This window comes from Mobula hypostoma, chromosome 19 (genome assembly GCF_963921235.1).
Source record: "Mobula hypostoma chromosome 19, sMobHyp1.1, whole genome shotgun sequence".
Lineage (NCBI taxonomy): Eukaryota > Metazoa > Chordata > Chondrichthyes > Myliobatiformes > Myliobatidae > Mobula > Mobula hypostoma.
This window is the reverse complement of record NC_086115.1, coordinates 25808095-25952273: the sequence shown is the minus strand read 5'-3', so window position 1 is coordinate 25952273 and position 144179 is coordinate 25808095. Positions and strand designations below refer to the sequence as shown.

General features: G+C 43.5%; 1 protein-coding gene across 1 annotated transcript; it reads right to left on the bottom strand.

Annotated features, from left to right (window-relative positions):
• Positions 1 to 53049: 53049 nt before the first annotated feature.
• On the bottom strand, positions 53050 to 104254 carry tmem26b (transmembrane protein 26b). Its single transcript, XM_063071163.1, has 6 exons — positions 104023 to 104254; positions 81471 to 81600; positions 56935 to 57003; positions 56462 to 56658; positions 56301 to 56377; positions 53050 to 55142 (listed from the first exon to the last, which is right to left on the bottom strand). The coding sequence occupies exons 1-6, from the start codon at positions 104211 to 104213 to the stop codon at positions 54802 to 54804; spliced, it is 1005 nt and encodes a 334-aa protein (XP_062927233.1). The 5' UTR covers positions 104214 to 104254; the 3' UTR covers positions 53050 to 54801.
• Positions 104255 to 144179: the final 39925 nt, after the last annotated feature.

The window sequence follows — 144179 nt, the reverse complement described above, 5'->3', positions numbered from 1 at the left end:
TGTGTTCGCTCCGGGAGATGAGTGGTTGTTGTAGTGTCGGGCGGCTTTACACGGATGAGGTGGATGGTTGTGGTCGTCAGGATAGTATCAAGCACAGCAAGGGGTGAAGGAAGACTCACAGAACTCTTAGAACTGCCGGCAGCAGGAGATGACACCGATTTGAAGAAGGTGGTGAAGGTTGTTTGCTTGGTAGCATTTTGTTTTTCAGCATAAATTTGCTTTTAGGGAAGAAGGGTTGACGGTAGGGAACGACTGAAATGCTGACTCCGTTCTAAACTTGGGTCCATTTGTGCTAAGTGTTCCGACTTCCACCATTCCCTCACCATTGGTAAACTCCCGGGATTTTCAAAATCGTCTATTGCTTGCAGCATCTGAGAGATAGTTCGCCATATAAAAAAGTACGCCTTGAATGTGGATCACACCTTGGTCGAGTGGTTGAATCAGTGATGTTGTGTTAGGCGGCAGGAAAAGCACTGTTACGTTAGGATGAATGCTGTCCAAATATTTAGAATGGGCTGGCACATTGTCAAGCAACAAAAGAACTTTAAAGGCAAATTATATTCCCGGCAGTAGCGTCCCAGAGCCGTGTTACCTTCAGCTGATGCCGCGCTGTTTATAATTTATAACTTTTTTTCAAGTGTTAAAGCGGTTCTCTGCAGCTCGGCTGACGGCCCAGGACATGACTTCGGACACTTAGGAGGCATAGTTAAATATTTCAAGCACAAAATCACTGCATTGTAGGTAAAATCAATGAAAGTTTAAGAGCACAAAATTGCACATCCACACCTTGCCAAAACCAATGTGAAACTGGCGGGAGTGAGACTGTAAGGCGCGCGCACCTGACTTGTATTGGCGGGAACGCAGTGCTCCTCATCCCAACGGTGAGACTGTAAGGCGCGCGCACCTGACTTGTATTGGCGGGAACGCAGTGCTCCTCATCCCAACGGTGAGACTGTGAGGTGTGCGCACGTGACTTGTATCGGCGGGAACGCAGTGCTCCTCATCCCAACGGTGAGACTGTGAGGTGTGCGCACGTGACTTGTATCGGCGGGAACGCAGTGCTCCTCGCATTACTGTGAGTTTTGGATGCATATAAGGAGACGTCGGTAGAAATAGGTTCCTCGCATAACTGAATCCGCATCGTCTGAAGACGCATATAATGAGGATAGGGTGTACATAAAATAAGATGAGAACTGAAATTATGGAACCCACGTTTAAATCAGAAAAGGGGTAAATGTTGAATATGCCAATGAAATGCAATGAGGATAAAACCCTCAGTCCCAGATGAATTGTATCTGCAAGTGTTTGAAACTTTCAGGGACTTCATTGTTTTGCATGGCTCCTCGTGAACAGCTGGCTGGAAGTTAGGAATGTTCTGAAGGTCAGATGCCTGAGTATCTGACCTTTACTCCACTGCTGGACTTCCCACTGAGGTGACTGGTGTTCGTAAAGTTGTTGAGTGAAGGACCAGCTGCACCTCCTACCTGACCCCGAGTTTTTAAGCTAGTGCATTTATTTTGAATGAGGTCAGTAATTTTCATTTAGGGACAGCAGGTAGCGTAGCAGTCAGCGTAAGGCAATTACAGCGCCAGTGACCTGGGTTCAATTCCCACCGCTGTCGGTAAGGAGTTCCTATGTTCTCCCCATGACTATGTGGTTTGCTCCAGGTGCTCCAGTTTCCTCTCTCATTCCAAAGACATATGCAGGTTGCATGGCCTTGTTGGGCCAGAAAGGCCTGTTTACCATGATGTGTCTCTAAATAAAGAAAAATACAAATTTATAATGTAACTTTATTTTCTCTTCATTTCATAATACATGTATGTTGTCATCTAGCAGTTTCAAATGTTTCTAATTTGATACTTTAAATATTTGATCATATGTAATTGTTCAAGTTAGTTATCTTTCTTTTCTCCAATTGATTTTAAAAGTCTCTGATCTAGAAACAGTGTGGTTTTCTGACAATGTGTGTTTAGGAAGTTGACAGGCCAGCATCATTGCCATCTTTGGATTAGTTGTAGCCCACTGATTCATTCCATCTCATGAAAGGGCCATGGCAATGACACTGACTGTGCATCTGAGGTGCACAGGACCTATAAAATTATAATGTGATCACTGGGCTACTGTGGATGGTTGCCATTAGCCTGGTGCAGGAGCAATGTGAACTTGCCTTTTACCACATAATGATTCTTCAGATATATATCCAGTGGCCACTTTATTAGCTACTTCCTGGACCTAATAAAGTGGCCATTGAGTGGCCATGTTTCTGATCTTCTGCTGCTGTAGCCTATCCATTTCAAGGTTTGATGTGTTGTGCATTCAGAGATACTTTTCTGCATACTACTGTTGTAACTTGTCATTATTTGTGTTACTGTCATCTTCCTGTCAGCTTGAACCTGCCATGGTCCAGTCCCTGAAGTCCGCGTTCCAGTTCACGGTCCAGTCCGTGGACTCCGGACTCCAGGTCTTCCAGCTGTCCCTTGTTTCAGTTGGGCTTAATCATAGGCACCTGATGCTCGTCTTGGGGCTGGGAATATAAGTGGCCCTGGGTTTGAGTGTGGGTGCTGGTTTGTCTTGTCAGTATCCTGTCCTTGCCTCTGTGGGATAAGACAGGTGGTCTTTGCTGTTACTCTGTGGATGGATCTGTCCCTTCCTGTCCTTGCCTCTGTTGGGTAAGCCAGGCCATCTTTGCTGTTACCCTGAGGCTGGACTGTTCCCTTCCCTTCCCCTTCGTTCTGAAGCCTTGCCTGCAACCTGTGTCTGGAGCCTTGCCTGCAACCTTGTCAAGTTCAACCACCAGAATGAGACTGGAGCCTTGCCATGTCATAATAAGGAACTGTCTATCATTGAGTTGGAACTGTCTCTGTGTCCGCACCTTTGCTAGGTAGGTCTGGCTGTTTGCTGCTACCTAGTGTTGGAAACTGTCTTGTTGTGTTCAACATTCTGTGTATGAGTCCCGGCCCTAAGTCCTGTTCCCAAGGAGGGGTCCTGGCTCTGTGTTCCAGGTCCCTTTGTTCCTGTCTCTCAAGTCCAAGGCTCTGTGTCCCTGTGCTCTAGACACAGGCTCTGTGTTCCTGTCCTCCCCAAGACCAAGGCTCTGTGTTCTGCATTCCTGTTGTCCCAAGTCCAAGGTTCTGAGGTTCCTGTCGTCCCAAGTCCAAGGCTCGGCTGTTCCTGAGTACCAAGTCAAGGCTTCGTGTTCTCGTCCTGTCCATGTACTTCGTCCTGTCCCCTTGTCCAGTCTCTGGCTCAGAGTCCAAACTCAAGCCTCGTCATGTCCTCGCTTCGAAGTACCCAAGCCATGTGCAGTCCTGTAGCCACGTCGTGTCCTCACCTAGTTTCGCGGTCCGAGCCTGAGTCAAGACCTAGGTTCTTGTCCAGCATCTGGCTCAGAGTCCAAGCCCAGGCTCCTAGTTCCCAGTTCCTTATCCTGGTCCCGCTTTCCTAGCCAATGTCCTAGCCCAAGTCTGTGTTCTTGTCCCAGCTCTCTAGTCAAGTCCTGTTCCTAGTACTTCAGTATCCATGTCTTGCATTTGGGTCTGCCATCAGTGCCCCCGTTATGACAGAACCAGTCTGGCCATTCTCCTCTGACCTCATTAATAAGGCACTTTTGCCCAAGAACTGATGCTCGTTGATGTATTTTGTTTTTTACACCTTTCTCTGTGACCTCCAGATACTGTTCTGCATGAAAATATCAGGGGACCAGCAATTTCTGAGGAACTCAAACTGCTCTGACAGTTAATTCCATGATCAAAGTCAGTAGTCCCCAACCACTGGGCCGCAAAGCATACGCTACCGGGCTGCGAGGAAACGGTATGATTTGGCGATATGAGTCAGCTGCACCATTCCTCACTCCCTGTCACGCGCACTGTTGAACTTGAACGCATGCGAGGTCATTACCCGCGTGTCATCCATGTCAGAGCGGGAAAGAGGTCAACTCCTTGAGCTTGCAAATGACAGCGGGCAGAAAAGTATGTTTGACGTAACATCTCTGCCAGCATTCTGGATCAAAGTCAAGGCTAAATATCCTGAGATAGCCACGAAAGCACTGAAAACGTTGCTTCCATTTCCAACATATCTCTGCAATGAATGCAACGAAAACTAAATTGCAGAATAGACTGGACAAAAGGAACTCCCTTCGAGTATCGCTGTCTCCCATCACCCCTCGATAGGACCATCTTGTTGCAGGGAAACAAGCCCAGGGCTCCCACTGATTCAGCGATATTGCTGTGTTGCAATAATTTTATATGTACATACGGGAAAATATGTGCTGTGTGTTTAATATCCAAACGTTACTTAAAATGTTATGATGCTATTGACTTGTATAACCATATAACAATTACAGCATGGAAACAGACCATCTCTGCCCTTCTAGTCCATGCTGAATGCTACTCTCACCTAGTCCCACCGACCTGCACTCAGCCCATAACCCTTCATTCCTTTCCTGTCCATATACTTACCTAATTTTTCTTTAAGTGATAATATTGAACCTGCCTCTACCATTTCTACTGGGAGTTCGTTCAACACCTACTTCAAGCTGCCCTGTCCTCCCCTGATAATTGATTTATCACTGTATTCATGCGAGGAAAATATGCGCTGTGTGTTTAATATTAAATTTGTTAGATAAACCCTTTCAGAAACGAAATTAAGTGTATTAGCCACTTATCACCTATATTCCGGTCAAGATTAAGCCCCCCCCTGCCCCACTGAACAGAATCGCCAAAAACGATTTGTAGAAAAAATATCGGTATGTACACGCATGCGCACTGGTGCCCGTGCAAGGCTTCATGGTCATTGTAGTCTTTCTCTGGGTAAACCCAACGTATTTGACTGCTACTGTTGTCCATTGGCAACCCTACCCCCCACCCCACCCCCAGTCGGCCGGTCCGCAAGAATATTATCAACATTAAACCGGTCCGCAGTGCAAAAAGGTTGGGGACCCCTGATCAAAGTCACTTAGATCACATTTCTTCTCCATTTTGATGTTTAGTCTGAGCAACAAATGAACCTTTTGACCATGTCTGCATGCTTTTATTCATTGAGTTGCTGCCACATGATTGGCTGCTTAGAGATTTGCTTTAATGAGCAGGTCTACAAATGTGTCAAATAAAGTGGCCACTAAATGTATGTGTGAATAATACAGAGGGCATGTGGTTTGTTAACATTGTCTATTAATAAGGAGGTGAAGAGAACAGAAATAAAAACTAATTAGCTTAACATCTGTGTTAGATTAAATAACCGAATCATTATTTTTAAAATCTAGAAACTCGATATGTAATGAATAATCAGCACAAATTTAAAAAGAAAATGTCTTGTAACACCACGCTCCATTAAGTATGATGTTGAAAAGGCAATAAGGAACATCTTGACCTTTTTCCACGGTGCACGATAATATTCAGAGATTTCTTTCTGCAACCAAACGTCTTTCTATGATTTTTTTTTGAGCCTCAGCTTCAACTCAGTCATTTTGCAGCAAGACCAGTTCTTCCTCCATCCTTCCTGTTAATTCCTCTTTCCAAGTGTTCAGGAATTAATTTATTACCCAATTGGGAAATTGGATAGAGAAAATATCATGAAACCTCTCTGACATATTCTTATTCATCTCATCCAGGCGGGCACAGTATACTTGAAGATCAACTTCTGGTATCCTTTCTTTCTCTTCCAACTCAGAGGCTCAGAAACTAGAAAAGGTCATGATGTCCAATGTTGCACTTAAATAGGGTTAACTCAGACAGAAATGTGGAGACAACTGATTTGGCTTAGATAAGGTTCACATCTTTCCTTGAAATTGAAGATTGATTTCTTTAAACTTTGTGAATAATTCTGACAAATAATCAATGTCATGCCTAATATTCTTGAGTTGATTATCAAATAAAGTATTCAAGTCTTCAAAGAACTTTATCACAGTTTCAAAAATGTTGATTCCTTTTTAGAGCCATCTGACTTCTATGTGAAACAGCATGCATTCAGTCTGCTCATTATTCTAATTACACAGCTTTTGAAATCGTCGAGAATTGACAGCATGGGGCTTCAATTTATTTACCACTGTGATAACAGATTTAGTGATTTGTGCAGCCAATCACTTGTTTTTATTTTTGTGACAAGATGTTGTCTGTGAATTACACAGTGAATGGGAAATATATTAGATACAGCATTTTTTCAAAAAAGTAATAAACCCACAATGGTGTCTTGTCATTTATGGTGCCCCATCTGTTGCTCAAGCAAGAACACTGGTGAGCAGAATATCCTTCTCTTTAAAAAACTTTTCAACAACCCAAAATATTGACTCCCCCTTCATATCTGCTTCTAGTCCCCCTGCAAATAATTACTCTTGAATCATGATCTCATCCTTTATGAAGTGAACATAACCAAGAAGCAAAAATTCATTGCATGGCAGATTTGACTCATTTAACTGCAGAGTAAATTCTTTTGTCCGAAGAATGTTGCACAATGTGTTTTCCATATTCTCAAGCATTCCATCTATTCATCTTTGAACAGAGTTGTTGAACGGAATTGCTTTGATTATTTGGTCCAGTGGTTTATGGAAAATCGTACCCAGAACCCCTCTTACTGCCGGCAGAATCAGTTATTCTCCAGTTGTATGGGGCTTTCTGGATTTAGCAATGAGCAATGAAATGTTGTACAAAGTATGCAAACCATCACTGTTTTACTGTGAAATGCTGGCAAACATGTTTTAAGATGTTTTCCATTTCTGAAAGTTTTCATGAAGTGACTGAAATAAGCCAAGTTCTTATTTGTCTTATCAGAGTGTATTCTCTTCAAATGTTCCAGGAGCCTGGACAGTTTTATTGCCTCAGTTAAAAATTGTTTTCACACAACAGACACTTGGGCTGCTGTTGGTTGCTTCATGCAGATATTAATCCATATTTCAGATACTCCACACTATGCTGCTTACATCTCTTATTTCTTTGGTCTGTTTCTATCATTTTTGTTATGGATTAACAACCATGGTCAATCACTTGTTGCTTAAGTGCAATCTCAAGTGCTGCGATAAATAAAAGGGAAAGTTATGATGTCAGGCAAACTCGACTTTCTGCCTGAAGGTACATAAAGGATCAGGTGCTTATAATAAGTATATAATTTATTAAATTAAGCTTGTAATCCTTTAGCTGCTCCCTTGCTACTGAGCAACCCCACTACCGCCTTCATCTTTATCACCCCATTAGAAACTCCCACCTATCGGGGTGGGGGGAAGCGGGTGATATTGCCCACTTTGGGATTAAAGTTAAAATGTTAAAACAAATCAAGCATAAAATTCATTTCTAGATGAATAGAACTGAGTAGTGAGGAAGTTATGTTAAACTTGCATTCAATCTTTATTAGACACATACAGATTACTGTGTAGGAAGGATGTGGAAATCCTGGAGTCCTGATGAAGTGTCCCAACAAGAAACGTAGACTATTTATTCCTCTCCATAGATGACCTGCTGAGTTCCTCCAGCATTTTGTGTTCGTTGCTCTGGAAATCCTGGAGGAAGTGCAAAGAATGGATGAGAAGAAAGAGTTTCTGTTCTGTTTAAAGAGAATAGTGATTTTTTTTTGATGGAGTACACAAATAGAAATTGTTTCCTTCTCTAGAAAGATGAAAAGCAGATGCCCTCAATATGAAAATAACCAATAACATGTAGAATTCAAAGGAATTACTAAACGGATGGTGAAAAATGTTTCGCCATGTAATAGTAGCGATGAATAGAACACTCAGTTAAGGAAGAGCTAATGCAATAGAAGGCTTTATTGATGGGGTTAGGTGGATGAAGAGCAGGTGGCTCATCTAGTGACATTTCAGGATTTAATCATGCTTTACGTTTAATTCTAAGGTTAGTAGCAGTATTCTGCACTATATAGACATTTAGGGCTGCACAGTGGTTAGTTAGCTCTGCTGCTCTGCAGCAATTCAGGTGTGGCATGTGTGGAATTTGCACATTTTTTCTCTGTGACTATGTACATTCCTTCCTGGAGCTCCACTCCCTCCTTCCACCTGAAAATGTGCTTGTGGTTTAACTGTAAACTACTCTCAATGTAGGCTAATGGTAAAGAGAATCAAAAGGAAATTGAAAGGAATGTGGGTGAGAGAATTAGCCACAGGGACATGGAGAAATAAGGACAGGAGGAAGGCGCATCAGGGAATAGCTCCTTGACATGTCTCTGTTGGGCTGAATAGCCTTCTTCAGGGATTTTATGAGTGTAATATCATTAACTGTACCAATGATTACTCTTAAATAATAAGATGCTTGCCAGATGAGATTCTCTGCTGCTAATCACAAATACTGGAAAATATTCTAGGCATGCAATATCTCAGCACATTTTATATATAAGTACTTCTGTGGTGGAACTTCAGCCAGGGAAAGGGAAGGAAATAACTCCTTTCCATTTGCTCCACCTAAGCATTTCATAATTTAAACTTAATTTAAGTCACAACCTCAGCCCACCTTTGACCCAAAGAAAACATTGCTAGTTTACCTGTCTTTCTTCATAACTACAGTTTTACTGCGCTGACAATATCCATTCAAAGCCCCCTTGAATCCCTTCCAATGCAATATTTCATGTAAAGTGATTACTAGAACTATAGATAGTACTCAAGCTGTTATCTCTCTTGTGCTGTTTACAGTTCCAGCCTACTCTTGGGCCTCATTTTATGCCTTACCTCATACAGTCAAACATTGATTATGTTTTCATAATCCATCTAATTGTTTCTCCTGCTGCCTTTAAAGATTGCCTTTCACAAACTCCATCTATCATTCCACACCAATCAATATCCTCCATTAACTGTATTTCTTTGCCTTATACCCCACCCAACCCCCCACCAGACATAATGCATCAACATAATCTGGATTACATTCATTTGTCTATTTAATATTTCAATAATATTTGAGTAATCTTGTATATATGTTAATCAAGCATTCATGTTTATTTAAATAATTCATTACAGATTATATGTATAAATATATGAATTAATACGTCATCGCACTACCACGTAATATGTGCATGCCTTACTTAAAGTTAACGAAGTTAAACTCACATTTTGTACTCCCATGTCTTCCTTTGAATTATTTTAATGTTTTGAAGTTACAAAACATAACCACAGCGACAAAACCGAGATGGCTATCGACCTGTTGAAGCACAGCCAGCATGTGTTCTTCGAAAAAGAAGACACAATTGAGTTTTTAAAAAACAGGCAGAAAACAGAAGAATTCACAGGTGTTCATAAACAGTGAGTACTGTGTGATAGTAATTATGAATAAAAAGAGCAAAAATGATTGGCTATTTCAGAAAAATTGGCAAATTTGATTCCATAAGAGATAACTGGCTCATGCATACTGAGCTAATTGAACAGTATTTTGAAGCAAATCAAATGAAATAGCCAATGAGAAATGAGGACCAATTTTGCTGAATGCATTGGGTTTAAAGGCATACAGTTTGCTTTGAAGGTTAAATGCTCCAACCAAACCATCCGAACTGAGCTTTGCTGTTACTGTGAAAGTGATGCAGGAACATTTAGAACTAAAACCATTGTTGATTGCAGAAAGCTTTGGGTTTCATAAACGGAATAATAAAGGGGAGTCCATTTCAGCATATGTGGGTGAATTAAATAGATTGAGCATTGTCAGTTCAGTAATGGGGTCAATGCACTGAGAGATCATTTAGTGTGTGGAATCTTACAAGAAAGCATTCAGGAACAGTTCTTAACTGAAGCACAACTTATATTTTGAACATCTATTGGTTGATTAAACATTCTTGTTTGTTTAAATAATACATTGCAGGTTATATCTATAAATACACTTAAAATACACACAAAGTTAGACTCACATTTCGGACTCCCGTGTCTTCCTTTGAATTAGTTTAAAGTTTTGAAGTTACAAAACATAACTCATTCTATTTATTGTTTTTCTGTCCGTATAACCAGAGCAGAAATAGGCCATTCGGCCCATCAAGTCTGCTGCACTATTTGATCATGGATGATTTCTTATCTTTCCCAACTCCATTCTTCTGCCTTCTCCTCATGACCTTTGATGCCCTTTCTAAACAAGAACCTATCAATCTCTGCTTTAAATATACCCAATTACTTGGCCTCCATCGCCATTTGCAACAATGAATTCTACAGATTCACCACCTAAAGAAATTCCACCGCATTTCGGTTCTAAAGAAACATACTCGTATTCTGAGGCTGTGCCCTTTGGTCCAAGACTCCACTACTATTGGAAACAATCTCTCAACGTCCATTCTTAACTTAGTAGCTACTTTATTAGGTTCACCTGTCCACCTGCTCAGCAATGGAGCCAATCATGAGGCAGAAGGTCAATGGTCAAAAGGTTTAGTTGTTGTTCAGACTAGACAAGAGAATGGGGAAGAAATGTGATCTAAGTGACTTTGACCATAAAATGATTGTTGGTATCAGACGGGGTGGTTTAATTACCTCTAAGACTGCCAGTCTCCTGGGATTTTCATGCACGACAGTCTCTAGAGTTTACAGAGAATAGTGTAGAAAAAAAAAACATCCAGTGAGCAGCAGTTCTGTGGACTAAAATGCCTTGTTAATGAGAGAGGTCAAAGTGAATGGCCAGACTGGTTCAAGCTGACAGGAAGGTGATGGTAACTCAAATAACCATGTGTTATACGAGCATCTCTGAACATACAACATATCGAACCTTGAAGTGGATGGGCTACAGCAGCAGAACTCCATGAACATACATCAGTGGCCACTTTATTAAGTACAGGAGGTACCAAATAAAATGGACAGTGGGCATATTTTAGCCTTTCAGTATTCTATGTTTCAATGAGATCCTCCCCCGCCCCCATTGTTCTAAACCCAAGTCACTATAGGCCCAGAGCCATCAAATGCTCCTCACACATTAACCCTTTTATTCCTGGAATCATTCTTGTAAACCTCCTCTAGACCTTCATCAATGCCAGGATATCCTTTCTTCGATTAGGGGACCAAAACTGCTGACAGTACTCCACATGCAGTCCGACCAATGACTCAGTGTTACCTTCCAGCTATTATATTCTAGTCCTTTTTGAAATGAATGCTAACATTGCATTTGTTTTCCTGGTCTACCAACCAGGCCATCCATATTTTCCTGCAGCCTAAAACCTTCCTTCACGCTGTCAACCACAGGACTAGTTTCCGAATGGCAATAAAAACATTGCAGATGTCCCTTGATAATCTGCCAATATTACCTCCTCAGTTCAGGGACTGTTCTTTAGATTGGATAATTGTACCTGTCACACCACTATTTGTGTAAAGTGAGAGTGAGACACTGGATAATTATAGAGATATGAGCTTGATATCTATTGTTGGGAAATTACTATAATTAAGGATAAGAGTAAATGAGCACCCTGAAACATTACAGTTGATGGGGGAGAGGTGGCATAGATTTAGAAAGTGCAGGTGATAACGTTCTCAGCCAAGGTGCTGAGAATGGAGAATCCGTGGATGTTTTGTTTTATATGGATGGTGAATCCCTCTCAGAGTAGATGGCCATGGAAGTGAAGGAGATTTATTGACTTGGCTAGAAAATTGTCTGAACAACAAGAGACAGGGTGCTCCATTTGACAAAAATCCCAGAAAGACCTCAGACTTTTAACATTGTAAATCAGTGAGTTGTTTGTTATGTCTCCCCTCTTGGTGTGAAACAGGGACACCTCTTTTTCCCTTATTAAGGAGAGAGAGAGAGAGCCTGTGATATGTCGAATACCCGGTGAACGAGTAGTCTTTGGGGTACTGCAAGTCTGTGTCTTTATTGATGCTTTGCTGAACATTGAGTGCTTGGAGGGGGGCGCCAATGCTTTTTTGCTGGTGGGGGGGGGTCATTGCTTTGCTGCTTGTGCGTGGGAGGGGGGAGCCGGGGGGGGAGACTTTGGGATTCTAACATTTAACTGTCATTCATTCTTTGGGGCACTCCTCTGTTTTCGTGGATGGTTGCAAAGTGTTTGGTGGCTCTGGGCTTGTACTTGCTGGAGTTTTAGAAGAATGAGGGGGATCTCACTGAAACCCATTGAATATGAAAGGAGTAGATAGAGTGCTTGTGGAGACAATGTTTCCAATAGTGGTAGAGTCTAGGACCAAAGGGCACAGCCTCTTAGATAGGCCCATGAATGAAAAAGAAATGAAGGTCTATGTGGGACAATGACAGGCCTGAACAGGCAGATTCCTCCCAGTCTCCACATAGCTAACAGTGATCACATGCTAGAATTACCTCAGAGTATGTCACTGTCTGAGCTAGGGACCGCCATGTTGTGAATTTTATAAGGTCCATGATTGGCACAGAAGACTTCTAGACAGATCATCACCTGATCTTCTCCACTATGTTTCAAAGGATTCAAGGTTTCAAAGGTACATTTAATGTCAGAGAAATGTATAAAATATACATCCTGAAATTATTTTTCTTCGCAACCATCCACGAAAACAGAGGAGTGCCCCAAAGAATGAATGACTGTTAAATGTTAGAACCCTAAATCTCCCCCAGCTCCCCCCTCCCATGCATAAGCAGTAGCAAAGCAACGATCCCGCCCCCACCAGCAAAAAAAAGCATTGGCACCCCCCCCCACCGAGCACTCAATCGTGCAGCAAAGCATCAATAAAGACACAGACTTGCAGTACCCCAAAGATTACTCGTTCACCCAGTAATTCAACATACCACAGGCTCTCTGTCTCCCTAATAAGGGAAAAAGAGATGTCTCCGTTTCACAGCGAGAGGAGAGACATAACAAACAACTCGCTGATTTATGATGTTAAAAGTCCGTTGCATCGCTTTTTCTGTGCCTAAAGAACTCTGGTCTCTGGGCACACAGACAGAGATCTTCCATCTCCCATGACACACCAATTTCCTGCAGAGGCACCGACCTCAAGTCCGTCCACCTCCAGAGCCACGAAATCCCAAAACTCCGAAGGCAAGCTAATCTTCTAGGCCACGTCCTTGGTATATCGAATAACGGCCAGTCGTGAGACCCCGAGAGCAGATCCCATTCCCACAAAGAAATGAAGTCAGTGTGTAACTCCAGGTCAGGGTCTTCAAAAGAACCCTGAGAGGGGAAAATAGAGATATTAAAGATGGAAATAGAGCTGTTTCCAAAGATGCAAACAAAGGAGTCGTTGTTAGGCGCCATTGTCCATCAGATTCATGAAAAGGAGAAGGGTTTATAAGAAGCAGACCAGGCCAAGACTAAAATTTGAGAGCCTGCTTGACATTTTCATCCAGCAGTGCCTTCAGGCCTTGTTTCGGGAAAACCTCCAATAGGAATATCTGGAAGATATCGAAGAACACTGCGATCTATTTAAATCCATCAACCTCAATACCTGCAAAAATATCCTTATGCCTTTTTCTCAGACAGAAATGGCTAACGTGAGAGGGCATAATTTTATAAGGGATAGGTCTTTTAGACAGAAAGTGTCAAGTGTATGGAACACGCTAGCAGGGGTGCTGCTGGAGGGTGGATAGCACATAAAACACAGAACACTACAGCAGAGTGCAGGTCCTTCGGCTCATGATGTTGTGCCGACCTTTTAACCTACTCTAAGATCAATCTATCTCTTCCCTCCCACATAGCCCTCCATTTTTTATATTATCCATGTGCCTGTCAAAGAGTTTCTGAAAAGTCCATAATGCACCTAGCACTAGCTCGCTCAATCTATCCTCATAAGACATAAGGATATATTATTTCAACTCTCAGTTGAAGAAGTGTCAGCGAGCTCCTGACGAGCAAAGGAAATGTTTCAAAGGTAACATCAAACTGAGCCCGAATAAATTCAACATTACGTCGAAAGACTGGGCAGACATTGCACTGTGTAGATACCCTGGAGGAAATCTGCTCACCGGGGAGCTGGCTGCACGAGAGTGGACTCCACTGTGTCACAAAGAGCAAGTTGCAGCTGCAAGAGGAGAGACCGGACCACCAAGAACTCCAACCACTAACCACAGCTGCTACTTAACCTTGCATATACTGCACCAGAATATATGGATCCCAGATCGGCCTCTACAGACACCTGAGGACCCACCAATAGACAACCCCTTGGGAGAACATCATACTCGACTCGAGTGATCACACTGCTATGTTAAAAGGTCAGCACAACATTGTGGGCCGATGGGCCTGTACTGTGCTGTACTGTTGCATGCTCTGTAGGTTCTAAACAAGCCCAGTCAATCCAAACTCCCATTACAACTAAAATCCACCAATCGAGGCAACTTCCTGGTAGATCACCTCTGCATTCTCCCTAGGAGAATGAAAGCTGAAGATTCTATCAAGGGCAGAGAGGATGTTGAGAACATATTAAGGAGTCATACTGAGGGGCAGGAGAGGAGGAATCATTGTGGTTAGAGGGAAGTAAACAAGTAAAAGGATCCAGAGGAGTCTTGGAATTCAGGAACTGTTAAAGCTTATCGTTAAGGAAGAAAAAAGTTCCTTTACTGAAGCAGGACAAATTTGAACTGAGGGTGTCAGTTTTGAACATGTTCTTGACTTGCCTCTCCCCTGGTGCCCGGTGGCGCAAAGTATTTGATACTGTGGTCCCCATTGCAGAAAACACAATAGCTACTTTTGAACACATCAAGATCAAACAACAATGTGATAAATCATCAGATCTGTAGCTTGAGTTGAATGTCAAGAATTGTGCAAGCTCCAACTCCTCTTTGGAAAATGTGTTGAACTGAGAGAATAGTTGTGACTGATTTTGGAAGTGGATGAGACTAATTTTAAATGAATTATTTTGAGTTTGAGAGTGGATGAAAATGATTTTGCTTTTAAAATTAAATGGGGCCGATTTTTTTATTAAATATTTTTGATTTTGAGCAGATGGGAAAAATTTTGATTTGATTTAATGCTCTATTAAAGAGTACAACATTCCCTTCCTTTAGACCTAGAATTTGTGGACAACATCTCAGAGAGATCATCTGTCTCAAAGACAGGAAATAATAATCAATAGAAAATGATAGCAACATGTTTACTGCATCATGACAGGTATTACTTACACTCAGATGCATCTTTGATTATTAACTACATGCCTACCATAGATCTGGGAAATGTACAGAAGAGATTCTTCGAGGCATAGGGTCATACAGCACTACAGCACAAAAACCGGCCCTTTGGAACATATTCCTCCTTACCCCTTCCATCTATGTACTTATCCAAACTCCTCTTAAATGTTGAAATTGAAACTGCATTCACCACTTCCGCTGGCAGCTCGTTCCACACTCTCAGCAACATCAGAGTGAAAATGCTGCCCGTTATGTTCCCCTGAAATGTTTCACCTTTCACCTTTCACCCTTCACCCTCAACCCATGACCTCTAGTTCTAGTCTCACCTGACCTCAGTGGGAAAAAAGCCTGCTTGTATTTACACTATCCATACCCTCATAATTTTGTATACCTCTATAACATCACCCCTCAATTTCCTACACTTGTATATTGTTGTTTTGATGTCCATATCGAAAGCCAGGAACAGTATGCATATTTTAGAGTCATAGAGCACTACAGCAGAGAAATAGGCCCTCTGCCCATCAAGCCTGTGCTGAATTATTATTCTGTCTAATTCCATTGACCATTGCCCTCCATCCCCCTCCCATTTGTGTGTGTTGTTCTGGATTTCCAGCAACTGCAGAATCCCTTGTGTTTATCACGTACTTATCCAAACTTCTCTTAAATATTGAAATCAAACCCACATCCACTGGCAATTGACTCTTGCCAATAAATTTCATTAGTCGTGTCTCGTGTGACCTTCCATGCACGTTTGAAAGATATATTATGGGTTTGTTGGCCCTCAGCAGTAGATGCAGGCCACTGCATTGAAACCAAAATTAAATGAAAGTTGATATGGCTTGTTTCATTTGTGACTTGATTGCAAAAGTGGGACATGAGCCATTTTAAAAAGTTAAGGCTAAGGAGCAGGGGTGATCTAATGCACATGTACACATTTAAAATTCTATATATAATAATGATAATTAAAATCAAGTATCAACCAATCAATTTATCTTTTCCTTTTATCTTCTGGCACGAGCCTGGTTCAAAGCTGTGCAGCTGGTGCCACCTTTAACACTGACAGTCACTTCCAGGTAAGGCAGAAGCCAGCAACTCAGCACAACCTGCCACCATGACGATACCAGCCAGGTTCCACTCACCTACTTTCAACAGCTGGTGGAACCGCAGAGCGTAAGTTGGATGCTCCACCACTCCTGAGAGATTACAGCCAGGCCAAGCAACCGGCCAGTAACAATATGGGGCTGCCCACGGGTTCAACCAGTTGAACATCCTCTTTTTACCCTGGCGCTGTCAGTACTGGGCAGCTACAGCTTGTGTACAAGCCTATTCGAAGACAGCATGTGCACGAGGTTGGCAGCAGAAGCATTGATAGGAGACTTGTGATAGAGTCAGACTCATAGAGCACTGCAGTGTTGAAACAGGCCCTTTGGCCAATCTAGCCGAGCTATTATTCTGCCTAGTTCCATCGACCTGCACCCAGAACACAGCCCTCCATACCCCTCCCTCCCATGAACCTATCCGATTCTCTCTTAACTGTTGAAATCGAACCTGCATCCATCACTTCCACTGGCAGCTCGTTCCTCACTCACACCACCCTCTGAGTGAAGAAGTTCCCCCTCAGGTTCCCTTTAAACATTTCAGCCTTACTGTATAACCTCTAGCTTTTGTCTCACACATCCTCGGTGGAAAACGCAAACACGAGGAAATCTGCAGACGTTGGAATTTCAAGCAACACACATCAAAGTTGCTGGTGAACGCAGCAGGCTAGGCAGCATCTCTAGGAAGAGGTACAGTCGACGTTTCGGGCTGAGACCCTTCGTCAGGACTAACTGAAAGAAGAGCTGGTAAGAGATTTGAAAGTGGGAGGGGGAGGGGGAGATCCAAAATGATAGGAGAAGACAGGAGGGGGAGGGGTGAAGCCAAGAGCTGAACAGTTGATTGGCAAAAGGGATATGAGAGGATCATGGGACAGGAGGCCCGGGGAGAAAGAAAAGGGGGGGAGGGGGGAAAACCCAGAGGATGAGCAAGGGGTATAGTCAGAGGGCGAGAGGGAGAAAAGGAGAGGGAGAAAGAATGTATGTATATAAGTAAATAATGGATGGGGTACGAGGGGGAGATGGGGCATTAGCGGAAGTTTGAGAAGTCAATGTTCATGCCATCAGGTTGGAGGCTACCCAGACGGAATATAAGGTGTTGTTCCTCCAACCTGAGTGTGGCTTCATCTTTACAGTAGAGGAGGCCGTGGATAGACATATCATATGGGAATGGGATGTGGAATTAAAATGTGTGGCCACTGGGAGATCCTGCTTTCTCTGGCGGACAGAGCGTAGGTGTTCAGCGAAACGATCGGTGGAAAAACTTCCTTGCATTTGCCTTATCTATATCCCTCATAATTTTGTAAACTTCTATCAAATCTCCCCCTCATTTTCTCACACCCTAGCGAATGAGGTCCTAACCTGTTCAAGTTTTTCCTATCATTCAGGTCCTGAAGTCCCAGTGACATCCCTTGATAGAACAGGTTTATTCTTAAGCAGTCTTCTAGGATCAAGTCCACTCCTCTTTGGTGAATTCTGAGGTGGTTGATGAGTCAATGTGGGAATCACTGGTTCCTCCTCAGATGGGGCAGGATGCACTTGATTTAGTTTCTGAGTTGTGCGTTCCTTCCCCCCACTTACACAGAGTGTTTGGGTGCTTCTGATGCATAGACCTAAGGTTCTCAGTACAATCCCAAATGTTTCTTCTTTATAAAACCCAAGGATATTTCTGCTTCATTGTGGCTGAATATGAAGCAAAACCAGCCTCCCTGCCCAATGGAGCATTATTGTCAGGGAACTCAGGTACAAGTGATGTTCCAGAGACACATCATAATGTCCCAAAGTCCAGGCTGTTGATGTTTCAAGGTGGTTCCACCCACTTAGGGATGGGTGGTCACCATATGCAGAGGTAACCTCTACTTTCATGAAAGCAATTTCATTAATATTGAAATGTGAATGAATTACAGTTTTTATAACTGTCAGAGATAATGATTGATTCATGGGTCTAATCATTGATAGAAAATCTTAAACTGACAGAACTTCTCTGAGGCTTGTTATCAACCACTGTGGTTGATAACATAGGTCCACATGTGTTGAGTGCACACTAGAGTTGAGCTCAAGTAATGGAATGGAAGGATTTCTTTGAAACACATTAATGGTTCAAGTATCATCCTGGAAAGCTGAAAGATATTGAATAAAGCAATTCTGACCTTGCTTCTTTTGTGATCTTGAGTCCTAAATATAATATGCAACCATCATCGGCTTAAACAGATGTCCTGAGCTCAGATACTGGCAACTTGGTGGGCAGGATTTACAGAGCAAAGTTAAAGTCAAAATTGGGTTTATTGTCATATGAACAAGTACATGTATGCACAGGTGCAACGAAAAACTTGCTGAAAAACGTGGCCAGAGCACCATATAAGCAGCACTCACAAGTAAAACGTAAATTATACACCATGTTTACAATAAAAAACAACGAGAACAAGTAAAGTCCATTTTAGTGCAAAGTAGTCAAAGTGTTGATAGTGATATTGGCCCAGGAAAGGTCATTCAATGTATTAACAGCCAAGAAGTTGAAGCAGGGGCGAAATCAGGATTAACAAGAATGCTGGAGAGTACCTGCAGGAAGGTACATACATAGAACAGAAATCTACAGCACATTACAGGCCCTTTGGCCCACAATGTTGTGCCAACCATTTAACCTACTCTAGAAACAGCCTAGAATATTTCTACCGCATAGCCCTCTATTTTTCTAAGCTCATGCATAGCTCAAATGATCACAGATAAAAACAGGTAAATGAAGCCTGAGATGCATAAAGCTTCTAACTTCAACTGCTAGTCCATTGTTTGTGGTAGAATTGGCCCCACATCATCATACCCTCACCCGTATAGAAACAGATGACCAATGTGGTGTTTCACAAGAGATAGAGGTTTCGGTCTTACTGTATGTTGTGCAATGGGTAATGGTGTGTGTACTGGAGAAAATCATTGAGACTTCAGAGAAATGATGCAAGTGTGGAACAGATAACTTTAAAACCACTTTTTATAATACTTTTTACATTGTAAATACATGCTGGTGTTTATATATATATATACATACACACATTTTATTCCATATTTGTACCCTAACTTCTAACTTTATTTTTGTATAATTCTTTATTCTTTCTAACTGTTCCAAATAGTTGTTAACTGGTGCATGTTGTGCCCTGATGAACATACCACAGCAAATCCCTAATACTTGTAAATGTATATGGTGAATAAAGTACAATACAGCTTCTATATAGACACCAACAGCATAGTAAGTTTTAAACTGTCCCATTCAGGCCAAAAGAACTAATCGTTGTGGAGAATTTCTTACTCTTGTGGGATAACGTCTTTCCTGACAAGGCAGATCACCTTGCTTGGCAGGTGAGACTTACTATGAAACAATCTCAAGTGATGGGGCCTTTTCCATGGTGGTTGTAGGAGTTGACTCTGGGACTGCAGGAAGTGGTTCTGACAGCTCTGGACACCTTTCTTCTGGATGAGGTGGCATTCCAAACCGTGCATGGCGAGCTGCTCGATCTGCTGACCTATCCCAGGCCAGCAGACCAAGCTTCGAGCCAACGCTTTCATTTCGACCACGCTTGGATTAACCAGCATGTAGCTCCTCCAACTCTTTAGATTCTCAACATTGATGAGACAACAATTCTCAATCTCCACATAAGTCATGCTCTGTCAAAGGCTAGTTCACCTGGCACTGGGAAAAATAGGGGAACTGAAATCTCTGCTGTACATTCCAGCCATTTTGGGTGGCCATGTAGACTTGAAACAGTTTCTGGTTTCCCATTGGATTATCTCTGCCATAATAGGGAGACTTTCAATTTGCATTGTTGAATTGAATTGAATTAACTTTATTTCTTACATCCTTCACATACATGAGGAGTAAACATCTTTATGTTACTTCTCTGTCTAAATGTGCAATATTAGTAATTTATAATAAATAGAACAGTCAATGTAACTCAAATCAGTGTGAGCTAATCAGTCTGATGGCCTGGTGGAAGAAGCTGTCCTGGAGCCTGTTGGTCCTGGATTTATGCTGTGCTATTATTTCCTGGATGGTAGCAGCTGGAATAGATTGTGGTTGGGGTGACTCGGGTCCCCAGTGGTCCTTTGGGCCCCTTTTTCACACCTGTCTTTGTAAATGTTCTGAATCATGGGAAGTTCACAACTACAGATGCGCTGGGCTGTCTGCACCACCCTCTGCAGAATCCTGCAAGTAAGGGAGGTACAGTTCCCATGCCAGGCAGTGATCCAGCCAGTCAGGATGCTCTCAATCATGCCCCTGTAGAAAGTTCTTAGGATTTGGGAGCCCATACCAATCCTCCTCTACTGTCTGAGGTGAAAGAGGTGCTGTTGTCTCTTTTTCACCACACAGCTGGTGTGTACAGAGCACATGAGGTCCTCGGTGATGTGGATGCTGAGGAACTTAAAACTGTTTACCCTCTCAACCCCAGATCCATTGATGTCAATAGGGGTTAGCCTGTCTCCATTCCTCCTGTAATCCACAACTGGCTCCTTTGTTTTTGCAACACTGAGGGTGGGGTTGTTTTCTTGACACTACTGTGTCAGAGAGATAACTTCTTCCCTGTCAAGAGGAGTGTCTTCTTCTGTAAATTTTTCAGGTATGTCCTACTCCAAGAGTAAGCGGGACAATCCGTCAGCATTTCTTTGATTGTTTGCCTCCTGCATTCTGTCTTGTCATTGTGCCCTCTAGGAAACAGAGTCCATCTCTGGATTTGTGCTGCTGCTCTTAGAGGAACACACTTCCGTGGATTGAAAATGAACACGTGGTTGATCATCAGTAATGAGGGTAGACTCTGTCACATACAGGTACTGGTTAAGATGCTTTCTGTCAATCTGTGCATACTTTTTCTCTGCAGTGGTGAGGGAGCATTCACTTCCATCACTCATAACATGTGACATGACTGCAGCTACGCCATAAGGCGAGGCGTCACAGTCACAAGGATGATGTGGATCATAATGTGTGAGTACAACATCTGATGTCACGACTTCTATTACCTTTTGGAAGCCACCTCACCCTACTTTGTCTATTGCCATTTCTCCCCAGCCTGTAGTAATGAGTTCAAGTGGTTGAGCACAGCAGCCAGCAAGCATAGCCTAATCACAGAAAAATTTACAATGGCCAATTAACCTATTAACCAGTACGTCTTTGGACTGTGGGAGGAAACTGGAGCATCTGGAGGAAACCCACGTAGTCACGGGGAGAATGTACAAACACCTTGCAGAAGGCACCGCAATTGAGTTCTGAACTCCGCCGCCCCGGGCTGTAATAGCGTCGTGCTAACTGCTACTCTACCATGGTACCAGGGTAAAGAGATGAGGGGAGAGGGTGAGGCAAGAGATGGCAAACGATTGGTGGATTCAGGTGCGGAGGAGTGATTGGCAGACATAGGAGGGAAGAGTGGAAATTGTGACAGAGGCTGGGAAGTGATAGGTGGAGGCGACAAGAAGGCTGCAAATGGTGGAATGTAATAGGAAAGGAAGGTGGAGTATGAAAACAGATGAGGGAGACATGGTGGGAACAGTGGCCAGGGGAGGAGGAAGAATGAGGGCAGAGGGAGGGGAAGGTTTGGATGTATTTCGGAGAAACTGGGTAGATCAAGAGGAAAGCGAAATGGGCCAGAAGGAGAGCAATTTACCTGAAATTGGAGAATTCAGTATTCTTGCTGTCAAGTTACCCGATTACCTAAACAGAAAATGAAGTGCTATTCCCCTAGCTCACACTTAGCCTCAACCTGGCAGTGGAGGAGGCCAAGGACCAACAGGTTGCTATGGCAATGAGGAGCAGAACTAGAGTGGCTACTGGATGCTGCTTTCGGTGTCCAGCATGCACATAGTCCTGTGTTGCAGTCCTGTCAGAAGCACGTCTCATTTTTATATTCACCAGGTCCTGTCTCAGCATGACCCTCTGCACTTCTCACTGACCAGCGGGGTGGGTGACAAGCAATTCAAGTTTGGCTGTAATGGCGGAGTGAGGGGCTGCCACAGATTGTGAATGACTGAACAGTGGTGGAACATGATTTGCTTCTCCCTTCCAGCCACACCTCTCATGAATTCCCTGCTCCAAGGACAAACCCAGGATTGTTCTGACCTTGACACTGTGGAGAATATTGTCATGTGTGAAGGCTAGGTTTAGACTCCTGTTACATACCTCATGGATATCTTGTGACTGTCTTATGACCATGATGTAATTGAGTATCTGATGAGCATGATGTAATGATCTTGTGGAGGTCACATGATGTAATTTTCCCGCCAATGTGAGGTCACGTGATGACAAGTTCACCACAGCTATTTAAGGGGAGACCCCTGGGGTGACACAGTTCGTTTCGGTTTATATCATCAGTCAGATACTCTGCTATGCTGTGTATTCGGCTTATGATGCAGTTTTGTTTTAAAGTGGAGTTCTACTCTCTACTGTAAGTAGTATTGGAGAGTGAAGACCTTAACAAAGTACAGGAATTTGCCGAGTCGAGTAAAGCTGATATCGTTTGGCGGTTTTGGAGAGGATCAACCTTTATTGAATCTTTGTTCAAGAAAAAGTGGCCTGCAACTGAGATATCCCCTGCTAAAGTAGGAAGAATAGTGCAGTGTCTATTCTCCAGAGGAAAAGGTCAGTTCCTTTAAACCGTTTTATTTCCGTCGTTGTGAATCCTGCGGACAAGGCAGGCTCCGGCTGGGGTCAGCAGTAACTTCACATCTTCGAGGAATTCTTTACTTCAGGAAAGTGTCTCCTAATTGACTGTATAAATCTCTTGGACTTTCAAATTTACCATTCTACGAACCATGTTCAAATTTACCACATTAAGAACTGTTTTCGCATTTACCCTTTTAAGAACTGTTCCAGAGTTGCCGTTTGGCAGTTAACTTCCAGTTAAGTTAGTTGTTTGAATATTTTGGCTATTGTTGATCAGAGTTTAATAAATGTTTGTTTGTTTTTATAAAACCTGACTCAATTGATATATTCATTGTTGCCTGTCACGTGACACACCACAAGGATTCTGCAGTGAGGACGTGCACCTGCAACCTGTAGATTTGTTGGAATCAGTACAACTAAGTTTAGCCCTCATGGTGGTCCATTCCCTCTTGCCACAGACAACTTGGCCGCTGCATCTTCAGGGCTCAGTCAGTTCAGTGAATGGCCATAGCAAGAGGACACTCTTGATGATAGTCATTCAAGTACCTCAATCCAGAGCCCTGGATACTCTGGGTGCATTTTACAAATGCTGTCCAACAGAGAATGTTGGTGGAAGGTGTTAAGACGAGGTTTCCTTGTCCATGACACTTCGTGGAGTCCAAGGCCATTCCCTGTCACCTGCCTGCCGATCGGGTAGAGAAGGCCAGAAAGTGTGATAGAAGATGCTGCTCTTGATCTGTGAAGTAGTGACTGAAAGCATGACCAGGTAAGGCTGTTGTTTGACAGCTTGATGGATCAGAATCAGCATCAGAATCATTTCATGATCAGTCAGAGCATCAAAGCATATGGTAAGAAGGCAGATGTATGAGTTTGAGTGGAATCCAGGATCAGCCATGATGGACTGGCAGAACAGACTCAATGGGCTGAATGGCCTAATTCTGCTCCTATATCTTATGGCCTTAATCAGAATCAGGTTTATTATCACTGATAAATATCATGAAATTTGTTGTTTTGTGGCAGCACTACAGTGCAAGATATAGAAAATCACTCTAAGATCCATATATCCCACAAAGTTGCCACACGAGTTGACAGGATGGTTAAGAAGGCGTATGGTGTGTTGGCCTTCATTAGTCACGGGAGTGAGTTCAAGAGCTGCAGTGTAAAAGCCTGGTTAGACCACACTTGGAGTAATATGTTCAGTTTTGGTTGCCTCCTTATAGGAAGGATGTGGAAGCTTTAGAGAGTGTGCAGAGGAGATTTACCAGGATGCTGCCCGGATTAGAGACATGTCTCATAAGGAAAGGTTGAGTGAACTAGGGATTTTCTTTCTGGAGAGTAGGAAAGTGAGAGGTAACCTGATAAATGTGTACAAGATGATAAGAGGTATTGATAGAGTGGATAGCTCGAGACTTTTTCGCATGGCTGAAACGGCTAATATGAGGGGGCATAATTTAAGATGTTTGGAGGGAAGTATGGGGGGTGTCAGAAGTTGATTATTTTACACAGAGTGGTGGGTGCATGGAACATGCTGCCAGGGTGGTGGTAGATGCAGATGCAAAGGGCTGAAGAAGAAGGAGTTTGATAGGAGAGCAGAATGGACCATGGAAGAAAGGGAAGGTGGAGGGGCAATAAAGGGAGGTGATGGGCCGGTGAAGTGAAGAGGTGAGAGGGGAGCCAATCTGGGGAAAGGAAGAAGAGAGAAGGAGGAGGGAGCAGAACGGACCTTCAGGTTGAATATGTTCCAAGTTTCTTGTGAAAGCCAGTTTTGAATCCATGCAGCCAAATTTCCATATATCCAAATACTTTGACTTTCTGAATAGGCCTTTCATGGAAATCCTTTTTGAATGTCTTACTGAATTCCATATACACTACATTCGCTGCTCTACTTTCATCAGTTTGTTTTGTCACATCCTTGAATTCGATCAGGCTAGTGAAGGGCAGGTCACTGAATTATGCTAACTATACCTAAACAGAAACAACAGGAATTCTGCAGATGCTGGAAATTCAAGCAACACACATCAAAGTTGCTGGTGAACGCAGCAGGCCAGGCAGCATCTATAGGAAGAGGCGCAGTCGACGTTTCAGGCCGAGACCCTTCGTCAGGACTAACTGAAGGAAGAGTGAGTAAGGGATTTGAAAGCTGGAGGGGGAGGGGGAGATGCAAAATGATAGGAGAAGACAGGAGGGGGAGGGATAGAGCCGAGAGCTGGACAGGTGATAGGCAAAAGGGGATACGAGAGGATCATGGGACAGGAGGTCCGGGAAGAAAGACTGGGGGGGGGGACCCAGAGGATGGGCAAGAGGTATATTCAGAGGGACAGAGGGAGAAAAAGGAGAGTGAGAGAAAGAATGTGTGCATAAAAAAGAGTAACAGCTGGGGTACGAGGGGGAGGTGGGGCCTAGCGGAAGTTAGAGAAGTCAATGTTCATGCCATCAGGTTGGAGGCTACCCATACGGAATATAAGGTGTTGTTCCTCCAACCTGAGTGTGGCTTCATCTTTACAGTAGAGGAGGCCGTGGATAGACATGTCAGAATGGGAATGGGATGTGGAATTAAAATGTGTGGCCACTGGGAGATCCTGCTTTCTCTGGCGGACAGAGCGTAGATGTACTATAAGCCTACTGACTCTCACAGCTATCTGGACTATTCCTCTTCTCACCCTGTCTCTTGCAAAAACGCCATCCCCTTCTCGCAATTCCTCCGTCTCCGCCGCATCTGTTCTCAGGATGAGGCTTTTCATTCTAGGACAAGGGAGATGTCTTCATTTTTTAAAGAAAGGGGCTTCCCTTCCTCCACTATCAACTCTGCTCTTAAACGCATCTCCCCCATTTCACGTACATCTGCTCTCACTCCATCCTCCCACCACCCCACTAGGAATAGGGTTCCCCTGGTCCTCACCTACCACCCCACCAGCCTCCGGGTCCAACATATTATTCTCCGTAACTTCCGCCACCTCCAACGGGATCCCACCACTAAGCACATCTTTCCCTCCCCCCATCTCTCTGCATTCCGCAGGGATCGCTCCCTACACAACTCCCTTGTCCATTCGTCCCCCCCATCCCTCCCCACTGATCTCCCTCCTGGCACTTATCCGTGTAAGCGGAACAAGTGCTACACATGCCCTTACACTTCCTCCCTTACCACCATTCAGGGCCCCAAACAGTCCTTCCAGGTGAGGCATCACTTCACCTGTGAGTCGACTGGGGTGATATACTGCGTCCGGTGCTCCCGATGTGGCCTTTTATATATTGGTGAGACCCGACGCAGACTGGGAGACCGCTTTGCTGAACATCTACGCTCTGTCCGCCAGAGAAAGCAGGATCTCCCAGTGGCCACACATTTTAATTCCACATCCCATTCCCATTCTGACATGTCTATCCACGGCCTCCTCTACTGTAAAGATGAAGCCACACTCAGGTTGGAGGAACAACACCTTATATTCCGTATGGGTAGCCTCCAACCTGATGGCATGAACATTGACTTCTCTAACTTCCGCTAGGCCCCACCTCCCCCTCGTACCCCAGCTGTTACTCTTTTTTATGCACACATTCTTTCTCTCACTCTCCTTTTTCTCCCTCTGTCCCTCTGAATATACCTCTTGCCCATCCTCTGGGTCACCCCCCCCCGCCTGTCTTTCTTCCTGGACCTCCTGTCCCATGATCCTCTCGTATCCCCTTTTGCCTATCACCTGTCCAGCTCTCGGCTCTATCCCTCCCCCTCCTGTCTTCTCCTATCATTTTGCATCTCCCCCTCCCCCTCCAGCTTTCAAATCCCTTACTCACTCTTCCTTCAGTTAGTCCTGATGAAGGGTCTCGGCCCGAAACATCGACTGCGCCTCTTCCTATAGATGCTGCCTGGCCTGCTGCGTTCACCAGCAACTTTGATGTGTATACCTAAACAGATTACGCTTGTCCAAATGCTTGTAAATCCTGTCTTTAAGAACCCTCTCCAGTAATTGGAAAGTGTATGGTCATGCACTTTGGTAGAAGAAATAAATGGCAGACTATTATTTAAATGGGGAGAGAATTCAAAGTTCTGAGATGCAACGGGACTTGGGAGTCCTGGTGCAGGATACCCTTAAGGTTAACCTCCAGGTTGAGTCGGTGGTGAAGGTGGCGAATGCAATGTTGGCATTCATTTCTAGAGGAATAGAACATAGGAGCAGGGATGTGATATTGAGGCTCTATAACGCGCTGGTAAGACCTCACGTGGAGTACTGTGTGCAGTTTTGGGCTCCTTATTTAAGAAAGGATGTGCTGACGTTGAAGAGGGTTCAGAGAAGATTCACTAGAATGATCCCAGGAATGAGAGAGTTAACACATAAGGAACATTTGACCACTCTTGGACTGTACTTCTTGGAGTTTAGAAGAATGAGGGGGGACCTCATAGAAACATTTCGAATGTTGAAAGGCATGGACAGAATGGATGTGGCAAAGTTGTTTCCCATGGTGGGGGAGTCTAGTACGAGAGGGCATGACTTAAGGATTGAATGGCACCCAATCAGAACAGAGATGTGAAGAATTTTTTTCAGCCAGAGGGTGGTGAATCTGTGGAATTTGCTGCCATGGACGGCAGTGGAGGTCAAGTTGTTGAGTATATTTAAGGCAGAGATTGATAGGTATCTGAGAAGCCAGGGCATCGAGGGTTATGGTGAGAAGGCGGGGGAGTGGGACTAAATGGGAGAATGGATAAGCTCATGATAAAATGTCTTATGGTCTTATAGTCTTATGGTAATTTCCCAACCATTAATGTAAGACTCACTGGTCTATAGTTCCCAATTACCTTAAAGGAATAATGGTCTCTGTAGTATAAAATTAATCAACGTGATATGTTCTTTATTGTTGTGTTCTGTGTTGTTCTGCCGAGTATTGTGGGCATGTTATGTTGGCATTGGATGTATGGCCATACTTGAGGGCTTCCTGCAGAACATATTTGGGTGTGTTGGTTGTTAATGCAAATGACACATTTAATTGTATATTTCTACGTACATATGATAAATAAATCTGAATTTCAATCTGTATATTAAGAAATTAAGAACCTACCTCTTGAGACTGGCAGAGAGAGGAAAGAAACACAATGAAGAAAATAAGCCTTTTAAATAAGAAAGAATACTTCAGTTGAATTGTGCTCTGATTCAATTATTACCAATGTAACAATTATTCAAATTCAAAGTTGAAGTTTATTGTCATATGCACGAATACTTCAATGTACAGGTGCTGTGGAAAAACTCTAAGATCCATATATCCCGCAAAGTTACCACACAAGTTGACAGGTTGGTTAAGAAGGTGTATGGCGTGTTGGCCTTCATTATTCAGGGGACTGAGTCCAAGAGCTGCAAGTAATTCTGTAGCTCTATAAAACATGGAAATCTGCAACAACAGCATAAATTGCTGGAAATACTCAGCAGGTCAGGCAGCATCTGTAGAGTAAGAAAGAAATAATGTTTGGTTAATGGCCTGCCCTATTAAAGAGTGCCTTACAATTAGAATGGTTTGGGCACATTCCCAATGATGCAACATCCTCGCAGATGACCTGAGATGGTTTGGTTTGCTCAGAGATCGGCTCTCTGGAGTGCAGGGTGTGGTGGTTATAGTGGAATGTGCTTTGACTGCAGGTTAGATACTATATTTCAAGATTTAGAGAAATGGATTCTGGTCCTAGAATGCTTGTGAAGAAAGGAAATACAGATGCCTCTCACAAACTAAATGGTAACTGAACAGAATGAGGATATAGGTTGTTGTTCATCCAACAGTTTCTTACTAATATTATATTATAAACCATCATGTTACCCACCACTGCATGCATTTCTGAGTGGAGGTTTGTCCTTGGGTAGATGATCAGGTAGGGGAGATGCCAGGATCGAACATAGTGCTCACCAATCGGTACCAGTAGAAGATAAATAGGCCGATACTTAAGTACCCTCTGAAGTGGCTGTGCAACTCTTCCATATACCTTCCTAACTATCCTGTCAACTTGCGTGGCAATTTTGTGGGATATATGGATCTTAGAGTTTCTAAGTGAAATAAATACCTTAGCTTACCCAATGTAAAACAGGGCCGCGATAGGGAGGGATGTCTCAGACACTGGAAAGGAAATTCTCAGACACATGAGAGATTCTGCAGATGCTGGAAATCTGGAGGAACACAAAATGCCAGAAGAACTCAATGGGTCAGGTGGCATCTGTGGAGGGAAACAGACAGCTGATTTTTTTGGGTTGACACCCTTCATAAAGTTTTGACAAAAAGAGGGGAGATAGCCAATGTAAAATAAAAATGGAGGGAAGGGTGGACCACAAGTTGGCAGATGATAGGTGGATCCAGGTGAAGGGCTTATAGGAGATCCAGGTGAAGGGGTGATAGGTGGATCCAGGTGAAGGGATGATAGGTGGATCCAGGTGAAGGGGTGATAGGGGATCCAGGTGAAGGGGTGATAGGTGGATCTAGGTGAAGGGGTGATAGGCAGATTGAGGTGAAGGGGTGATAGGCAGATTGAGGTGAAGGGGTGATAGGCAGATTGAGGTGAAGGGGTGGTAGGTTGATCTAGGTGAAGGGGTGATAGGCAGATTGAGGTGAAGGGGTGATAGGGGATCCAGGTGAAAGGGTGATAGGTGGTGAAGGAGGGGGAGAATGGGAATTTAGAGGAAGCTGGGAGGTGAGAGGTGGAAGTGCCAAAGGGCTGAAGAAGATGAAATCTGATAGAGGAGGACAGTGGACCCCAGGAGAAATGTAAGGAGGTTGGGAGGGGAACTAGTGGGAGGGCTGTGTGGGTGATAGGCACATTGAGAGGATAGTGAAGTGGAAAGAAAAAGGTTTGATGGAGCTGATGAGATAAGAGAGGGAAGGGGGATGGTTACTGGAAATTAGAGAAATAGATGTTCATATTGTCAGGTTAAGACTACCAAAGTGGCATACAAGGTGCTGTTCCTCTAAACTGCAACTAGCCCCAAGCTGGCAGTAGAGGAGACCGTGGACAGACCTGCCAGTGTGGGAATGAGTAGTGGAATGAACTTGGGTGGCCACCTGGAGATCCTGGCTGTTAGTGATGGACGGAGCAAAGGAAGTCAGTGAAGCAGCGGCCAATCTGACCGATGTAGAGAAGGCCGAACCAGCAGCACCAGATGCAATAAGTGACACCGATGGATTCACATGTGAAGAGCTGCCTCACCTGCAGTCACTACTTTGGGCCCTGAATGGTGGTGAGGGAGGGAGAGCGGCACTTGTGCCTGGTGGAGGATCAGTGCGGAGGGGTAAGCAGACAAAGGAGACATGGAGAGCGCGATCCTGGCAAAACACGGGGAGGGGAGGAGATGACATGCCTGGTGGTGGGATCCCATTGGACATGGAAGGAGCTGTGGACACTGATACGTTGAATGCATAGGCTCATGCAGTGGTAGGTGAGGACAAGGCGAACTCTATCAGGGAGGGAATGGGGTGGGGGCAGACATGAGGGAATTAGTGGAGATATGGGTGAGGACAGCTTTAGTAGTGACGGGGGGGGAAGGGGGGAGAAGTCCTGTTTTCTGACAGAGGAGGACATCTTGGACGTCCTGCAGCAGAAAGCCTCATCATGAGAATAAGTTCTGCAGGAAGAGTGGAACTGAGAGAAAGGAATTGCACCCCTGCAGGTGAAAGAGCGGGAGGAGGCGTAGTCGAGGTAACTGTGCAGGTCGGTGGGCTTGTATAAGATATCAGTGGATAACTGTTTCCTGAGATGGAGACAGAAAGATCAAGAAAGGGGAGGGAGGTGTCAGAGACAAGCAAGTGAATTTGAAGGCAGGTGGAAATTGATTACGAAGCTGATGAAATTGAAGAGCTTCGCACGGTGCAGGAAGCAGCAGGAAGTAGAAGAAAAGTCATTGGGAATTGTGACCGGGGTAGGCTTGGAACGAGGATTACTCCATGTAGCCAAGCTGGGGCCTATGCAAGTACCTATGGTTATGTCTTAGGTTTAGAAAAACTGGGAGGAACCAAAAGAGAAGTTGTTGAGATTGAACACCATTTCTGACAGATAGAGGAAGGTGGTGGTAGAGGGGAACTGGTTGGGTCTATTACTAGAAAGAAGCAGAGAACCCTGAGGCTTTCCTGATGGGTAAAAAAGAGTATGGTCCACGATGAAAAGGAGGCAGTTGGGGCCAGGGAGCTGAAAGTTGCTGAAGTGGTGGAAAGCATGTGAAGTATGCAAAAGAAAATCCTTGCTTGCTTTTCTGGTGCTTTACTCCATGAAGTATTATGGTACTGTGAAGTGTTCTGGGACTTTGTGGGTTTGTGAAAGCCTTTTTAAGTACAAGGTTGGGGGCGCAGTGGATGGTGCGGAAGGCTATCAAAGCTTGCAGTGGGATTTGGACCAGCTTGGAAAAATGGCCTGAAAACTGGAAGATGGAATTTAATGCAAACAAGTGTGAGGTGTTGCACTTTGGGACAACAAACCAAGGTAGTACTTGGACATGTATGGCAGAGCACTGAGGAATGCAGTAAAACAGAGGAATCTGAGGAAAACTGATCCAAAATTCCTTGAAAGCGGTGTCACAGGGAAATAGGGTTGTAAAGAGAGCTTTTGGCACATTAGCCTTTATAAACCAGAAGTACTGAGTACAGGAATGTTATGTTGAAGTTGTATAAGATGCTGGTGAGGTCACCACCAGATATCAATAAGATTGAAGCAGTGCAGAGAAAACTTACAAGGATGTTGCTGAAACTTGGGGATCTGGGTTGTAGGGAAGGGTTTAATAGGTTAAGACTTTATTCCCTGGAGGTTAGGAGAAAGAGGGGAGATTTAATAGAGGTATACAAAATTATGAGCGGTTTAGATAGGGAAAATGCAAGCAGGCTTTTTCCACTGAGGTTGGGGAGACTACTATTAGAGGTTGTTGGTTAAGGGTGAAAAGTGAAATATTTAAGGGGAATTTCTTCATTCGGAGGGTGGTGCGAGTGTGGAACGAGCTGCCAGTGGAATGTGTGAATGTGGGTTCGATTTCAACATTTAAGTGGAATTTGGATCAGTACACTGATGGAAGAGGTATGGGGTCCAGGTGCAGGTTGATGGGACTACACAAAATAATAGTTTGGCACAGTCTAGATGGGCCAAAAGGTCTGTTTCTATGCTTGGAATGCTCCATGACTCTAAGTTTTTATACTCCCCATTTAGGATCCTGACCTTGTGTGGTAGTGAAATAAAGATAGAGAGAGCAGTGAATCAAACTGCTGTAATAGATAAAAACTTAGTGTCAGCCTCAAACTCAAAGCAGCAGGACAGCAGTAGAGCACCATCTAGTGGTGATAAAGACTAGAGTTTTCGACTAAACTGCTGCTACATATGGTATTGATTGAATTCACCGGATCCACAAACACCTACCAAGCCAATCCACCTCCCTGGGTCCCATATGTTAGCTCTATGAGTTCTCGGAGTTCTCACTCAATGCTTCCTTTAGATACCAATGCCCTTGAATGGAAAATCTTATAAAACATGGTGGATACGGCTCAGTTCATCACGGGTAAAGCCCTCCCCACCATTCAGCACATCCACAGCGAGTGTTGCCACAGGAGAAGAGCATCCATCATCCACACCCCTAGGTCACGTCCTCTTCTTGCTGCTATCATCAGGAAGAAGGGTACAGGAACTTCAGGACTCAGACCACCAGGTTCAGGAATGGTTATTCCTTGTTTTGTATTCAAGTCCTCTGGAAATGAATGCTAACATTTGCCTTCCTTACCACTGACTCAGCCTGCAAATTAACCTTCAGGGAATCCTGCACAAGGACTCCCAAGTTCCTTTGCTGTCTCTGATTTTTAAATTTTCTCGCCATTTAGAAAATGGTCTATGTCTTTATTCCTTCTATCAAAGTGCATGACCATACTCCTTCCTACCCTGTATTCCATCTGTCACTTCAGTGCCCATTCTGATAACCTGTCAAGTTTTTCTGCAGACTCCCTGCTTCCTCAACACTACCTGCCCCTCCACCTATCTTTGTATTGTCCACAAATTTAGCCACAACCCATCAAATATGTCATTGAAATCATGTGGGTACAATGTGAAAAGAAACGGTCCCAACACTAACCTCTGCGGAACACCACTAGTCACTGGCAGCCAATCAGAAAAGGCCCTCTTTATTCACACTCTTTGCCTCCTGCCAGTCAGCCAATTTTCTATCCATGTTAGTATCTTTCCTGTATACCATGGGCTCTTATCTTGTTGAGCAGCCTCATGTGTGTCACCTTATTAAAGGCCTTCTGAAAATCCATGCAGACAATATCCACTGACTCTCCTTTGTTTATCCTGCCTGTTACTTCCCAAAAGAATTCCAACATATCCTCTTAAGGAAGCCATGCAGACTTTAGCCTGTTTTATCATGTGCCTCCAAGAACCCTGAAATCTCATCTTTAGTAATGGACTCCAACATCTTTCCAACCACTGACGCCTATAATTTCCTTTCTTTTGCCTCTCTCTCTTCTTAAATATTGAGTGACATTCACAATTTTACAATCCTCTGGAACTATTCAAGAATCTAGAGATTATTGAAAGATCACAACTAATGCCTCCACAATCTCTTCAGCTATCTCTTTTGGAACCCTGGAGTTTATTCCATCTGGTCCAGGTGACTTATCTGCCTTCAGACCTTTCAGCTTCCCAAGCACCAACTCCTTCATAATAGCAACTACAATCAATTCTGCCCCCCGACTCTCTCAAATTTCTGGCATACTGCTGGGGTCTTCCACAGTGAAGACTATTGCAAAATACTTATGATCTGCCGTTTCTTTGTGCCTGTTAGTAACTGTCTAGCATCATTTTTCAGTAGTCCGATATCTACTTTTGCCTCTCTTTTACTCTTTATATATCTCTTTTGGTATCCTCTTTTATAGTATTGGCTAGCTTACTTTCACATTTCATCTTTTCTCTCCCTTTGACTTTTGTGGTTGCTTTCTCTTAGTTTTTAAAAGCTTCCCAATCTTCTAACTTCCCACTTATTTTTGCTATATTGCATGCCCATTCATTTGCTTTAATGCTGCCTTTAACTTCTCTTGTCAGCCATAGTTGCCTCATCCTCCCTTTAGAATGGTTCTTTTTCTTTGGGATGTATCTACCCTGCATCTTCCACATTGCTGCCAGAAACTCCAGACTCTGCTGCTCTACCATCACCCCTGCTAATGTTCCCTTCCAATCAACTTTTGCAGCTTCTCCCTTATGCTTCTGTAGTTCCCTTTACTCCAGTGAAACATGTGACTTTATCTTCTTCCTCTCAAATTGCAGGGTGAATTTTATCTTATTATGATCATTGTATCCTTAGGGTTCCTTTACCTTAAGCTCCGTAATCAAATCTGGTTCATTACACAATACCCAATGAAGAATCACACACAAAATGCTGGTGGAACACAGCAGGCCAGGCGGCATCTATAGGAAGAGGTACAGTCGACGTTTCGGGCCAAGACCCTTCGTCAGGACTAAGTGAAAGAAGTAATAACCTTTTCTTTCAGTTAGTCCTGACGAAGGGTCTCGGCCTGAAACGTCGACTGTACCTCTTCCTATAGATGCTGCCTGGCCTGCTGTGTTCACCAGCATTTTGTATGTGTTGCTTGAATTTCCAGCATCTGCAGATTTCCTTGTGTTTGTGTTTTTAAACCCAATAAAGAATTGTCTTTTTCCTTGTGAGCTCAACCACAAGCTGCTCTAAAAAACCCATCTTATAGGCATTCTGCAATCTCCCTCCCCCGGAATCCAGCACCAACATGATTCCCCCCATCTATCTGCATATTGAAATCCCCCATGACTAGCACAACGTTGTCCTCTTTAGACACCTTTACTATCTCCCATTGTAATTGCACCCCCCCCCCGCCCTCACATCCAGGCTACTTAATCATTTGGACTTTAATAATAAGTAATATCTTTTATATCTTGCAATTATTTTTTTTCTGCTTTAACCATTAAGGTGATTCAACTGGTAGTACAGAGGATTCCATGACAGTTAACATACCAGAAATTCCAATACTGCCTTAAAGTGAACGGTAAATTAACAGTATTTGTATAACAGTCAGCACAGTCCTGTTACGGTAACTTGTATATAATTAGATTGACTAGATCTATGATGTTGCAATGAGGAAGGTTGATGTCATTGTGAGCATGCTACTTTGGCACCAGAATGTGTGGTGGTGACCCTTGCCGGCTGCCCCCAGCTCATCCTTGAGTGTGCTGGTTATTAATGCAAACAATGCATATCCCTGCATGTTTCCATGTAAATGTGGTAAATCAATATGAATCTGACGTAAGTAGTGTGGTTGAAACTGTGGGCAAGGATTTTCAAGAAGCATTTTATAAGGTAACACAGAGTAGATTGTTTGCAGCTTTGTAACTCTTGGGATTAAATCCAGAGCGGCAGAATGAATCTGAAATTGGCTAAGCCAGAGCGTAATGATGAACAGTCGTTTTTCAGACTGGAGAGAAAATGCAGCCTTTGATTAAAGTTAACAGTGGCAGTACTGCACTCCTTGATGTACATTAGCAGTACCCTGTTTCAGCACAGTGGGCATAATTGACAAAAATTTGCAAACCATTTTGAAAGTAGTTTGGAAGATTGTTACAGACTTCAGCAAAACAAGAACCACTGGAAACATGAGGGGTAGCAAAGCAAATTTAATAGGCTGTCAACTATCAGTACCCATTTACAACACCATATTCTGCATTCTGTTTACTTTTTACTCTCTCGATGTAATTATGTATGGCATGATCGTTAGGCATGGCATTCAGAATAAAAGCTTTCTCTGTATCTTCGTACATGTGCCAACAATAAACCGATTTCTATACTGATACCAATACAATAATCCCATTTATTCTCCCCACATTCGTCTCATGGATGTAATTGGGTGGTGTAGGCTTGTTGGGTTAGAAGGGGTTTGTTACCCTGCTGTATCTTCAACTAAAAAATCAATAGATTGTATCTCTCATCTACACACCAGGGGCAATTTATAGAGGTTAATTAACCTGTCTTCACACACACATCTTGGGGATGTGGAAAGAAACACCTGGTAAGATGGCGGCAGCCTCAGGTGTAGTGGCTTCTACAGGGCCAATCAAAGGTGTTACTGTCTTTTTAAAATGTATTTGTCATGATTGCAAGACCCTGCTGGACATAAAGAACATGGAGTCCTGCAAGTCTACCCCATTCACTGGGTTGCTCGTTGGCGGGGAAACTGAGGGAGCTGGACTTGGTGCGGATCGTGCTGCTGCCTGCGACACAGAGGCATCGGTGCACGAAAATGGTGTACAGTCTAACAGCGAGTAATCGTCTTAGTCACTTCCCTTGTGATCGCAAAACCCTGTTAACATTGGTAATGTGGAATGCTGCAAGACAAATTCTCTGTTTTACTGGTGAATGGCAGGGGAGCTGCTTGGCCCTGGTCGTAGCAAGCTCGAAGCCTCAAACCACAGTGCTACCTGTTTGCAGCCACCTTGGAGAGAGGCATTGGGGATGGGGTGGTGTGGCATCCATGCTGGAGTCAGTGCTGCCCTCCAGTGTTTGCTCGGCAGAAGACAAGATATATTGTGTTCGACTGCAATCTGCAAAGGTGCCCGAAAAAGACCAGCAATATCATGAGGGATCCCGCTCACCCTATGCACGGACTGTTCATCCCATTCCCATCAGGGAAGATTAAGCTGCATTTATAGCAGGACCACCAGACTCGTAAACAGTTACTTCCCCCCAGGTTGTCAGGCTGATCAACACCTCCACCCATTAACCCACATCACCACCAATAATTTATCGTTTTCTGTCAGAGTCACCTTATGTCACCTGCACCTAATGTCATATCATGCACATACAATTAATTTATGTATATAAGCCAATCTTGTGTATCTATATTTATTGTGTTTTATTGTGTTCTTTTTTAATATTGCATAAGATCCAGAGTTACAATTATTTGGAACAGAAAGTGAGTTTCTAAATCTGGCAGTAGGAATAGATGTAGGAAATTGTGAGGGTGGAGTGCCATGGGAGAGGTGTAGGACACGTAGCAGAGAGGGAGAGCCAGGGGCAGGGGTGGCATGGGTGCAGACACACCCAGCCCTGAGACACCAGGCAACATCATCTGACTCCAAACAGCTGTTTATTGATCATTGCAGAATGTCGCTCTGGTGCTTCCCGCTTCCTCCCCTCTCCCTTCCCCTTTTCCAAACCATGAATCCCCTTTCCCACTCTCAGTCCACAATAGAGACGCATATCAGAATCAGATTCATCATCACTCACATATGTCATGAAATTTGTTATTTTTTTGTGGCAGCAGTACAGTACAATGCATAAAATTACTGCAGTATTGCGCAAAAGACTTAGGCACCCTAGTTATATACATGTGTTTGTGTGTGACTTTCGGAGAGTACTGTACTTGCATTCTGCAAGGATTTGGGCTTGCACCTCATCTATCTACACAGTTTGCGGTTGTAACTTAGATGAAAGGAACGATTACATCACATCCAGGTTTGCTGCTGATATGGAATGGGGAGGTGTAGAGTAGAGGATGGTGAGGATCCAAGAAGGTTGCATACAAGAATAGATAGAAAAGTAAGTAGGCAAGAAGATAGCAGATGGTGCATAGTGTGCAGTAAGGTGAGGTTATTCACTTTGGAAAGAAATGTTTTCTTAGATGTGGAACATGTATTAAATGCCTTTTAAAGCCTTAGCTATAAAGCTATAAGACATTGGTCAAACCACACTTGGAGTATTGTGAGCAGTTTTGGGCCCCTTATCTAAGAAAGGATGCACTGGCATTGGAGAGGTTCCATAGGAGGTTTATGAGACTGATCCTGGGAATGAAAGGGTTAACATATGAGGAGTGTTTGATGTCTTTGGGCCTGTACTCGCTGGAGTTTAGAAGAATTGGGCTGGAAGGGGGATCTCATTGAAACCTATTGACTATTGATGGGCCGAGATAGAGTGGACGTGGAGAAGATGTTTCCTGAAGTGGGGGAATCTAAGACCAGAGGGCACAACTTCAGAATACAAGTACTTCCCTTTAGAACAGAGCTGAGGAGTATTTTTTTTTAGTCAGAGTGCGGTGAATCTGTGGAATTCATTCCCAAAGATGGTAGTGGAGGATGTCATTGTGTGTATTTAAAATGGAGGTTGATAGGTTCTTGATTGGTATGGGTGCTTAAGGTTATGGGGAGGAGGCAGGAGAATGGAGTTGAGAAGGATAATAAATCAACCGTGGTCGAATGGCAGACAGACTCAGAAGGCTGAATGGCCAAATTCTGTTCCTATGTCTCATGGTGGTCAATGTTGGTGTTGGAGAAACCACACTTTAGACAGTAACTAAGTAACCGCACATAGTTTTGCAATACTTCAAGAAGAAGCTATGAGACCTCACATCTGATAAGAAACGTGCCAAGGTTCTTCTTAGGGAACAGATTGAACATGAATACTGAAAAGGAAGAGATCAGGATCTGTGGATTTAAATGGAAGTTCTATGGGAGATGTTCCAGAAATAATGGTTGGGTCAGGCAGGTATCACCTGCTGTAGACCTGCTCCAGTGTGTTGTAGCGTGGATGAAATTACCGAAAAGACAGAGTCACTGGTAGATACAAAGCAGCTTCTTTATTCAACACAACAAGGTACAGCAGGCATCTTAACCGACGGAGACGCTTTCCGCAGGAAGGTCTGCTAGCTAAATGTGGGCTCAATATTTATATGCTAAACACAAAGGCAATCGCTACTTAAAAGTTACAGACAATGCATAAACAATGCTTCCCTTTGAAGTTACACACAAAATATCACACTATCCTTTCCTTCTGACGTCTGTGTTGGTATCCACAGCCTTTAATTCAATCCACAATACATTTATTTGGCATTTTACGTGCTAACATAGAAGACAATTAATATTTATAATGTATAGATACTACTGTCTTCGAAACTACAGCATCAGGCACCAGAAGAATCTGGTATTTACACCTTTTAGGAAGCCCATTGTAGTGGACTCAATCCACAGTCCTTTGTCAAACAGTTAAAATAAAAGTCTGGTGGCCAAAGTCATTTAAGTGTTAACAAATCATCTACCCAAAAAAAATCCACTCTAACACAGTGGAAGCACATTTCAGTGTGTTATGGTTGTCTGGGGGGCAGGAATTAATGAATGGGTTCTGGAAGCCCTTCATGATGTAAATGTCAGTGCCACCTGGGTGGTAGTCAATGGTTCAGTGGTTCCATATTAGAAAATGTATGCAATATACAACCAGAAATTCTTACTCTCCACAGATATCCACAAAACAAGAAAACCCTAAAGAAGGAATGACAGGAAAAACACTAGAACCCAAAGTCCCCCCTTCCCCTCCCATGCACAAGCAGATGCAAAGCATCAACCCTCCTCCTTCCCCACCACCTACCTATTCCAGCAAAAAGCATGAGCCTCCCCATCACACACCATGCAAGCAATAGCAAACCCCCCCCCAAAGAGATCAAGATTTAGAGTCCATCAAAAACCACTGTTCACCCAACAGTTCGACATGCCACAGGCTCTGCCTCTCACTAGCAAGGGAGAGGGAGGTATCACTTCCGCCACAGCGAGAGGGGAGACCAACAGCTCACTGTTTCAATTTTACAGTCGGCAGTGTCAATTTTATTTCGACTCATTAAGGCATGTTACCCTTTTTTTAGGTACTGGGATGATAGTTGAGGCAGGGGATTTATTAACCTTAAAATCCTGCCAGTTCCCTTAACACTATTCCTCTATTTATACTGACTGATGAAGGCCAGTATGCCAAACACATTGTCTACCCATGATGCCAATTTCAATTATCTATGTACTTGTACTCCTAGATCCCTCTATTCCACAAAATTCCACATTCACTGCATAAGTCCTGTTGTGGTTTGACTTCTCAAAACTTCACACTTATCTGAACTGAAAGCCAATTGCCAATCTTCAGCCCACTTGTCTAGTTAATCAAGGTCCCCCTGCAATTTTTGATAATCATCTTCACTGTCGACAATGCCACCTATTGTAATATCCTCCACAAAGTTACTAACTCTGCTTTATACATTTGCATCCAAATTGTTTATATAAATAACAAACAACAAGGGTGTCAGCGCTGAAGCCTGTGACACGCCACCTGTCACAGACCTCCAGTCTGAGAAACAGCCTCTCCTGCCCAGAGCTTCAGTATCTCGTCAGCCATCGTTCCCCAAACTTGCCAGCTTTGCCATTCACCCTAGCAGAAACATACTGCTTCTGAGCTCTTAAAAACCTCACACTTTTAAAAACCTCTTACCTGCCAGCCATCATCCCTTTACCAGCAAACAGACTCACCCAATCAACCTCAGCAAGATCCCACCTAAAGATTCCTGTCACGAACCCCGTGATGGGTTGAAAAGGACCAGCAGAAATGGAACACACCTGGAGTCTGGTTTACTATAAATTAAGACCATATTTATTACTACTACGAATTAATATCATTAAACTGAATAATACAATATGGGTTATAAACTATTATATATATATATATATATATATATCTGTAAATGTGTGTGTGTGGATACAAAAATAATAGTCCGGGAGGTAGATATCAGTCTTACGGTGTCAGGTAAGTTTAAGCAGTTCAGTTCACTTTGTGTTGCGTTGAGTTGAATTGATGGAGAGAGAGAGAGTTAATTGAGTTGATGTTCAAGTTGGCAGCTTTGGTTGTTCTTGCTTCCGAAGTCTTCAGTGTCACTTTGTGTGACCCCCACACAGACACAGATGGACAGAGCCCCTTCTAGGGAATGGTCTACTAACCCACGGCACGGGTTTACCACCAGCAGACCCCCACAGGCAAACTCTTACCTGCACTGGTAATCACGGGTCGAAATTAATCGGTCCGTCGCCTCCACCCTCGTGGTGGTCTTAACCTCCACCAATGGTTTCTCGGGTAGCTTCCGCAGTTCTCTCGTGTCGTCTCTCCTCTGCCGTTATCAGACCGAAGGATCAACTTTTTATAATCCATCCAAAATTCCAGCGTCCATTAGCTCAACCGCTCTGAGCTGTTACCATGGTGACTTCCCAGCTCGTGTCTCAGCTCACGCCGTACTCTCTCTCTCTCTTTTAATTGTCTCCTTGTTCATTAGACTGCTGAACTTTCTAGCAGTTTCTCCCCTGCATGACACTCCAAAGCTGGCCCATCCTAGTTAAGGATCTTAATCTGTGGACCTGACCTATATTCTCCTCCCGAGTATTTTAAAACTAATGGAATTATGGTCATTGGACACTCAGTATTCCCCTGTTGACACATTGGTCATTGGACCTACCTCATTTTCGCAGAGGAAGTCCAATGTTAAGCCTTCTCTAGCAGGGCCCTCTACGTATTGATTGCACACTCTACCCCATCCAAGCCCTTTGCACTATGGGTATTCCAGTCAACAATAGGAAAGGTTAATAGCTCCCACTTATACCACTCTATCATTTTTACAGTTACCGGCAATCTCTCTACACACCTGCTCCTTTAGTTCCCACTGACTTTTGGGTAGCCTACGTAGTCAAGTGACCATACCGTACTTGTTTCTAAATTCTACCCATATGGCCTCACTGGATGGTGAGGACTATCCTCATAGAGTGTGGTACCCCCCCCCCCCAACATCCCCCACACCTGGTCACTGAGTCATTGGCTGGTTTCGAGATCAAAGTTCCATGTGGGCACGAGAGACGAGGGACGGTGACTGCCAGGGTACGTGAATTGGCAATGCCAAAGTTCTGGGTCCTCACTCATCGTCACTGGGAGGGTCGATACTGAAGATCGAAGTTCAAAGGTCAATCAGAATTCCTGAAGACAAGGCCATACAGCTGGAGCCCTGAGACGGCAAGCCTATGAGTCACCAGGGGAGTCAAAGCCCAATGTCTGTGAGTCCAAGTCTGCTGGGGTCTGGGGGCCGAAGGTAGCAGGTCCTGGGACTGGAAGACCGTGTGTGTGAGTGGGCGGATGCGTAGGAGGGAGGAACGGGATTTGTTTTGATGTTGCCCTTGCTCATTGTGTGTTGTGTTGCTCTGCAAAGCTTTGCATGGGTATTTTGTTGGCCCTGGAATGTGGGGCAACACTTACGGACTACCCCAAGCACATCCTTGGGTTTGTTGGTTGCTACTACAAATGATTCATTTCACTGTATTTTTAAACGCACCCAAGATAAATAAATGAATCTGAACATGAATCCTCTTTAATCATTGTTATTACATCTTTTCTCATCAAAAACGCAGCTCCCCCTCCTTTCTTACTGTCAATCCTGCAGCATCAGTATCCAGACAGATTAAGTCACCAGTCCCACCCCTCCCTCAGCATGTTTCTGTTATGTCTCTGATATATCACGTCCCAGATCTAATCCAGGCCCTGAGTTCATCCACCTAACCCATTCAGCCTCCTACACTGAAATAAATATTGTTTAAAGCAGCAATAATTTTCTCTTCCTTTACTGAGAACCTAAACCAAACTTGCTCTTATTGGCTATAGTATTTTCTTCTGAATTCTTATTAGTGTCCCTACTGCTCAGGGTCTCATCAGCCTGCTAATTCAGTTTAAATTCTCCCAAGTCGCACTAGCAAACCTCCCAGCCATGATATTGGTCCCCCTCCTGTTCAGGTGCAACCTATCCCTCACATACAGCTCACCCTTACCCTAGATGAGATCACAATAGTTTAAGGCAGCAGTCCCCAATCACCGGGCCACAAAGCATGTGCTACCGGGCCACGAGGAAACGATATGATTTGGTGATATTGGTCAGCTGCACCTTTCCTCATTCCCTGTCACGCACTGTTGAACTTGAACGTACGCGAGGTCATTATGCATGTGAGGTCATTACCCGCGTGTCATCCATGTCAGCGCGGGAAGAAGATCAACTCCTCGAGCTTGCAAATGACGGCGGGCTAAAAAGTATGTTTGACATAACATCTCTGCCGGCATTCCGGATCAAAGTCAAGGCTGAATATCCTGAGATAGCCACGAAATCTCCTGAAAACATTGCTTCAATTTCCAACATATCTCCGCGAAGTGGGCTTTTCTGCAATGAATGCAACGAAAACTAAATTGCGGAATAGACTGGACATAAGGAACTCCCTTCGAGTATCGCTGTCTCCTGTCACCCCTCGATGGCACCATCTCGTTGCAGGGAAACAAGCCCAGGGCTCCCACTGATTCAGCCATATTGGTGTGTTGCAATGATTTTATATGTTCATACGGAGAAAATATGTGCTGTGTGTTTAATATCCAAACGTTACTTAAAATCTTATGATGCTATTGACTTATAAGTGACTTATAATTGACTTATCACTATATTCATGTGCTGTGTTACATAAAACCTAAAATAACACTACTATACAGTAAAAGCAGGAATGATATGATAAATACACAGCCTATATAAAGTAGAAATAACGTATGTACCGTGTAGTTTCACTGAACAGAATCGCCAAAAACGATTTGTAGGAAAAAAATGGCCAGGTACACGCATGCGCACATAAGTGCCCGCGCAAGGCCTCATGGTCATGGTAGCATTTCTCCGGGTAAACACAACGTATTTGACTGCTACTCTTGTCCGTTGGCAAGCCTACCCACAAACCCCGCCCCCCGGGTCGGCCGGTCCGCAAGAATATTTTCAATATTAAACCTGTCCACAGTGCAGAAAAGTTTGGGGACCCCTGGTTTAGGGCCTGTGTCTGTGATCCTGCCCTGTGTTTTCATTTCTGTCTCAGCAGCACGTGGCACTACCCCTGAGGTCCTGCTTTTTAACTTCTTTCCTATCATCCTATACTCACTCTGCTGGACCTCATCCCAGTTCCAACCTATGTCATTTATACCACTTCTGGCTGTTCACCCTCCTCCCTCGACTATGTTCTGTAACTACTCTGACCCCGGTACCTGCGGGGGGGGGGAACACACCTCCCTGGGATCTCCACTGTATCCGCAGAATCTCCTGTCTGTCCCCCTCAATATCAAGTCCAGTCCATCACAGGCAAAACCATCCCCACCATCGAATACATTTACAAAGAGTGCTGCCACAAGAGAGCAGCATCCACCATCCAGGCCTCTCTCCTACCACCAGGCAGGAAATCCGGGAGCAGGAGAGGTCCCACATCACCAGGTTCAGGAACTTTCATTACCCTACCATCAGGCTCCTGAACCAGAATGAATTAACTTCACTTACCTCAACTCTGAAATGACTCCACAACTTACAGACTCACTTTCAAGAACTCTGCAGCTCATGTTCTTAGTATTATTTATTTTGTTTATGTTTTGCTTTGTTTACGTAGTTTTTCATAAATTCTATGGTATTTCTTTAATTTCCTGCAAATACCTGCAAGAAAATGAATCTCAGTGTAGCATATGTTGACATATTTTGATGATAAATTTACCATGAACTTTGAAGTTTCCTATCCTGATCCCTCTGTCTGGCTGCATCCTTTCCTGCTGAGTTTCAGAGCCAGTCACAGACTGCTGCTATGCCCGGTAAGTTCATCCCCACCCCCAACTGTATCCGAAGGTGTGTACCTGTTAGGGAAAGGGAATGGCCACAGGAGAACTCTGTGCTGTCTGCCCACATCCCCTCCCTCTCCTGGTTGTCACTCAAACTACTCTATTCTATCAGCCGTCTGCAGTGTAAGGAACTAGAGCTAGAGGTGGATCCTGGATGCCTCCAACTCCAGCTTTAGATCCTTAATGTAGTCAGTCAGGAGCTGCACCTCCATCGTGTAGAAGTAGCATCCCCACCATTGAGGTCAACTTCAAAAGGCGATGCGTCAGGAAGGCAATATCCACCATTACGTTTCCCCACTGCACAGGGCATGCCCTCTTCTTGTTACTACCATCAGGGAGGAGGCACAGGAGCATGAAGACACAAACTCAGCACTTTAGACACAACTTCTTCCCCTCTGCCATCTGATTTCTGAATGGACAATGAACCTATGAACACTACCTCACTCAATTTGCATGACTACACTGCTGGTTGGCATCCGTCTGTCTCGAAGGGCAATGGGTGATGACGATCATCACCACAATCCTGGGCAGAAGGTATGGAGATCCTAAGGTGCCCAGTCATCAAGGTCCCTCTCCCAGCCTCACCAATGTAGTCCAAAGGAAAGCTTATGAAGCAATACATTTGACACCAGCTTGGCTGCAGGAGATGCTGGAAGGATGTTCAACAACTTCCAGCTGCCTGAGGGGCTCCACTCTGGATTTGCTGTCTGGGTTTACTCCCATAACCTTCGTCTCTCTCGAGTCTGCCCACAGGGCAGTGGGGCTTCTTACCCACAGCTGGGGTTCTGGTTTGTGAGCAACAGGGCATGTCCGCACACCAGTGGGCCTGTGTGCTATGTGTGCAGGGGCTAGCCACTACTATATTGTATATTATATAAATATATTTTTTGTAATTTTCTTATAGTAATTTATAGTTTGTTTGTGTATTGCACTGTTCAATGCAGCAAAACAGCAAAGTTCACAACATATGTCAATGGTAGTAAACTTGATTCTGATTCTGACATGTACCACACCCACTGGTTGTTCACCACCTCACTTCTGAATACCCTGCAGCCGCCAGGACATCCTTAACCCCAGCATCAGGAAAGCAACATACTATCCCGAAGCAACAAGCTAACTCCTGGAGAAACTCAGCAGGTCAAGCAGCATCTGTGATGGGAAAAGAATGGTTGATGCTTTGGATCAAAATCCTGCCCTGATGCAAGGAGGAGAGGACTAGGATGCCTGAGGGGCAACAGTGGAGGGGACATTATGAGGGGAAGGCACTGAGGAGACTCCGCAGGAGATTGGAAAGGCAACGGTGGAACGAGCTGGTTACTCTACCACTGTTCTAATCTCAAGGCCTGATTGACAGGGCCTGAAGCCCTTCTCTCCTCAGAGTCAGATCTCAGTGCAGTCTCAGCAGAACTCTATTCATGCTGAACACATGTGCGAGGAAGGCTGGTTATGGGAAGTGGAAGTGGATGTTTCTGTATGACTTTTTTCCATGAACAAGTGGCAGAGTGAGCTGTTCAAACATGACATCTCAGAGCTCGCATTCTGCTTCCTGCTAACCATAACTGGAATTACTTAAATCACTGCCACTTCTCAGCTCTCAATCGGCCACCTTGTAGTTTACGGAAGAGTGTTCACCCAGGTATGTATGACAGTGGCCGTCAGATACTGGGGAGTGTTTCTAGCTTCATGCTTCCCTCCAAACATGGAAATCTACCACGCTTCCATCAGCACTGATGAGTCAAAATCCTGGAATTTTCATAGTCAAGTATTCAAGAAAAGGCATAGAAGAGGTTTACCAGGATGCTGCCTGGGCTAGAGAGCAGGTCATATGAGGGCAGGCTGAGTGGGCTAGGCCTTTACTCTTTGGAGTGAAGAGGGATCAGAGGTGTACAAAATTAGAGGCATAGATCCAGTAGATAGCCAGAGACTTTTTCCCAAGGCAGATATGGCTAATACAAGGGGGTATCATTTTAAGGTGACTGGAGCGAAGTATAAGACATACAGTACTTAGGCACATATATACTGTATAGCTGTAGACTTTTGCACAGTACTGTACTTGTCAGCGTGGAGCGGAGAGCAGGTTTGTAATTCTGGCAGGGGCGAAGGATGTTGGGAATAGCGAGGTGGAGCACCGCAGGAGGGGTGAGGGACAGGTGGTTGAGAAAGAGTGCCAGGGGCGGGGTTGGTGCAGGTGCAGACACACCCAGCCCTGAGACACCAGGCAAGGTCATTTGATTACAAACAATTGGTTTATTGATCATTACAGAATGTCTCCCTGGTGTTTCCAACTTCTTCCCCTCCCCCTGCCGCCTTCCCAATCTCAGTCCACCATAGAGTCCCGTGCTGTATCAGAATCAGGATTATCATCACTTAAGTCTAAGAACACTGAGGGTGTCTACAAGAAGGGTCAGAGCTGTCTCTATTTCCTGAGGAGACCAAGGTCCTTTAACATCTACCGGACGATGCTGAGGATGTTCTACGAGTCTGTGGTGGCCAGTGCTATCATGTTTGCTGTTGTGTGCTGGGGCAGCAGGCTGAGGGTAGCAGACACCAACAGAATCAACAAACTTATTCGTAAGGCCAGTGATGTTGTGGGGATGGAACTGGACTCTCTCACGGTGGTGTCTGAAAAGAGGATGCTGTCTAAGTTGCATGCCATCTTGGTCAATGTCTCCCATCCACTACATAATGTACTGGGTGGGCACAGGAGTACATTCAGCCAGAGACTCATTCCTCCAAGATGCAGCACAGAGCGTCATAGGAAGTCATTCCTGCCTGTGGCCATCAAACTTTACAACTCCTCCCTTGGAGGGTCAGACACCCTGAGCCGATAGGCTGGTCCTGGACTTATTTCGTAATTTACTGGCATAAGTTACATATTACTATTTAACTATTTATGGTTCCATTACTATTTATTATTTATGGTGCAACTGTAACGAAAACCAGTTTCCCACGGGATCAATAAAGTATGACTAATAATAGACTAATAATAATAATAGACTAATTATATAGGTTGTGAAATTCAATTTTTGTGGCACCAGTACAGTGCAATACATAAGATTACTACAGTACTGTGCAAAAGTCTTAGATATCGTATCTATATATATCTGCCTAAGAACTTCATGCGGTACTGTAGGTACAGAATTAGACTATTCAGTTCATTGAATTGGCTCAGCCATTCCATCACAGCTGATTTATTTTCCCTCTCAACTCCATTCTCCTGCCTTCTCCCTGTAGCCTTTGGTGCCCTTACTAATGAAAAGTCTATCAAACTCTGTTTTAAATATACCCCATGACTTGGCCTCCATAGCCATGTATGGCAATGAATTCCACAGATTCATCTTCCTCTGGTTAAAGAAATTCTGCATCATCTCTGTTTTAAAGGGTCATCCTTCTATGCTGAGGCTGTGCCCTCTTGTCCTAGACTCTCCCTCTACAGGAAACTATAGGAAGGATGTCGGAGATAAGTTTTTACACAGAGAGTGGTGAGTGCATGGAATGCCCTGCCAGTGGGATGGGGAGATATTTTAGAAATTTTTAAGAAATTCTTAGATAGGCACATGGATGATAGCAAAATGAAGGGCAATGTGTGAGGGAAGAGTTATATTGATCTTAGAGTAGGTTAAAAGGGCCTGTACCATGCTGTAGTGTTCTGTGTTCAATGCAAGTTTTGAAAAGAAAACCGACACCTTGTGAATATATCATTTTAGAAGCTAACTTCCGGTTTAAGATGGCACTTGTGAAGCTCAGTGACTACTTTCCGGCGGCAAATAAAACAAATAAATACTTTATTAACCACTTTCTCTGGTAAATGATCACAGCAAACAATAGCCTGCAACTTCCCTGCCACAGCTGAGCCTTTGAACCAGCTGTCCAACCTGAAGTCTCGAAGGTGCACGATAGTGTGGTATGTACTAGATGAATCGAGGCAGCGGGATCTGGGCCTGAGAGTGGGAAATGAGCCAATAGCCATTGCTGGAGCGGACTTGGAGGCATCTTGATGTGGCGGAACTGAATTGAGGCGATGCAGAGTCAAGGCAGAACCTGGGCTCGAGAGTGAGAGAAGACCGATATAAGCACCGAGCTGAATTAGAAAGGTCGAATACAGTCTGAATCAAGGCAGCAGGGCTCAGGCCTGAAAGCATATCAAAGTGGCAGTGCCCTTTTCCGAGAGCAAGGAATGACCTGAGGTTTGGACGATTTAAGCGCTGAGCCAGATTGAAAAGCTAAGGGTGTCAGGGCCTTAGGTGAGGAACAGTCTGGTTCAGCTCACTGCTCCATCAGGTTCACTCATCTCTGCACTGAACTGAGGCTGTGGCCTGCAACTAACGGGTTCCTGATTTGGCTGCTGCGATGCCTGTCTTTGTGTCGGTGACTCACTTTCATGGACTTCAGTTCTGAATGCTAATTTGCTTACTTTTATTTGCACAGTTTGTTTTTGTTTCTTTGCACATTGGGTGTTTGATGGTCTTCTTTTGCTTTAGTGGGTTCTTTAGGGTTTCTTTGTTTTATGGCTGCCTGTAAGGAGACAAATCTCAAGGTTGTTTATAGTATATATGCTTTGATGTTAAATATACTTTGATTTTTGAACTTCAATAATTTTTCAGTTAATAATTTACTGAACGTCTAGTCCCCCAAAACCAAGATTAGTAAACAGTGGAAAAAACACAGTATACCAAGGATATGGGTCAATGAACATTTATTGTCAGAAACAGATAACTAATAAATAAACCACGTAACAATAAAATAATAATGTCTGTACGTTTCCTCTTATATAAAAATTTATGCAATTCCTATCTGAGTAATTGCATCTACTCATCCAAATGGATATTAGAATAGCATGGCATGTAACTGGATGAGGAATCTTATATTAAACCTGACTCTTGCACCTTGGTGTGAAATATATATAAGGCCATTAGACATAGGAGCAAAATTAGGCCATTCAGCCATTGTACCTGTTCTGCCATTCCATCATAGCTGATTTATTATCCCTCTCAACCCCATTCTTCTGCCTTCTTCCCTGAACCTTCGACACCCTGACTTATCAAGAACCTATCAACCTATATGGAGCAAGGGAACCTGTCAAAGTGTCATTGATAATACAGTCATATTGTAATATTGGATTGTCAACCCAAACTACTGGCTCTGAGGTTTCTGGGACCAGTGAGCAGAGAGAATAAGCACCTTTGCTTCGGATTTACGATCTCCAGGTTATCACGTGCTGCACTGCTTTGACTCCACAACACCTGGAAGCCAACCTGATCTATAAGTGCCCTACTCAGTGGAGAACAGTCGAAAGGAACCCATCGTCCTGCAGGTTGGGACCTTGTGTCTGGGTCAATGGGAGCACTGGAGGGGTACATGCCTAATCTTGGAGGAGGTTATGATCAAGGGAGATCATTGAGAATGGGGAGAGGCCTTTTGTGTTGATGGGGAGAGGCTCTCAAGGCAAGGCATATTTATCGAGGAAGAGTCTCAGTGGGGAGTAGTTATGCTGTAGCCACAGAACTGGTCTGGGATGGGGTGGGGTTCCACAGTCAATCCCAAGGATTGCATAAAAAACAGGTAGATTAGTGAGATGAAGAGAAGTTCTTTGCTCCTCCTGTCCCACATGGAGAAAAAAAAACTGAGTTACATTAACTATAGATACATATATCTATTAAATAGTTCAGGTAAAATAAGTAGCGCAAAATAACTCAAATAATAAGTAGTGAGGTAGTGTTCAAGGATTCAATGTCCATTTAGGAATTGGATGGCAGAGGGGAAGAAGCTGTTCCTGAATCAATGAATGTGTGCCCTCAGGTTTCTGTACTTCCTTCCTGACATGGACAATGAGAAAAGGACTTGTCCTGGTAGTGGGTATCCTAAACGATGGACACCACCTCCCTAAGGCACCGCTCCTTGAAGATATCTTGGCTACTACGGAGGCTGGTACCCATGATAGATCTGAATAATTTTATAAGTTTATGCAACTTATTTCTATCTAGAGCATCATCCCCTCCCATACCAGACAGTAATGCAGTCAGTCAGAATGCTCTTCACAGTACATTTGTAGAAGTTTTTGAGTGTTTTAGTTGACAAACCAAATCCCCTCAAACTCCTAACAAGATATAGCCACTGTCTTGCCGTCTTTATAGCTGCATCAATATATTGGATCCAGGTTAGGTCCTCAGAGATAATGACAACCAGAAACTTGCAATTGCTCACTCTCTCCACTTCTGATCCCTCTGTAAGGAGTGGTGTGTGTTCCCTCATCTTACCCTTCCTGAAGTCCACAATCAGCTCTTTGGTCTTGCTGATGTCAAGTGCAAGGTTGTTGCTGCAACACCACTAAACTAACTAGTATATCTCGCTCCTGTATGTCCTTTGGTCACCATCTGAAATGCTGCCAACAATGGTTGGATCATCAGCAAATTTATAGATGCTGTTTGAGCTGTGCCTAGCCACATGCTCATGAGTGTAGAGAGAACAGAGCAGTGGGCTAAGCACACATCCCTGTTGAGAGCCAGTGTTAATTGTCAGCGAGGTGGAGATGTTATTTCCAATCTGCACAGACTGTGATCTTCCGGTGAGGACGTTGAGGATCCAGTTGCAGAGGGAGGTACAGTGGCCTAGGTTCTGTAGCTTTTCGATCAGGACTGTGGGAATGATAGTGTTAAAAGCTGAGCTATAGTCAATAAGCAGTACCACGACATAGGTATTTGTTTTATGGAATCTTGGTTAACCCCTTCTGTGCCAGACACAGCGACTCAAATATATTGGTTCACAATTCATTGTCAAGATAGGTCAGTTGAGTCCCTCAAAAGCAGAGGTGGAGATGTTCACCTCATGATCAATTTCTCATGGTGTACCAATCATGGCGATGTCCCAATATTGCTCACCAGACCTAGAATATCTCGCAGTTAAGTGCTGCGGGAGATTTCAGCAATCTTTTAGGTAGCAGTGTATGTTCCATCTCAGGTTAATGTCACACAGGCTCTGACCAATGTAATCAACAGGCATGAAACAGCACATCCTGATACCTTCCCCATCATTTTGGGGGATTTTAACCAGGCCAGCTTGATAAAGTCACTATATAATTATTATCAACAAATCACCTGCAGTACCAGAGGAAGTAACACATTGGACCACTGTTACTCTAAGTTCAAAAATGCCTACCATGCTATCGTATGCCCACACTTTGATAAGTCTGATCACTTGGCTATACTTCTACTGCCTGAATATAGGCAGAGACTGAAGACTGCAGCACCAGTAATGAGGACCTAGAGGGTATGGACCAGGAAGGCACAGGAGCATTTACCTGACTGCTTTGACTCAGTAGTCATGGTGTTCAGGGAGTCATCTTTGAGCCTGGATGAGTACGCCACAATTGAGAACGACTTCATTAAAACCTGTGTGGATGAGTGTGTGCCTACGAAAACTGACTGTACATTTCCAAACCAAAAGCCTTGGATGATCAGGAGGTCCATCATCAGTTGAGGGTTAGATCTATGCCACTTAAGTCTGGCAATCCAAGCCTGTATAAGAAAAGCAGGTATGACTTGTGAAGAGCTATTTCAAAAGCCAAGAATCAATTTTGAAAGAGGTTGGAGGCGACACTGGATGCACGCCAACTCTGGCAGGATTTGCAGGCCATTACTTCCTACAAAGGGGAACCCAACTTCATGAATGGCAGTGATGCTTCACTACCAGATGAGCTCAATGCCTTTAATGCTCACTTTGAAAGGGAGAATAAAACTGCAGCACCCGATAACTCTGAGGCTGACTCTCTGTCTTGGAGGCCGATGGCAGGCAGTCTTTCAAGAAGGTGAACCTGGACCCACAGTAATTTGCCTTTTGCCACAATAGGTCTATGGCAGACATGATCTCAATGGCTCTCCACGCAGCTTTGGATCACTTGTGCCTTTAGGTCTCCATGGCCTCCCTTGTCCTGTGTTATACTTCTGAAACATTCAATCTGATATTTAAATGGACAATCCACTTCTCGGAAACAGATCATTGCCCTTCCCCTGTTCCATCTCTGCTCAAGCTAGAAGTTGCCTGATTAGTTGAAGTTGGTTTGGAGGTTTTGCAAACAGCAGCTTCTCTAGCAACTCCAGCCCACCTACCTTGGAGGTGAAGACTATTCCCTATGGTCCATCAATGTCCTTTGGTTTTACCTGACCCGCCTGTATGTGACTCTGGTCCCAGATCAACATGGTTGACCTTGGACTGCCTTCTGATTAGAACAGCAACCCACCCGGTGGTCTCTGACCACTCGGAACAAAAATGCCTGTGGTTCAAGAGGGAGGCTCACCAGGACCTGAGTCCAGCAGGGATTGTGATAAATGCTGGCTTTCCTGAGGACTATTTCCAAAATCTTTGGTTTTATCGGCACAGTCAAAAATGAACAAATAATTACCTCAAAGAGAAAGACATTGTGTGTTGCTACTTTTTAAAATACTGAGTGTAGTGAGACAACCTGGGCCAGGGGGTGGGGGGTGTGCATGGTGTGGGTTAATAGGGGTAGGTGGTGACTAGTTGTGATATATTCTAGCCCACTATAGATAGCAGGCGTGGACATTTCCTGCACGTCAATTTCACAGATTTGCACGAAGGACATGTGACAGCTCTGGCAAATGGCCAAGAGGCCAATGCACTCATAAGGTGACCAGTCAGTCTTTGTCAAAACATTAAAGAAACAGCAAAATAATGAATGATTATTTGTGATTCTGGGCGAACAACTTAGTTACTTGTCCAATGATGGGAAAAAAATGGATACACTTAACTACTGTAACCCTAGTAACCCCCCGATTAATATGGACAGCAGACCACTGAAAAATCAAAAAGGAGAACTGGGAAAAAAAAAATCAATGAATGGAGAAATAAAATTTCAGAGATGAAGGCAGTTAAATGTGTGATTATTATTTATTTTTATTTATTTAGAGATTCAGCACAGAACAGGCTCTTCCAGCCGAACGAGCCACACCGTCCAGCAACCCACCTATTTAACACTTGCCTAATCACACGACAATTTATAATGACCAATTAACCTCTGTCTTTGGACTGTAGCGGAAAACTGGAGGACGCAGAGGAAACTCAAGTGGTTCACGGGGAGAATGTACAAACGGCACTGAAATTGAACTCTGAACCCCAGCGGAAGAGCATCGCGTTAACCACTACACTACCGTGGCGCCCGAGTTGGTGTTTTGTTCTGCATTCCTCCCAAGTCAGAGTCAGCCGATTATTGGATTTAAGGGGAGCACACTGACTGAAGATATTCACAGAAGGGAAGGTGAATCTGTTGAACAAAAGGGCTCCACAACGCAGAATGAGCATCAGGAAGTAAAATTGTCATTGTGGAAAACATGAGGGAAAAAGATCAGGTTAAAAGTGAACCTGTGATGAATACTGATTGAGCCTGGTCAGTAATTTCAGAAAATTATGATAAAAATCTATTATTAATAATCTACATATTATAAAATAAGGAAAACAGGTAAATATAAAATAGCTCTATTTCTGGTTTTTGTTTCAATCTAATATATTCTTGTGCTCCAAAGCACATTTGACTTTAAGTGAGAGACTGAATCCAATGAGACTTCACCGGATGATTTACAAAAGGAAACACTGCTCCAATGTTTTTTATCAAATGTTAAAAATTCAGTGTCTGCACAGATTGGACACAGTAGCAGTATAGAAAATACACTGCGCATTCAACAGTATTCACTTAACACACACGCCCTGTTTTCAAAGAACAAGCTGGCCTCCATCTAATCACTGCACTGCAGCAACAGTGCAAGAATTCATGGAATTTACATTTATTCAGATAATCAGTAATTCTCGTTTGTCTCTTCCTATGCACGTGAACACAGAATAACCCACAACAAACAGAAAAAGTTACATTTTCGACTCCACATGATTCCTTACAAAGAAATAACAATGTTAATTCAACCAAAATTTGAAACAAGGCACATGGGGGGGTTTTATGAAATTTACTAGTTACTTTAAAACAGGATAAAAAACAAATAGAGTACAGACAATGCATTGGCTTTAGTTTGACAGGTAGCTATGTGACCACTGAACCTTTAAAAGAAGTTATCTTCTGAATAAGGTGTTAAGCTCTCAATGTAAGTGGTAACTAATCAAAGAATCAAAGAGGGATTCGCCTGATGCTTAGTCTGCAGTTATCTGTTACAAAGTTCAATTCCTGTACATAAATTAGTTACCATACTTCCTCTAGTACAATAAGGGATAGCTTTGGATTCTCCAAGGTGATGAAAGGTGGCTCAAAAATTAATCCTCTCATTTGGTTTTGGATGAGCAGAGACAACGGCAGGGTGTCCGGGTTGTAAAGGGATACATTTCTAATCCTATTCTTTCAAAGAGGGAGGGTTGGTCAAAGAACTGGAGATACACCAATATCAGTCTGTCTCTAACTCATAAAATCACATGCTGAGAAAATATTCCTCTAAATGATCCTGGAAGTCTACTTGCCAGCGCTCCTACTTTGGCACATTAGCAAGCATGTGATCCAACTCTGATGAAAAGCTTTCTATCTCAACCAATTGGACATGATGGTGCTGGCAAAATCTTGGTAAGTCCACATCTAGTATTCCTTTTCTTGCCCCAGTTAGAAGCACCTTTTACTCAAGGATGTCATCCAGCTCAATGGGATCAGAAGCAACGTTGGCCTCAGTAACCATCTGGTTTTCTTTCTGATTGGGCTGGCGTATTTCTAAATATATAACAACCAGCCGATAAATCTGCAGCGTCAGCACTAAGCTATTCTTGATTGTGAAGAATAATAGCATCTGGTGAGTTATCTTTCTATTTAACATTAAGAACAGTCGGAAAATGAAAAAAGGTCCATCTTGTATAAATATAGTTATACATATAGTCCAGAGGTCTGCTCTGTATTTGTATAGCTTTTCTTTCCATACTGGGATATGGCATCTTGTAGGTTTCTCGTCTTCTTCCTGCATCACTGGAATTAAATGAGCAACTTTAGAACTGTTTTGAAATTAATGTGCAATTTGGTGGATCCAAATGTTTTTTGTGATCCAAAAGTTCTTCAGAAGTTAAAAATGAGGCATAAAACTTGTTGCTTACACACATTTTATTAACTGTTACAAGAACAAAGGAGAGGAAGGGAGAAGCATGGCGAGAGATAGAAAGGGAAAGAGAAAAGGTGGAAAGAGCATGGGGGTGGAGAGGAAGAGAGGAAGGTAAGAGCAAGACAAAGGTATGGTGGTGGTCTTATACTAGAATATTGATAAGAGTAAATAATAATGAAATTCCAACAGATAACATTTAACAAATTAGCCTGATTTAAGCAATGTGGAATCTGAACAATGACGTGTATGGCATAAAGGAGATTGAAAACACAAACAAGCATAAGAATGTTCAACTACAATAAAAAAATAAATATTCTACACCTGAATCCAACAATGCTATTTCCCCCTATAGTGTATTCTCTTCCTGCTCCTCATTATAGGAAGGATGTGGAAGCTTTAGAGATGGTGCAGAGGAGGTTTACCAGGATGCTGCTTGGATTAGAGAGCATGTCTTAGGTTGAGTGAGCTAGGACTTTCCTCTCTAGAGCAAGGGAGGATGAGAGGTGACTTGACAGACGTGTACAAGATAATAAGCGGCACAGTTCGAGTGGATAGCTAGAAACTTTTCCCCAGGGCAGAAATGGCTAATACGAGGGGGCATAATTTGAGATGATCAGTATTGGGTGGGTGTCAGAGGTTAAGTTTTTTTTTAACACAGAAGCTGGTGAGTGCATAGAATGCCCAGCCAGGGGCATTTAAAAAACTCTTAGATTGGCACATGGATGAGAAAAAAATGGAGGGCTATGTAGGAAGGAAGGATGAGTAGGTTGAAAAGGTTGGCATAACATCGTGGGACAGAGGGCCTGTACTGTGCTATGTTCCTATCAACTCCCCCCGGATTCTACCCTTCACCTAGACACTAAGGACATTACAGTGATCTTCAATATGTTTGAGGAAATTGGAGCACCCAGAAGAAACATAAGGTGAGGGTCAACACGGTCAGGATTGAAACCAGAGTACAGGAGCAGCTCTATCAGTGTGTTCTGTGCTGTCCTAATGATGGAATAGAAAGCACTATTATGGTTTACCTGTAAGATCCAAGGGAAATTGCAGCATACTCCATGTCCACAGGGCCAAAATGGCAAAAACCAGCTCAACACAGCACCTGAAAACAACATCAGAGCTCCTTAGTTAATGATGCATAGCTCCAACAACAATGAGGTGCTTTAGATCTGAGTATGACGCCCACCTGACTCCTTTATCTGACAGTGTTTCACTCTTAAACTCCAATATGTCAGCTGCTGTCCCCACAAACATTAGGAGCAGTTGGGATAGCTGGTCTCGATTGACTCCTTTTCCCATGGGCAGTATCCATTTCCCGACTATAAGTATAATCAGGAGGGTCTGGTGCAGGCCTAGAATCCAATCAACACTCTGTAGAATTTGCTAAAGAAATATGTGAGATGAGAAGAACACGGGAGAAATAAGAATTAAATCACTGACACACACTCAAAGCTTTTAAGAGTAATTTCTTAATTTATTTTTGAAAAATTTAGAAAAAGAGGTTGCAAAGAATATACTGATTGGTGACAGTCTTTACTATTAATGTAAATGCTGTATGTTGTTGTTTACCAGCAGAAATACACTTAGGAACCAAAATTAAATCAATTTACACCATTTTTGCAAAAATACTAAGTGTAAAGAAAATAAACCGAAACTTACAAAGTTGATTGTGGAACTGGAATTCATTTGCCTTTCTCCACATGGAACTCTGCCCGGATAGGTAACGTACTGTAAGAGAATCGCCAATCAATCACATTGTTTGGCACTACAGAAAGGCACATGCAACAAAACTTTATCTCAAGAGTGACTGACGAAATGCCTATAAGACATAGGAGCAGAATTAAGCCATTTGGCCCATCAAGACTGCTCCACCATTCCACCATGGCCGATTTGTTACCCCTCTCAACCCCATTTTCCTGCCTTCTCTCCATAACCTTTGACACACTGATTAATCAAGAACCTATCAATCTCCACTTTAAATATTTCCAATGATATGGCCTCTACAGCCATCTGTGGCAATGAGCTCCACAGAGTCATTACCCTCTTGCTAAAGAAATTCCTCCTCATCTCTGTTCCAAAGGGATATCCTTCTATTCTGCGGCTGTGCCTTTTGGTGCTAGACTCCCCCACAACAAGAAACATCCTCTCCATGTCCGCTCTACCTAAGCCTTTCAATACTTAATGGGTTTCAATAAGATCCCTCCTTATTCTTCTAAACTCCAGTGATTACAGGCCCAGAACCATCAAACACTCCTAATATATTAACCCTGTTACATACTTCATGGATATCTTGTGACTGTCTTATGAGGATGATGTAATGGTCTTGCAGAGGTCACATGATGTAGTTTTCCCGCCGATGGGATGTCATGTGATGACCTTTTCCAACCAGGTATATAAGTGTAGACTCCTGGTGACGCAGTTAGTTTTCAGTTAGATCGTCAGTCAAATACTACGCTATGCTGCTTATTAATCTCATGACGCAGTATAGTTCTAAAATGGAGTTTTACTTTCTATTGTAAGGTACAGAAGTGCTGGGCTGGAAGTTTCACCAATCGCTGCCAGGTTTGTTGATGTACCTTTTCGGTAATATTGGAGAGTGAAGATGGGAACCTGAAGGAGTTCGGTGGTTTTGGATAGATCGACCATTGTTGAATTCGTTCAAGAAAGAGTGATCTGCATGAGATAGCCTCTGCTAAAAGCAGCAGAAAAGGCTGTGCAGTATCTAGTATCCAGAGGGAAAGTTCAGTGCCTTTAAACCGTTTTATTTCTGTTGTTGTGAATCCTGCGGACAAGGCAGGATCCAGCTGGGATTGGCAGTGATGTCAAGTCTTCAAGGAATTCTTTACTTCGGGAAAGTTTCTCCTAATTGACTGTATAAATCTCTTGGACTTACAAATTTGCCATTCTAAGAACTGTGTTTGAATTTACCACTTTAAGAACTGTTTTCGCATTTATCGCTTTAAGTACTAGTACTGAGTGGTGGTTTGTTAAATGGCTGCATAGCAGTTTATTTCTGGTGAAGATTGTCGTTTGCTTTTTTTTAATATTGAGCAGAGATTAATAAATGTTTGATTTGTTTTTATAAAACCTGACTCATTTCTATATTCATTGTTGCCGATCACGTGGCAACCTTTTCATTCCCAGAATCATTCTCGTGAATCTCATCTGGATCCTCTCCAATGGCAGCACATCCTTTCTGAGATAAGGGGCCTAAAACTGCTCACAGTCCTTTAAGAGTATCGTTGCCCTGAAATCTATTTCTCATACCACTGATGTTTTCTGACTAGTTTGCACTTGGCATTACTTTCTGCTTTTATTTTTGGCTTGAGATTTAACTTCATGAGGGATTAAATGTGTTTAGGGTTCAATAGATGAGGCACAGAGGTCACTGAACATAGGACTGGACAGAGGGCTCCTTTAGCTGCATTACTGGGGTTTGGACATCAAGCCCATTCTGTACTTTCGTTACTGCCCGTCTGAATCATATATACTTATTACTGTGTATTTGTCTGTCCAGGCCAGGTCTGCCTTCTCCATCTGCCCAAACTCTTTTCCTACATCTGGCAATGCAAGTTCCTAAAGTTCCTAGAGCCTACACTTATCTGGGGAAAGTTTAATTACATGGCATTGGTGGAGCACAAGTATTGGATTATCAGATACATATTGAGATTCTGTAGATGCTGGAAATCCAGAGGAACACCCACACAATGCTGGAGGAACTCAGCAGGTCGGGCAGCATCCGGAAGAGGGGAATGAACAGCTGATGTTTCAGACCGAAAAGGAAAGGGGGGGGAAAGCCAAAATAAGGAGGTTGGCAGAAAGGAAGGAGTACAAGCTGGCAGCGATTATGTGAAGCCACATAAGGTGGAGGTGGGTGAGTGAGGAAGGGGAGATGAAGTGAGAAGCTGGCAGGTGACAGGTGGAAAAGATCGAGGACTAAAGAAGGAATCAGATTGGAGAGGAGAGTGGGCCATGGAGAAAGGGAAGGAGGAAGGGCACCAGAGGAAGGTGATGGGGTAAGTGAGGGGAAAGGAAGGGTCAAGAGGGGAACAGGAATGGGGAATGCAAAAGAGAGAAAGGGGAGGGGGGGAGAAACTACTGGAAGTTAGAAGAATCAATATTCATTCCATTAGGAGGCTACCCGAACAGAATGTAAGGTGTTGCTCCTATAACCTGAGAGTGGCCTCATCAGGGCAGTAGACAAGGCCATGGACTAACATGTCAGAATGAGAATGGGAAGTAACGTTAAAATGGGTGGTTACTGGGAAATCCTGCCTGTTGTGGCAGACAGAGCAAACGTTAGATATCTGTATTGGGCTGTAAGCAATTGGGTTGAGTTGCCTTGTCTAAACTGAGATATAGTTGCGCTGTCAGGGTCTGGCTGAATTGCTGGTGTTTGGGTTGAGCTGTTGATTTCATAACTAGTTTGCAGATCTCTGGGTTGGATGTCAAGGTATCATGTCAGATTACAGGCCTTTGGATTGAGTTGTCAGTGTTTCAGTCAATTTATAGTTTTGGATTGAGTTTCACGTGTTTGGGCTGAGTTGCTAATTTTTGGCTTAACTTGTCATACCTGGGTCGGATTGCATTAATTGGCTAAATTGTCAATGTTTGGTTAGAATTGACAGTACTTAGGTTGTTTGGTCAGCATCTGGGTAAATTTGCTAGTACCTAGGTAGAGTTGATTCTGTTTAAGTTGTGCCACTCTGTACTCAGGTTTGATTGGCTTACTGCTGTGTTGAGTTGTCATTATTTTGGATTGAGTTTCTGCTGTTTGGGTTAGTTGCTGGTGTTTGGGTTGAATTGTCACCGGCGAGGTCAAGCTGCCAGATTGGGTTGTGCTACTGTTGTCCGGGTTGAATTGCAGACTTGTACATTCAATTGCCAGCTTCCAGGTTAGTTGCTGGGATCTGGGGTGGAGCTGTTAATATCTGAATAAGTTGCTAGCATTGCTTTATCAATGTCTACTTTGGGTTGTCAAGTCTGAGTTTTGTTGCAGGTATCCATGTTGAATTGGTCAGTGTCTGGGCTAAATTGCCAGTCACTGGTTTGAGTTTCTGGAATTTGGTTTAAGTTGCCAGTGTTTGGGTTGGATTGCAAGGGCCAACAACTCAAGGCATCTTGACCAACTTGTTAGTGTTTGTGTTGAGTTTTAGTCTCTGTGATAAGTGGCTCATATTTGACAGAGTCTTCAGTACTAGTATTAATATTTGAATTGAGCTGTTGGCAACTGTGTTGGATTGCATGACTGTAATCCATGTTTGCATCAAGACTGCAATGAAATCCAGAGCCAAGTGGTCCTGGTAAAACTCAAATTGCAGATTGGTGAGCAGGTTATTGGACAGCATGTGGCACTTGATAGCAGGATCAACAATGGCAACCATCACTTCTCTGATGACTGGGAATAATCTAATTATGCAGTTATCCCCATAATTAGGTGGATTTCAGTGATGTAATGGTACTGGAAAAGCTTGCTATTCTGGAGGGTAGATCTCTGGAACTGTATCTGCAGTGTTGTCTGGTCCTATAGCCTTTGCTTTGTCCAGTGCTCTTATCTGTTCTTTGATACCATGTGGAGTGAATCAAGTTGATTGAGAACTGGTCATTTCACAAATTGTGTCAAGTGAGTCACATTGTAATGGGTTCCCAGTTTTGAAGGAATGGCAGATTTCTTCTCCGGAAGTCATTAGTGAGTCACAATGGGCTTTTATGACAATCCAGCAGTTTTGTGGTCAACTTTACTAAGACTGGTTGTATTTTTAAGTTTCAGTTTACTAACTGAATTTGAATTCCCAAACAAGTGGTTAGTCCAAGCCCATGGATTACTCACCTGTTTAGTCAACTATTGGGCAACTATGTAGCTGTAACTTACATGTACATAATTGCCTGGTTGCCAGTGTGCTGCTGGGTTAATGATGAATTGTAATCTTTACAAATTGCACAAGATGAGCAATAGACAGAGAACAGCCATATTCAATTGGAGTTTGGGAAATTTCACCATATACGAGGGGTGATTGATAAGTTCATGGCCTTAGGTAGAAGGAGTCAATTTCAGAAAACCTAGCACATTTACTTTTTCCACACAGTCCCCTCCTACATTTACACACTTAGTCCAGCAGTCGAGGAGCATACAAATCTTGGACCTCCGGAAAGTATCCACAGCAGGGGTGATTGATAAGTTTGTGGCCTAAGGTAGAAGGAGATGAGTTATACGGCTCTCGTTACATGCACATACAGTTCAACTCTTTGAGTGATTATGCAGAAAGTTTGAAATTAATAACTCATCAGGGCTGATTGGTAAGTTTGTGGCCTAATGTAGAAGGAGATGAGTTATTAACTTCAAACTTTCTGCATAATCACTCAAAGAGTTGAACTGTATGTGCATGTAATGAGAGCTGTATAACTCATCTCCTTCTACCTTAGGCCATGAACCTAACAGTCACCCCTCGCATGTCAGTGATAATAAACCCGATTCTGATTCTGATTTTGGAAAAGGACACAATGTCACAAGCCGGGTACAAAGCAAATGAAATTGAGTTGAGGACAGGCATGATTCAAATCAATGGAGAAAACCAAGTGGGGATTTCTGAACATCTGAATAGGAAACAGCTTGTAATAATTTACTGATACGGGAAGTCGTTGTGCTACCCTACTAATATCTTCAACCACACAGAGAACTCACACTCAAGTTCCACCTTGGAGGTCTGGAATTTTGATTTTAGTTTCAAAACCTTTTCTCTGGATATACTGTATATCCCAAATGTTGCAGTTATAGGATGTGTCTTGTTTTAAGAGTGAAGGATTGTGATACTTCTTATTTTCTTGTTCCCTTTACCATGATACCTGTTTATGCTTTCCATCTTCTTTTTTGTTATAGCATTTATTGCCGATATCCAATCCTGTCCACTACAAACTACATGTAAAATTAGTGAAATGGCATCCGAAACTATACCAGAGTTGTTCATACCTATAAGCAAACACTAAATTCGCGACAGGATCTTGGCCAATGTCATTGCATTTCCCGACACACTGCTGTATGCTAACCAGAGAAGGAGGTCATTTCTTAAAGACATGGTCCTCGTGGCAATCAGACTTCAGCAAACCATACTTGGCTATCAGACAGGAAACAGAATGGAGTGCAGTGGGAAACAACGTGCACCTTCACTCAATGGGACATTCAAGTCCTGGTCAGAAGGAGGATGCTGGGTGCCTGGGCTCGGGGTACACATGAGACCCACCAAGCGCAAACCCTGGCAAGAAGCACAAGGGGCAATTCCTACCTAATGGAGCAATGCTGTAAGCCATTTCACATACTCAAACTGAGTCAAGATGATCTGCACACAAATGCCTGCACTGTTCTCAGAGTGCAGAGATATTGTACAAGCCAATTAAATAATCAGAACAGGCATTCATTCACTAATGCATGGTAATCAATGCAGCTGCATCTACAAAGCAGGGAATCCTTCTAATAAAGCTTCCTTCCTCTGCTCATCTGGGAGATGAGCCTAGGTATGCGGAGGGTAAATCAAAGTCAAAGTAAATTTATTATCAAAGTACAGATATGTCACCATATACAACCTTCACATCCATTTTCTTACAGGCATTTACAGGAAAATAAATAAATACAGCAGAATTTTTGAAAACCTATACATATAATAACTGATAAACAACCAATGTGCAAAAGACAAATTGTCCAAAATATATATATACAGTATATATAGATTATAATATACATACACACACACACACACACACACACACACACACACACACACACACACACATATATATATAAAAAATACTGAGAACGTGAGTTGTACAGTCCTTGAAAATGTGTCTGTATGTTGTGGAATCAGAATGGAGGTGAGTGAAGTTATCCATGCTGATTCAGGACCCGGATGGTTGAAGGGTAATAACTTCATACTTCATACTTTATTGTCGCCAAACAATTGATATTAGAACGTACAATCATCACAGCGATATTTGATTCTGCACTTCCCGCTCCCTGGAGTACAAATCGATAGTAAATATTAAAAATTTAAATTATAAATCATAAATAGAAAATAGAAAATGGAAAGTAAGATAGTGCAAAAAAAAACGAGAGGCAAGTCTGGATATTTGGAGGGTACGGCCCAGATCCAGGTCAGGATCTGTTCAGCAGTCTTATCACAGTTGGAAAGAAGCTGTAACCAAATCTGGCCATATGAGTCTTCAAGCTCCTGAGCCTTCTCCCGGAGGGAAGAGGGACAAAAAGTGTGTTGGCTGGGTGGGGTCGTGTCCTTGATTATCCTGAGAGCACTGCTCTGACAGCATGTGGTGTAAAGTGAGTCCAAGGACGAAAGATTGGTTTGTGTGATGTGCTGGGCCCTGTTCATGATCTTCTGCAGCTTCTTCCAGTCTTGGACAGGACAACTTCCATACCAGGTTGTGATGCACCCTGTTCCTGTTCCTGAACCTGTTGCTGTGGGACCTAGGGCTCCTGTATCTCCTGCCCAATGGTAGCACTGAGACTCTTTGGTAACCACCATTCACCTCCTGCTGCTCCTCAGGCTCTGCCTTATGAAATCAAGGCACTGACCTCTGGGCCAGCACTGGTTGCTGTCAGCAGTTTACTGTACGTAAGTGTGCAATATACAGTGTCTCCACACCTCCTTGATGGGTAGCCCCAGCACTGATGCAGAAAACAAAATCACATCTCAGAATAGCCAATGGCAATTTCAATTGCTCTCCTGTCAGTTGTACGGCTGTTTTTTGGAAATCACACAGGGCGAGGTGCTGGCAGACTCAAGTGTAGCCCTGGCATCAGGACTTATCACTCTAGGCAGTGCTGGTCACTGAAAATCCTCAGCAGTGCAGTGCCCTTCAGGGTGAAGAGGTGGCATCTATGATGCCTGGAGGCATGGCATTCACCACCAGGAGGTTGTGAGTGAGTAGAGATCTTTCCTGTTCAAACCAATGTCCAAGCCCCTCATGAGAAAAGTTATGGACACACGAGCGCAGTCAATGCAACACTGCCCTTTTGGGAAGCCAGCATTACTGGCAGATCCCAGTGTCCCAGATCCCAGTCTTTCCATGCTGAAATCAAAGAAATTGAGATGATTTCTTCATAAATGCAGTGAACAGTAAATTAGAAAACTTGGTTGAAAATGGATTATTATTATTTTAATATCAGATTCATCTATGTATTACTTGTCATAAATAAATACAGTGAAATGCATCATTTGCATTAACTGCCAACAAACCCTAAGGGCAGCCAGCAAGTGTCACCTCACATTTGGGTACCAACATAACATTCCCACAATGTTCACAAAACACACAACAGCAGAACAACGTCAAGAAACATTGGCACTTAACATAGCAAAAATTAATGGGAAGTTGGAGGATAGGGAATGGCATATAAACTTAATAAGTATTTTGTGTCAGTGTTCGCTGTGGAAGACACTAGCAGTATGCCCAAAATTTAAGAGTGTCAGGGAGCAGAATTGAGTGTGGTTGCTATTACTAAGAAGAAGGTGCTTGGGAAGCTGAAGGGTCTAAAGTAGATCAGTCACCTGGACCAGGATGGACTACACTGCAGGGTTCGGGAAGAGGTGGCTAAAGAGTTGTGGAGGCTTGGTATTGATCTTTCAAGAATCATTAGACTCTTGAATGGTTCCGGAGGACTGGAAAATTGCAAGTGTCATTCCACTCTTTACGAAGGGAAGGAGGCAGAAAAAGGGAAATGCTAGGCCAGTTAGCCTGACTTCAGTGATTGGAAAGATGTTGAAGTCCATTATTAAGAATAGGATTTTGGGGCACTTGAAGACACATGATAAGGTAGGCCAAAATCAGCATAGTTTCCTTAGGAGCATAAGACCAGAAGATACAGGAGCAGAAGTAGGCTATTCAGCCCATTGAGTCTGCTCCGCCATTCAATCATGGGCTGATCCAATTCTTCTAGTCATCCCACTCCTCTGCCTTCTTCCCATACCCTAATCAAGAACCTATCTATCTCTGCCTTAAATGCACCCAATGACTTGGCCTCCACAACCGCTCATGCCAACAAATTCCACAGATCTACCACTCTCTGACTAAGGTAATTTCTCTGTTCTAAATGGATGTCCTTCAATTCTGAAGTCATGCCCTCTTGTCCTAGACTCCCCTACCATAGGAAATAGCTTTGCCATATCTAATCTGTTCAGGCCTTTTAACATTTGGAAAGTTTCTATGAAAATTTCCCTCATTCTCCTGAACTCCAGGGAATACAGCCCAAGAGCTGCCAGACATTCCTCATATGGTACCCCTTTCATTCCTGGAATCATTCTCATGAATCTTCTCTGTACCCTCTCCAATGTCAGTATATCCTTTCTAAAATAAGGAGCCCAAAACTGCACACAGTACTCCAAGTGTGGTCTCACGAGTGCCTTATAGAGCCTCAACATTACATCCCTGCTCTTATATTCTAGAAATGAATGCCAACATTGCACTTGCCTTCTTCACCACTGACTCAACCTGGAGGTTAACCTTTAGGGTACACTGCACAAGGACTCCCAGGTCCCTTTGCATCTCTGCATTTTGAATTCCCTCTCCATCTAAATAATAGTCTGCCTGTTTATTTCTTCCACCAAAGTGCATGACCATACACTTTTCAACATTATATTTCATTTGCCACTTCTTTGCCCATTCCCCTAAACTATCTAAGTCTCTCTGCAGGTTCTCTGTTTCCTCAACACTACCTGCTCCTCCACCTATCTTTGTATCATTGGCAAAGTTAGCCACAGATTCATTAGTCCCATACTCTAAATCATTGACATACATCATAAAAAGCAACGGTCCCAACATCAACCCCTGTGGAACTCCATTGGTAACCAGCAGACAGCCAGAATAGGATCCCTTTATTCCCACTCTCTGTTTTCTACCAATTATCCAATGCTCCACCCATGCTAGTAACTTCCCTCTAATTCCTTGGGCTCTTCTCTTGCTAACCAGCCTTATGTGCGGCACCTTGTCAAAGGCCTTCTGAAAGTCCAAGAACACCTAGTCTACTGCATTTCCTTTGTCTACCCTGCTTGTAATTTCTTCAAAAACTTGCAGTAGGTTAGTCAGGCAGGATTTTCCATTCAGGAAACCGTGCTGGCTTTGGCCTAACTTGTCATGTGCCTCCAGGTATTCCGTAATCTCATCCCTAACAATCGATTCTGCTGCCTCCCACCCTCCTTAATTAGCAGAGTAACATTTGCAATTTTCCAATCATCCGGTACAATGCCAGAATCTATCTATTAAGTGGAAATCTTCCCGGACAAATCTGTTGAAAAGAGTCAATGCATGTTGTTTACTTGGATTTTAAGAAGGCCTTAAAATCCACACGTGAGCCTGCTTAACAAGACAAAAGCCCACGGTATTACAGGAAAGATACAATCATGGGTAGAAGATTGACTGACCAGCAGAATGCAAAGAGTGGGAATGAAGGAGGCCCATTCTGGTAGCCTACTGGTAACTATTATAGTTCCGCAGGGGTCAGTGTTGGGACCACTTCTTTTCACATTATACATCAATGTTTCGGATGACAGAATTCATGGCTTTGTGACCAAGTTTGCAGATGATATGAAGATAGTTAGTGGAACAGCTAGTGTTAAGGAGTCTACAGAAGGGCTTAGATAGATTTGGAGAATGGACAAAGAAGTGGCAGATGGAATACACATATAGGTAAGTGTATGGTCATGTACTTTGGCAGAATATATAAAGGCGTAGATTATTTTCTAAACAGGGAAAAAAATTCAAAAACCCAAGGTGCAAGTAAACTTGGGAGTCCTTGTGCAGGATTCCCTAGAAGTTAACTTGCAGGTTGAGTCAGTGATAAGGCAGGCAAATGCAATGTTAGCATTCATTTCAGGAGGAATAAAATGTTAGAACAAGAATATAATGCTGAGGCTTTATAAGACATTTGTCTGACCACACTTGAAGTATTGTGAGCAGTTTTGTGCCCCTTATCAAAGAAAAGGTGTGTTTTTATAAGACTAAAAGACATAGGAGCAGAATTAGTCTATTTGGCCCATTGAGTCTGCTCTGCCATTCCATCATGGCTGATTTATTATCTTTCTCAACCCCATTTTCCTGCTTTCTCCCTGTGACCTTTGATGCTCTGATGAATCAAGAACCTATCAACCTCCATTTTAAATATACCCAGTGACTTGGCCTCCACAGTCGCCTGTGGCAATAAATTCTACAGATTCACAGTGAACCAAAGGTTGGGGGTGTTAATGACACAAAGGTTAGGGGTGTTGTGGATAGCGTGGAGGGCTGTCATAGGTTACAGTGGGACATCAATACGACGCAAAACTGGGCTGAGAAGTGGCAGATGGAGTTCAACCCAGATAAGTGTGAGGTGGTTCATTTTGGTAGGTCAAATATGATGGCAGAATATAGTATTAATGGTAAGACTCTTGAGAGTGTGGAGGATCAGAGAGATCTTGGGGTCTGAGTCCATAAAACACTCAAAGCTGCTGTGCTGGTTGACTCCGTGGTTAAGAAGGCATATGAAGCATTGGCCTTCATCAATCGTGGGATTGAGTTTAAGAGTCGAGAGGTAATGTTACAGCTTTATAGGACCCTAGTCAGACCCCACTTGGAGTACTGTGCTCAGTGCTGGTTACCTCACTACAGGAAGGATGTGGAAGCTATAGAAAGAGTGCCGAGGAGATTTACAAGGATATTGCCTGGATTGGGGAGCATGCCTTATGAGAATAGGCTGAGTGAACTTGGTCTTTTCTCTTTGGAGCGATGGAGGATGAAAGGTGACCTGACAAAGGTGTATAAGATGATGAGAGGCATTGATTGTGTGAATAATCAGAGGCTTTTTCCTCGGACTGAAATGGCTAACACGAGAGGGCACATTTTTAAGGTGTTTGGAAGTAGGTACAGAGGAGATGTCAGGGGCAAATTTTTGTTATGCAGAGGGTGGTGACTGCGTGGAATGGGCTGCCAGTGATGGTGGTGGAGGCAAATATGATAGGCTCTTTTAAGAGACTCCTGGATAGGTACAGGGAACTTAGAAAAATAGAAGGCTTTGGGTAACTCTAGGTCATTTCTCAAATAAGTACGAGTTCAGCACAGCCTTGTGGGCTGAATGCCTGTATTGTGCTGTAGGTTTTTTATTGTTTCTATGAACCTCTGCTGGACCCTCTCCAATGCTAGCATATCTTTTCTCTGATAAGGGGTCCAAAACTGTTCACAATATTCCAAGTGTACTCTGACCAATGCCTTACAAAGCCTCAGCATTATATCCTTGCTTTATACTCCAGTCCTCTGGAATTGAATGCTAATGTTACATTTGCTTTCCTTACCACAGGCTCAACCTACAAGTTAACCTTTAGGGTAACCTGCACAAGAACTCCCATGTCCCTTTGCGTGTCTGATTTTCGAATTTTCTCCCTGTTTAGAACATAGTCTACACTTTTATTTCTTCTACCAAGTGCACTATATTCCATCTGCCACTTCCCGACACTATATTCTATCTGCTACTTCTTTGCCCATTCTTCCAGTCTATGTCCTTCTGCAAACCTCCTACTTGGTTATTCAACTATCTTCATTACATCTGCAAACTTGGCCATCAAATTCTTCATCCAAATCATTCACACATAATGTAAAAAGAAGCAGTCCCAACACCAATCCCTGTGGAATACCACTAGAAAACAACAGCCAACCAGAAAAGACCCCCTTTATTCCCACTCTTTGCATCCTGCCAGTCAGCCAATCTTCTACCCATGTCACTATCTTTTCTGTAATACCATGGGCTGTTATCTTGTTAAGCAGCCTCATGTGGGACACCTTGTCAAATGCCTTCTGAAAATCCAAGTAAACAACATTCACTGATTCTCCTTTGTCTATCTTGCTTGTTGTTTCCTCAAAGAAATCCAACAGATTTGTCAGGCAAGATTTCCACTTAAGGAAACCATGCTGACTCTGGCCTATTTTATTATATGCCTCCAACAGTCTGAAACCTCACCCTTAATAATGGACTCCAACATCTTCCCAACCACTGAGCTCAGGCTAACTGTCTTATAATTTCCTTTTTTCTGCCTCCCGCCATTCTTAAAGAGTGGAGTAACATTTGTAATTTTTCAGTCGTCTGGAATCATTCCAGAATCTTGTGATTGTTAGAAGATCATTACTAATGTCTCCACAATCTCTTTAACTATCTCTTTCAGAATCTTGGGGTGTAATCCATCTGGTCCAGGTGATTTATTTAGCTTCAGGTCTTCCTACGCACCTTCTCCTTAGTAATACTTCTGCCAGTGCCACTCTTGAATTTCTGACATATAGTGTCTTCCATAATGAAGACAAGCACAAAATACTTATTAAGTTCTTCCAACATTTCTTTGTTCCCTCATTACTACCTCTCTAGCATCATTTTCCAGCAGTCCAATATCCTCTCTCACCTCTCTTTTACTCTTTATATATTTGAAAGAAAATTTGGTATCCTCTTTTATTGGAAAGCTTACCTTCATATTCCATTTTTACCTCCTTAATTACTTTTTTAGTTGCCTTCTGTTGATTATTAAAAGCTTCCCAATCCTCTAACTTCCTACTAATTTTTGCTATATTGTATATCATCTAATTTGCTTTTACGCTGTCTTTGACTTCCTTGCCAGCCATGATTGCCTCATCCTTCCTTTATCTTTGCGATGTACCTATCCTGCGCCTTCTGAATTATTCCCGGAAACTCCAGCCACTGTTGCTCTACTGCCATCCCTGCTAGTGCCCCCTTCCAATCAACTTTGGCTAGCTTCTCTCTCATGCCTCTGTAGTTCCCTTTACTCCACTGTAGTACTGATACATAAAACTTTACCTTCTCCACTGCAGGGTGAATTCAATCATATTTTGATCACTGCTTTCTAAGGGTTACTTTACCTTAAGCTTGCTAAGCAAATTTGGTTCATTACGCAACTTCCAATATAGAATTACATTTCCCCTAGTTGGCTCAACTACTAGGCATTCTACAAATTCACTCTCCTGGAATCCAGCACCGACCTGATTTTCCCAATCTTCCTCCTTCTGAAATCCCCAATTATTATTGCAACTTTGCCCTTTAGACATGCCTTTTCTATCTTCCATTGTAATTTGTGGTCCACATCCTGGCTATTGTTCAGAAAGGTCTTTTTACCCTTGCAATTTTTTTTTAACTGTACCCACAGGGTTTCTACATCTTCCAGTCCCACGTCACCTCTTTCTAAGGATTTGATTTGTTTTTTTACTAACAGAGACACTCCACCACCTCTGTCTACCTGCTTGACCTTTGGATACAAGGTGTATTCTTGGATGTGAAACTCCAAACTATGATCTTCTTTCAGCCACAAGTCAGTAATGTCCACAATATCGTACCTGCTAATCTCCAATCGCATTACAGCAACATCTACCTTCTTCCGTACACTGTGTGCATTCAAATATAAAACATTCAGTCCTGTATTCATCACCCTTTTTGATTTTATCCCCATGTTACACTTCAACTCACCCGACCGACTGCAATTTTGCCCTATCATCTGCCTGTCCTTCCTCACATCCTTATTACACACTGCATGATTGCAAAGAAAGCACATCGGCGCCTCTACTTCTTCAGGAGTCTTGGAGGTTTGGCACATTATCGAAAACCTTGGCAAACTTCTACAGATGTGTAGTGGAGAGTGTGCTGACTGGCAGCATTACGTCTTGGTATGGGAACACTAATGCCTTTGAGTGGAAAATGCTACAGAAGGTCATGGATTTGGCCCAGTGCATTATGGGTAAAACCCTTCCAACCATTGAGCACATCTACATGAAACACTGCCGTAGAAAAGCAGCATCATCTTCAAAGATCCTCACCACCCAGGCCAAGCTCTTTTCTTGCTGCTGCCATCAGGTAGAAGGTGCAGATGCCTCAGCACTCACACCATCAGTTCTAGAACAGTTACTACCCCTCAACCATCAGGCTTTTGAACAAAAGGGGATAGCTACTCATTTCTGTTATATTGTTATTTCATGCTCATTATTTATTGATATTTATTTATATCTGTATTTGCACAATTTTACAGTTAATAGCTCCTGATGTTAATAGTTTACAGTTACTGTTCTACAGATTTGTTAAGTATGCCTGCAGAAAAAGAATTTCAAGGTTGTACTCTGATAATAAATGTTACTTTGAACTTTGATCTACTTGTATACCAACTGCCCTATCCCAAGCCCTCTGATTACATTCCCATCCTCCTGCCAAATTAGTTTAAACATCCCTCACCAGGTCTAGCAAACCTGCCACAAGGATATTGGTCCCCCTCAGGTTCAGGTGTAACCCATCCTTTTTGTATAGGTTTTACCTTCCCCAGAAGAGATCCCAATGATCCAGAGATCTGAAACCCTGCTCCCTGCACCAATTCCTCTGCCAAGCCATCCTATTCTTACCCTCAGTGATGTGTGGCACAGGCAGCAGTCCAGAGGTTACTAACCTGGAGGTCCAGCTTTTCAACTTTCTACCTAACTCCCTATATTCTCTCTTCAGGACCTCCTCACCTTTCCTACCTATGTTGTTGGTACCAATATGTACCATGACTTCTGGCTGATCATCCTCTCCCTTTAGAATCCTGTAGATCTGATTTGAGATATCCCTGACCCTGGCACCTGGGAAGCAACACACCATCTGAGTTCTTTTTCAAGTTCATAGAATCTCCTTTCTCCTGCCCTAACCATGGAATTATTTATCATTATTGCACTCCTCTTCTCAGTGCTGCAAACCTACTCACTGCAGCTTATCCTTGGTAGGTTGCTCCCCCACGACAGTGTGCAAAGCAATATACTTATTATTGAAGGGAATGGACACAGGGGCACGCTGCACTGGCTGCTTATTTTCTCTCCCTCTCCTGACAGTCACCCAGGTATCTACCTTCTGCAACAGGGATGACTCTGTCCCTGTAGCTCCTATCTATCACCTCCTCATTTTTCCATATGAGTTGAAGGTCATCCAGCTGCATTTCCAGTTCCTTAACACTGTCTCTAAGGAGCAGCAGCTCAATGCACTTCACACAGATATAGCTACCAGGGAGACTGGAGCTTCCTCAAAGTTTCCACATCTCACACAAGGAGCATATCACCAACTCTGAACCCATCCTCAGTGCAGTAGCTATGTACTAATAGGGGAAAAAAAACACTTTTTTATCCATAAAAACTTATGGACACGACAACAGCAAAAAAAAAGCTCCTTACCTCACTCCCATCCAGCCACCCCCAACGCACACACACAGACAGTCCGCCAGTGCCAGGACAGACCATCTCCAGGAGTTCAATGGATTCATTGACAAGCAGATATTAGGTTTTTGACTTCCCCAGTGGGCTTGCAGACCTAGTGCTCCCACCACTGGTCCTCGAAATCCAGATATCCCATCAACCTTTGGGTTTTGATCTTCAGTATTGACATCAGGACTCGCTGGTGACGACAAATGAGCCTCAACTCTGCACTCACTGATGTCAGGACCCTGACCACAAGGCATCGAACTCCAGTCTCACTGACTCATGTATGTAGGGGGTAACTGGCTCCCCCCTCCCCCCCACTTCCTGTCCGCAAGGAACTCCAACCCCAGAATCTGCTGGCAATTTGCTGAGTGGGATTGAAATTATTGTGAGGCAAGGTAGTTGAAAGACAATGTAACTTCCATGAAGCGAGCTGTCTGGCCATGTGGCATGGCTGAAGGTCATATATCTCAGTGACAGCAGCATTGAAAAGCGTGGGCCTTTGAAAGCACAGGATGCAGAATCTCAGAAGATTCAGGAGTAGCCTCTTCACCAATGGGCATGTTTGTACCTCTTGCCTTAAACGACTAAGTTGGCCACCTATGCCCATAACGGTGCCTCCAATAATGGTCTGCTACCACAGCCACTCATGAAATGAGTCTCTCAGTAGCTGCTTGCCAGAGAAAACACTTCATGCATACTGGAGAAACATCTGAGCAGCCCACATTGATTCTGAAGCTGGCTGGTCACGCCTCCCTGAGTTAACAGAGTTCCCTTTAAATAACACTGTCCTGCCAAATAGTGAGAAGGGCCATCAACTGGCACGGCATGTTTCTAGGTTTAATGAGCTTGCTCCAAGACAGCTATAGTTTGGAGCGTTCAGCTTCAATTCATGTTGAGATTGGTGGAAATCGGAATTACACACGTAACGAGCTCATTAGGTACAGGCTGGGCCTGTACTCACTGCAGTTCAGAAGGATGAAGGGGGATCTCGTTGAAATCTATCGTATCTGCAAGGCCTAGATAGAGTGGCCTCTGAGGAGATGTTTCCAGTAGTGAGGGAGTCTAGGACCAGAAGGCAAAGCCTCCGAATACAAGGATATACACACTTTATTGATCCCAAAGGAAATTATAATGTCACAGTCACATTACAAGCGCACAGATATAAATATTAGATGATAAGTAGGAAGTATAAAAAATAAAAGTTACCACAAAACAGTCCGTGAGCCAGTAGGGTTGGTCGGTAGCATCTGAGGGGAATAATGCTCAGAGTGATTTTTGGCAAGGTATACATCTCTAGAGTTAGAAAATATGTGATCGCATTGCACCAGTGGTAGCTTTGTTACTTCAAATAAGTAATCACTTTTTGTATATATTCCATATTAACATCAGTACAGCAGAAAATGTTACCCCACCCCCCAAAAGGTAAAAAAAACCTCATTTGGAGAGATTTCTGGAGTTTTATCAATGTCATGATATTTTCCATATTTTCCAAATCAAAACAATCTTAAGCTTTTGTCATAGCATATAGAATTACAGTACAATAATTCAAATGTGGGGTTCCACACGGCCATAACCTAGGCCCCATTTGGTTGTAAAATGATTATATTTAATTAAAGACTGCTTTCCATACTTTCATAACCTATTAATAATCATAATAATTTTCCAAGTCTTCCACATCTTCCACATGAAAGTTCATCTGAACTTTCCACACTCTCTGAGGTGGATGGCTGGTTCTCACAGTCTGCCAGTCTACACATGTCAGTACATCTGAGGCCATTTGCAACACACATACATCTTGAGAGTGAACATGTTTTTGGACAGTTACAGGCCAGTAGATCCAGGACGGCATCGGGTGCTGGCTGGCCTTTCATCCAATGCACCACCAACTGTTCAGCTTCCCCTTCTCTCTCCATCTTCCATCCTCTGCCAACAGGGCTTGGCACTTGTGGGTCCTTCTCCAAACATCTTCTCCATATACCAGCCTGGTAGTTGGCTTGCTGTGAATGTTTTGTTAAGCAGTCCTTGCATGGTGGGAGTTGATGACTTTCGATTTCACCTTTTTTGGCACAGAAAAGGTGATACCTGAGCTCATTGACCTTGGTGGTCGATGCTTTTGGGGCATACAGGAGACATGTAAATGCTTCCAGTTTGGCCATCATTTCTGGGGAGAGGTCCCATTCCTGACCCAACCCTAAGAATGTGTCCTGAGTTTCCCTGTTGCCGGTCAGAAGCTTTAGGGCACTTGTCTTCCCTTTGCCTGCAAAAGCGCTTACAGTGTCACATCCTGTATAGGCATGCAACCGGATGAGAGCCCTACAAAACTCTATGCCAACAGTGGCAGCAGCCTTCCTGATGTCTACAAGCCTTGTACAGGTTCTAGTGCCACACTTCTGGAACAATGGGGCCTCAATCTTGTCACAAGATGCTAAAGACACTATAAAGACATCTGTGTCTTCTGAGCAGATCACTACAGGTTGGTATCCCTGTCTTGTAGCATGGGCAGCATGGAGAAGTAGGTGGCCATCTGCTTCTTCTTGTTGACACTGAAGAGCTGACATCTCCTCACTGTCTTGAGATGTGATTCTGTAACATTTGTCATTCACAGCTGCATACAGAATCTTCTCCTGTAGCTTTGCTCTGTACTCCGCCTTCCTCCATTCATGGACTATGAAGCTAATGAGACTATTTTTGAGACTGACTTTGCTCAGGAAGCTCCTCCACTGCCTCACCATCTGTGAGCCTGTGATAGCTTGCAACTCATGACCAGTCTCTTCACCCCGTAGAGATCTTTCACTATTCTTGATAGAGTTCTCCTTGTATGTGTCGAACACAACATCTGTTCTGATACTCTGACTGCCTTCCCTCAGAGCCATACCCAGAATTGTTGTGGCAACATCTCTGAAAGTAACTTGATCACCTTTCACTCTTTGGACCAAGTTCATCCCATCAACAACTGTAGCAGAGTTTCCTGGGAGTTGCTTTTCTACTGCAACATTTTTCTGCAAGGTTGTGGCTAAAGTAGCTTTATTTGTCTTTCTCAGCAATCCTTCTGGTGTGGACAGGGCCCAGGGCAGTGGTCCACGGGGATGAGAAAGGATATCCTCCATACATAGACTGCACCCTTGTGCCATCACTATGATGCGTCCAAACAAAGACCTGTCTGCTTTCAAGATGATCACCCTCCGATTTGATTTCACTTCTCTCTTCTTACACATATCACTGAATGTTTTCAGCTTGTTGACTTTTATTGGGTCATGGAATTTCTTTGCTGGTGGGTCTTCCTCTAGTCTCTCATCCTTGAAGGTTGCACAGCATTGCTCACCAATCTCATACGCCTTCATCAGGTCGGAGGCAATGTCCTTGGAGGCTGCCTTTACTGTAGGCTAATGAGGTCCCGCTTCTCTGCAAGCGGGTTGACTCATTCATGTATGAGGCTAACCACTGCTGAAACTGCTTCCTCATCTTTCTGGATTCTTGGCCGCTGTAGCTCCGCATGACAAAGCTCTGATTTGTTGCCTTGCACCATCTCCCTTAACTGTCCCAGGAATGTACTGCGATGCTCAGCTGTTATGTAGTAACGCTCGATAGCTCCAGCATTCAGGCTGAACCGTGATGTGCCTCCAGGAGTCTGTGTGTCTTTGTTCACTGTGGCTTCAATAGCCTGGTCCACAGGGACCTGCCCAAAGGGGTTGTTACTTGACAGCTGCACTGAGAATTGGCCTGTTTTGAAGGCCTCAAACACAGAAGGATTCCACTCTGGGAAGTTCATCATCTGAGCAAAGTAAGGGGACAGGTACCTGGCAAAATTCATCTTATCATAGGCAAAGCACCATAGGATCATGGTTCTTATAGCATGGAGGTGCAACTCCCAGTCCCCCTCACAGACAGCTACCACCGCTGCAATGCTATCACATATTGTCTAGCACTAGGGGTGTATACCTTGCCAAAAATCACTATAAGAATTATTCCCCCAGATGGTACCAGTGGCCCAAACTTAGGGTCCTGGTTCACTGACTATAACAGGAACAGTCATCACTTCCCTGGCTATAGGTTGACTCATTATGGAGCGTAATGGCTGAGGGTAAGAATGACCTCATATAATGCACTTTGGAGCAGCGCAGTTGTCTTAGTCTATTCCCAAAACTTTTCCTCTGTTTAGCTAAGGTGACATGCAGAGGGTGAGAAACATATTGTTCAGAATTACCAGGATTTTCCATAGGGTACTTTGTTCTACCACAGCCTGCAGTGTGTCCAATTTGACTCCTATAACAGAGCCAGCTTTTCTAATCAGTCTATTGAGCCTGTTGGCATCACCTATGTTGATGCCATTGCCCCAGCATACCACCACATAGAAGATTGTACTGGCAACAACAAACTGGTAGAACATGTGAAGGAGAGTCCTGCAGAATCCAAAAGACCTCAGTCTCCTCAGGAAGTAGAGGCGACTCCGAACTTTCTTGTACACAGCCTCTGTGTTGGTGCTCCACTCAAGTCTGTCATCCAGGTGCACTCCCAGGTACTTGTAAGTCCTCACCATCAATAATAACAGGGACCAGTGCAGGCTTAGTCTTCCTAAAATCCATCACCATCTCCTTTGTCTTACTGATGATGAGCTGCAGATGATTCAACTTGCACCATTCAACAAAGTCCTCCACCAGGGCCCTGTATTCTTCCTCCCACCCTCCCTTTATACACCCAACTATTGCTGAGTCATCTGAAGATTTCTGCAGATAACATGACTCAGTGTTGTATCAAAGTCGCTTGTGAGCGGAGATTAGCTGGAATTTCATTTGCCAGAGTATGATGAATCTGTGGAATTCATTGCCACAGACAGTTGTAGAGGCCAAGATACGGAGATGGACATTGACAGGTTCTGGATTAGTAAGACTGTTAAGGGAGAAGGCAGGAGAATGGGGTTAACAGGGAAAATAAATCAGCTGGGAGAGAATGGCAGAGCAGACTCAGTAGGCCGTATGGCCTAATTCCGCTCCTACATCTTTTGGAATTTTGGACATATGGTCTTATGCAAGTATGTCCATTGAAGAAACTAACCTGATTTTGAAATTGGCAGTCTCACCCCAAAACATTAACAAGTGTGATCATTGACGGGTAAATTCAAGTTCTGTGCAATTAGCACCGAAAAATCAATTGTGTACAATCCAATTCCTAGACACATTGGAAACACTATCAGTAGGGAATAGAATTCTGCATGGATTACTACTACAACAGATATGGCACATCATCACTAAACTGTTTTTCCATGACAGTATATTCCCTTTCAACAGACAACGGTGCTCGGAGCATCTTGATTTCATGCTTTCCGTGATCCAGGGACAGCGGTGCTCCATCAAACTCTAAAGGCATACAGGTGGCCTCCGTTTTCAGAACGTTCACTTTACGACACCTCGCTGTTACGAAAGACCTACATTAGTTACCTGTTTTCGCTAACAGAAGGTGTTTTCACTGTTACGAAAAAAGACAGCGGCGCGCGCCCAAACAGCCAGGCTCCTCCCCCGGAACTGCATTCTAGCCGGCATTGCTTAAGCACGTGCTTTATCTCGATTTATTTTGTGCATCCGTTAGCAAGATGAGTTCTAAGGTATCAGAAAAGCCTAAAAGAGCTCATAAGGGTGTTACACTTAGCGTAAAACTAGACATAATTAGGCGTTTCGATCGTGGTGAACGAAGTAAGGACACTGTCCGTGCGTTAAACTTGCCTGCATCCACCATTCGCACTATTTATACGCAGAGAGAAAGAATTTTGAAAGCTGCCGATGTTACTGTTGGTTCTGCTCGTAGCAAAGTGGTCTCTCTTAGTCGGCATCCAATAATGGATAAAATGGAAAGTCTATTGCTTGAGTGGATTGATGGGTGTACAAAGCGTGGTGTTCCGTTAAGTTTTCTTATACTTAAGGAGAGATCAGTCAGTCTTTTTAATAAGCTGAAACAGAAAGTACTGGACGATGGTGATGAAAATGTTGCGAAAGTGGAATTTAAAGGTAGTCATGGGTGGTATGATCAGTTTCTGAGGCGAGGGCAGCTTCATAGTTTAAGCAGTGGTCCCCAACCTCCGGGCCGCAAACTAATACATTGCCACGAAGAATGCAGTGTTTCAGCGGTAGTTGAAACGCACCCAGCACATCTTTAAGAAAAAAGCCGAAATAAACAAGCTAATTAATTAGGTACCGCCTGGCACATAAATGTTGGCCCAGATCAGAGGTGATTGCCGATTGCATCAGGTGGTTATTTGTATGAGCAAGTGTTTAACTGTGACGAAGTTGCAATTTATTAGTCTTCCCGATTCAGATAAGTGAAACTACACTGTACATACATTATTTCTACTTTATATAGGCTGTGTATTTTTGTGTTATTTGGTATGATTTGGCAGCTTCATAGCTTAAAGGTTATTGGAGAGAGTGTTTCTGCCGAGAGCGCTTCCGCGAGATTTTCGCTGCGCTAGACAGTGCTGCAGAAAAGTATTTCTACTTTATATAGGCTGTGTACTTATCATATCCTTCCTTCTTTTACTATATGTTACTGTTATTTTAGGTTTTATGTGTTATTTGGCATGATTTTGTAGGTTATTTTTTGGGTCTGGGAAAGTTCAAAAATTTTTCCCATATTAATAAATGGTGATTGCTTATTCACTTTACGACGTTCCAGCTTACGAACCATTTCATAGGAATGCTTTACCTACGGATAGCGAGGGAAACCTGTACTTCAAATTACTTCATTAAGGTTTCTTTATCTTTTTCATCATTTTTATCTCTTACTAAAACACGGTCTCATTCTTAACATGCATTAGTTTGGCAAATATGATCCCAATTCCGAATCAGATTTATTGGATTCAGGAGTATTTATCACATGGACATTGGAACACACAGTGTAATGTGTTGTTTGCCTTGGCAACCAACACACCCAAGGATGTGCTGGAGGCAGCCCGCAAGTGTTGGCCACACATTCCAGCACCAACATAGCCTGCCCACAATGCTTGGCAGAACAACACAGATCACAATAAAACAGAGCACAACAAGCGACAAAACAACAACCAAACAGGCTTGTTCCTCCTTCCCACTCAAGCACATGTGCAGTTCTCTTACCCGAGGGCAGGCCATTTATTCAGCCTCCAGCCTCCTGAGATTTCGCAGATTTACAGACACTGGGACTTCGACTTCCCCAGCGGACTCACTAGGATTTGCAAACTCAGAGATCCAGCCATCAGGCCTTGGCTACTGGACTTCTTCTTCGCCGTCAGACTTCAATCTTCAGTATCGACTGAGGACTCACTGATGATGAGGACCCAAACTCCAGGCCTCAAACACCAAACTCACCGATGATCTGACCAAACACTGTGCCTCAGATTCCGGTCTTGCTGCCTCCCGTTCACATGGCATTCTGATCCCAGAACATGCTGACCTGGGTAGGGGCACCAGTCCTCATCTTTGCTGTTCTGCTAGCCTGACATCTGGTCATGTCCATGTCTCTGGCCTTTGAATGTGGAGTGGAGGCTGAGATTCCAGCCTGTCCTCAAATCCTCCCTCTATCCCTGTCCCTAAACCCTAACCTGACCCCTAACTCCCCTCTCCATCCTTGAACCCATCCCCATGAAACTAAAAGCCGAAAAAACACCCAAGTCTAAGCTGTGACCTCGATGGAGACCGCAGCTCGGTCCCAGTAACTTTTTATGCAGCAATTTTTGTTAGGTTGAATTTAAAAAAGGTTACTGTATAGTATTCCAATGCCAGCTGTAATTTAACTCTCCTTTTAGGGCAATTATATACCTAGACCAAGTTACAACAAATGAAGCAGCATTAGAAGTGATCCAAGACCTGTATTTCTTTCTTGAGCAAGACTGCTCAGAATAAACTTCATTCTCCCTATAGAGTCCTACTAAGACATAATACAGCTGTGACATTACTTTATCACCTTTGTTTTCTTGCGGTGTGAGCTAAAAGTCAAGAGCCTACTAACATTTTGTGTGTTGCATCAAGATATAGCGCATTGAAATTTATGGTAAGCAACAACGAGCCACTCTTAATTGAGCAGTGCAATTTCTGAATGTGGAAATATTAGCTGGAAAAATTAGCTCAATCCCAAATCATAAAGAGAAAGCGAATTAAAGAGAAGCAAAAAAAAAAGCTGTAATTACAAGGGGAAAAAAGAGAAAAATCTTCAAAAAAATCATTATGAAAAATCAATTACAAAGAACTAAGATTCTGTATTTGTAAAGTTAATTTTCAGTGCAAAAGCAATTGCTTGGCATTAAATCTGATATATCACATAAACTGTAAGTTTGTGGGCATACAATAATTTCATGCAATTCCAGGTTCCAATACAAAGTCCCACGATGACATTTTGTTATAATGTCACTCCTAGAAGCACAGGACCACAAAGACCATCTCCCGTATTTCCAGGTTCATCATTGTGCACTACTACCATAAGATGCTTTATTGCCATTCGTGATAAAAGATGAAAACTCCAGTGTTATTCTTACCAATAAAAATCTGACTCTCCATGTTCTAAATATGAATAGATATTAGTATTGTTCTTCTATTGTCTCATTTACCAAAAACACAGTGAAGAGCTTTTGTTTACGTGATCTGGACTGACAGAGGTAAAGTGCTGTCCCAGTGTGGTTGACACACTATCCAGCTTATTTTAATGATATATCATTTGTACATGCGACTGACTAGCTGACTTCCTTGTATTTAACATTAATGCTTCATGAAAGATAAATTATTTCAGCTATGTCAATTAGCTTCCCCACACATTAAATGCACCAATTTCTGCATTGAAACTAGACTGCAAAGTATAAATATAAGTATTATTCACTTACAACAAGATAAACAAGAAATCTATATGCCTGCAGAATTAGACTGGAAGCTTATTTTTATGGGCATTCAATAACTGTGTGAAATTTCATAAATGAAACATTTATGATACAAATAGGACAGTCATACCGCACATGTTGAATTTTTCTTTGAAGCATCACATTCCTTGCTTTTTATTTGCTCCTGCAGCTGACATACTTCGAGGATCCAAATTGGAGGTATTATGTTGATCAGATAAAAAAACAGGGCTGGAGAAAACCTGTTCAAGTGAGCACACAGAGGTGTTAGAATGCTGTAATACATTTATTGATAAGCATTCTTTTGGAACTAGTACTTGTTCATCCATATTTAATTGTAATGAAACTTTCAATGAACATGACATTTAACGCAGATGACAAAATCCAATTTGTATAAATGTTGCCAAATTTATCAGTGCTGAGAGAGCTGTTCAGCAGCTTGTGTACATCATTGACACCCCATCTCAATTGATGAATTAGGCTAACTTACTAGTGTTAGTGCCTGTTGATTGTGCATAGTTTGAAAAGGCCAATAGAAGCATAATCTCTTACAATACTATGACAAGGACTCACTAGTTTGCACATATGTGTATACACTCGTATGATTTTAATCTGTCCTAAAAGGGATTATTGCCCAAATAGAGACGGACAACAAGTTATCTGTTGGTTGAGAGATCTGTATGATATCACACATAAAACAGCAGTGGTTGGCAGTCAGATACAGGAAGTAATTAACAGAGTAAATTGAACATTGATCTTTATTGCAAAGAAGATAGAATATAAAAGTCAGTAAGCTTAGCTACAACTATTTAAACATTCTGTAGTTATGTTTTCCTTGTTCAGAGAAGGGTATAAGACCATAAGATATAGGAGCAGAATTAGGCCATTTGGCCCATCGAGTCTGCTTCGACATTTCATCATGACTCATCCAACTTTCCTGTCAGTCCCAATCTCCTGCCTTCTCCCCGTATCCCTTCATGCCCTGATCAATCAAGAATCTATCAACCTCTGCCTTAAATATACATAAAGACTTAGCTTCCACAGCTGCCTGTGGCAAACAAATTCCACAGATTCACCACTCTCTGGCAAAGAAATTCCTCCTCATCTCCGTCCTAAAGGACACCCCTCTATTCTGAGTCTGTGTCCTCTGGTCTTAGACTCTCCCACCATAGCAAACAACCTCTCCACATCGGCTCTATCAAGGCTTTTCACTGTTCAATAGGTATCAATGAGGTCACCCCTCATTCTTCTGAATTCTAGTGAATACAGGCCCAGAGCCATCAGACACTCTTCATATGACAAGCCATTCAATCCTGGAATCATTGTTGTGAACTTCCTTTGAACCCTCTCCAGTTTCAGCACATCCTTTCTAAGATAAGGGGCTCAAACCTGCTCACAATACTCTAAGTGAGGCCTCACAACTGCTTTTTAAAGTTTCAATATTATATCCTTGCTTCTACTGTATATTCTAGTCCTCTAGAAATGAGTAACATTACATTTGCCTTCTTCACCACAGACTCAATCTGCAAATTAACCTTAATGGGAATCCTGCTCAAGGACTCCCATGTCCCTTTGCACCTCAGTTTTTTAAATATATTCTCTCCATTTAGGAAATAGCCAACCCTTTCATTTCTTCTGCCAAAGTGCATGACCATACATTTCCCAACACTGTATTCCATCTGCCATTTCTTTGTCCATTCTCCTAACCTGTCTACATCCTTCTGTAGCCTCTCGACTTCCTCAAAACTACCTGCCCCTCCACTTATCTTCATATTGTCTGCAAAATTTACAATAAAGCCATCAATTCCATCATCCAAATCATTGACATATAACATAAAAAAGAATTGGTCCCAAAACAGACCCCTGAGGAACATCACTAGTCACTGGCAGCCAGTCAAGAAAGGCTCCCTTTACTCCCACTCTGCCTCCTGCCAATCAGCCACTGCTTTATCCATGCTAGAATCTTTCCTGTAATACCATGGGTTCATAGCTTGTTAAACAGCCTCATGAAAATCCAAGCACACAACATCAACCAATTCTGCTTTGTCTATCCTGCTTGTTACTTCTTCAAAGAATTCCAACAGATTTGTCAGGCAAGATTTTCCCTTGAGGAAACCATACTGACTACCACATATTTTATCATGTGCCTCCAAGTATCCTAAGGACCTCATCCTTAATAATCAACTCCAACATCTTCCCAACCACTGAGGTCAGAATAACTGGCCTATGGTTTCCTTTCTTCTGCCTCTCTCCCTTCTTGAAGAGTGAAGTGGCATTTGCAATTTTCCATTCTTCTGGAACCATTCCAGAATCTAGTAATTCTTGAAAGATCACTACTGATGTCTCCATGATCTCTTCAGCCACCTCTTTCAGAATTCTGGGGTGTAACACCATCTGGACCTAGTGACTTATCTACCTTCAGACTTTTCCGTTTCCCAAGAACCTTCTCCTGGTAATGGCAACTTCACACACTTCTGCCCCATGACACTCTTGAACCTCCGGCATATTGCCGGTGTCTTCCAGAATGAAGACTAATGCAAACTACTTATTCAGTTCATCTGCTATTTCATTATCCTCCATTACTACCTCTTCAGCAGCGTTTTCCAGCAGTCTGATATCCATTCTTGTCTCTCTATTACACTTTATATATCTGAAGAAACTTTTGGTATCCTCTTTAAAATTATTGGCTAGCTTACTTTCGTATTCCATCTTTACATTCTTAATGACTTTTTTATTTTCTTTCTGATGGTTTTTAAAAGCTTCCCAATTCTCTAACTTCCAACTAATCTTTGCTCCATTATATGCCCTCTCTTTGGCTTTTATGTTGACTTTGACTTCTTATTAGCCATGGTTGTGTCATCTTTACTTTAGAATATTTCTTCTTCTGTGGGATGTATATATTATGTGGTCTTTGAATTGCTTCCAGAAGTTCCAGCCATTGCTGCTCTGCTGTCATCCCTGTCAGTGTATATTTCCAATCAATTCTGGCCAGCTCCTCTCTCATGCCTCTGTAATTCCCTTTACTCCACTGTAGTACTGATACATCCGACTTTAGCTTCCCCTTCTCAAATTTCAGGATGAATTTGATCATATTATGATCACTTTCCCGAAGGGTTCTTTTACTTTAAGCTCTCTAATCAATCCTGGTAAATTGCACAACTCCCAATCCAGAATAGCTGATGCCCAAGTCGGCTCAACCACACGCTGCTCTAAAAAGCCATTTTGTAGACACTCCAGAAATTCCCCATCCTGGAATCCAGCACCAATCTGATTTTCCCAACTAACTGCATGCTGAAATCCCCCATGACTATTGTAACATTGCCCTTCTGGCATGCATTTTCTGTCTCCTGTTGTAATTTGTATACCACGTCCTTACTACTGTTTGGGGGTTTGTATACAATTCTCATCAGGGTCTTTTTACCCTTGCAGTTCCTTAGCTCTATCCACAATGATTCAACACCTTCTCACCTATGTCACCCGTTTCTCAAGATATGATATCACTTTTTTACCAACAGAGCAACACCACCCCCTCTGCCTTTCTGCCTATCCTTTTGATACAATGTGTATTCTTGGACATTAAGCTCCCAGCTACAATCTTTCAGCCATGATTATGTGATGCCGACAACATTATACCTGCCAAACTGCAACTGTGCTGCAAGTTCATCTACTTTATTCTGTATACTGCACGCATTCAAATCAACACCTTCAGTCCTGTATTCGCCCTTTTCAACTTTGATGCACTATACTCAACCTTTTGATTCCTAACTTTGTCTGAGATCTTACCAACATCCCCCTACAACTCTAGTCTAAACCCCACCATGCAGTACTAACAAACCTTCCCACTAGGATATTATCATGTTCAGGTGAAATCCGCCCCTTCGTATAGGTCCCACCTTCCGTGGAAGAGAGCCCAAAGATTCAAAATTTTTTTGCCCTCTCTCCTACACCCACTCCTTAGCCACATACTAAACTGCATAATCTTCCTGGTTCTGGCCTCACTAGCACAATCCTGACATCATAACCCCAGAGGTCAATAGACAATAGGTGCAGGAGTAGGCCATTCGGCCCTTCGAGCCAGCACCGCCATTCACTGCGATCATGGCTGATCATCCACAATCAGTATCCAGTTCCTGCCTTATCCCCATAACCTTTGATTCCGCTATTTTTAAGAGCTCTATCCAACTCTTTTTTGAAAGCATCCAGAGACTTGGCCTCCACAGCCTTCTGGGGCAGAGCATTCCATATATCCACCACTCTCCGGGTGAAAAAGTTTTTCCTCAACTCCATTCTAAATGGCCTACCCCTAATTCTTAACCTGTGGCCTCTGGTTCTGGACTCACCCATCAGCGGGAACATGCTTCCTGCCTCCAGCGTGTCCAATCCCTTAATAATCTTATATGTTTCAATAAGATCCCCTCTCAGCCTTCTAAATTCCAGAGTATACAAGCCCAGTCGCTCCAATCTTTCGACATATGACTGTCCCGCCATCCCGGGAATTAACCTTGTGAACCTACACTGCACTCCCTCAATAGCAAGAATGTCCTACCTCAAATTTGGAGACCAAAACTGCACACAGTACTCCAGGTGTGGTCTCACCAGGGCCCTGTACGGCTGCAGAAGGACCTCTTTGCTCTTATACTCAATTCCCCTTGTTATGAAGGCCAGCATGCCATTAGCTTTCTTCACTGCCTGCTGTACTTGCATGCTTGCTTTCAGTGACTGATGTACAAGAACACCTAGATCTCGTTGTGCTTCCCCTTTTCCTAACTTGACTCCCTTTAGATAATAATCTGCCTTCCCATTCTTACCACCAAAGTGGATAACCTCACATTTATCCACATTAAACTGCATCTGCCCACTCACCCAGCCTGTCCAAGTCACCCTGCATTCTCATAACATCCTCCTCACATTTCACACTGCCACCAGCTTTGTGTCATCGGCAAATTTGCTAATGTTACTCTTAATTCCCTCATCAAAATCATTAATATATATCATAAACAGCTGTGGTCCCAGCACTGAACCCTGCGGTACCCCACTGGTCACCGCCTGCCATTCTGAAAGGGACCCATTAATCGCTACTCTTTGTTTTCTGTCAGCCAGCCAATTTTCAATCCGTGTCAGTACTCTGCCCCCAATACCATGTGCCCTAATTTTGCCCACTAATCTCCTATGTGGGACTTTATCAAAGGCTTTCTGAAAGTCCAGGTACACTACATCCACTGGCTCTCCCTTGTCCATTTTCATAGTTACATCCTCAAAAAATTCCAGAAGATTAGTCAAGCACGATTTGCCCTTCGTAAATCCATGCTGACTCGGACCAATCCTGTTACTACTATCCAGATGTGTTGTAATTTCATCTTTTATAATTGACTCCAGTATCTTTCCCACCACCGACGTCAGGCTAACCCGTCTATAATTCCCTGTTTTCTCTCTTCCTCCCTTCTTGAAGAGAGGGACAACATTAGCCACCCTCCAATCCACAGCAACTGATCTTGAATCTATAGAACATTGGAAAATGATTACCAATGCGTCCACGATTTCTAAAGCCACCTACTTAAGTACCCTGGGATGCAGACCATCAGGTCCTGGGGACTTATCAGCCTTCAGACCCAACAGCCTATCCAACACCATTTCCTGCCTAATATAAATTTCCTTCAATTCATCCATTACCCTAGGTCTTTTGGCCACTATTACATCTGGGAGATTGTATGTGTCTTCCCTAGAGAAGACAGATCCAAAATACCTGTTCAACTCGTCTGCCATTTCCTTGTTCCCCATAATAAATTCACCCGCTTCTGTCTTCAAGGGCCCAATTTTGGTCTTAACTATTTTTTTTCCTTTTCACATACCTAAAGAAGCTTTTACTATCCTCCTTTACATTCTTGGCTAGTTTACCTTCGTACCTCATTTTTTCTCCGCGTATTGCCTTTTTAGTTACCTTCTGTTGCTCTTTAAAAGTTTCCCAATCCTCCGGCTTCCCACTTCCTATGTTATACTTCTTCTCTTTTATTTTTATTCTGTCCATTACTTCCCTTGTCAGCCACGGCCTCCCCTTAGTCCCCTTAGGATCTTTCTTCCTCTTTGGAACGAACTGATCCCTGCACCTTCCACATTATTCCCAGAAACACTTGCCATTGCTGTTCCACTGTCATCCCTGCTAGGGTATTGTTCCGTGAAACTTTGGCCAGCTCCTCCCTCATAGCACCATAGTTCCCTTTGTTCAACTGTAATACTGACACTTCCAAGTTTCCCTCCTCCCTCTCAAATTGTAGATTAAAACTTATCATATTATGGTCACTACCTCCTAATGGCTCCTTTACCTCGAGGTCCCTGATCAAATCCGGTTCATTGCACAACACTAAATCCAGAATTGCGTTCTCTCTGGTAGGCTCCAGTACAAGCTGTTCTAAGAATCCATCTCGGAGGGACTCCACAAACTCCCTTTCTTGGGGTCCAGTACCAACCTGATTACTCCAGTCTACCTGCATGTTGAAGTCCCCCATAACAACTGTAGCATTACCTTTGCAACATGCCAATTTTAACTCTTGATTCAACTTACACCCTATATCCAGACTACTGTTTGGGGGTCTGTAGATTACTCCCATTAGGGTCTTTCTACCCTTAGAATTTCTCAGTTCTATCCACACTGACTCTACGTCTCCTGATTCTATGTTCCCCCTCGCAAGGGACTGAATATCATCCCTCACCAACAGAACCACCCCACCCCCTCTGCCCATCAGTCTGTCCTTTCGATAGGTTGTACACCCTTGAATATTCATTGCCCTTTAGCTCAGCACCTAACTCCCTGAATATCCTGTGCAGAACCTCATCACTCGTCCTATGCATGTCATTGGTACTTACATGTACCAGGACTTCTGGCTGTTCACCCCCCCAATTAAAAATGCTGAGGACTTGATTTGAGATATCCCGGACCCTGACACCCAGGAGACCCAGCCACTGTGATTTTCCTCTGTTAGGTCATCCCCCTTGCCCCCCGACAGTACCCAAAGTGATATACCTCTTGTTGAGGGGGAGGGCGACAGGGTACTCTGCACTGGCTCTTTAATCCCTTTCCCCTTCATGACTGTCACCCAGTTTTCTCTCCTGCATCTTGGGTGTAACTACCCCTCTATACTATACGTCCTTTCTATCACCCCTTCAGCCTCCCGAATGATCCTGAGTTCATCCAGTTCCAGCTCCCTTAAAGCAGTTTGGTAGAAGCTGTAGCTGGATGCACTTCTTGCAGGTGTAGCGGTCAGGGACACTAGCTATCTCCCTGCCTTCCCACAACCCGGAAGAGGAGCATTGCACTATGATGCTTGTCATCTCTACCTAGCTGACTAGATATAAAGAAGAGAAAGCAAAACGAGCTCTTCTTTCCTTTGCTTTCTCTAAGTTAAGCCTTTCTTCGCTGAAACCTTGAAGAGCTAAAGCCTTAAGACCACCACTCAGATGATGGCTGCTGCGTTTGCCCCTGCCTTCCTTCAATTTGCTCTTATTAATTAACCCAAACACCGAATGGCGGCTGGTCAAAGCTCTATTACTCTGCCGTGAATCCCTCCTGCTTTTTATCCTTGGGTGGTGGATATGATTGAAGACTCCTCTTCTCCAAACTTCCAAGGTCCAGATTGGCCACTGGTCAAAGGACTATGGGTAGTTCAGAAAAGGCTTCCTTGGTTGATTCCTGGAGTGGTTGTGTTATGAGAAAAGTTAAGCAGATTGGTGTATATGCTGGATCCGGGAGGGGATGTCGAGAGAGTGGGTCTGGACCTGTGCAACCCCCTACTCACCTAAAATCCACTCACGCACATGCTGTTCCTTTCTGAGGAGTGGGGTACCACCCCACTAACTGACCTGAAAGGAACCATCATCATCCTATGGGATGGATAGCCAGAGACTGGAGCTCAGCTGAACAGGAGGTGATCTAATTAAAACATGTAAAATCATTAAATTGTGACAAGGCTTGATGCCCGGAGGTGGTTAAAATGCTACCTAAAGTATCTCTTCATGAGGGATCTTGGGACAAGGGATAAGGATTCGGAAAAAGTGATAATATTTTAAGAAAGAGAAATTCCACTCTCAAATCATTATGAATATTCATCCCCAGAAAACAGCATGAGCTTAAATATTAATTGTATTCAATGCCAAAATGCCTGGTTTTTTGGTTCATTGGGGAACAAGGTTCACTGCCTTGTTATCGGGGGACAAGGCAGAAAAGTTAATGAAGCTGTCAGGTCAGCCATAATCTAACTAAATGGTGATACACATTTACTGCTAGATCCTCTCCAATGATCATCTTCTGGCATTTCTCAGATTTTATTTTCTTGACATCAGAATTTACGGCAGATATTGGATGATGCTGCAGCTCATGCAAGTGCCCACGACTACTCCTTCAGTTTGGAGACAGTGGGAGCAGCAGTAAGAGAAATTATTGGGGGTAATTATCAGTTCTGTAAGCCATTGGAGGGTGGTAGTGGAGCGGAACTGGCTAGGTCTATTGTCAAGAAGAGCAGAGAGCCTTAAGACTCTTAAGACTTCTTAAGAACCTTAAGAAGCAGTGTAGACTCCCCGAGTAAATATATTTAAGACAAGGTTGGATAGATCTTTGCATAGTTGGGGAAGTAAAGATTATGGGGAAAAGACAGTTAGGTGGAGATGAGTCCATGGCCAGATCAGCCACCATCTTATTGAATGGCGGAGCAGGCTCGACGGGCCAGATTTCTTACATTCTTATAAGACATTCCAGATGGGGGATAGAAATGTATAAGGACTGGATGTACATAGTGAAAAGAAGGCAATCCAGATCAGGGAGCTGAAAGTTATTGAAATGATGGAGGGCAAGTGTCGCAGATATAGCTGGGAAGGGACTGAACCAAAGGGGACAAAATGGAGTTGAACTAGGCAAACACTAGCTCAGTGGGACAGAATGAGACAGAAACAATGGGCCTATGGTGATAGTTAGGTTTGCAGATCTTGGATAAGAAGACGATATGTGCAGTATGGGATATGAGAACAATGAGGTTGGAGGCTGTAAGTGGGAGATCTCCAGAGGAGATAGGTTGTTGATGGTGTGGAAGATGATGACTTGATGCTTCTCAATGGTTAAGAGGTAAAAGGAGGTGTCCGAGAGCTGCCATCCGGCTTCAGCAAGTTAGATGTCAGTCTGCCAGGCCACAACAGCACTGTCCTTGTCCGCACATTTGATGGTGAGGTTGTGATTGGTGCAGAGAGAGTGGAAGGCAGAGCGTTCAGAGAAGTTGAGGTTGGAACAGGCAAGGGAGATGGTAAAGTTAAGATGGTTGACGTGCCAAAGGCTGTTAGGTATAGAGTGGGCAGAAGACCAGAGCAGGGTCCCCAAAAGGAAGAGGAGGGTTTAAGGTGGAAGAAGGGGTCATCGGTAGGGAGGTGGGAATTCTTTGCCGAAGAAGTATGATAGAGACAGAGGCAACAGACAAATAGCTCGACATCATGACAGACGTGGAACTAATTGAGGTCTGTGCAACGAAAGTAAAGCCATAGCTGAGGACAAAACACTCCTCCATAGAGAGGTGATGGTGGAATCACAGAGTGGGTTGCTAGGGTTTGGGAGGGATAGAGGGTTGGAAGGGTCAGAGAAGAGAGAAGGGTTTGATTATTCAGTCAGAGTGGGGTGGAAGGAAGATGGGGGGGGGTTCAGAGGAGGGACAAGGAATAGAGGGGAGCCAGGGTGGCTGGCGATTAGTGGTGGAAGTAGTAGAAGGACCCAGCGGCAGCGAGAGAGGTCTCAGACTGCACGTTGCCAGGGGCCAAGGTCCAAACCCCAAACCTTTAAATGAGTAGGCCCACACAAGTCATCAGCGGTCCTGATAAACACTAGGGTAACTGGTGAGCTCAAAAACCTGTGAGCCTGTGTGAGTGAAAAAAATAAATGAAACAACCATCCAATCAATGTAAAAATAACAAACACTCTGTCCACTTCTTATTTTTTTAAGATTTATCTGAACTTCCTGTAAAGTGTTGTGTTACTGAATCACACCAAGTCTCATTTTCAATGAAAGTTCAATGGCAATTTCTGGCAAAGAGTTTATTTTAACTATTTGACCATGTATAAACCTGGAGAGGGAAAAATGTAAAGCTAAGAAAGTTGGAGAGCGAGCAAAAAAGCCAAGTATTTGGGGGTTGCTGCCAAGGTGCAAAAGCCGACAGTTAGAAAGCCGGGCATTTTTTAAGTTAAGACCAAACACAAGATGTGATAAGTAACAAAGTGGAACCTCAGACAACAATTAGTGCTGTGGATAGGATTAAGGGAAGGCCGTTTGGCCCCAAAATTTGTTCTGATAATCTATAATTTCTTCTCTGATCTGTACAAGTCTTTCACGTTCATATAACACAGTTGTAAACTTCAAGAGAGGGAAACCAGAGGTCCCTGAGCCAATCCTCATCGGAGGTTCAGAGGTGAGAAGAATCAGTAACTTTGAATTCCTGGGCGGCACTATTTCAGAGGACCGTCCTGGGCCCATCATATAAATGTAAATGCAAAGTTAGCACAACAGTGCCTCTATGTCATCAGGAGTTTGTGGCGATTCAGCATAACATCAAAAAATTTGACAAACTTCTATAGATGTGCAGTGAAAAGTGTCTGACTGGCTGCTTTACAGCCTGGTATGGGAACACCAATGCCTTCGAATGGAAAATCCTACTAAAGGTCACGGATTCAGCCCAGCACATCATGGGTAAAGCCCTCCCAAACATTGAGTTGAACTACTTAAAATGTGGTTGTAGAACAGCAGCATCCATCATCAAAGATCCTCAACTCGCAGACCTGCTCTTTTCTCGCTGCTGCCGTCAGGTAGAAGACACAAGAGCCTCAGGATTCAAACCACCAGGTTCAAGAACATTTGCCGTCCCTCAACCATCAGACTCTTGAACAAAAGGGGATAACGACACTCCTCTATTGAGATGGTCCCACAACCAATGATCTCACTTTAAGAACGCTTTATCTTGTTATTTCTTGCTCTTTTTGTTTATTACTATTTATTTATATTTGCATTTTCACAGTTTGTTATCTGACACAGTGGTGTTGTGACAAGAATACACATAGATGTTAGCTGTCCTGTGTGATCAGCAGTTGGTCTGCCACCTCTCTTCAGGAGAGAGAGAGATAAGGAAGACAATGGAGCAGCTTTTGGGAGATGTGTAATGAAGGGACGGGAGAGAGAGCTGTCCAGAGCGGCTCCCCCTTTGAACCCTGATTTTGAAAGATTTTGACTGGCTGTATCGAGCTGGTGCACGAACCGCTAGGGAAGGACAGGTCTGCCAAAGTTCAGGAAGGGCGTGAGAGGTTTATCTCGGCCGAATTGGTGTCGGTGAAGGAGGGGTTAAAACCAGTTCCAGTGCGGATCTGGAGAGACACGGGAGCGTGTCGGTCACTGATGCTGAAGAGTGTATTAGAGTTTAGCTCAGAGACCCAGACTGGGGAGGTAGAGGTCAAAGGTGTTGGGGAAGGGACAGAGTCAGTCCCTTTGCACCAGATACACTTACAAAGCAACCTGGTCTCTGGACTAGTCACGATCGGAGTGAGGTCCAAATTACCGATGAAGGGCGTGGAAGTCTTGCTCGGTAATGACGTCACCGGGGGAATCGTGTTCCCAGTCGTGAGATTGACAGGTCAGCCTGCCAGCATTGAGGCCCCGCCCATGGACTCACAGGTTCATCACGGGACAGTCTTGTACGAGACGGGGGTAGAAAATGAAAAGAAGGAGTGTAGTGAGACAAGAGGTAGTGAGGGAGCTGGGACAGACGTAGCATTAGCCAGGAAAGAATTTGTGCAGGCGCAGGAGCGAGATGAGGGGCTGATGGTTTTGGCAAAGACAGCTCTCTCTGACACAGACTTGACAAGGGAACTAGTAGGCTATTGTGTGGAGGAGGAAGTGCTAAGGAAGAAAGGGAAACCAAGTACCGTACCCGCAGATGAGGAATGGGGGGTGGTGCAAAAGAGTTATGGGGATGAGGTTTTTAACCTGGCCCACAAGGTACCCCCCGGTGGACATTTTGCGGTACTGGAGGAAACAGTTGGTGGAATCATGAAAGACGTTTACCGGCTACCCAGGGGGAAGGATGTTATTGATTATGACCGACGCGAACTGAGACGGTCACAGGCTTTTGATATGCTAACAAACCTAGTCAGTGTTAGCACGGAAATCAATGAAGCTAGGGTCCCCCCGATAAGAGAAAAAAAACATTTTGAAAAGATGAGTATGGTATCGACCAGATGGGAGAAGGCTATTGTTTTGGCCAGGTCTGCTGATAAGGTCTCTCCCTTAATCCCCGAACAAAGCGACTCTTTAGGAGAAGTAATTAAACGACTCGCACCCGTGTGTTCGATTGTCCTGAGGCGATGCAAAGAACTGGGACGTTGGGTGGTGTCTGTTACAATAGGGAGCCTAGTAAACAACATTCATATAGAATGAGTAATTCAGTGACTAAAGGGCTGACGAACACAGAGGTGTGTATTAGCAATTTAATACGGCTGTCTGACGCCAGCTTGATAGTGAACCTTGAAAAAAATGAGTTCGGCCATGCGAAGGTCACTTACCTGGGAATTGTGGTGACACAGGGGCAGCTGGCAGCGATGCAAGCTATAGTGCAGGCTATCGCTAACCTCCCAACCCCGACAGACAAGAGGGCCCTCAGAAGTCTCTTGGAGATGGTGGGGTACTGTAGGAAGTTTTGCAATAACTCTGCGGTCACTACCCCTCCCCCTCCTACTAAGCCCTTGTGAGAGAAAACTAGGTCAGAATGGGACGACCCTTGTTATCGTGGTCCAGGACAAAACCAAGTGAGAGGTTACATTGATCGCAATTCATCAGTGTTTTTGGCCACTATGAAGTTTGCTAAGTTGGAGCCTGGTCTAAGGGATTATTAATAACACATATGAAAGGGACGGAAAATGTGATTGCTGACTGTCTGTCAAGGTGTTGACAACTTCAAACTCACTGTGTTAGCCAAGTAGCTGATAAAGATGTATATTTGTGTGTGTATCAAATAATGTATTCATGTTTGTAATTTTTACCCCCCGGTAAAAATCCTTAAAGGGGGGAAGTGTGACAAGAATACACATAGATGTTAGCTGTCCTGTGTGATCAGCAGTTGGTCTGCCACCTGTCTTCGGGAGAGAGAGAGATAAGGAAGACAATGGAGCAGCATTTGGGAGATGTGTAATGAAGGGACAGGAGAGAGAGCTGTCTAGAGCGGCTCCCCCTTTGAACCCTGAACTGTTTGAAGTGATGGACAGGTGATACCCCAGCAGGGGGATAAAAAGGGACAGGTTCACTAAGGCAGCACACACGACACCCGAGGTAACGAGACCCTGGAAGCGGTGCGCCTCTCACAAGTCGGTGGTAAGTACTGGGCCATAAACGTACAGGGTGGAAAGGCACGATCGGCGGGAACCTGGTGTGTGTCCACCCTTGCCTGGGTGCCAGGTTCAGCGCAGAGAAACGGTCGTATCTGAAAACGGAGGGGTCACGGTCGGTGACCTCAGATGACATCACAAAGGGCTCACCCGAAAGCTGACTGCGAAGGTCTGTGTGTGGAAGCTGTTTTGAATATTCATTCATTTCGCTCTCCTCCTCCCCCCCCCCCACTGTCCATCGCCATGGCAACGATTACTGCGAACTGAACTAAATTGAACTGGACTTTGTGTCACTTTGAAGCTGGTCATTTACCCCTAGACAATGATAGATTGATCCTGTTATCTGAATTCTGTGTACATGTATCTTTATCATTGCTGAACTATTGCATTCATTATCCTTTTGATTAGAGTACTGTGTTGCTTGTTTCTTTAATAAAACTTTCTTAGTTCTAGTAATCCAGACTCCAAATGAGTGATCCATTTCTGCTGGTTTGGCAACCCAGTTACGGGGTACGTAACAGTGTCAAGAAAACAACCTCTCCTTCAATGTCGCAAAAACAAGGGAGCTGGTTGTGGATTACAGGAGGAAGTTCCTCAGCATACACATAACCGAGGCTCTCACGTGGCCTGTACATACTGGCTGTGTGACGAAAAAAAGCTCAACAGCGCCTCTTTCACTTCAGATGGTTGAAGAAGTTTGATATGGGTCCCCAAATCCAAAGGACTTTCTACAGGGGCACAATTGAGAGCATCCTGACTAGCTGAATCACTGCCTGGTATGGGAACTGTACTTCCCTCAACTGCAGGACTCTGCAGAGAGTGGTGCGGACAGCCCAGCACTTCTGTAGATATGAACGTCCCACTATTCAGGATGTTTACAGAGACAGGTGCATAAAAAGGGCCTGAAGGATCATTGGGGACCCGAGTCACCCCAACCACAAACTGTCCCAGCTATCCAGGAAATAGTACTGAGGCATAAAAGCCAGGACCAACAGGCTCCAGGACAGCTTCTTCCACCAGGCCATCGGACTCATTAATTCGCGCTGATACAATTGTATTTCTATGCTATATTGACTGTTCTGATGTACATATTATTTATTACAAATTGCATATTGCACATTTAGACGGATACGTTACATAAAGATATTTACTCCTCATGTATGTGAAGGATGTAAGAAATAAAGTTAATTCAATTCAATTTAATTCTTGCTCTTTTATTTACAGTTTACAATTACTATTTATGTTTGCTGAGGATACTCACAGGAAAAAGGATCTCAGGGTTGTATGTGATGACATGACTCTGATAATAAATTTTACTCTGAACTTTACTAGGAAAAGTCTGAACCCAGTTTGAACCTCAACAACTTTTAAGTATAGCAAATTACAATTTACATAACTCCTAAGCAAGATTTCTCTAATTTTTATATTCTTGTTCTACACTCCACCATTCCCCACCGCTCGCCAAGAAATAGTTTCTCCTTCTCTTCTTTAACTCGTGATTGATAATGATTCCACTGAGGAGAGTAAAATTTCATCTATTTCTGGATCTGATTTTAATTCACCATTCTCTACATCTCCTATAACTCATTCAGTCATCTGAAACAAATTAGTGATCATTCTTATAGAAAGAAAAATCACTAAACATTTAAAGAAGTGATGTTTAGCTCTCAGAATATGATCTCCTTACATGTGACGTAAGATGGAAGCTCATTGATTTTAAATATAAAACTACAAGAGATTGTTTTTTCTTCTGGAACTTGTTCAATTTTGGTACAATGGGTTTAACATTAAAAAAAAAAGATCTGTTGTAGTTTATTGACTAGTTCCAATGGTCAAAGTATGATCGTCTGAAACTATATGATTCATTGTTAACAGCCAGACAGGAAGTTTTTTTTTATCTTCACTGTCTAGTGGAGCAGATCCCATGAGCAGCCTCTCAGTTTTTCTCATCTTCTGCCCTACATATTGCTTCACTAGTTAACTCATTCGTACACTGCACTTTTTAAAGTTAATTTTTACATTAAATTGTATATTGTCTTTTTCGACTTTCATAGAACATTTCCTTCTGGTGTTGCTCGAAACAAAAATGTATTTGCTAATACCATGTGTTCTAATTGTTGAATGATATGTCCATCATTACTGCAACTATTTTGCATTTAAAATGCCCAAGTTATTTATCTTTTCCATCCAACTGCTGTAACCAAATGCGTACACTACCGCTCCAACCTCACTGCTAAACTTTTCGCAAAAGCGAAGTATTAAAGTTGGTCTTTGACAAAAACACTATTAAAGGAAGAATCACCACAATGCAGGGCACAAATTGGGTGTTGTGTGCATCTACAGACCAGTTTCACAGCGGGGCAAAAAAAAAACCCAACCCCACATGAAAGTGTTACCATCTCTAATAGAAATACCACCATCTTAAATTCCTGTCCTACACAATATTCTTGGAAATATACTACTGTTTTTTTTCATTATTTGTGGATTTTAATCCCTATCTGGCATCACTGTTTTGTAAAACCCAGATCCCAAAATTTAAAAAAGAGCTTTCAGATAATCAATTTTGTTTTTTTCGGTAAGTCAATAATTCTTCTTTGAACCTTGCTCAAAGAATGTAAGTAATGTTTATACAGAAACAGCACAAAGTCTGAAATACTGAAACTCAAGTAGGCCATTCAACCTCACAACCCTAATCAGACATTCATGAAGGAGAAAATCTGTAGATGCTGGAAATCCGAAGTAACACACAAAATGCTGAAGGAACTCAGCAGGTCAGGCAGCATCTATGGAGAAGAGTAAACAGACAACATTTTGGGGCCAAGACCCTTCTATAGGACTGAGAAGGAAGGGGGAAGATACCTGAATTAAATGTGGAGGTGGGGGCAGAAGGAAAACAGGCTGGCTGGAAGGTGGTAGGTGAAAGCTAAGTGGGCGGGAAAGGTCAAGGGCTGGAGAAGAAAATATGTCAGCTGAAGAGAGTGGACAACAGGAGAATGGGAAGGAGAGGATCCGGGGGAAGCAATAGGCAGGTGAGAAGAAGTCAACGGTCAGAGTGGGGAATGGTGGGAGGGGGAGTTTTGTTCACCAGAAAGAGAAATCAATATTTATACCATCAGGTTGGAGGGTATCCAGACGGAATATTGCTCCTCCATCCTCATCTCGACACAAGAGGATTGAAATGTCGGAACGGGAATGGGAATGGGAATTAAAATGTATAGCCACTGGGAAGTCCAGCTCGTGTGGAACGTGCAGAGATACTCGACAAAGCGGACCCCCAATTTACAACAGGACACACTAATGTAGAGGAGGCCGCATCAGGAGCACCAGACACAATAGACAACCCCAGACGATTTGCAGGTGAATTGTTCCTCACCTAGAAGGACTGCTTGGGGCCCTCAATGGAGGTGATGGAGGAGGCGTACAGGCAGATGTAGCACTTGGGCCACTTGCAGGGTTAATAGCCTGGAGAGGGATTAGTGGGGAGGGTTGAATGGACAAGGGAATCATGGAGGGAGCAATCCCTTTGGAAAGTGGCGGGGGGGGGAGGTGAGGATATGTTCAGTGGTGGGGCCCCTTTGGAAATGGGGAAGTTGTGGAGGATAATGTGGTGCATGCAGTGGCTGATGTGGTGGTAGGTAAGGACAAGAGAACACTCTCACTATTAAGACAGTGGGAAGATGGGGTAAGTGCGGATGTACAGGAAATGGAGGAGATGTGGGTGAGGGCAACATCAATAGAAGAGTGAGGGAAACCCCATTCTAAAGAAGGAGGACATGATGTCCTGGAATGGAAAACCATATCCTTAGAACAGGTGTGATAGAGGTGAAGAAACTGAGTAAAGAAAATAGCATTTTTACAGGAGACAGGGTGGGAAGAGGTATCGTTGAGATAACTGTGGGAATCAGTAGATTTATAAAAGATGTTGGTTGACAGTTTGTCTCCAGAGATGGAGACAGGGGGATCAAGAAAGGGGAGGGAGGTGTCAGAGATGGCCCAAGTGAACTTAAGGGCAGGGTGGAAGTTACAGGCAAAATTGATGAAATTGATGAGCTCAGCATGGGTGCATGAGCCAGGGCAGTTTTCAATGTAGTGGAGAAGGTTGGGGAGTACAATCGGGGAAGGCTTCAAACATAGACTGTGCTACATAGGCAACGAAGAGGCAGGCACAGCTCGGGCCCATGAGAGTGCCCATGACTACTCCCCAGGTTTGAAGAAAGTGGAAGGAGCCAAAGGAAAACTTCTTCAGGATGAGGACCAGGGTGATATTCATGGCTGTGTCTGCTTCAACTTGCAATTTTCTGCTTATGATCCACATCCCTTACTATTTTTAAAGAGGAAAAATATCCTGTTGACCTGCTCATGGAATTTTCAAAGGGTAGCCAGTGTCCAAAGCTTTTTGAGCCCAGGGTTCTTCATTTCTATTGCCATATATGTGGAAAAATTGCTTACTGATTTCACTCCAAACTTTTATAACTTTAATTTTAATATTGTCTCTGACTCCAGCATAAGACAAAATGGCTTTCTCCAAGTAAGACAGACTTTCAAGAATTTCAATTTGAATATCTCTTCAAGTTTCCATACCCAAGAAAATGTAAGCCAGATTTAAAGGAACATACTGCTAGAAATGCTCTTCCTCAAATATAAAACAGATTGAATTCTCAAGAACATAGGAGCAAGAAGAAGAGAGGTTATGTGGCCTCTCAAGTTTACTCATCATTCAATATGGTCATGGGTGGTCTGTGCTGTTCTCCTGGCCACACAATTCCTTGATTTTTTAAATGTTTATCTATCTCCACATTAAATATACAGTGGTATGCAGAAGTTTGGGCACCCCTAGTCAAAATTTCTGTTACTGTGAATAGCTAAGCGAGTAAAAGATAACCTGATTTCCAAAAGGCATTAAAGTTAAGGATGACACATTTCTTTAATATTTTAAGCAAGATCACTTTTTTATTTCCTTCTTTTACAGTTTCAAAATAACAAAAAAGGAAAAGGGCCCGAAGCAAAAGTTTGGGCACCCTGCATGGTCAGTACTTAGTAACACCCCCTTTGGCAAGTATCACAGCTTGTAAACGCTTTTTGTAGCCAGCTAAGAGTCTTTCAATTCTTGTTTGGGGGATTTTCACCCATTCTTCCTTGCAAAAGGCTTCTAGTTCTGTGAGATTCTTGGGCCGTCTTGCATACACTGCTCTTTTGAGGTCTATCCACAGATTTTCGATGATGTTTAGGTCAGGGGACTGTGAGGGCCATGGCAAAACCTTCAGCTTGCACCTCTTGAGGTAGTCCATTGTGGATTTTGAGGTGTGTTTAGGATCATTATCCTGTTGTAGAAGCCATCCTCTTTTCATCTCAGCTTTTTTACAGATGGTGTGATGTTTGCTTCCAGAATTTGCTGGTATTTAATTGAATTCATTCTTCCCTCTACCAGTGAAATGTTCCTCATGCCACTGGCTGCAACACAAGCCCAAAGCATGATCGATCCACCCCCGTGCTTAATAGTTGGAGAGGGGTTCTTTTCATGAAATTCTGCACCCTTTTTTCTCCAAACATACCTTTGCTCATTGTGGCCAAAAAGTTCTATTTTAACTTCATCAATCCACAGGACTTGTTTCCAAAATGCATCAGGCTTGTTTAGATGTTCCTTTGCAAACTTCTGACGCTGAATTTTGTCCGCAGTGAGCCAAGGCATGTTTGGAGAAAACGCTCCGTCCGCCAGAACAAGCGAGATCTCCCAATGGCCACCCATTTTAATTCCTCTTCCCATTCCGATATGTCCATCCATGGCCTCCTCCACTGCCGTGATGAGGCCACACTTGGGTTGGAGGAACAACAACTTATATTCCATTTGAGCAGCCTCCAACCTGATGGCATGAACATCGATTTCTCAAACTAACTAACACCCCTATCCCCACTCCCCCTTTACCATTTCCCATCCCTTTCTCCCTCTCTCATCTTATCTCCTTGCCCACCCATCCCCTCCCTCTGGTGTTCCTCCCCCCTTTTTCTTTCTTCCATGGCCTTCTGTCTCTTTCACCAATCAACTTCCCAGCTCTTTACTTCATCCCTCCCCCTCCAGGTTTCACTTATCACCCGGTGTTTCGCTCTACCCACCCCCCGCCAATACCACCACCTATTTAAATCTACTCCGCAGCTTCTTTTTCTCCAGCCCTGCCAAAGGGTATCTACCCGAAACGTTGCCTGTATTTTTTCCCCATAGATGCTGCCTGGCCTGCTGAGTTTCTCTAGCATTTTGTGTGTTACTCGGATTTCCAGCATCTGCAGATTTTCTCTTGTTTGTGACCTCTCAGTTCCCCATGTTAAGCTCCATTTGCTAGATTCTCAGTTAATTAATCACCACACTGCCTGTTTTGTTTCATCAACTAACATGTAAACACAGTAAATCTTGCATTCATCATCTGTCAGGTCATTAGGGCAAGTCTTTACGGCAACTCGCATGGGACCCAGCTATGCCTGCCTCTTCATTGGTTATGTGGAACAGTCTGTGCTCCAAACCTATTCTGGTACTGCTCCCCAACTTTTCCTTTACTACATTGACGACTACATTGGTGCTGCTTCCTGCACCCATGCTGAGCTCGTCTATTTCATCCACTTTACTTCAAACTTCTACCCAGCCCTCAAATTCACTTCCTCTATCTCGGACACTTCTCTCCCCTTTCTCGATGTCTCGGTCTCCATCTCTGGAGACAGACTGTCCACTGACATCTTCTACAAGCCCACTGACTCTCATAACTACCTCGACTATACCTCTTCCCACTCCGCCACATGCAAAAATGCCATTCCCTATTCCCAGTTCCTCCGTCTCTGCCACACCTGCTCCCAGGATAAGGCTTTCCATTCCAGAACATCTCAAATGTCCTCTTTCTTTAAGGATCATGGTTTCTGTTCTACCGTCATCAATGATGCCCTCACCCGCATCTCCTCCATTTCCCGCACTTCGGCCCTCACCCCATCCTCCCGCAACCACAACAGGGACAGAGTTCCCCTTGTCCTCACCTACCACCCCACCAGCCTCCGGATCCAGCACATTATCCTCCGCAACTTCCACCACCTTCAACAGGACCCCACCACTAAGCACATCTTTCCCTCTCCACCCCTCTCTGCTTTCTGCAGGGATCGGTCCCTCCACGACTCCTTTATCCACACGTCCATCCCCACGGATCTCCCACCCAGCACTTATCCCTGTAAGCGTAAGTGCTACACCTGTCCCTACACCTCATCTTTTGCAACCATTCAGGGCCCCAAACAGTCCTTCCAGGTGAGACAACACTTCACTTGTGAGTCTGTTGGGGTCATCTATTGCATCCGGTGCTCCCTGTGTGGCCTCCACTACATCGGTGAAACCCGACGCAGATTGGGGGACCGCTTTGTTGAGCACCTCCACTCCGTCCACTACAACAGACAGGATCTCCCGGTAGCCACCCACTTCAACTCTACTTCCCATTCCCATTCAGGTATGTCCATACATGGCCTCCTCTACTACCATGATGAGGCTAAACTCAGGTTGGAGGAGCAACACCTCACATACCATCCAGGTAGTCTCCAGCCCCTTGGTATGAACATAGAATTCTCCAACTTCCGGTAATTCCCTCCCCCTCCCTTCCTCTATCCCTATTTCAGTCTACCCCCTCCCCCAGCTCCCTCATGGTTCCGTCTCCTTCTTCTACTACCCATTGTTTTCAGGGCTATGACGTCAATGCTTCCCCTCCCCCACCCCTTTGTCTTTTAAATTACTGGTCTTTCAACTGACGCTACAAGCATTCTTCAAATCTTTCCCCATCTTACATTCTTCAGTCCTGACGAAGAGTTCTGGCCCGAAACATCGACTCATCGTTTCTGACTGATGCTGCCCGACCTGCTGAGTTCATCCAGCGTCCTGAAAGTGTTGCTTTGATCACAGCATCTGCAGATTATTTTGTGTTTATCATTAGGGCAAGTATCAAGCATCCGATGGCCAAGAACTATCCCCAACGGTACTCCACCAGTTACATCTAGTTTCAGTCAATCTTTTATTTTTGATCAGATTTAGGAAATAACTTACGAAAACTATCTGAGTTGAAACATTCTCCTCTATAACTGTACATAGAACATTATAGCACAGTACACGCCCTTTGGTCCACGATGATATGGTGACATTTTACCTACTCTAAGATCAATCTAACCCGCCCTTTCTACTCGCCCTCCATTGTCCTATCTTCCATTTAAGAGTTTCTTTAAATCCCTAATGTGTTTGCCTCTACCAGCCCACCTGGCACAGTGTTCCACACACTCTCCAATCTCTGTGCAAATAACTTACCTCTGACATCCCCCCTATACTTTCTTCCAATCACTTAAAGTTATGCTCCATCATATTAACCATTCTGCTCTGGGCAAAAACCTCTGGCTATGCACTCAATCTTTGCGTTTTATCATCTATCAAGTCACTTCTCATCCTCCTTCCTCCTTGTATTTTTGCGTTTTCTAGTTATACTTCAGAATACAAATAAAGTCCATGAAAATCCTCTTCATTATGTATCCTCGGTATCTGGAATGAGGGGGAGGTAGTCTTTCTTTAACATCGCATTGCAAAGTGCCAAGTCTTTTCACACAAATGCATCTGCAATTCCTTCTCTCACCCGTAGGAGAATGCAAAAAAAAGTTGCCAGAAAGCTAAAATAAAAATGAATATATATATATATATATGAAACGGTCAGCATCTGTGGAAAGAAATAAAACGATTTACTGCGTTTCAGTGTTGGCAAGGCTCTTCTACCTGACTTGCTAAGTGATTTCGCTTTTTTTTTGGAGGGGTTTAATTTCTCTCTGTGTTAAAACATAGGGATAACTGCAGCATTAAAGACGCGGTAAAATCGCATCACTTTTGCATTGCCCTCAACTCCGTGTACACGGACTCCTCGTACAGAAAATCTGTTGGTTTTATCATGTTGTGTTTGTGCAGTAACGATGAAAGAAAATGATCGTCGCTTCAAATCAACTTCGAACGCCCACACTTCGAACTGTCTTCGCAATTTTCAGTCAAAGCAAAATGCAAAAAGCGTTCAAGTGCATAAAGTTCTTGTGTAGTAACTCTCTGGCTGGAGTTTCCGGTTAAATTTTCAGCCTAGGATACCGACCAACTAAAAGCTGAGTGTTTTTTTTTAACCTAAAAACAATAACCTCCTTGTTACAAGCTTGCAGTTAAATGAGAGAAATTGGCTCTTTTGCCCAATATTTCAATAAAATATTCACATGTTGAACTAAGAAGCGTTCTTACCCTTTGTAGTCGGATCCTTTCTGGATGACGATGGTCACTATCATTTCTACAAAGATCAGTAAAGTCAAAAGCAGCAGAAGCCAGTACATAGGGTCATTCATTACTCTAGCCACCCGCCAAACTGCGATAAAGACGTGAAAGATAAAAACGAGTCTGGGAACAACAGCGCTCAGATATACGAGCCAAGCCATTGTCCTAGTACTGAAATCAGACCCGAGACACCCTGACCAACTTTGAATCTTGGCTCAAGGAAGTGAAAGAGGGGCGATTTTATTGTCGTTCAAGGCTTTCCCGCCCACAGTACTGATCTAGTCTAAACTCCTCCCGCTTGAAGATTCGGTCTCCAATAGTAAAGTGTACAGATTAATGGATACAAAAATACTTACAATCTGGTAGAGGAAATATATTCTGGCTACCGTCACCCCTTGTTCTGAAACTATTCTATACAGTTCTAGATTACACCACGGGGGAAACTTCTTCACAGAATCTAGCTCAAGATTATCTTTCATTTTTCTAGAGACCAGTCCTACACTGAAGTCCTCAAATCTAACAGGCAGAGTGGAGCAACACTACTAGGAAGGGAGGGGATTAGTGAAGTGTTGAGAATTGATCTTTGCATGACAGCTCATGATTCCATTTAGAATTAACCTGGGTCAAGCTATGGGATAGCAAACAGCAGAAAAAAAGGTAAAAAATCAATTTCTGGCCCATGAAGTAGCAGTTGCAATATCAGCATTGCATAGAAAATTAGAGATGCATGTAGTAAGGACAATGCAGTAATCATGGGAAACTCTGGAGGAACTTAGCGGGTCAGGCAGCATCTTTGGAGGGAATAAATAGTTTAAGTTTTGGGCTAAGGCTCTTCATTAGGATTGGAAAAGAAGAGGGAAAGCACCAGAATAAGAACATATGGGGGGGGGGGAAGGAGTACAAGCTGGCAGGTGACGTGAAACCAGGTGATTGGGAAAATGGGGGGGGGTGGCTAAAGTAAGAAACTGGAAGGTGATAGGTAGAAGAGGTAAAGGGCTGAAGAAGGAGGAATCTAATTGGAGAGATGAGTGGCCTATGAAAGAAAGGGAAGGAGGAGAGACACCAGAAAGAGGCAATGGGCAGGTGAGAAAAGTTGGGAAAAGGTTTCAATAGGTGCATTTAATGTCAGAAAAATGTATATAATATACATCCTGAAATTCTTTTTCTTTGCGGACATCCATGAAAACAGAGGAGTGCACCAAAGAATGAATGACAGTTAAAACACAGAACCTCAAAAGCTCCCCCTCCCACGCACAAGCAGCAGCAAGGCAATGACCCCCCAACTCCACCAGCAAAAAAGCACCAGCACCCTTCACTGAGCACTCAAGCATGCAGCAAAGCATCAATAAAGACACAGATCTGCAGTACCCCAAAAACTACCCAATAATTCAACATACCACAGGCTCTCTCTGTCTCTAATAGGGGAAAAAGAGGTGTCCCCGTTTCACAGTGAGAGGGGGAGACATAGCAAACAACCGCTGATTTACGATGTTAAAACTCAATCGTAAAAAGATTTATGAGGTCAAAGTAAATATGTAATCACCATATGCAACTCTGAGGTTCACTTTCTGGTGGGCATACTCAATAAATCCATAACAGAATAATAACCATTGTAGAATCAAAGAAAGACCACACCAACCGGGTGTTCAACAAATTCTGTAAATAAAAAAAAGAAAGAATAATAATAGTGAATAAATAAGCAATAAATATCGAGAACATGAGATGAAGAGTCTTTGAAGGTGAGTCCATTGGTTGTGGGAACAGTTCAATGATGGAGCAAGTGAAGTTATCCCCTTTGGTTCAAGGGCCTGATGGATGAGAGGTAACAACTGTTCCTGAACCTGGTGGTGTTAGTCCTAAGGCTCCTTCTTCCAGATGACAACAGAAAGAAGAGAGCATGACCTGGGTGGTGGAAGAGAATGGGTAACAGATCTTTGGGGAAGAATAACCACAATAATATCAAATTTTGGACGAGGTCTAAAAGTGATGCAAATCAATGTGAAACTAGGGTCTTAAATCTAAAAAGGTAGGAAAAGTATGGCAGTGGACCAGGGAATAGATTGCATTTTTTTTAAAAGAAGCACAATTTGCAGAAAAATGCATTCCTTTACAGCACAAAATCCTAAAATGACAAACTTGGTTGAGGGCCCAATGTCTGCAAATCCACAAATCCGCTGGAGGCTGAAGGCTGAAAACAGCCCGTCTTGGGATTAGAGGAGTAGATCTGACATGGATTTACATTTGATCATTCTGTTAGAGTCCTTCCAGGATAGCATAGGAAAAACAAATGACGGGAAATATTGTGGATGTGGTGCATTTGGAATTCCCCCCCAAAAATTGAAAAGGTTACACACAAGGGGTTGATTTACAAAGCTGGAAAACGTGGAATTGGGGTTAATGTACTTTCATGAATTTAGAATTATTTTTGAGACATAATGCGAAGAGTGGAAATAAACAGATACTTCTCTGAGTGGCAGGCCATGCCTGGTGGATTACAGCAGTGATCAGTGCACAGTCTGCAACTACACGCAGTCCATCACAATGATTTGGCTGAGGAGACTTTATATTGTATTTCCAAACTAGGTTGGATACTTATTATGTAAAGAGGCTTCAAGGGCATTAGCACAGGAGGAATACACAGCAGATGGAATAATAGGGAAAACTGTTAAATTGTCCTCTTTTTTAGATAGATAGATAGATATACTTTATTAATCCCGAAGGAAATTTGGTTTCGTTACAGCTGCACCAACCAAGAATACAGCGTAAATAGCAATACAAAAACCACAAACAACCAAACAAAAAAATGCAAACTATGCCAAATGGAAAATAAGTCCAGAACCAGTCTATTTGCTCAGGGTGTCTGACGCTCCACGTGAGGAGCTGCACATTCGATGGCCACAGGCAGGAACGACCTCCCGTGCCACCAAGTGTTGTATCACGGTGGAATGTGGCCGAAGTCCAACAGTAAAAAGTTCAATATCCGGTCTACAAACACGTTCCTCGATCGTAGTATGACCCGGATTGCACCATCTGTTGTTAACCAGATCAGTAAGCACCCAACTCCTTTACGCTTACCGCTCTCAGTGCACTTCCGGTCGGCCGAACAGTGTTACCTACTGAACTCCTGTTCTCCATAAGTCTCTGTTGTCTCGACCAGGTCCTCTTTCCGTGACTTTGTGATCCCCCTCTGCATTCTCTGTGTGTTTTCCTCCGGATTTCAGCAGGGGCGTCCACCGCTCTGTTCGCTAAACCGGCCGGCATTTTGAGATTATTTGTTAAATACTAAGAAGTTAGGTGGTGCTAAAATTCAAAGGGATTGAGGTTTACATTTGTATGTGACTAGAGGCCAACATGCAGGTGCAACAGGAGGGCAGTTGGAAGCCTTTTTATGAAAGGGTTTGATTTAGAGGAATAAGAAAGTCTTGTCACAATTGAATAGGTACTTGGTGAGATCATGCCAGGAGTTTCATGTGTAGTTTTGGTCTTCTTCCTGAAGAGTGGTTGTGCTTGCCACTGTGGGAGTACAGTAACAATTATCTAAACTGCCTCAAGAAATGGTGGGTTTGATGTATAAGGAGAGACTGAGTAGATTGGAACTGTATTCATTAGAGCTTCGAAGCATGAGGGGAGATTGTATTTAAATTTGCAAAGTCCTTGAAGGACTCAATAGGTTAGATGCAGGAAGGAGGTTTTATAGACAACAGATAATAGGTGCAGGAGTAGGCCATTTGGCCCTTCGAGCCAGCACCACCACTCACTGTGATCATGGCTGATCATCCACAATCAGTACCCCGTTCCTGCCTTCTCCCCATATCCCTTGACTCCGCTATCATTAAGAGCTCTATCTAACTCTTTCTTGAAAGCATCCAGCGAATTGGCCTCCACTGCCTTCTGAGGCAGAGCATTCCACAGATCCACAACTCTCTGTGTGAAAAAGTTTTTCCTCGACGCCATTCTAAATGGCCTACCCCTTATTCTCAAATTGTGGCCTCTGGTTCTGGACTCCCCAAACATCGGGAACATGTTTCCTGCCTCTATCGTGTCCAATCCCTGAATAATCTCGCAAACATGAGGAAATCTGCAGATGCTGGAATTTCAAGCAACACACATAAAATTTGCTGGTGAACGCAGCAGGCCAGGCAGCATCTCTAGGAAGAGGTACAGTCAATGTTTCGGGCCAAGACCCTTCATCAGGACTAACTGAAAGAAGAGCTAGTAAGAGATTTGAAAGTGGGAGGGGAGGGGGAGATCCGAAATGATAGGACAAGACAGGAGGGTGAGGGATGGAGCCAAGAGCTGGATAGTTGATTGGCAAAAGGGATATGAGAGGATCATGGGACAGGAGGCCTAGGGAGAAAGAAAAGGGGGAGGGGGGAAACACTCAGAGGATGGGCAAGGAGCATAGTGAGAGGGACAGAGGGAGAAAAAGGAGAGAGAGAAAAAGAATGTGTGTATATAAATAAATAACAGATGGGGTACGAGGGGGAGGTGGGGCATTAGTGAAGTTTGAGAAATCAATGTTGATGACACAAAGCTGGGCGGCAGTGTTAGCTGTGAGGAGGATGCTAGGAGGATGCAGGGTGACTTGGATAGGTTGGGTGAGTGGGCAAATTCATGGCAGATGCAATTTAATGTGGATAAATGTGAGATTATCCACCTTGGTGGCAAGAACAGGAAAACAGATTATTATCTGAATGGTGGCCGATGAGGGAAAGGGGAGGTGCAACGAGACCTGGGTGTCATTGTACACCAGTCATTGAAAGTGGGCATGCAGGTACAGCAGGTGGTGAAAAAAAGCGAATGGTATGCTGACATTCATAGCAAAGGATTCGAGTACAGGAGCAGGAAGGTACTACTGCAGTTGTACAAGGCCTTGGTGAGACCACACCTGGAGTACTGTGTGCAGTTTTGGTCCCCTAATCTGAGGAAAGACATTCTTGCCATAGAGGGAGTACAAAGAAGGTTCACCAGATTGATTCCTGGGATGGCAGGACTTTCATATGATGAAAGACTGGATCGGCTAGGCTTATACTCTCTGGAATTTAGAAGATTGAGGGGGGATCTTATTGAAACATATAAAATTCTAAAGGGATTGGACAGGCTAGATGCAGGAAGATTGTTCCCGATGTTGGGGAAGTCCAGCACGAGGGGTCACAGTTTAAGGATAAAGGGGAAGCCTTTTAGGAACGAGATGAGGAAAAACTTCATCACACAGAGAGTGGTGAATCTGTGGAATTCTCTGTCACAGGAAACAGTTGAGGCCAGTTCATTGGCTATATTTAAGAGGGAGTTAGGTATGGTCCTTGTGGCTAAAGGGATCAGCGGGTACGGAGAGAAGGCAGGTACAGGGTTCTGAGTTGGATGATCAGCCATGATTGTACTGAACGGCAGTGAAGGCTCCAAGGGCCGAATGGCCTACTCCTGCACCTATATTCTATGTTTCTATGTTTCATGCTATCAGGTTGGAGGCTACCCAGATGGAATATAAGGTGTTATTCCTCCAACCTGAGTGTGGCTTCATCTTTACAGTGGAGGAGGCCGTGGATAGACATGTCAGAATGGGAATGGGATGTGGAATTAAAATGTGTGGCCACTGGGAGATCCTGCTTTCTCTGGTGGACAGAGCGTAGGTGTTCAGTGAAACGATCTCCCAGTCTGCTTCGGGTCTCGCCAATATGTAGAAGGCCACATCGGGAGCACCGGACGTAGTATATCACCCCAGCCGACTCACAGGTGAAATGTCTGCTCAACTGAAAGGACTGTCTGGGGCCCTGAATGGTGGTGAGGGAGGAAGTGTAAGAGCATGTGTAGCACTTGTTCCGCTTACAAGGATAAGTGCCAGGAGGAAGATCAGTGGGGAGGGATGGAGGGGACGAATGGACAAGGGAGTCGCGTAGGGAGCAATCCCTGCGGAAAGCAGAGAGAAGGGGGCAGGGAAAGATGTGCTAGGTGGTGGGATCCCATTGAAGGTGGCGGAAATTACAGAGAATTATATGTTGGATCCAGAGGCTGGTGGTTTGGTAGGTGAGGACAAGGGGAACCCTATTCCTAGTGGGGTGGCGGGAGGATGGAGTGAGAGCAGATGTGCGTGAAATGGGGGAGATGCATTTGAGAGTAGCGAGTATGTTTCAATCAGATCCCCTCTCATCCTTCTAAATTCCAGTGTATACAAGCCCAGTCACTCCAACCTTTCAACATATGACAGTCGCCATCTCGGGAATTAACCTTGTGACTATCCGTTGCACTTCCTCAGTAGCAAGAATGTCCTTCCTCAAATTTGGAGACTAAAACTGTACACAATAGAAACATAGAAACATAGAAAATAGGTGCAGGAGTAGGCCATTCGGCCCTTCGAGCCTTCACCGCCATTCAGTACAATCATGGCTGATCATCCAACTCAGAACCCTGTACCTGCCTTCTCTCCATACCCCCGATCCCTTTAGCCACAAGGGCCATATCTAACTCCCTCTTAAATATAGCCAATGAACTGGCCTCAACTGTTTCCTGTGGCAGAGAATTCCACAGATTCACCACTCTCTGTGTGAAGAAGTTTTTCCTCATCTTGGTCCTAAAAGGCTTCCCCGTTATCCTCAAACTGTGACCCCTCGTTCTGGACTTCCCCAACATCGGGAACCGCCTGTCCAATCCCTTTAGTATTTTATACGTTTCAATAAGATCCCCCCTCAATCTTCTAAATTCCAGCGAGTATAAGCTTAGTCGATTGTCTTTCATCAAATCCGCTGATAGAAAGGTTGTGAGTGGTGGTAAAAATCTTCTGAGGTGTATATATTTCAATGCTAGGAGTATTGCGGGGAAGGCGGATGAGTTGAGGGCATGGATTGACACGTGGAATTATGATGTTGTAGCAATTAGTGAAACTTGGTTACAGGAGGGGTAGGACTGGCAGCTTAATATTTCAGGGTTCCGATGTTTCAGATGTGATCGAGGCAGAGGAATGAAAGGTGGGGGAGCGGCATTGCTTGTTAGGGAAAATATTACAGCAGTGCTCAGGCAGGACAGATTAGAGGGCTTGTCTACTGAGTCCTTATGGGTGGAGCTGAGAAACAGGAAAGGTATGGCCACATTAGTGGGATTGTATTACAGACCACCCAATAGTCAACGAGACTTGGAAGAGCTGCAGAGAGATAGCAGGCAACTGCAGGAAACATAAAGTTGTGGTGGTAGGGGATTTTAATTTTCCATACATTGATTGGGACTCCCATACTGTTAGGGGTCTAGATGGTTTAGGGTTTGTAAAATGTGTTCAGGAAAGTTTTCTAAATCAATATATAGAGGGACCAACTAGAGGGGATGCAATATTGGATCTCCTGTTAGGTAATGAATTAGGGCAAGTGACAGAAGTCTGTGTAGGGGAGCACTTTGGTTCCAGTGATCATAACACCATTAGTTTCAATTTGATCATGGACAAGGATAGATCTGGTCCTAGGGTCGAGGTTCTGAACTGGAAGAAGGCCAAATTTGAAGAAATGAGAAAGGATCTAAAAAGCGTGGATTGGGACAGGTTGTTCTCTGGCAAAGATATGATTGGTAGGTGGGAAGCCTTCAAAGGGGAAATTCTGAGAGTGCAGAGTTTGTATGTTCCTGTCAGGATTAAAGGCAAATTGAATAGGAATAAGGAACCTTGGTTCTCAAGGGATATTGCAACTCTGATAAAGAAGAAGAGGGAGTTGTATGAAATGTATAGGAAACAGGGGGTAAATCAGGTGCTTGAGGAGTATAAGAAGTGCAAGAAAATACTTAAGAAAGAAATCAGGAGGGCTAAAAGAAGACATGAGGTTGCCTTGGCAGTCAAATTGAAGGATAATCCAAAGAGCTTTTACAAGTATATTAAGAGCAAAAGGATTGTAAGGGATAAAATTGGTCCTCTTGAAGATCAGAGTGGTCTGCTTTGTGTGGAACCAAAGGAAATGGGGGAGATCTTAAATAGGTTTTTTTGCATCTGTATTTACTAAGGAAGCTGGCATGAAATCTATGGAATTGAGGGAATCAAGTAGTGAGACCATGGAAACTGTACAGATTGAAAAGGAGGAGGTGCTTGCTGTCTTGAGGAAAATTAAAGTAGATAAATCCCCAGGACCTGACAGAGTGTTCCCTCGGACCTTGAAGGAGACTAGTGTTGAAATTTCGGGGGCCCTGGCAGAAATATTTAAAATGTCGCTGTCTACGGGTGAAGTGCCGGAGGATTGGAGAGTGGCTCATGTTGTTCCGTTGTTTAAAAAAGGATCGAAAAGTAATCCGGGAAATTATAGGCCGGTGAGTTTAACGTCAGTAGTAGGTAAGTTATTGGAGGGAGTACTAAGAGACAGAATCTACAAGCATTTGGATAGACAGGGGCTTATTAGGGAGAGTCAACATGGCTTTGTGCGTGGTAGGTCATGTTTGACCAATCTGTTGGAGTTTTTCGAGGAGGTTACCAGGAAAGTGGATGAAGGGAAAGCAGTGGATATTGTCTACATGGACTTCAGTAAGGCCTTTGACAAGGTCCCACATGGGAGGTTAGTTAGGAAAATTCAGTTGCTAGGTATACATGGAGAGGTGGTAAATTGGATTGGACATTGGCTCGATGGAAGAAGCCAGAGAGTGGTGGTAGAGAATTGCTTTTCTGAGTGGAGGCCTGTGACTAGTGGTGTGCCACAGGGATCAGTGCTGGGTCCATTGTTATTTGTCATCTATATCAATGATCTGGATGATAATGTGGTAAATTGGATCAGCAAGTTTGCTGATGATACAAAGATTGGAGGTGTAGTAGACAGTGAGGAAGGTTTTCAGAGCCTGCAGAGGGACTTGGACCATCTGGGAAAATGGGCTGAAAAATGGCAGATGGAGTTTAATACTGACAAGTGTGAGGTATTGCACGTTGGAAGGACAAACCAAGGTAGAACATACAGGGTTAATGGTAAGGCACTGAGGAGTGCAGTAGAACAAAGGGATCTGGGAATACAGATACAAAATTCCCTAAAAGTGTCGTCACAGGAAGATAGGGTCGTAAAGAGAGCTTTTGGTACATTGGCCTTTATTAATCGAAGTATTGAGTATAAGAGCTGGAATGTTATGATGAGGTTGTATAAGGCATTGGTGAGGCCGAATCTGGAGTATTGTGTTCAGTTTTGGTCACCAAATTACAGGAAGGATATAAATAAGGTTGAAAGAGTGCAGAGAAGGTTTACAAGGATGTTGCCGGGACTTGAGAAACTCAGTTACAGAGAAAGGTTGAATAGGTTAGGACTTTATTCCCTGGAGCGTAGAAGAATGAGGGGAGATTTGATAGAGGTATATAAAATTATGATGGGTATAGATAGAGTGAATGCAAGCAGGCTTTTTCCACTGAGGCAAGGGGAGAAAAAAACCAGAGGACATGGGTTAAGGGTGAGGGGGGAAAAGTTTAAAGGGAACATTAGGGGGGGCTTCTTCACACAGATAGTGGTGGGAGTATGGAATGAACTGCCGGACGAGGTGGTAAATGCGGGTTCTTTTTTAACATTTAAGAATAAATTGGACAGATACATGGATGGGAGGTGTATGGAGGGATATGGTCCGTGTGCAGGCCAAAGGGCCTGTTTCTGTGCTGTAGTTTCTATGGTTCTATCATATGAAAGTCCTGCCATGCCAGGAATCAATCTGGTGAACCTTCTTTGTACTCCCTCTATGGCAAGAATGTCTTTCCTCAGATTAGGAGACCAAAACTGCACACAGTACTCCAGGTGTGGTCTCACCAAGGCCTTGTACAACTGCAGTAGTACCTCCCTGCTCCTGTACTCGAATCCTTTTGCTATGAATGCCAGCATACCATTCACCTTTTTCACCACCTGCTGTACCTGCATGCCCACTTTCAATGACTGGTGTACAATGACACCCAGGTCTCATTGCACCTCCCCTTTTCCTAATCGGCCACCATTCAGATAATAATCTGTTTTCCTGTTCTTGCCACCAAAGTGGAAAACCTGACATTTATCCACATTAAAATGCATCTGCCATGAATTTGCCCATTCACCTAACCTACCCAAGTCACCCTGCATCCTCTTAGCACCCTCCTCACAGCTAACACTGCTGCCCAGCTTCGTGTCATCCGCAAACTTAGTGATGCTGCATTTAATACTCCAGGTGTGGTCTCACCAGGGCCCTGTACAACTGCAGAAGGACCTCTTTGCTCCTATACTCAACTCCCCTTGTTATGAAGGCCAACATGCCATTAGCTTTCTTCACTGCCTGCTGTACCTGCATGCTTACTTTCAGTGACTGATGAACAAGGACACCAAGATCTCATTGTACTTCCCCTTTACTTAACTTGACACCATTCAAATAGTAATCTGCCTTCCTGTTCTTGCCACCGAAGTGGATAACCTCACACTTATCCACATTAAACTGCATCTGCCCACTCAACCAACCTGTCCAAGTCATCCTGCATTATCTCAACATCCTCTGCACATTTCACACTGCCACCCAGCTTTGTGTCATCTGCAAATCTGCTTATGTTATTTTTAATCCCTTCGTCTAAATCATTAATGTATATTGTAAATAGCTGCGGTCCCAGCACCGAGCCTTGCGGTACCCCACTAGTCACCTCCTGCCATTCTGAAATGGATCCATTAATCCCTACTCTTTGTTTCCTGTCTGCCAACCAATTTTCTATCCATGTCAGTACCCTACCCCCAATAACATGTGCTCTAATTTTGCCCACTAATTTCCTATGTTGGACCTTATCAAAGGCTTTCTGAAAGTCCAGGTACACTACATCCACTGGCTCTCCCTTGTCCATTTTCATAGTTACATCCTCAAAAAATTCCAGATGATTAGTCAAGCATGATTCCCCTTTGTAAATCCATGCTGACTCAGACCGATCCTGTTACTGCTATCCAAATGTGCCGCTATTTCATCCTTTATAATTGACTCCAGCATCTTCCCCACCACTGATGTCAGGCTAACTGGTCTATAATTCCCCACTTTCTCTCTCCCTCCTTTCTTAAAAAGTGAGATAACATTAGCTACCCTCCAGTCCTCAGCAACTGATCTTGAATCTATAGAACATTGGAAAATAATTACCAAAGCATCCATGTTTTCTAGAGCCACCTCCTTAAGTACCCTGGGATGCAGACCATCAGGTCCTGGGGATTTATCAGCCTTCAGTCCCATCAGTCTGTCCAACTCCATTTTCTGCCTAATGTGTATCTCCTTCAGTTCCTCCGTTACCCTAGGTCCTTCGGCCACTATTACGTCTGGAAGATTGTTTGTGTCTTCCCTAGTGAAGACAGATCCAAAGTACCTGTTCAGCTCGTCTGCCATTTCCTTGTTCCCCATAATAATTTCACCCATTTCTGTCTTCAAGGGTCCAATTTTGGTCTTAACTAATTTTTTTCTCTTCACATACCTGAAGAAGCTTTTACTATCCTCCTTTATATTCTTGGCTAGCTTGCCTTCGTATCTCATCTTTTCTCCCCTTTTTAGTTATCCTCTGTTGCTCTTTAAAAGTTTCCCAATCCTCTGGCTTTTCTGTTCATCTTTGCTATGTTATACTTCTCCTCTTTTATTTTTATACTGTCCTTGACTTCCCTTGTCATCCACGGTCACCCCTTACTCCCCTTAGAATCTTTCTTCCTCTTTGGAATGAACTGATCCTGCACCTTCTGTATTATTCCCAGAAATACCTGCCATTGTTGTTCCACTGTCATCCTTGCTAGGGTATCTTTCCGGTCAGCTTTGGCCAGCTCCTCCCTCATGGCTCCATAGTCCCCTTTGTTCAACTGCAATACTGACACTTCCGATTTTCCCTTCTCCCTCTCAAATTGTAGTTTAAAACTTATCATATTATGGTCACTACCTCCTAATGGCTCCTTTACCTCGAGTTCCCTTATCAAATCCGGTTCATTACACAACACTAAATCTAGAATTGCCTTCTCCCTGGTAGGTTCCAGTACAAGCTGCTCTAAGAATCCATCTTGGAGGCACTCCACAAACTCCCTTTCTTGGAGTCCAGTACCAACCTGATTTTCCCAGTCTATCTGCATGTTGAAGTCCCCCATAACAACCGTAGCATTAGCTTTGTGACACGCCAATTTTAACTCTTGATTCAACTTGCTCCCTATATCCAGGCTACTGTTTGGGAGCCTGTAGATAACTCCCATTAGGGTCTTTTTGCTCTTACAATTTCTCAGTTCTATCCATACTGACTCTACATCTCCTGATTCTGTGTCGCTCCTCGCAAGGGACTGAATTTCATTCCTCACCAACAGAGTCACCCCACCCCCTCTGCCCATCAGTCTGTCCTTTCGATAGGAGGTATAGCCTTGAATATTCATTTCCCAGCCCTGGTCCTCTTGCAGCTATGTCTCTGTTATTCCTACATCATACTTGCCAATTTCCAACAGAGCCTCAAGCTCATCCACTTTATTTCTTATACTTTGTACATTCATATAATACTTTTAATCCATTACTCCCCTCACCTTTCACCTCGATTCCTATTGCACTTGGCCATACTCTCTGATCCCTTCCTGAGCTTTCTGCTCCGTTAATTCTGTTGTCTTTCTTAACTTCCCTTATTCTCTCTTTCCCTTTAACTCCATCCTTATATTTCCTCTCCTCCCCCCCACTACTAAGTTTAAACACACCCGTGTCGCAGTGTTAAACTTGCCTGCCAGAACGCTGGTCCCCCACCTGTTAAGGTGCAACCCGTCCCTTCTGTACAATTCATCCTTGCCCCAAAACAGATCTCAGTGGTCTAAGAATCCAAATCCCTGCTTCCCGCACCAGCTCCTCAGCCACATATTCAGATCCCCTATCTCCCTGTTCCTGCCCTCACCAGCACGAGGAACTGGAAGCAAACCGGAGATAACCACCCTGGAGGTCCTGCTTTTCAGCCTTCTTCCGAGTTCTCTGAATTTCTTTCCTCCTCTTCCCGACGTCATTTCTGCCGGCATGCACCACCACTTCTGGCTGTTCACCTTCGCCCTCGAGGATGCTCTGCAGAGGTTTTCTCTGACTAGTGAGTCTAAGGCCAATGGCAGAGTTGGGACTGGGAATAATCGATTTAACTGGAATGAGGAGAAATTTCCTCCCCCAGAGGATAGCGTATCCCAATCTCAAAAGGCTGTGCAAAGCACGATCAACAGATTTCTGGGAATTAAGCATATCAAGGACTGTGAGGAATAGTGCTAGAAGTGGAAAATTTGAAGAACGTCAGAGCAAGCTCCAAGAACAGAATGGCCTACTCCTGTGCCTCACTCATAAGCCTGCAGTGGTGCTTCCCTTTCCCAATGACCTACCCTCTGGGGAGTGCAAGGGAGGTGGAGAGGAAGCCCAGTAGAATTAACAGGACTACTGTGCATTCAAACCACCTGGAACTGCAACAAATCAGAGTGCAGGGGTGAAGGAAAAACCAAGTGAAGTGAGAGGATTTTGGAGCAGTGTTTTCATTTAGACCAAAGGAAACTAAAGGGTGGAGATAACATTTGATATGTGCAATAAAATGGCAACAAAATGAGTGAAATACAGGAGAAAACAATGTGGTTTAAAGAAAATATAATAAGTATTTTAAATCTAAATCAAAAGCTGTGAAATGTATGGGCATTTTTAATGTATTTTCATTTAAAGTGAAACGTTTTAGAATTTCTTGAGAGATTCATCACCGGAGAATGTCTGGGTTGACCAAGAATGTTTTTATTTAGCTAAGGTTAAGGCCTTTCCTCCAGCAACAAACTGTATCCTGTTTACACTAAACCGAGTTTTGACTGTATGTTGTTCAAGGCAATACACGAATATAGAAATACAAGCAAATTGGAACGTAGCAGAGCAGAAATATAAACACACAATCTTAAAAGACGCTGAGGAAGACAATGAATCATCAATGTCTCCGACGAAAGAAGCAAGGGGATTTCATCTCAAGCATTTTACTAATTACTTTTTGCACAATTGTTTATCCGTCTGGAATTGTCAGTTAATGTCACAGTATGTATCTAATCACCGTATAGAATCAGGTTTATTATCACCGGCACGTGATGTGAAATTTGTTAACTTAGCAGTAGCAGTTCAATGCAATACATAATCTAGCAGAGAGAGAAAAAATAATAATAATAAATAAACAAGTAAATCAATTACTTATATTGAATAGATTTTTTTAAATGTGCAAAAACAGAAATACTGTGTATTAAAGAAAGTGAGCTAATGTCCAAAGCTTCAATGTCCATTTAGGAATCGGATGGCAGAGGGGAAGAAGATGTTCTTGAATCGCTGAGTGTGTGCCTTCAGGCTTCTGTATCTCCTACCTGATGTTAACAGTGAGAAAAGGGCATGCCCTGTGTGCTGGAGGTCCTTAATAATGGATAATACCTTTCTGAGACACAGCTCCCTAAAGATGCCCTGGGTACTTTGTAGGGTAGTGCTCAAGATGGAGCTGATTGGATTTACAACCTTCTGCAGCCTCTTTTGGTCCTGTGTACTACATACCAGACAGTGATGCAGCCTGTCAGAAAGCTCTCCACGGTGCAACTAAAGAAGTTTTTGAGTGTATTTGTTGACATGCCAAATCCCTTCAAACTCCTAATAAAGTATAGCCGCCGTCTTGCCTTCTTTATGACTACATTGATATGTTGGGGCCAGGTTAGATCCTCAGAGATCTTGACACCCAGGAACTTGAAGCTGCTCACTCTCTCCACTTCTGATGTCTCTATGAGGATTGGTATGTTCTCCTTTGTCTTATCCTTTCTGAAGTCCACAATCAGCTCTTTTGTCCTACTGACGTCGAGTGCCAGGTTGTTGCTGTGGCACCACTCCACTAGTTGGCATATCTCACTCCTGTAACTGCCTTGAGATTCATTCTCTTACATGCATTTACAGGAATATAAAGAAATACAACAGAATTTATGAAAAACTATGCATAAAGGCTAAAAAACAACCAATGTGCAAAAGAAGACAAATTGTGCAAATAAAATAAATAATACTGAGCTTGTGAGTTACAACCATATAGCCGACTAATCCTGAGCATGACAAAAAAATTCTTGTGTGAAATCTTTGTGAAGGAGCAAAGAAATGTTGGCATCCACCTGTATAAATAATTTAAAGTTTATATTTCACCACTCACTTATTTGGAGAGGGGTGATGTGAAATTTATTTTGAATTTTGGAAGGACTGGTGCATACTTTTATGGAACATGCCTACTGAACCAAAATGTTCAGAAGTTTCTAAATGGTCATATCAACTACAAGAGAAAATAGAAACAGAATCAGAATCAGGTTTATTATCATCGGCATGTGACATGGAATTTGTTAATTTAGCAGCCTCAGTTCAATGCAATACATAATCTAGCAGAGAGAGAGAAAAATAATAATAAATAAAATAAAACATAATAATAAATAACCAAGTAAATCAATTACATATATTGAATAGATTTTTTTAAATGTGCAAAAACAGAAATACTGTATATTTAAAAAAAGTGAGGTAGTGTCCAAAGCTTCAATGTCCATTTCGGAATCGGATGGCAGAGTGGAAGAAGATGTTCTTGTATTGCTGAGTGTGTGCCTTCAGGCTTCTGTATCTCCTACCTGATGTTAACAGTGAGAAAAGGGCATGCCCTGTGTGCTGGAGGTCCTTAATCATAAACGCTGCCTTTCTGAGACACCGCTCCCTAAAGATGTCCTGGGTACTTTGCAGGCTAGTGCCCAAGATGGACCGGACTAGATTCACAACCTTCTGCAGCTTCTTTCAGTCCTGTGCAGTAGCCACTCCATATCAGACAGTGATGCAGCCTAAGGTGAAAGAGCCTGCATGTACATTTATTCCAGCCTTGAAAAGAAAGAGAATTTATTTAATCCACATTCCACAAATGTTGTTAAAATAACACATAAGTATGTATCCAGAACACTGCTGGAAAATTGGAGTACATGCAGAAAATGCTGAAAATATTCAACAACTCAGGTAGAGAGAAAAAAAGCTAAACATTTCAGGTTGTTGATCATTCATTCAAAATGGCCAGAAATTAAGCAATTTTAAGATTGTAGAGAAAAGTGAGGGTGGAGTGAATAAAAAACAAGGATTGTGATAGTGTGAAGACCAAGAATGACAGAGGTGATGGTGGAACCAACCGAAGGGAGGTTGTGTAGGTGTGTTTGAGAGGAGATGAATGAGATCTGAAATCCAAATATAAGAGAGAGGGAAAGATCCATTGTTATAAATGTGCCAGACAAAAATGGAATGGATGATTGCAACACACACAAAATGCTGGTGGAACGCAGCAGGCCAGGCAGCATCTGTAGGAAGAAATGCAGTTGATGTTTCAGGTCGACACCCTTCGTCAGGACTAACGGAAAAAGAGATAGTAAGAGATTTGAAAGTGGGAGGGGGAAGGGGAGACTCAAAATGATAGGAGAAGACAGGAGGGGGAGGGATGAAGCCAAGAGCTGGGAAGTTGATTGGCAAAAGGGATACAAGGCTGGAGAAGGGGGAATATCATGGGACAGGAGGCCTTGGAAGAAAGAAAGGGGGAGGGGAGCACCAGAAGAAAATGGAGAACAGGCAAGGAGTTATTGTGAGAGGGAAAGAGAGAAAAATAAATAATGGATGGGGTAAGAAGGGGAGGAGGGTCATTAACGGAAGTTAGAGAAATCAATGTTCATACCATTAGGTTGGAGGCTACCCAGATGGAATATAAGGTGTTGTTCCTCCAACCTGAGTGTGGCAACTCGCTGATACCTCCTCTTATTTACTCCTCGAACATGACCCCACTAAGGAGCACCAAGCCATTATCTCCCACACCATCACTGACCTTATCAGCTCTGGGTATCTCCCATCCACTGCCATCAACCTCACCCTTCCCAAACCCCGCACTTCCCGTTTCTACCTCCTACCCAAGATCCACGAACCTGCCTGTCCAGCAAGACCCATTGTTTCAGCTTGCTCCTGCCCCACCGAACTCATTTCTGCATACCTCCACACTGTTTTACGCCCCCCCCCCCGCCGTTCAATCCCTTCCCACCTATGTTCGTGACATTTCTCGTGCTCTGGATTTCAAGTTCCCTGGTCCCCATCGTCTTATTTTCACCATGGATGTCCAGTCCCTATATACCTCCATCCCCCACCAGGAAGGTCTCAAAGCTCTCCATTTCTTTTTGGATACCAGACCCAACCAGTTCTCCTCGCCCACCACTCTCCTCTGCCTAATGGAATTGGTCAATACTCTTAATAATTTCTCCTTTGGCTCCTCTCACTTCCTTCAAACTAAAGGTGTAGCCATGGGCACCCGTATGGGTCCCAGCTATGCCTGCCTTTTTGTTGCCTATGTGGAACAGTCCATGTTCCAAGCCTATACTGGTATCCATTCCCCACTTTTCCTTCGCTACATCGACGACTGCATTGGCACTGCTTCCTGCACGCATGCTGAGCTCGTTGACTTCATCAACTTTGCCTCCAACTTCCATCCTGCCTTCAAATTTACCTGGTCCATTTCCGACACCTCCCTCCCTTTCCTTGATCTCTCTGTCTCTATCTCTGGAGAGAACTTATCTACTGATGTCTACTGTAAGCCCACGGACTCTCACAGCTACCTGGACTATTCCTTTTCCCACCATGTTACTTGTAAAAATGCCATTCCCTTCTCTCAATTCCTCCATCTCAGCTGCACCTGCTCTCAGAATGAGGCTTTTCATTCCAGGATGAAGAAGGTGTCTTTCTTTTTTAAAGAAAGGGGCTTCCCTTCCTTCACCATCAACTCTGCTCTCAAACACATCTCCCCCATTTCACGCACACCTGCTCTCACCCCATTCTCCCGTCACCCCACCAGGGATAGGGTTCCTCTTGTCCTCACCTACCACCCTACCAGCCTCTGTGTCCAACATGTAATTCTCCGTAACTTCCGCCATCTCCTACGGGATCCCACCACCAAGCACATCTTTCCCTCCGCCCCACCTTCTGCTTTCCGCAGGGATCGCTCCCTACGCGACTCACTTGTCCATTTGTCCCCCCCATTCCTTCCCACCGATCTCCCTCCTGGCACTTATCCTTGAAAGCGGAACAAGTGTTACACATGCCCTTACACTTCCTCCCTCACCACTATTCAGGGCCCCAGACAGTCCTTCCAGGTAAGGACTGTCCGCCAGAGGAAGCAGGATCTCCCAGTGGCCACACATTTTAATTCCACATCCCATTCCCATTTCAATATGTCAATCCATGGCCTCCTCTACTGTCAAGATGAAGCCACACTCAGGTTGGAGGAACAACACCTTATATTCCGTCTGGGTAGCCTCCAACCTGATGGCATGAACATTGATTTCTCTAACTTTTGTTAATGCCCCTCCTCCCCCTCTAACCCATCCCTAATTTTTTTTTCTCTCTCTTCCCCTCTCACAATAACTTCTTGCCTGTTCTCCATCTTCCTCTGGTGCTCCCCTCCCCCTTTCTTTCTTCCAAGGCCTCCTCTCCCATGATACGCCCCCTTCTCCAGCCTTGTATCCCTTTTGCCAATCAACTTCCCAGCTCTTGGCTTCATCCCTCCCCCTCCCCCTCCCACTTTCAAATCTCTTACTATCTCTTTTTTCCATTAGTCCTGACGAAGGGTCTCGACACAAAACTTCTTCCTATAGATGCTGCCTGGCCTGCTGCGTTCCAGCAGCATTTTGTGTGTGTTGCTTGAACTTACAGCATCTGCAGATTTTCTCGTGGAATGGATGATTGTCTGAAACAGTTAAAATCAGTGCTTTCCTGAAAGATATGAAGTATCAAATCAGAAAAAAGAAGTGTTTTTCCTTGTGTTTGCATTCAACCTCTATGAAACAGTGTAGGACATGAAAGTTGGTGTGATTAACATGGACAAGTAAAGGGATAGACAATGGAAGCTTATGGTCCTTACATACTGGAAAGAAGTATTCTACAAACAATCATGACCTAAGTTTTCTTTTTATCTCAAACATAGATCATAAGACATAGGAGCAGAATTAGACTGTTTGGCCCATTAAGTCTTCTCTGCCGTTCCATCATGGCTGATTTATTATTGCTCTCAATCCCATTCTTCTGCCTCCTCCCCAAACCATTGACACCCTTACTAATCAAGAACCTATCAATCTCTGTTTTTAATATACCTAATTAATTGGCCTCCTCAGCCACCTGCGGCAATGAATTCCACAGGTTCACCACCCTCTGGCTAAAAAAATTCATCCTCATCTTTGTTCTAAATGGACATCCTTTCATTCTGAGGCTGTGCCCACTGGTCCTGGACTCCCCCTCTATAGGAAACATCTTCTCCACATCCATTCTATCTAGTTTTTTTTAATTTGACAAATAGCAATGGGATGCCCCCTCCCCATTCTTCTACACTCCAGTGGGTACAGGCTGAGAACCATCAAACACTCTTCATACCTAGGACCATTTCAGACTTTGGTATATTCTGCTAGATGGGAGGGGGGAGAAGAGATAATGTCCAGTGGGTGGGTTCATTGATTATGTTGGCTGCTTTACCAAGGAAGATAGAAATGCAGACAGAGTCCATGGAAGGGAGGCTGGTTTCCATGACATCCACATTACATTCACATCATAAGACCATAAGACAAAGGAGCAGAAGTTGGCCATTGGGCTCATCAAGTCTGCTCCGCCATTTTATCATGAGCTGATCCATTCTCTCATTTAGTCCCACTCCCCCGCCTTCTCACCATAACCTTTGATGCCCTGGCTACTCAGATACCTATCAACCTCTGCCTTAAATACACCCAATGACTTGGCCTCCACTGCTGCCCTTGGCAACAAATTCCATAGATTCACCACCCTCTGACTAAAAAAATTTCTTCGCATTTCCGTTCTGAATGGGTGCCCTCCAGTCCTTAAGTCATGCCCTCTCGTACTAGACTCCCCCATCATGGGAAACAACTTTGCCACATCCACTCTGTCCATGCCTTTCAACATTCGAAATGTTTCTATGAGGTCTCCCCTCATTCTTCTAAACTCCAAGGAATACAGTCCAAGAATGGACAAACATTCCTCATATGTTAACCCTCTCATTCCCGGAATCTTCTCTGTACCCTCTCCAACGTCAGCACATCCTTTCTTAAATAAGGAGACCAAAACTGTCCACAGTACTCCAAGTGAGGTCTCACCAGTGCCTTATAAAGTCTCAATATCATATCCCTGCTCCTATACTCTATTCCTCTAGAAATTAATGCCAACATTGCATTCGCCTTCTTCACCACCGACTCAACCTGGAGGTTAACCTTAAGGGTATTCTGTACGAGGACTCCCAAGTCTCGTTGCATCTCAGAACTTTGAATTCTTTCCCCATTTAAATAATAGTCTGCCCGTTTATTTCTTCTGCCAAAGTGCATAACCATACACTTTCCAACATTGTATTTCATTTGCCACTTCTTTGCCCATTCTTCCAATCTATCCAAGTCTCTCTGCAGACTCTCTGTTTCCTCGGCACTACCTACCCCTCCACCTATCTTCGTATCGTCGGCAAACTTAGCCACAAAGCCATCTATTCCGTGATCCAAATTCATTGATGTACAATGTAAAAAGAAGTGGCCCCAACCCGGACCCCTGTGGAACACCACTGGTAACAGGCAGCCAACCAGAATAGGATCCCTTTATTCCCACTCTCTGTTTCCTGCCAATCAGCCAATGCTCTATCCACTTATGTAACTTTCCCGTAATTCCATGGGCTCTTATCTTGTTAAGTAGCCTCATGTGTGGCACATTGTCAAAGGCCTTCCGTAAATCCAAATATACAACATCCACTGCATCTCCCTTGTCTAGCCTATGGGTAATTTCCTCAAAAAATTGTAATAGGTTTGTCAGGCAGAATTTTCCTTTAAGGAATCCATGCTGAGTTCTGCCTATCTTGTCATATGCCTCCAGGTACTCTGTAACCTCATCCTTGACAATCAACTCCAACAACTTCCCAACCACCGATGTCAAGCTAACAGATCTATAATTTCCTTTTTGCTTCTTTGCCCCCTTCTTAAATAGCAGAGTGACATTTGCAATCTTCCAGTCTTCCGGAACCATGCCAGAACTTATCGACTTTTGAGAGATCATCGCTAATGCCTCCGCAATCTCCACTCTGAGGGACTGTCACACTTTCGAGATACAGTACTTCCTTCAGAACACGAGGGTGCATTCCATCTGGTCCGGGAGATTTATCTACCTTTAGACTATTCAGCTTCCTGAGTACTTTCTCTGTTGTAATTGTGACTTCTCTTCCCTGCCACCCTTGAGTGTCCAGTATGTTGCTGATGTCTTCCTCAGTGAAGACTGATGCAAAATACTCATTCAGTTCCTCCCCCATCTCCTTATCTCCCCTTACAATTTCTCCAGCATCATTTTCTATCGGTCCTATATCTACTCTCACCTGTCTTTTACTCTTTATATATTTGAAAAAGCTTTTAGTATCCTCGTTGATATTATTTGCTAACTTCCTTTCATAGTTAATCTTTTCCCTCTTGATGACTTCTTAGTTTCCTTTTGTAAACTTTAAAAAACTTCCCAATCCTCTGTCTTCCCACTAATTTTTGCTTCCTGTATGCCCTCTCCTTTGCTTTAACTTTGGCTTTGACTTCTCTGGTCAACCACGGTTGCATCCTTTTTCCATTCAAAAATTTCTTCTTTTTTGGAATATACCTGTATTGCACCTTCCTCACTTCTCGCATAAACTCCAGCCACTGCTGCTCTGCCGTCTTTCCCGCCAGTGTCCCTTCCCAGTCAACTTTGGCCAGTTCCTCTCTCATGCCACTGTAATTTCCTTTACTCCACTGAAATACCGACACATCAGATTTTGGCTTCTCTTTTTCAAATTTCACAGTGAACTCAATCATGTTATGATCACTGCCTCCTAAGGGTTCCTTCACCTCATTCTCTCTGATCACCTCTGGTTCATTACACAATACCCAATCCAGTACAGCCGATCCCCTAGTGGGCTCAACAACAAGCTGTTCTAAAAAGCCATCTCGCAGACGTTCTACAAATTCTCTCTCTTGAGATCCAGTGCCGACTTGATTTTCCCAATCCACTCGCATGTTAAAATCCCCCACAATTATCATAACACTGCCCTTCTGACAAGCCTTTTCTATTTCCTGTTGTAATTTGTAGTCCACATCACTGCAGCTGTTTGGAGGCCTATAAATAACTGCCATCAGGGTCCTTTTACCCCAGCGGTTTCTTAGCTCAACCCATAAAGATTCTGTTCCTTCCGATCCTATATCACCTCTTTCTAATGACTTAATATCATTTCTTACCAATAAAGCCACGCCTCCCCCTCTGCCTACCTTCCTATCCTTCCGATACACCGTGTATCCTTGGACGTTCAGCTCCCAGAGACATGTATCCTTTAGCCATGTCTCAGTGATGGCCACAATATCATACCTGCCAATCTGTAGCTGTAAGACAAGATCATCCACCTTATTCCTTATGCTGCATGCATTTAAGTATAACACCTTAAGACCAGTATTTGGTACTTTTTGCTTTGATTTCACTGCAACTCATCCCAATGGCTACAAATTTGCCCCATCACCTGCCTGTCTTTCCTGACAGCTTTACTGCTCACTATCTTAGATTTATTTCTGTTTTCCCCTTCCTCCGCTCTGTCATTCCGGTTCCCATCCCCCTGCCAAATTAGTTTAAACCCTCCCTAACAGCTCTATTAAACTTTCCCGCCAGGATATTCGTCGCCTTCGGGTTCAGGTGTAACCTGTCCATTTTGAACAGGTCATACTTCCCCCAGAAGAGATCCCAATTATCCAAGAATCTGAAGCCCTGCCCCCTGCACCAGTCTCTCAGCCAAGCATTCATCTGCCTGATCCTACTATTCTTGCCCTCGCTAGCACGTGGCACAGGTAGCAATCCTGAGATTACTACCCTGGAGGTCCTGCTTCTCAGCTTCCTTCCTAACTCCCAGAAATCTCTCTTCAGGACCTCCTCCTTTGTCCTATCTATGTCATTGGTACCAACATATACCAAGACAACTGGCTGCTCACCCTCCCCCTTCAGAATATTCTGCACCCGATCCGAAACATCCCGTACCCTGGCACCTGAGAGGCAACACACCATGCGGGTATCTCTACCAGGCTCACAGAATTTCCTGTCCGTTCCCCTGACTATGGAATCCCCTATGACTACCGCATTCCTCTTCTCCCTCCTTCTCTCCTGCACAACAGCGCCAGGTTCAGTGCCAGAGACCCGGACACCGTGGGCGTCCCCTGTCAGGTCATCCCCCTCAACAGCATCTAGAACAAGATATTTGTTGCTGAGGGGGACAGTCACAGGTGTGCTGTCCACTATCTGGGCATTTCCCTTCCCTCTCTTGACAGTGACCCAGTTTTCTGACCCCTGTAGTCTAGGGATGACTATCTCCCTGTAGCTCCTGTCTATTACCTCTTCACTTTCCCTGATAAGCAGTAGGTCATCAAGCTGCAGCTCCAGATCCCTAACACGGTCTCTGAGGAGCTGCATCTCGGTGCACCTGGCACAGATCTGACCATCAGGGAGGCTGGAGAACTCCCAGGATTCCCACATCTGACACCCTGATCAAAGCACTAACCCTGCAGGCATGTTATCTAATTCTACAGGAATGAAACAGGAAAAATAAGTTTACTCACCCACTTACCTCACCAAACAGACAAACTTTTTAAACGGTTAGCTGTGAGAGCCCTGCTGTTCCTGTCTGTCCAGGCCGATTCGTGAAGGGGGGGGGGAGAGAGAAAAAAAAAAGAGTTGGTGCTTCGCTCTTGCCTCTTCGTGTTTACCGCTGAAGCCTGTTGAAGCCAAAGCCCTACACTCTGCTACCGCTCACTCCGCTGCCCGCTCCGACAGCTGCCCGCTGTATAGGGTGGTCTCCTTTTTAAACTCTCCGCTCTGTCCTGTTACATCACGTGCCTGCGCAGTCTCGTCCTTCTTGCACTTTTCATATTGAAGCACTGCAAGTTTCAGATGGTGTTCAGGTGAATTGTAGAGGTTGGAAATTTGGAAAGAGTAATGGAAACCCTATCCTTGTTCTGGATGGGAGAAAAAAAAGGGTGGGAATGGAAAGAGAAACTGGTGGAATGGAGTTGTTACCTGAATCAATGGAGTTGTTATTGAATCTTACTGATTCGGTATTTAAGAGCTACTGAATCATTCAGATTACCAATATATCTGCCCTGTCCACTACCTGGCACTAACACAGCTCTGTTAGAAAGCACTTCATTTTCACCTCATAGTTCATATCAACCTCACTATTTCCCCCAAACAGCACATCCTAAATTCAATGCAAGTGTCATCTAAATAGGGTATTCTACACTGCTTTTTATTGAGGCAAATAACAAGACAGTACATCCAACAAAGCATATAACATTCAACTACCTGAAGTATTGGATGTAAAAATGTACCCAAAGTAGTAATGCATGACAAATATAGTTCTTAAAGACATGTACACACTCAGCAGAAACTACATTGTCCCAATGATGCTCAGACACACTGTCTCTCTGCAGCGTCAGATCCAGTGACAAAGTCCAAATGGTATTGTGCAGAAATCCCTCGGTGCTCACTGACAGTTCCTCAAGAAAGCAAAGCAGGGGAGAGCTTTATCTTCTGTCGAATACTTTTTCATAAGTTTTAAATATCCCAAAGATTTAGAGATACCTAAAAATTAGTAAAATTGAAGTCAATTATAAAAACAACTCATGCTAAATTTCCACATTTCCTAATTACCTTTTTCTCAGATATGATCACTGCAATCAATAATCTGTAACTTCCCTTTTGGAGCTGAGCTTTTGAACCACCTGTACAACCTAGTCAGTTTTGCAGTGTGAACTGAAATCTCAAAGGTGCAGGATGGTTACGGCATGACATGTACAAGCTGAATTGAGAGCGGGGAATGAGCCAAAGTTTGGCCTTTGCTGGAGTGGATTTGGAGGCGATTCAAAGCAGCAAAATCGAGGCAAGGCAGGGTAAAGATGACGGGGCCTGGACCTGGGCCTGAAAGCAAGGGAAAACACAAGGTTTGATTGACTTAAACATCAGGCCAAATTCAAAAGGTCGGGTATGGGCCAGATCGAATCAGCTGTCTCAGGTCCGAGAGCGTATCGAAGAGGGTCCGAGAGCTAGGAAAGACCTGAGGTTGATCGACTTAAGTGAGAAGCCATGTTGAAAAGGTCAGGGTGTCAGGCCCAGAGGTGACGGATGGGCTGGTTCAGCTCATTGCTCTGCAAGGTTTACTTGTCTCTGCGCTGAACTGAGGATGTGGCCTTCAACTAATGCGCTCCTGAATCGGCAGCTGTGATATCTGGCTTCATGGCTGTGGATTCACTTTCGGGAACTTCAGTTCTGAATGCTATTTACCTACTTTTATGGTTTGCATGATTTGTTATTTTTTCTGCACATTGGATGTTTGTCCATCTTTTTTTTTATTAAAATGGGTACTATTGGCTTTCTATTTTTTGTGGCTGCCTGTAAGGAGGTGAATCTTAAGGTTGTATATAGTATACATACTTCGATAATAAATGTAGTTTGTTTTTTGAGCTGTGAACTTTTGAACTAGAAAGAGGCTATTTAGCCTACAGAAATTGCCGCAATAGTCTACAGTGGATGCAATGTTATTGGCTTTCCACTTGGCCTTGTATCAACTGGACAATTGCAATATCTACGTCAGGCTGCAGTTTATTGATTTCAACTCAGCGTTCAACACAATCATACCCTCAATTCTAATCAACAAGCTCCAAAACCTGAGTCTCCATAACTCCTTCTGCAACTGGACCCTTGACTTCTTCACAAGGAGATCACAAATAACCTCTTCTTGTTGTCAATCAATATGGTGTGCCTCAAGGCTATGTGCTTAGCCCACTGCTCTACTCACTCTACACTCACAAATATGTGGCTATGCACAGCTCAAACGCCATCTATAAATTTGCCCATGACACAATTTGGTGACACGAAGGTATACAGGAGCGAGGTAGTTCAATTGGATGAGTGATACCGCAAAACAACTTTGCACTCAACGTCACTAAGACTAAGGAATTGATTGTGAGCCTCAGGAAAGGCACACACCAGTCCTTATCAAGAGATGAACAGTGGAAAGGATAAGCAGTTTCAAGTTCCTGGGTGTGAACATCTCCGAAGATCTTTCTTGGGCCCAACGTATTGATGCAGTCACCAAAAAAGGCACAACAGCAGATATATTTCATTAGGAGTTTAAGAAGACTTGGTATGTCACCAAAGACACTCACAAATTTCCATAGATGTACCATGGAGAGCATTCTAACTGGTTACATTTTCATCTGGTATAGAGGGGCCACTGCGCAGGATCAGAAAAAGCTGCAGAAAGATGTTATTTCAGCCAGCTCATACAGGCATCAGCCTCCACAGCATTGAGGCACCTTCAAAACGCAATGCCTCAAAAAGGTGGCATCTATCATTAGGGATCCCCATCACCCAGGACATGCCCTCTTCTCTTTACTATCATCAAGGAGGAAGTACAGGAGCCTGAAGACACACACTCAACATTTCCAGAACAGCTTCTTCCCTTCTGCCATTAGACTTCTGAATGGACAATGAACCCATGAACACGACCTCACAATTTTTTTCCTCTCTTTTTGCTCAACTTTTTAAATTATACATATATTTCTTACCATAATTTATAGTTTCTTTTTATTATGTATTGCAATGTACTGCTGCCACAAAACAACAAATTTCACAGCATAAGCCAGTGATTTAAACCTGATTGTTTCTGATTCTGGGTCCTTTGTGACTCACAGAGCAACCACATTCTCTGAACATTTTCCTGAAATTTTATTCTTACAAAATTCCCATAAGTTCCTCCAGCTGTAGGATCAGTTTACAGCAGCTAATTAACTTCTGAGTTTGTCTGCTGTTGTGGTAAGGAAATTGGTGCACTCAGGGAAAACCCATGGTTTCATGGGGAGAATGTACAAATTCCACACTGAGGTGAGGATGGAAACTGGGTTCGCTGGAGCTGTGAGGTAGCTGCTCTATTAGCTTTGCCTTGAAGAGACCTTTTGCTCTCATTTTGTGCCTCTGGCTATCATTCCTTTGCCACTCTTTCCCAACCCCATTCCCTCCCCTCCCCCATCTTTCACAACCTGCCTGTCACCTTTCACCCTCTTCTCAGACCACGGATCACATTGGACATCTATTTCACTTCTCTTCATACTGACCGCCTCCCCTCTCCCAGAATTTCAACTGAAAATATCCACAATTCCTTCCCTCCCACAGATGCTGGTCAACCCATTGAGCTCCTCCAGCTTGTTTTTCCTACCAGTTGTCCCATTGTGCTGCCACAATTTTAAAAGAAAAGTTAATTAAGAACATATTTGAACACTTACACAGAATGAAATTTCTTCACTTTGGCTCCCAGAGACAACTGCAGTCCAGCTTGGTGTTATGTTCAAATTAATGCAAAATACTGAATGGTTGATAAGTTTACGTCCAGAGGCTCAGTCAGCAGAGGGAACAGAGCACTTAGTTGAGGTTACTCGCAGGTCAGCGAAGCTTGGATAGAAGGAGAGCGTCGCAGAAGTTCGGACTTTCCGGAGGCCCAATCAGCAGCAGGAACAGAGCACTGCAAAGTAAAAGTATAGAAGGGACAAGCAGGGCAGCCATTGTTGGGAGTGGGCCAGCAGTGAGAGTGGAAGCATCAGGCTTTGACTCAAGAGGCTTCAACGAGAAGAGGCTGAGGCCAAAGAAACTGTTTAGAAGATTTGGTCTTGGTTGCCCATTGTACAGTGCAGGCAGGATAAGGTGGTAGATAAGGCAGTGGAATGCTCCGCCTGTAGGATGTGGGAATTCATGGAACCTGATAGTTTCCCTGATGACTACATCTGCGGGAAGTGCAGCCAACTGCAGCTCATGAAGGACCGCATTAAGGAGCCAGAGCTAGAGTTGGATGAACTTAGGATCATCCAGGAGGCAGAGCAATTGATAGATAAGACTTTTGAGCAGGTGGTTACGCCCAGAGTACAGAATTCGGGGAGTAGATGGGTGAACACTGAGAGAGGTATAGGGAAAAAGAAGTCAGTGCAGGGTTCCCCTGTTGCCATTCCCCTCAGCAACAGGTATTACCCCTTTGGATACTGCTGAGGGGGATGTCCTCTCTGGGCAAGGCAGCAGCAGCCAGACCAACAGCACTGTGCTCAGCACTGAGCTTCGGAAGGGTAGAGTGAAGTCAGCTGGAGCAATGGTCATAGAGGACTCGATAGTTAGGGAGACAGATAGGAGATTCGATGACAGCAAAAGAGACACCAGGATTGTGTGTTGCCTCCCGGGTGCTAGGGTCCAGGATGTTTCTGAGTGGTTGCAAAATATTCTTTTTTTTTAATATAATTTTTATTGAATTTTCAAAATGAATACATAAAAAGATAGTGTCTACCCTCCCCCCTCCCCTTAACCCTCCCCCCCCCATATATAGTCCTACCTAAAAAAGAAGAAGAAGAAAAAAAGAAGAACCGCCTGGGTATTAGAAGGTTTCCATATGATCCATGGAGTTCAAAATAAATTTGGTATACTTATTCGTTACTTTCCCCAAGGGACCAAGATCTTTATCGGAGCACTTAAATATGCCATCCTATCGTTTGTAAATAAGGGCACCAAATATTCAGAAATGTTACATATTTATCTCTTAAATTATAAGTAATTTTTTCAAGTGGAATAGAACTAGCCATTTCATTATTCCAACGATTCATACTTAAACACGAATCAGATTTCCAAGTAACTGCTATAGTCTTCTTAGCTACTGCCAGTGCAATTTTTATAAATTCTTTCTGATATTTATTCAATTTAAGTTTCGGCTTTATCCCTTCAATATCACCTAATAGAAATAATACAGGGTTATGTGGAAGTTGAGTTCCAGTAATTTGTTCCAATAAGACTCTTAAATTTATCCAAAAGGGTTGAATTTTAAAACAAGACCAAGTAGAATGTAAAAAAGTACCAATTTCTTGATTACACCGAAAGCATTTATCGGATAGATTTGAATTTAATCTATTTATTTTTTGTGGTGTAATATATAATTAGTGTAAAAAAATTATATTGTACTAATCTAAGTCGAACATTTATTGTATTTGTCATACTGTCAAGACAAAGTCTTGACCAATTTGTTTCATCAATATTAATATTCAGATCTGTTTCCCATTTTTGTTTTGACTTATGGATTCCTTGTTTAATTGTCTGTTCTTGAATCAAATTATACATACAAGAAATAAATTTTTTAATTTCCCTTTTTGAATTAAAGTTTCAATTTCATTAGGTTTTGGCAAAAACATTGTTTGACCCAGCTTACCTTTTAAGTAAGCCCTTAATTGAAGGTAACAAAAGAAAGTATTATTTGATATTTTATATTTATCCTTTAATTGTTCAAATGACATCAATATACCATGTTCATAACAATCTCCTATAAATTTAATCCCTTTTTGGTACCAATTATATAAAAGTTGATTGTCCATTGTAAAAGGAATAAGTCTGTTTTGGAACAAAGGCCTCCTTGCTAATAAAGATTTTTGTATTTCATTATCAACATTTATCTTATTCCATAGATCAATCAAATGTATTAATATAGGAGATTCTTTCTTTTCCCGTATCCACTTAGATTCCCATTTATATATAAAATCTTCAGGTCTATTTTCTCCTATCTTGTCTAATTCTATTTTAATTCATGCTGGTTTTCGATCATCGAAAAAAGATGCAATAAATCTAAGTTAATTTGCTTTATAATAATTCTTAAAGTTTGGAAGTTGTAACCCTCCTAACTCAAATTTACATGTCAATTTTTCCAATGATATTCCTGACATTTTACCTTTCCAAAGAAATTTTCTCACACATTTATTTAACTCTTGCAAAATATTCTTGAAGGGGAGGGTGAGCTTCTGGAGGTCATGATACATATTGGGACTAATGGCAGAGGCAGGAGAGGGGTAGAGGTCCTGCACGGTAAGTTTAGGAAGTTAGGAAGGAGACTGAAGAGTAGGACTTCCAAGCTGGCAGTCTCCTGATTACTCCCAGTGCCACAAGCTAGGGAAGGTCAGAACAGGAAGATAGCACAGATGAATGAATGGTTGAGGAGATGGTGCAGGGGGCAGGGTTTCAACTTTTTGGATCATTGGAACCTTTTCTGGGGAAGGAGTGGCCTGTACAAGTGGGACAAGTTGCACTTGAACTGGAGGGAGGATTGCTAACGCTATTGGGAAGGGTTTAAACGAGACTTGCAGGGAGGTGGGAACCAAAGTGAAGAGGCAGAGGATGGGGCATTTGGCACACGAGTGGAGACAGCTTGTAGGGAGTTTGTGAGGAGGGATAAGCAAATGACAGAGCAAAGATGAACTCAGCCAGATGGTTTGAGATGTGTCTATTTTAATACAAAGAGTATCATAAGCAAGGCAGATGAACAGAGTGTGGATCAATATGTGGAACTATGATGTTGTGGCCATTACAGAGACTTGAATGTCTCAGGGGTAGGGATGGCTGCTGAATGTGGCAGGCTTCAGATGTTTCAAAAGGAATATGGAGGGAGGCAAAAGGGCTGGGGAGTGGCATTGCTAACCAGGGATAGTATCATGGCTGCAGAGTCTACTGAGTCATTGTGGGTGGAAGTCAGAAACAGGAAGTAGGCAATAACTCTACTGGGTCGTTTTTTATAGATCCCCCAATAGTAACAGAGACATCAAGGAGCAGATAGGGAGGCAGATTCTGGAATAGTGCAATAATAATAGAGTCGTTGTGATGGGTGATTTTATATATAGGCATCCGTTAGTCTTGTGAGACCATGGATTTGCGCCTTGGAAGGTTTCCAGGGCACAGGCCTGGGCAAGGTTGTATGGAAGACTGTCAGTTACCCATACTGCAAGTCCCCCCTCTCCACGCCACTGATGTTGTCCAAGGGAAGGGCAGTAGGGCCGATACAGCTTGGCACCTGTGTCGTCGCAGAGCACTGTGTGGTTAAGTGCCTTGCTCAAGGACACAACACGCTGCCTCAGCTGAGGCTCGAACTAGCGACCTTCAGATCACTAGACCAATGCCTTAACCACTTGGCCACGCACAACACTGGGTGATTTTAACTTCTCTAATATTGACTGGCATCTCCTTAGAGCAAGGGGTTTAGATGGGGTGGAATTTGTTAGGTATGTTCAGGAAGGTTTCCTGACATAATATATAGATATGCCAGCTAGAGGAGAGGCTGTACTTGATCTGGTATTGTGAAATTAACCTGGTCAAGTGTCAGATCTCTCAGTGGAAGAGCATTTTGGAGGTAGTGATCACAATTCTGTCTCCTCTACCATCGCGCTGGAGAGGGATAGGAACAGAAAATTTAGGAAAACATTTAATTGGGATGGGGGAAATATGATGCTATTAGGCAGGAACTTGGGAACATAAATTGGGAGCAGATGTTCTCGGGGAAATGCACGACAGAAATGTGTCAAATGTTCAGGGAACATTTGCATGGTTTTCTGCGTAAGTATGTTCCATTGAGGCAGGGAAAGGATGGTAGGGTAAAAGATGGTGTACAAAGGATGTAGAAAATCTAGTTAAGAAGAAAAGAAAAGCTGACAAAAGGTTCAGAGCTCTAGAAAATTACAAGGGTGCCAGGAAGGAGCTGAAGAATGAAATTAGGAGAGCTAGAAGGGGACATGAGAAGGTCTTGATGAGCAGGATTAAAGAAAACTCCAAGGCATTCTACAAGTATGTGAAAAGCAAGAGGATGAGGTGTGTGAGAATAGGACCAATCAGGTGCGATAGTAGAAACATGTGCATGGAGCTGGAGGAGGTAGCGGAGGTACTTAATGAATACTTTGCTTCAGTATTCAACAGTGAAAAGGAACATGGCAATTCTGGGGATGACTTAAAGCAGACTGAAATGCATGAGTGTATAGACATTAAGAAAGAGGATGTGTTGGAACTGTTGAAAGGTATTAAGTTATTTAAGTTGCCAGGACTTGATGAGATATATCCCAGGTTACTGTGGGAAGTGAGGGAGGAGATTTCTGAGCCTCTGGTGATGGTCTTTTCATCATCAATAGGGATGGAAGAAGTACCAGAGGATTGGAAGGTTGCAGATGTTGTTCCCTTGTTTAAGAAAGGGAGTAGAGATAACCCAGGAAATAATACCAGTGAGTTTTACATCAGTGGTGGGGAAGTTGTTGGAGGAGATCCTGAGGGACAGGATTTATGAGTATTTGGAGAGACATAATCTGCTTGGGGATAGTCAGCATAGCTTTGTCAAGGGCAGGTCATGCCTTACGAGCCCAACTTAATTCTTTCAGGATGTAACAAAACACATTGATGAAGGTGGAGTTGTGGATGTAGTGTAAATGGATTTCAGTAAGGCATTTGATAAGGTTCCCCATGCAAGGCTCATTCAGAAAGTAAGGAGGCATGGGATCCAAGGAGACCTTGCTTTATGGATACAGAATTGGCTTGCCCACAGAAGGCAAAGGATGGTCGTAGATGGTTCATATTCTGCATGGAGGATGGTGACCAGTGGTGTTCTGCAGGGATCTGTTCTGGGGCCCCTCCTCTTTGTGATTTTTATAAATGAACTGGATAAGGAAGTAGAAGGGTGGATTAGAAAGTTTGCTGATGACACAAAAGTTGGGGGTGTTTTGTATAGTCTGAAGGGTTGTCAGAGGTTACACTTCAATGTTGATAGGATACAGAACCGGGCTGAGAATTGGCAGATGGAGTTCAAAGCAGATAAGTGTGAAGTGTTCATTTCGGTAGGTCAATTTTCAAGACAGAATATAATATTAATGGCAAGACTCTTGGCAATGTGGAGCATCAGTGAGATCTTGGAGTCCGTGTCCATGGGGCACTCAAAGCTGCTGCGCAGATTAACAGTGTTGTTAAGAAGGTGTGTGGTGTGTTGGCCTTCATCAACTATGGGATTGAGTTCAAGAGCTATGAGGTAATATTAAAGCTATACAAGACCTTTGACCCCACTTGGAGTACTGTGTTCAGTTCTGGTCATGTCACTCTATAGTATCCACATCCTTCCTGATGTGGATACTATAGAGAAAATGCAGAGGAGATTTACAAGGATGTTGCCTGGATTAGAGAGCGTGCCTTATGAGAATAGGTTGAGTGGACTAGGCATTTTCTCCTTGGAGCAAAGGAGGATGAGGGGTACCTCATAGAGGTGTATAAGATGATGAGAAGCATTGATCGTGTGGCTAGCCAGAGGCTTTTTCCCAGGGCTGAAATGGTGAACATGAGGGGGCATAGTTTTAAGGTGCTTGGAAGTATGTACAAGGGGATGTCAGAGGTAATTTTTTTTTTTACATAGAGAATGGTGGGTGCGTGGAATTCACTGTTAGTGACAGTGGCAGAGGCGGATACAATAGGATCTTTTAAGAGACTCTTAGATAGGTACATGGAGCAAAGAGAAATATGCGGCAGGGAATTCTAGGCAGTTTCTGGAATAGGTTAACATGGTCAGCACAACACTGTGGGCCGAAGGACCTGTAATGTACTGTGGGTTTCTATGTTCTATGTCCTATGTTAAAGTCCAGCTCACACAGGAATGATTTAGAGCAGTGGTTCCCAACTGGGGGTCCACAGACTTCTTGGTTAATTGTAGGGGTCCATGGCATATAGAAGGTTGGGAACCCCTGGTTTAGAGGGATATGGGGCAAATGGGACCAGCTTAGATATGTATTTGGTTGGTATGGGCCAGTTGGGCCAAGGGTGCTGTTTCCACGCTGTATGACTCTAAAACATAATACCTTGAAACGAAACTTAACTTTCTCTTGAGCCTCCTTATCAGCAGGCTCAGAGTCACGGAAACATGGTAAGGCTGTCAGTGGTTGGATTGTTGCAAGTTGTTGGATTTTCCAGCAAGACAATGATCCTAAGCATAAAGCCAAAGCTACACAGGAACGGCTTAAAAACAACAAAGTTAATGTCCTGGTGTGACCAAGTCAGAGTCTAGACCTCAATCCAATTGAGAATCTGCTCCTATATCTATGGTAAATTTGTTTAAACCTTTCTGAGGAAGTAGATTCTTCAGTAAGATTCTTCATCTTACTTTCTCACATAAAATTATATCACTACCAAATTAATTTATACACTTGGTCCTGTCATCTGAGTCACTGATTGCAAAGAACTGAGCCCCATGAGAAAGTCCACTAGCTCCACTATTATTCACTGCCACGCTGAAAATGACTTTATTCCTATCAGTTTGCATCCAGTAATCAATTCTGTGCTAATATATTACTTCCAATCCAATAAACCCTAATTTTGCAAAACAGACTCTCTCCTTTATGTCACACTGATGAATGTCTTCTGAAAATTGAAATATACCAAATGTACAGGTTCCTCAGCAGTATGGTAGCTCAGCAGAAAAGTTACTGGATATGTATCAAAAGTACTGGAGTCTTGATGTAGAAGCATAATTATGAATGCACAAGAGCATCTGGGTCATTTAAAAATCAGATAACTTAGGAATTCCGGAATTAAATAAATGAGAATAGGTTGAGTGAACTCGGCCTTTTCTCCTTCGAGCAACAGAGGATGAGAGGTGACCTGATAGAGGTGTATAAGACGATGAGAGGCATTGATCATGTGGATAGTCAGAGGCTTTTTCCCAGGGCTGAAATGGCTGCCACAAGAGGACACAGGTTTAAGGTACTGGGGAGTAGGTACAGAGGAGATGTCAGGGGGAAGTTTTTTTACTCAGAGAGTGGTGAGTGCGTGGAATGGGCTGCCTGCAACGGTGGTGGAGGCAGATATGATCAGGTCTTTTAAGAGACTTTTAGATAGGTATATGTAGCTTAGAAAAATAGAGGGCTTTGGGTAAGCCTAGTAATTTCAGAGGTAGGGACATGTTCGGCACAACTCTGTGGGCCAAAGGGCCTATATTGTGCTGTAGATTTTCTATGTAAAACTCTCTATGTAATTTCTGGCTGAACTTGAAAAGGCCTGTTCACTCATGATCCCCATGCAACCTGACAGATATTTGAGCAGTTTGTAAAGAAGAATGGGGAAAAGTTACAGTGTCCAGATGTGCAAAGCTGATAGAGACCTACCCACACAGACTCAAGGCTGTAATTGCTGCTAAGGGTGCATCTACTAAATACACCCTATCTCGTTATATGTGTCTTCAGACAATGTGGATTCACAGTTATACGTTGAACCTATCTCTTCCGTCGAACTTATTTCTTCCAACTTCTCCTTCTGTGTGTCCAAAACTCACAGTTATGAGAGGCTGTTGGGAGGAGAAGCACCGCTTTCCCGCCAATACAAGAAACATGCACACACCTCACAGTCTCACTCCCGCCAGTCTCGCATTGGTTTTGGCAGCGTGTAGATGTGCGGTCTTGCGCTGTTAAACTTTTGTTGTTATTACCTACAGTGCACTGATTTTGTGCTTGAAATATTTAACTATGCCTCCTAAGCTGTCATAGCGGGAGCGTTGAGGGTGGGGAGCGGACCCAAATGCAAGACACAGACACTGAAGTACTAGGAACAGGACTTGGCTAGAGAGCTGGGACAAGAACACACACTTGGACTAGGACATTGGCTAGGAAAGCGGGACCAGGACAAGGTACTGGGAGCTAGGAGCCTGGGCTTGGACTTCGAGCCGGAGACTGGACAAAGACCCAGAATCTGGGTCTTGGCTCGGGCTCGGACCCCAGAACTAGCCGAGGACATGACGTAGCTACAGGACTGGACATGGCTTGGGTTTCTTGAGGCTTGGGTTCTTCGTGGCTTGGGTTTCTCGAGGCGAGGACATGACGAGGCTTGGATTCCCTGAGGCAAGGACATGACGTGGTCTTGGGTTCTTCGAGGTGAGGACATGATATGGTCTTCGGAGACAGGACTAGGCGAGGCTACAGGACAGAATGAGAGACTCCTGGGCAAGACGAAGGAACTCCAGCACAGGACGACACACATGGACAGGATGAGGCACATGGACAGGACGAGAACATGAAGCCTTGACTTGGTCAAGGGAGACAGGAACGCAGAGCCTTGGTCGAGGGAGGACAGGAACGCAGAGACATGGGACACAGAGCTGGGACCCCTCCTTGGGGCTGGGGCTCTACACAGTGTCAGAAGCCCTCCTAGGGAGCAGGACGTAGGGCCAGGACTCGTACACAGATCACAGAAAGACAGTTCTCAACATAAGGTAGTGGCAAACAGCCAGACCTACCTAGCAAAGGTGTGGACGCGGAGACAGTTCCCAACTCAAGGTAGCGGCAATCAGCCGGACCTACCTAGTGAAGGCGAAGACACAGAGACGGTTCTCAACTCAAGGTAGCAGCAAACAGCCGGACCTACCTAGCGAAGGCATGGACACAGAGACGGTTTTAAATGACGATAGACAGTTCCTTATCTTGCTTCGGCGGTTGAACTTGACAAGGTTGCAGGCAAGGCTCCAGACACAGGTTGCAGGCAAGTCTTCAGAAGGAAGGGTCAGAGGAGGGATTCAGACAAGGGGTTTGGACAGGAACAATCCAGCAACTGAAGCTGAACCAAGGAGCTATTTATGTAGCCAGCCCAAAATGTGAATCAGCTGCCTCAATTAGAGCACCCAACAGAAAAAAGGGAAAACCAGAAAACCTGGAATAAGGAATGATGGATCAGACTGTGAACCGGAATCTGGACTTCACGGACCAGACCTTGACATAAGCGTCCTATGTCAAGTCCTGGGCCATCAGCTAAGCGGCAGAGAACCGCTTTAACACTTGAAAAATAGTTGGAAATTATAAACAGGGCCGCGTCAGGTGAAGGTAACACAGCTCTGGGATGCTACTTTGGCCTGGGTGAGTCCACGATCAGTAAGATAAAGAAAAATGCTGATAAAATAAAAAGTGCAGTGATTGATTCATCACAAGTGTCTTCAAAGATTGTTACCAAAGTGCATAATCTGATTATGACAAAAGATGGAGAAAATGTTGAGCATGAAACAAAGAAAAAAAACAACACTCGGTTCCGATCATCTTCGTGTGAAAGCTTTGGAAATTTATGGTCGCCTTTGTTCAGAGGCTAGTGAGGAAGTGTCAAGTGATATTGTTAGCTTTAATGCAAGTAGGGAATGGTTTTCTAAGTTTGTTAATCGTCACAGGCTTCACAACTTAGCTGTGTGTGGTGAGCAAGCTAATGCTGACCACGAAGCTGTTGAACGCTACCCTTTGTAGTTCCGTGCTATGATAGTTGAGTTAGGCATCACACCAAAACAGGTATTTAATGTAGACATAATGATTTATTACATTGAATATTACCTTAAATTGATGAAATATAATACGAATGTTGCCTTGTGGTACTGCTTTTGTGTCGTATTGTTATGGAAGTGTGAATAAATTACAGATAAAACATATTTAGGACGCCCTCCAGAATGCATCCCTATTTTCTTCATTTAAATAATTATTCACATTATGCGTTTTCCATACTATGCGTTGACTGCGAGGAACGTATCCCCCGCATATAACGAAGATAGGGTGTACTGACTTGAAGGGGGAGAATAATTATGCAAACAATTATTTTGTGTTTAATAATTGTAATAGATTTAGAGTAATTTGTAGAAATTTGTTTTCACTTTGACACGAAAGTCTTCTCTGTTGATCCGTGTTAAAAAAAATGTCAAAATAAATCCACTGTGATTTAATGTTGTAAAACAATTAAACATGAAAACTTCCGGGGGGGCGGGGGTGGTGCGAAATACTTTTTATCGGCACCCGACGTTAACAACCAACTTGGGATGTGCTGTGCGCAGCCTGCAAGTGTCATCACACACTGCACAGTGCTCAGCAGAACAACATAGAACACAGCAAAGCAGGACATAGACCATAGGACAGAACACAAGCAACAAAACATCAATAGCAAAACAAGTCCCTTTCCTCTCTCCCACCCACCCTCTCACACCTCCAACTCCAGAACAGGCTTCCGAGCCTCCACTCCTCAGGCTTCAGCGATCGGGCTTTGACTTCCAACTGACCTTTGGGCTTAGTTATCAAACATCAGACTAGCTGAAGACAGGACCCTGAACTCCCAGCTCAAAATGAAGGCGCTCTGGCTGACTGGCCCTCATGCATCCTCCAAACACAGAGTGCAGAGCAGAGGTCTGACCTCTGACTCTCCCACGTCACTGTCCTTAAACCTTAATCTGACCCACAACTCCCTCTCTGTCCCATATGAACTTAAAAATAAGTCTGAGCCAGTCTTGATGGAGGCCACATCTCAGCTCCACCTTGAATGGAAATGATGACTGACAAAGAAGTAACCTTTCACTTGCATGATAGATCTAATGTTCTCATGGCAAGCCCAGCCAGCAACAGACCATGCATTTCCTGAAAAATAAGCAGGCAACCGCTTTAAGACAAAAGCAAATAGTATTTTTTTCTCTCATAGCGTCAAGAATCTCTGGAATTTTCTTCCACAAAAAGGGAAGTGGAAGCATAGTCTTTGAATATTTTTAAGACAAAGTTAGATTGACTTCTAATGAGCAAGGAGGTGAAAGGTTATTGGGATATGTGAGAATGTGGGGATGCCATAATCAAAGTCAAAGTTGAGTTTATTGACATATGCAGTACATATATTCACAAATGCAATAAAAATTACTTGCAGCAGAACAGTCACATGACATCATGTCTAATTGAATAGTGAAACAGGCCAGAGGGGCTGAGTGGCCAACTCCTACCCATGATTTTGTGTCATTTCATTCACTGTGTCTGTTCTTAAATACTTCACTATTGTGGCCCTCAGCTGATTCTTCTGCAGCAGTATTACTGTGTTGTGTTACCCTTGCATTAGCTGGAAATGATCTTTCTCCTGAGCAGTTATCACCCCTTTGAGTAATGCATCCCTCAAAATTGTCCTGTCCTGCCCTTGTATTATCAGTCTCTAAGTTGGCCGAAGTAGGGATTTTGTGTGTATACCCTTCTGCCACCATGTTATCTTCAGTTTTCAATGTGCTGTATCTGCTCATAGAGACATTGAGCACTACAGGGCAGAAAAAGGCCCTTCAGCCTATCTAGATCATGCAAACTGCCTGTACCTGGACTTTCATAAACATCCCATCCAGGTATTTATCCAAACTTCTTGTAAGTGTTGCAATTGAATCAATACACAACTTCTGCTGGAAACTCATTCCACACTCTCACCATCCTCAGAGCAAAGAAGTTCCTTTTCATGCTCCCTTTAAAGACTTCACCTTTCAACCTTAACCTAAAACCTCTAGTTTTAGTCTCAACCAACCTCAGTAGAAGCAGCCTGCTTGCATTTACCCTATACCAGGCCAGCATATGCAGGCTCCTTCCAGTCTCCGTCCAGCTAATAACCTGCCACTCATTTTAACTCATCGCCTGCAGCCTAATTAAACCCAGTTCTCATCCACAACCCTTGTTCACTTATATGAACCAGCCAGCCTCAACTAGTTACCTTGTCGTGTTAAGTATCTATTCTCTCCTGTTTTCTGGCTCCTGTGGCTTATTATTTTGCAGTTTATTATTCAAGTTATCGTCCACTGCTGAATCATCTCTGCTACTCTGTGTTTGGGTCAAGCTTCCTCCACTTTTCCTGACAGGATGAGTGAACCAGTGATTGACCTAGCGGAGTTTGCTCACCTAAAGGAAGTCATCCACATTAAAAAGTACATGACTAGGAAGCAGCAAGAAACCATTGACCATTTGCTCGCCACTCTCATCCAACTCTCTGTCTCATTACAGCAACACTGTGCCAGTTAACTTCCTTCCCTGGAGTTCCGGATTCCACTGCTCGAACACTTCGATGGATCCGCTACTGAATGCCACAACTTCCTGTCCTAGTGCGTCTTGTGCTTTGAGCTGCAGGTATCTCTGTAATCTACTGACCAAGTCAAAATTGCCTTCATCATCTCTCTCTTGACTGGGCAAGCTCTGATATGGGCCACTGCTAAATGGGACAATAAAACCACCATCTGCAATAAATATGAGGAATTCACTGCTGAGATACACTGGGTTTTCAAACATCCAGGAAGTGGGAGGGAGGCAGCAGACAGCATACTTTGGTGCTGGACTAAACTGTAGAATTCAGGACCCTCACATAGGAGTGAGGCTGGAATGTGGAAATGCTGCTGGCCCATTACTATCACAACCTCATGGACTGCTTGAAAGATGAGCTGTCTACCCAGGAGATGTCCACTGACCTCGAATGCCTTGTCACTCTGACTCTCCATGTTGACAAGTGTCTTG

Bases quoted from the DNA above. Each gene is read 5' to 3' on its own strand.
- tmem26b (XM_063071163.1), bottom strand. From the start codon at position 104,213: ATGGCTTGGCTCGTATATCTGAGCGCTGTTGTTCCCAGACTCGTTTTT. The intron at 57,004-81,470 runs GTATGACTGTCC...ATTCTCTTACAG, and splicing joins AGAAAAATTCAACATGTGCG to TACGTTACCTATCCGGGCAG. The intron at 55,143-56,300 runs GTAAACCATAAT...ATTTAATTCCAG, and splicing joins ATTTCCCTTGGATCTTACAG to TGATGCAGGAAGAAGACGAG.